The 144,179-nt window shown below is 44.8% G+C and overlaps 1 long non-coding RNA gene across 1 annotated transcript; it reads right to left on the bottom strand.

The window, feature by feature from the left end:
• Window positions 1-35,314: 35,314 nt before the first annotated feature.
• LOC144497902 (uncharacterized) lies at window positions 35,315-130,278 on the bottom strand. Its single transcript, XR_013498574.1, has 3 exons — window positions 130,241-130,278; window positions 38,892-38,974; window positions 35,315-35,750 (listed from the first exon to the last, which is right to left on the bottom strand). It is a non-coding gene; the product is annotated as an uncharacterized LOC144497902 (long non-coding RNA).
• Between the last annotated feature and the right edge of the window lie 13,901 nt (window positions 130,279-144,179).

Raw genomic sequence — 144,179 nt, 5'->3', positions numbered from 1 at the left:
CCGTGAGATCTTCTATAAGATGCACCCAAGAGAACGTTACGTAGAGAAGCACTGTGAGACAGTATGTACATTCACAACTGACTGACTGCATTTTAAAGAACATCATAATATAGTTTTATAGTTTGCTTATTAGTGTCACAAGTGGGCTTACATTAACACTGCAATGAAGTTACTGCGAAAATCCCCTCGTCGCCACACTTCGGCACCTGTTCGGGTAAACTGAGGGAGAATTTAGCAAGGCCAATGCACCGAACCAGCACGTCTTTTAGACAGTGAGGGGAAACTAGAGCACCCAGAGGAATCCCACAGAGAGAGAATGTGCAGACCCATGGGGAGAACAAGCAGACTCTGCACAAAGTAAAGTTTATTTATTAGACACAGGTGGGCTTACATTAACACTACAATGGAGTTTCTGTGAAAATCTCCGGAGGAAACCCATGCAGACACGGGAAGAATGTGCAAACTCCACACAGACAGTGACCCAAGCTGGGAATTGAACCCAGGTCTTTGGCACTGTCAAGGCAGCAGTGCTAACCGCTGTGCCGCCAGTGACCGAAGCCGGGAATCGAACCCGGGTCCCTGGCGCTGTGAGGCAGCAGTGCTAACCACTGTGCCACTGTGTCACCTGTTGATTGGTTGGTCGGTGAGTATTTTTCTCTTTTCTCTCTCTAAACTAGGGCACCTGGGAAATTTACAATAATCAATTAGCATTCGTATGACAGTGAGTAAGTATATAGAGGTAGCCACTAAAGTTAGCAGTTTAAACAGGCTACTACCTGGGAATAGAAAGGTTTTGTTTACATTGTGGATGGACATCTGAAACGTGGTGCTTGCAATTCCTGTGTCATGTGGGAAGTTCAGGACACTTCGCATGTCTTGGGTGACCACGTGTGTTGGAAATGTCTCCAGCTCAAGCTCAGGATTTCCAAATTTGAAGGGGAGGGGATTCAATGCAGAGCACATTGGGGGATGAGAGTTTTGCGTAGCGTAAGTTCCAGGAGGTGATCAATCTGCAGGCCGAAAGGTCAGGATAGTAGGTGGGTGGCCATCTGGAAGAGTAGGATGAGATAGGTAGCACTTCAATGGAGTCTTCAGGGTGTGCGCCTCTCTTCAAACAGGTACTCAGTAGTGACTGTGAGTGACGATATCCTGCAAGAGTGCTGCTCAGACCATGGCACCAATGTGCAAGGGACTGTATAGCAAGGTAAAGCAACGTGTAGCCATGCAGTTGTTTTAGGAGATCCAATAGTTAGGGCAGTGGTTCCCAAAGGGTGCGGCGCGCCACACTTGTGCGGCGAGAGAGGATGGCAAGTGTGGCAGGAAGATTCAGGGACAATCAAAGAAACATTTAAACATGGTTTAAAGAAGCATTGTTTTATACTTTCTGGATGTCCCATGATCATATTATAAAGTAGTTGTGTTCTATGTTATAAATCAAGCACTGCCAGGAGTTGTTATTTTTTGTTTTTGAATGTATTTCTTATCAATAAAAAATTTGGTGTGGCGCGGGCAAATTTTTATTCCAAAAGTGCGGCCCAGTGAAAAAAGTTTGGGAACCACTGAGTTAGGGGGCAGAGCGGCATTTGTCTCGCATGCTGCAATTCCTCCCTCGTGCCAGGGTGATGCGCGATTAAATCACTCGGGAGGCTAGATTGTTCCCGGGAAATAAAGGCTTTTATTACTAACAAGAATGGAGCACACTATATACAATACAATCCCAGACTAAAGGGTCACCAGGCAGTGCAGTGACCTTTATACTTCTCCAGGTAGGCGGAGCCAACTGGAGTGTACCACAGAACAATATCAACAGGTAGAACAGCCCAACCCTAACCCCAACAGTGACAACAGTAATATATCTACAAATACCCATAGTGCTGACCATCCATGGTTCAGTACTCATAGTGGCAACCATCTATGGTTCACCACACAGGGTAAAGGATATCTTGGAGAGGATTCAACATATTCTGCAGGGGAAAAGGAGTGCGCCAGAAGTTGTGGTTCATGTTGATACCAGTGACATAGAAAGGACACATATTGTAGGTCTAAGGTCAGATTTTCAGGAGCTAGGGAGGAAGTACAAACTAAGAGCTCGAGAGTCGTGATCTCTGGATTACTCCCAGTGCCACACGTTAGCCAGAGTAGAAATGGGAAGATAGGGAAAATCAATGCTGGCCTGAAGCATACTGCAGGAGAGGGAGCAACAGATTCTTGGGACATTGGGACCATTTTGGGGCACAAGACTTGATGGGCCGAATAGCCTCCCTCTGCATTGAAGGGATCCCAGGGGGAATTCTCTGGCCATTCATGCCAGCGGGATTCTCCAGTCCTGTTGGCTGCACACTCCCTCCCACGGGTTTTGCGGCAGTGTGGAGTGACTTCAATGGGAATTCCCATTGGCAGCGGGATTCTCTGGTCCCGCCGCTGCCAATGAACAGCACGCCATCTCCTGCCACCAAGAAACACGTGGCTGGGAGGCTGCAGGATCCCCCCACATGGTTCTATTCAAAAGGGGTGGTTACCCCTCAACAGGGGAACCAATCTGCTCATGGGGAGATTCACCAGTGTGGTTAGAGAAGGTTCAGAAACTTAGCTTAAAATGGTGAGAACTGGGTGTTTATATAAGGATGAAAAGTATTCAGAAACGATAGAGAAGTAAAAAATGGGAGGTGGGTGGCAGCACTGATTAGGGAAGATATTTTCATGTTGAAAAGAGGAGATGTCATTGAGGGGCAAGAACAAAATTCATTTGGTTAGAGCTGAGAAGCAAAAAAGATAAGATCACACTACTTGGAGCATTCTGCAGGTCTCTAAATAGTGAGAGAGAGAGAGAAGAATAACATTATCTCATCCTCTGGCCAGCTGTGAATTCCCATTGAAGCCACCCCGTGCCACCAGGAAGCTTGTGGCAGTGTGTCTGTTCCAGTGGGATTAGAGAATGGTTAGAGAATTCCAGCAGTAATCTATATGGATTTTAAGAAAGTGTTAGATACATAATAGGCTGGTTACCAAAATTGAGGCTAATGGAATAGTAAGTTCAGAGTCCAACTAGACAAAACAATTTGCTTAAGGACAAAAGGCAGCGAGTGAGTCGGAGTAGTTGTTTGGTTTCAGACAGGCGGGTGGTGGTAAACAGTGTTATTCCACAAGGGCCAGTGCTCGGACCACTGCTGATTTTTGCTATTTATAAATCACTTGGATTGTGGAATACAGAGTAAAATTTCCAAATTTTCTGACGATACCAAAGTTAGAAGAGTGGCAAATAGTGAGGATGCTGTGTATTGCTTGCTACAGGACGTAGATAGGCCAGCAGAATGAGCAGACAAGTGACAGATGGAATTCAATACTGAAATGTATGGTGATTCATTTTAACAGAAGGGATAGGAAGAGGCAACATAGACTTGATAGCATAATTCTAAAGAGTTTGCAGGAACGGGGAGACTCAGAGGTGCAGGGTACATTGAGGGAGAGGTTAGTAAAGCATATGGGATCTGGGCTTGATAAATAGAAGCATTGAACGCAAAAGCAAGGAAGTTATGCTGAACCTTTGTCAAGCTCTGGTTAGGCCCGAACAGCATCCAGTTCTGGTCACCACACTTCAGGGAGGGTGTGAACGTCCTTGAGAGGGTGGAGAGGAGATTTACCAGAATGGTTCCAGGGATGGAACTGGTTTAGTTACAAAGTTAGATTGGAAAGACTCGGGCTGTTCTTCTTGGAGCAAAGGAGAATGAGGGGAGATTTGATAGAGGTGCACAAGATTATGAGAGGTTTGGATAATGTAAACAAGAAAAAGCTCTTCACATTTGCTGTCAGTACAAGGACTAGGAGACACAGGTTTAATGTCTTGGACAAGAAATGCAGAAGGAAGGTGAGGAAGGATTACGTACACAACGAATGACAGTGACCTGGAGATCATTGCCCACAAGGGTGGTGGAAGTGGAAACAATGTATGACTTCAGAAGGAAATTGGACGTGCACTTGGAGGAAATAAACTTTCAAGGATAAATGGATCAAGTGGGGCAGTGGAACTGACTGGATTTCCCTGCAGAGAACAGGCATGAATACGGTGGGCAGCAAATGAGTCTATGACAATAGGGAGCCTTGGCTTAACATCTAAATTGAAAGATGCCACCGCCAACAGTGCAGCACTCCTTCAACACCATGCAGAAGTGCCAGGCTAGATTTTGTGCTCAAATCTCTGGAGTGAGACTTGAACTCACAAACTTCAGATTCAGCTAATACTAAACCATGCTTGGCTTAAACTGATCTATTGGTGAAGGCTCTGGTGGGCAAGTCAGATTGTCAAAACAGGGCAAATAGCTGGTAATGGGTAAATCTGATACACAACAATGGACTTGGTCATCTAGAATGTCAGAGTGTTCAGTGCACAGCAACATCTGAAGATGGACGTCCATTGTATGGCTAACGTGGAAACTCAAGAGACTTGACATGATGGTTACAGCATGGAATTAATTGTGTGTTCGTTGGGTTTGAGATCACAAACAGTGGCTGTCTAGCATAGCTGTATTAAATGAGCTTAAGTACATAAAAGTGGATGATTAATTGGATGGTTACTAGAGCACATATAAAGGGAGACTTACTGACACAGGGGACGGGACTTTATGGTCTTGCTCATCCCAAAACTGTAAAATTCTGCCCGAGGTCAATGGACCTTTCCATGGTCCGCCCCTCACCCGCTCTGATTCCTGTGGCAGGCGGGACGGTAAAATTCTGGTCAGGGTGTGAGATGCCTCGTTCCGTGAGTATAGCTTTTCCAAGTAAAGCTTGGCTCTGCTTTCTTCCTTCACCAACTAGCTACCATAACATTCCTCAGTCTTTATATCCTGAGTGAACTCAGTGGGGTTCCACAACAGAGGTGGTGTGTAGTCAGACAGCTTGTTATGGAGCTTCCCCAGTTTGAAAACACTTCAACCCTGGCGATGGGTTTCTAGCAGACACATGAGCCCATCTTCCTTCTTTATAGATGTTGACTGACTGCCCGCATTTTCAAGAATTTTTGTTTATAATCATGTGTCCAAGTCGCAGTGAAAACACAATGATCGGCTGTGAATCAGGCATCCCTTGGCTTCCTAAATGGCTTCCTAAACCTTCAATTTGGCAAGCAGGAAGCACATGCTGATACTGAGCTGGATCAGCAAGGCCTCTCTAAGGTTGAATCAGTCAGCAGGCCCTTTACATACTCTTATATTTGAGGTTGCATTGCAAGTCTGGTTTGTCCTAATGCAACCGACTGTATTCCAGGAAACTAGGCCAACGTGTGACCCACCAGGCAGTCCTTAAAAGGGATTTAGACCACAACAAAGAAAAATAAGAATTATGAAGTACATTTACCTGAATATGGAACTGGGAGTAGAATCAGGTGCTCATTCTGGCCTAACATTGAAAATAAATCTGGCTGCTGCCTTGCCCTCCATCATTAGCAATCATTCTACCCCAGCCCAGAAACTGCCACCCCCAACCCATTTCCTCACAAACAAGTGGGCCTCTGCGACGCTAGCAGAGGCCCAATGTTCAACTATGCTTTGCTGTTGTGGCCGCGCCTTACTCATCGCAGCTTGCCCACTTCAGAGACATGAGGTCCAATATCGGGAGCACATTGGGCCTAACTGCTCCCCTCCCAACCTTGGCTGTCAAGTTTTCGGCCAATCCCTCTTCTTCAGATATACCACAAAATCGTCTCTCAGGAAATTGGAACTGCATACATTTTTCCTTTGTCTACAAATAGCCAGGGCTGTCTTTGCAGGATTAAGAGTCAGCAACAATAGTCAGCACAGGAGTCACACAAGACAAAGCTGCAGAATCAGCTAAGGCAATATATAGCTCCTGGTAACTTGGTCTTGTTGGGTGCAGTAATCAAGACCACTTGATCCACAACAGTAAAACAGCTGCCATTGTCACATGTGAAGCACCATGACTCACTCTCATGTTTTCTATTATGTTCATATAACAGCTCCCCTTTGTTAATTACAGGCCTAAAACCCTGGACAGAAACCCTATTAGAAATGGAATTTATGAAAATGTTTTTAAAAAAACACGATGATTGTGGTTTTTTTGTTTAAGTAAAAACAATTAATGACATCTTTGGCTGGCTTCCAGTGAATGATGTTTCAAATATTAACTGTTAAAACCTTTACAATATTCTCTGTTATCTAATCTCCTGCCACAGTATTTATAACCTCATTCACATTACATTTATTTTAGTGACACCCTGAGAGTAGCCTGACTCCCAGGATGTCAGCGAAGCAATTTTCAGTGTAAATGGGGCTTTCGCCGAAATGTCACAGCAGAGTCAGTAAATATTACAAAAGGTCAGGAACTACTGAGAAACCTCAGGAATATCTTACCACACTTAACGAAAAAGAAGCATGGGGGAGGGGGATGAGTAAAGGTAAGGCACAGCTTTAGCTTAAATACATAATGACATCAATGTATTAGAATGTGTCAGCGAGCTTCTCAAACGTATCTCTCGCTGGTGTCAATACCCGGGTACCTGTTAATGCTGCTGCCTTTTTATTCTTTCACCAGGGTAGAATTTCAATTTCAAGAAGGTTTATGTTACAGCTGACATCAGCTGAACACATATCTGACCCAGCTTCATCTGACGTTCCACCTCACTTCTCATTCTGTTGCACATAGGCGATTAAAGTGCCAGTTACGGACTAACATGAGGCACCTTTTCAGAAGGTTCTTTCTGCCCATTGCCCCTTGAACCTTACAGATGATAATTACTTGAGCACCTTGATGTGCTCATATCAAATTCCTTCCTCTGAAATGTTAACAAGAGGTGTTAAAATAAAGTAACAGTCAGTATTTGTTATGAACATTCACACAATACCTTCATTCTGAATCATTTAAGCTTGATTTTGGATAGTTCCCGTTTCTTTGCATATGTGGTCATGACTGGCATATTGTTACGCTGGTTCCAAATGAGGTGGGCAGCATATAAAACTGATGCCCTCTCCTCATTCTGTGCTTGCAGAATGCATGCAAATAAATCACTCCTCTCTTTAGCATTACTGCTGGCCTCTGCACCCTGAAGAAGGTCGAGGAATACTCATTCCCGTTTTAAAAGCATAGTTCCCACAAAATGTACTGCAGCTGGATAATTAACTGGGAATGCTTAGGATCAAGGAAGATGTGGCACCATGTGGCCAGGAAAAGTACTCCCTGTTTCAGTGAGGGTGGAGACCAGGAGAGATGTCCTGGTTCTGCCGAAAGGCAGGAAGCCTTCCATTCAAAGCCTTACAAGGGAATGGGAGAAGGAGGAAAGTGGGATTAATGCCAAGGGAATGTCGACCCCAGGAATGGCAACAGCACAGAAAGAAATTTAATGATCCCCGCCTCCCGAGGTGCTCAAAGTGAGTGAATGCATCTGAATATCACATCCCACCCAGCCGGCTGCTCAATGCACCATACCCCACAGCCCTCACTGTGGACGGTTAAGGCAATGTTGCAATGGAGACGCCTGCCACTTGCATTGTGGAGAGGATAGGCTCCGAGCTCTGCCATTATGCAGCCAGACTCCTCCATGCTGTTAGCCAGTGACAAGGTGCTGGCAGGGCTGCCAGTGCAACAAGCATCTCAATCTGTACATGCGTCAGCATTTTCTAGTAGTCTCAACTTGTCTTTCTCAGCAAGATCCTCGCCTGACTCCCCCACAGCAGAATTCACCTGTGATCTTATACTCCACAGACTTTACACAGAAATTAACCTGTCCCTCTGGCCTGGCTGCAGTCCAGTGATGCCCAGTAATTCACTATTGCTGATTCTGACTCTACACCAGTCTCTAACATTTGCACACTGCCAGTATCTGAGCTGCCAGTTCCAAGTGTGAGGTCAAGTGACAGTGCCTCCTCTTCACTTTGACTGGCTTGCTCTTCATCTTCCCACTGGCTCTTTGGAGACTGAGCAAACATCAGCTCCTCACTATCTGAAAGCATAAAAGCATAAAGGGAGGGTGGTGATGAGGGAACGATAGCTTGGATGAAAGTGGAAGTTCCACAGTCACTCCACCTGCAATATCCATTTCATGGTATCTTCCAGGATGAAGGTGAGAAGTGAATGGAGAAGGTTAAGCTGTTGCCCTTTCCACCATCATCTTGGTCCTCGACAGCGACAGTGCTACTGGTTCTGTGGCATTGATCCCGATGGTTCTATGTCCATCATTCTTTGGGCACTGAGGTAAAGCAGGCACCCTGGTTCTTTGTTTGGCTCTTAGTTTTTCTGCCTATTTTGTGCCACCTTCTCTTACAAGTGAGAAGAGACAAATGTCAGTGATTGCATGTCAATGGATGGTAATCACTGAATAGCTGTAGGTTTGAGGAGCTGTGGAAAGGAGTGGGCTGCTTATTTATTGGAAGGGGTGAGTGAATGTGGAATAGAATCATAGAATCCCTACAGTGCAAAAGGAGGTCATTCAGTTCATCAAGTCTGCACTGACCACAGTCCCACCCAGGTCCCATTCCCGTAACCCCACATATTTACCTTGCTAATTCCCGAACAGTAGGGTTAATTTAGCATGGCCAATCCACCTAATGCGCACATCTTTGGACTGTGGGAGGAAACCGGAGCACCTGAAGGAAACCCACGTGGACATGGAGAGAATGTGCAAACTCCACATAGACAGCGACCCAAGGCCGGAATTGAACCCGGGTCCCTTGCACTATGAGGCAGCAGTGCTAACCACCGTGCCACTATGCTGCCCCATAGTGGTATGTGTTAGGACGTTAGGGATGGTATAATGGTATCGTGTTGGATGTTGGGGATCAGTTCTGGGTGTCGGACTGTGCTGTTGGGTAATTGAGCTGAGGGAGTGGGGGGTTGTTATGGTACATTGAGCAGTGTGTGAAGTGGCTAGTGTGGAATGTGATGTGCAGATGCATTAGTCACCTCAAGCACCCCAGTGGGGTCATTACATTTCTTTCTGTATTTTTGCCATGTCCTGGGGGGGTGGGGGGGGTGGGGATGGTGACATTCCCTTGGCATTAATCACACTTGCCATCTGCTCCCCATTGCCATCTGATGATGGTGTAGCTGCTGGCTGCTGTCTCAGCTTCCATCAATGTAGGCTTCCCAATGTCTTCAGCACTACATTAGAAGCTCAGATAGAAGCCATCAGATCCATGATTACTGGCATCCAGGCTTAGACTGCTGCTATTATGGTGCAGTACAGTGCACAAGGACCAAGCAATCCTTCAATCCAACATCCTGTACACCAGCAGGTTACTAACAATGCTGAGAGGCTACTCTGGGGGAATGGTATGGGTGATGAACTTGTTGTCCTGTCAGGGTGACAACATTTGCATTCCTACATTGTCACTCTGCTTGCTGTTGCCTTCAGGCAGACAGCCCAAACTGTGCTGCCTATCTGTTGAAGTGGTGCAATTGGAAACCAAGTCCACAAGCATCAGAGCTGTGGAGAACCTTGGAGGGAGTGCAGAGAAGGTTCACCAGGTTGATACCGGAGATGAGGGGTGTAGCTTATGAGGAGAGATTAAACAGATTGGGTCTGTACTCGTTGGAGTTTAGAAGGATGAGGGGTGATCTTGTAGAGACATATAAGATAATGAAGGGGCTGGATAGGGTAGAGGTGGAGAGATTCTTTCCACTTAGAAGGGGAACCAGAACTAGAGGGCACAGCCTCAAAATAAGGGGGGGCCGGTTCAGAACAGAGTTGAGGGGGAACTTCTTCTCTCAGAGGGTAGTGAATCTCTGGAATTCTCTGCCCATTGAAGTGGTGGAGGCTTCCTCGTTGAATATGTTTAAATCACGGGTAGATAGTTTTCTGATCGATAAGGGAATTAGGGGATATGGGGAGCAGGCGGGTAAGTGGAACTGATTCGCTTCAGATCAGCCATGATCTTGTTGAATGGCGGGGCAGGCTCGAAGGGCCAGATGGCCTACTCCTGCTCCTATTTCTTATGTTCTTATGTTCTTATGAACCTCCTCCAAAACCATCTGCAGGCTCCTCCAGTGAAAGTCAATAACCTTCCACCAGCCATACTGCAGCCACTGTTGTAGCACTGTGCAGGGGAAACAGGGCAGATAAAGGCACATGCAAGGTAGGCAATGAACAATGGATATTCTTTATTTATTATTGATGTATTGCTGGATAATGTTGTTGAGTGAAAGTCTTTGATGTTAGTCAACTTCATTCAATAAAGGCCAAAGTGACTGAGTGATGGAAGTCTGAAATTGGTGGTTGGGGAATGGTGGCCCCATGTTGGAATGGGGAAGTTCCATCTAACTAAAGTAAAGCCTTGTAATGCAATCCTCCTTGCCTCTGAGGTGGCATTTGTGTCCCAGGAGGTAGTGACTGGTTCTCCAGAATTGCAAGGGTGTAGAGGACACAGCGTACCACCACAAACATTGGCATATTTTGGGTGTTTAATGCAGAGAGCCTGCTGAGTGATCTAAGTGGCAAAGTTTTGATTTCAGAGACTGGTGACTTGCTCCACGTTGTTGAGAGTGGCTCCATGGCTTTAACTGAAGACCCTCCGACCTTGCATGGTGGGATGGCAGAGGAAAGTCAAGAGGCACGTGATGAGGAGATATCCCTCACTGTTGAGAAGCCATACAGCGTTGTGTCTTGAAGTGAAGAGAGCAAAGATTGCAAATCAAGCTTGATGCTGAATTTATGGTTGGCATCAGTCCAGGCCTACTCTCACCTAGAATGCTGGACTTCCATGGGAGTGTGGGGAAAGGGGTAGATAACAGAAAAGTGATAGCCATAACTTTCTGTAGATCAAAAAAAGGTGTGAGAGTTTGCAATGAAAAACCTCACCAACATGGTAACACTCTCCATTAAAACATATACCTGATATGGACACAGTCCTCCTTAATTATTCATGGTTGCATTGCTCACTGGAGCCTGTCAATCTAGCTCATGTCAATTATCTGTCACCCACTAACAACTATCATAGTCTGCATAATAAAATGTTTTCATTTAGGTACACATGCAGTACAGCACATTCAATGGGCTGACGTACAAATATTTAACAAAATAATTTTTCTCCCAAAAAGCACTCTATAAAACTTTGGATCACTGCAAAATGTTTTGCCAGTTTCTTATACCGATTCAGCAAGTGTTGATGAACTGCTATCTCCGTTTTGTACCTTATCCACAAATTAAAAATGAAGGAAAGGGAACAGTTAAAGAAGGAGACAAAATAAATTGGAAAATACAGATTAAAACCAAATGCATTCACCAAAAAAAATAGAAGGAATATTTTCTATAACCCATCAGATTTTCTGAAGCCCCCTCATATTTCCTCAGTGATAAGTGTGTGCCACATTGTAATGTGTCAAAAGCATTCATCAGAAGAGAAACGCCAGATTTTGAATCTTAATGGGGGCGAGGGTTGCAACAAAATATTAACCTTTTCTTTGAAGAAAATGTGTGAGGAACATCTTCCTGAAAATTGACAATAAATGACTCCCACACATTGATTAAACACCAAGGACACAGTGAAGCTATTTATTGTCTCATACTCTCCAGACAAGTGGAAATGACTACAGTTACACAAGATTGGAGCAGCACAAGTTCAAGGAATAATGAAAAGATGTTTGTTCTGCTGGATTAAAAAAAAACAACAAAAAAAGTAAAGAAACAAAGAATTGAATTTATATAAGCATTTTTTAATGATGTCAGAACATCTCAAACAACTTAAGAGCAAATGAAGTACTGGTGAAGTGAAGTTTCTCCTTAGAGAAATTTGGCAGCTAATTTGCACGTAGCAAGGTCCCACAATTAGCAATGAGTTAAACGACCAGATAATCTATGTGACAACTTGCATTTGCTTTCAGCCTTTGACATAGCAAATGTCCCAATCATAGAATCCCTACAGTGCAGAAGGAGGCCATTCGGCCCATTGAGCCTGCACCGACAATGCACCTCACTGAGATGGATTAGACACTGAGCTGCAGGGTGCTCTGGTTTCCTCCCACAGTCCAAAGATGTGTGGGTTAGGTTGATTGGCCATGTTAAAATTGCCCCTTAGTGTCCTGAGGTGTGTAGGTTAGAGGGATTAGTGGGTAAAAATATGTAGGGGTAGGGCCTGAGCAGGATTGTGGTCGGTGCAGACTCGATGGGCCGAATGGCCTCTTCCTGTAGGGTTTCTGTGATTCTGTGATTATGAATTTCAGATTGATGCAGAGAGTTTAAAGAACAACGAAAGAACAAAGAAAATTACAACACAGGAACAGGCCCTTCAAGCCTGCACCGACCATGCTGTCCAACTGAACAAAAACCCCTTACCCTCCTGGGGACCATATCCCTCTACTCCCATCCTATTCATGTATTTGTCAAGACGCCCCTTAAAAGTCATCATTGTATCTGCTTCTACTACCTCCCCTGGCAGCGGGTTCCAGGCACCCACCACTCTCTATGTAAAAAACTTACCTCGTACATCTCCTTTAAACCTTACCCCTTGCACTTTAAACCTATGCCCCCTAGTAATTCACTCTTCCACCCTGGGAAAAAACTTCTGACTATCTACTCTGTCCATGCCCCTCATAATCTTGTAGACCTCTATCAGGTCACCCCTCAACTTCCGTCGTTCCAACCTCTCCTCATAGCTAATGCCCTCCATACCAGGCAACATGCTGGTAAATCTTTTCTGTACCCTCTCGAAAGTCTCCACATCCTTCTGGTAGTGGTGACCAGAATTGAACACTATATTCCAAGTGCGGCATAACTAAGGTTCTATAAAGTTGCAACATTGCCAGTTTTTAAACTCAATGCCCTGGCCGATGAAGGCAAGCATGCCATATGCCTTCTTGACTACCTTCTCCACCTGCGTTGCCATTTTCAGTGACCTGTGTACTTGTACACCCAGATCTGTCTGCCTATCAATATTCTTCAGAGTTGGGCCATTTACTGTATTAGACCTTCCAAAATGCATTACCTCACATTTGTCAGGATTAAACTCCACCTGCCATCCCTCCGCCCAAGTCTCCAATCGATCGATCCTGCTGTATCCTTTGATGGTCCTCATTGCTATCTGCAATTCCACCAACCTTTGTGTCATCTGAAAACTTACTAATCAACCAGTTACATTTTCCTCCAGATCATTTATATATATTACAAACAGCAAAGGTCCCAGCATTGATCCCTGAGGAACGCCACTTGTCACAGCCCTCCATTCAGAAATGCACCCTTTCACTGCCACCCTCTGTCTTCTATGACCGAGCCAGTTCTGTATCCATCAGTTTAGGCATAGTAGTCCTTGTATTCATGTTTCAGACAATGTAGTCTGGTCTTACCATTCAAATTGTCTGCATGACTGGCCATTTTGGGTGCGTTTGTAAAGTTTAACTTTTAACATCATTTGCAATAAATGTAATCAACAAGATAATGTTCTCATCCTATTGAACATCTATTTGAAAAATGATTGATTTAAAAGCTTGCTATGAACCTACAAAAAGGTTAGTTAGAAAAGACCAGTTGTTCTAGCCTGTCCCATACAGTTGTGACAATTTATGCATCAGGTCAAAAGGCTTAGGTGCTGAGTAATTTTCTGCAGAAGACATCAAACAGATAAACATGTAAGGGAGAATTCTAGAAAGTTTGTCTCTTATCCAAGTGATCACATTGACCATGATAATTTACATTAGCTGGGCACCTACCTCTTCTATGATGCAATCTTGGCCCCAGACAGGAACTGGTGCAGATCCCACTTGAAAGTACATTGTGCACCAGCACCCACTACATAAACGGTTAATCTTTCTATCACACATACTCTCTCTGGGAGAAAGCACCTAGATTAACTTCTCAACTTGCACAATTTATAATGTGTGACCACCGCACCCCCCTCCCCGCCACCCCCCCCCCCCCCACCCCCCCCCACCTCCCCCCCCCACTCCCCCCCCCCACCTCCCCCCCCCCACCTCCCCCCCCACCTCCCCCCCCCACTCCCCCCCCCCACCCCCCCCCACCCCCACCCACCCCCCCCACCCCCACCCACCCCCCCCACCCCCACCCACCCCCCCCACCCCCACCCACCCACCTCCTCAGCCTGCCAGATTGAAATAATTGTTGGCTTGCCCACAACCTAGTTCAAGTCTCTTGCAACTTGGTTTACTGGGTAACATGGACTATTTACAAAGTTAAAGATGCTGAAGGTACATTCAAAGGATGCAAGCATCTCTTTTGTAAAAGTATTCATAGAATAAATGATCACGCCTGAAAACAGATTGCCTTTCCTGATCTGAGGTGCAAATTTTGTGCACCTTTCCAAACCTCTGCTGATTATTTGCTTCTGTTCATTCCATTGTCTCATTTGATCATGCGCCATAACTCGCTCATTCAGATTGGCTGCTTATTGATCTTTATTGGCCCAATCAGATGACCCTGCAACCATGACCTAATTGACTTACGGTGACCTTGCCTCATGCTGCTTCATCATTGTATTTTCACTTATTGTGAACCACAACCAAGGTCAGCTAATATAAAAGGGCTATTGAACCATCATTTTACACTGTAATCAATTGCACAACTTGAAATGTTCAGATCATCTCAACATGCTCTTCCATCATTCATAATTTTGAAAGCCCCCCAAAAAATTAGAAAATCTCAGTCAACAACCTAATGTTTGACTGAAGCGAAATGAAAACTGGGTTTGAAGTCAGACGTGAGCTTCCCTCGTGAAGTTCTGGCTCAAGAGTGAAGACTGGGAGAGTTCATTCCAAATTACCAGTGGGCAGTTAGACCACGGGTCACCTCCATTTCATTTTACAGCAACTCAACAGGGTGAAGCCCAGTTTGGTGCATTTCTGTCACGAGATCTCTTTGAAAATGACATTCCAGTGCTTGAAATTCCACCTGCTCATAGTCTCAAAAGTAAAGCCAATGGACAATGATGCAGTGACCAGCAAAATGGAGCAGGGGGAAATATGCAAAAGAAAATGTTGACGATGGTAATCGCCTTCCATTCTCTTGCACATGGATGATAAAATGACTGTTGCTATGTGGCCTAGAATAGATAACAGATCTCTAATTCTTATTAACATTCAATTCATAATCTGGCCTTCTGATTTGCAAGTTCATTACTCCTGAATTTGGGTCAGAAAAAGCAAGCAAAATCAGTTACAAAGCAAATGTGTCAAAATAATGCAGAAACCAAATAAGAAAATGCTGGGAAATCTCAGCAGGTCTGGCAGCATCTGTAAGGAGAGTAAAGAACTGATGTTGACAAAGAGTCATCTGGACTCAGAACATCAGCTCTTTTCTCTCCTTACAGATGCTGCCAAACCTGCTGAGATTTTCCAACATTTTCTCTTTTAGTTTCAGATTCCAGCATCCACTGTAATTTGCTTTTATAAAATAATGCAGAATATTGATTAGAGTAAAATAAAACCTGGGTTTAATCAACATTGGTTGGGAAGGAATAAGTAAAATACTTTAACAGTTTTATTGTCTTCATGAAGACAAATCTATAAGACGTTGGCACGTGGGATTCTGCTTCAGTCCACTTTAATGCACCTCACCCTTTGATTGTGTTTATGCCGGTGGCAGCTCCTCAAACTGTCTGGGCATCCTTGCAAGGGGGACATTCCCTTGGCAGAGCATACAAGAGGGAAGCACTGCATTGATGAGCTGGCAGCAACATGTTTCAGTGAAGTAATTCTAACCTAACCCAAACAGCAGGAAACTTACTGCATCAGTCGAGCCACCCCCTTTACATTGTGACCGACTTGGTTTTCCAATGATATGGGAGAAAATGACCCACTCCTTTCATTGTTAAATCTTGAGTGGTTACAGCGGGGGAGGGTTCTTGCCCTGTGGTAGGAAATAGCTGTTAGTGGTTCAAAAGAGGGCTAGGCAAATTCATTCAGCAGCTGTCAAGGGGCTTGTGGTTGTTTCTCCCTTATTTATGTCATTGCAGCCAATAGAAGCAGATCTAATAATTGACATTTGGACTTGCATTTATTACTGCTCAGAGAGGGTCAAATCTGAGGTATAATGTTGGGATACTTAAAGACAGTTTGTAATTGAACATGTATCTCTATGCTAAAGCTACTCTTTAAAAAAAAATACAGGGCGCAGATACATTCTAATTTAATTCTTCCCCTACAATTAAATAATTTGGTCATCATTATCAGTTAATCCACTTCACCTTATTCACTGTAAATGCAAATACTGTGCAGTGTGTGCAGGAACCAGTTCATGCACAAAGCTGAAGTAGGGGCGGCATGGTGACACAGTGGTTAGCATTGCGGTGGCACAGTGGTTAGCACTGCTGCCTCACAGCGCCAGGGACCCAGGTTCAATTCCCACCTTGGGTCAGTCTGTGTGGAGTTTACACATTCTCCCCATGTCTGTGTGGGTTTCCTCCGGGTGCTCTGGTTTCCTCCAACAATCCAAAGACGTGTAGGTTAGGTTGATTGGCCATGCTAAATTGTCTCTGGTGTCAGGGAAATTGGCAGGGTAAATATGTGGGGTTACAGCAATAGGAGCTGGGTGAGATTGTGGTCAGTACAGACTCGATGGCTCAAATGGCCTCCTTCTGCACTGTAGGGATTCTGTAACATGAAGAAGATCTTAGTCTTTGATTTCTGTTCCTGCAGTTCTCATCTTAGCTAGATGGAGAACCATATACCAGGCAGAGTTGGAGGTAGCATGGAAGGATTCCTCAATCCTTGGACACTAGAAAAACTTTCTGCTCTTAAAATACACAGAAACCAGTCTTCGATGTAATACCTGGAATAAGAACAGTATGTAAACCACTAAGGATGGATCACGTGAAGCAATGAGAAATAAAAGGACAGCAAGAATAACTTGCAGTAGAAAGTCTAACTTTGACTGGGTTTGATGCCAACATGTGGCTGCAGTCCTCACAGGATTTGTTGTGTTGAATTCTTTGAGTTTAGAGCTTGGGACGACGCTCGCTGTATTTTACTTGGAAGAGATTTTCTTCACTAAAATATTCCAACAAATGACAAAACTCTTCAAGTACCAACATGTAACTGTCTTCCTAAATGCCAGATCTAACATCCAAATGGGTCAGATTTTTCAGTATTTGTAAAAATGTTGAATTACAAATGCCAAATTGAAATTTCTATCTTTGTAGAACAACGAGCATTCTTCAGAATGTGCAGTGTGTCCTGCAGAGGCTCACATGAGAAAAGGTGTAAGTTGAGGGAGCAGATACACAGTGACAGACATGCGTTTAACTGTAGCCAATCCTAGCATCTGTAAATGGCTGTGCATTATGCAGATAGATCATTGAACAGTAATTATATGTGTCAAAGTGTGAAAGCAGTTGGAAGTCTGCACAAATGATCTCACTGAGGAAAACTGCAAAATTGGACTGTGCCTTGACCTTTCATAGAACGATAGAAGCCCTACAGTGCAGCAGGAGGCCATTCGGTCCATCAACCCTGCACTGACAAAATTAGGCCACCCAGGTCTTTCCCCTTAACACCATGTATTTACCTTGCTAATCCCCCTGACACTAATGGTCAATTTAGCATTGCCAATCAACCTAACCTGCAGATCTTTGGAGCGTGGGAGGAAACTGGAGCACCCAGAGGAAACCCACTCAGACATGAGGAGAATGTGCAACCTTCAAACAGACAGTGACCGAAGGCTGGAATTGAACCCGGGTCCCTGGCGCTGTGAGGCACCAGTGCTAACCACTGTGCCACCATGCCACCCATCTTTGTTTCTTGAATTCTGGTCCCATTAAAGAAGACTGCCACAGAAAATAAATGTGATAGATTCCAGTACTTGTTGAGTGACCAATAATTTCTGGATTTTAAGATGGTTTCCAGTGGCATATCTCCTTGAGAAATAATGGAAATAATTGAAATTAAAATACACAATAAAAAGTACAATATTTCAATATATGATCCATACAAACTATACAAACACTTTGGAGAAGAGTAGAAGCATGGGAAGAAAACGTCAAAATAATTTTTAAAGCTTATTTATTAGTGTCACAAGTAGGCTTACATTAACACCACAATTAAGTTACTGTGAAAATCACCTAGTTGCCACACTCCGGCACCTATTCGGGTACACTGAGGGAGAATTTAGCACAGCCAACGCATCTAACCAGCTCGTCTTTTGGACTGTGGGAGGAAACTGGAGCACCGGGAAGAAACCCACGCAGACACGGGGAGAACGCGCAGACTCCACACAGACAGTGACCCAAGCCGGGAATCGAACCAGGGTTCCTGGCGCTGTGAGGCAGCAGTGCTAACCACTGTGCCTCCCTTAATACTTTGGTTGGGCATCTCTGATGGTAAAACATCAGAACTAACACTAAAGTTGTATTATGTAGCAGCTTATCAGCCACAGTATAATCTTGAGCTGGTTTAGCTAGGGCAGTATGGTGGCACAGTGGTTGGTGTGAATGTAAGCTTACTTGTGACTAATAAATAAACGTAACTTTTTACTGTGCTTTTTTCAAAGTTGCATTGACTGAAAATGAATTGGAAGCATGTCCATATAGAGGTTAAATAGGCTACAGTGTCACTGACTGAGGGTGATGCTGCCATGCAGTTTGGGGTATATGAAGAACTGCCGCAAAGGCTGGGTAGAAAGAGCAGATTGTGGAGTTAGCTTCACTACGTGCTTGTCTCTTCTCCAAAGGATTGGGGTAAAAATCCATCTTTTGTATTTACAGTGATGCCTCATTACTCTGCCTAACCAGTGATAATTGATCAATCAAGTTACTGATTGCAACTGTGTTGGTTGGCTCGTTGGATGATCTGCAAAGGGAGGAGCCCAATTTTGAAATGAGGTAAAGAAAAAAAATGATCAACACGATCTTGCAGTGAGAAAGGAGAAGGGTTCACTGGGCTCACTATAAGAAAATGCAGAAAGATATAGAAAGGGTGATCGGGGGGAGGTCAGACAGAGAGAGAGATCCAGGAGCAAGCTTGGCAACGACAGCTAAGCATAACAGTGACAAGTTTTTTCAGCCTCACAATAACAAGATTCTATTCAGAGATGAGGTGAAAAATGAGGAATGCAAACCGTCGTGAAACAGGATAAACACATAATAGTAAATATTCCATAGGAGGGCTTCCTCTGAGTATTAACAAGAGAAGACATGAGCAACAGGCCCTCTCCAAACAAGATATCTGAAGGAAAATCAATTACTTCACCAGCTATGAAATGGAAGTTTTAGACAGGCTATGGATTGCAAACAAATAGCTCCCAGGGATGGACGGTACTTATTCTACACTGCTGAGAGCGATTGCAGAAGGGATTTGTCAAACACTGACACCCATTATTAGGGAGTCATTGGACACTGGTGAGGTGTCAGTAGATTGGAAGCAAGGGTAATGTGGTGCCCGCATTCACAAAAGCATAGCAAAATTGAGACAGGACATTATAGATCCATTAGTTTTATTTCCATTCCATGCAACATAATGGAACAGATTGCCTGGATTAAACGGCACAGCAGTGACCTAGGAAATAACTTCACAAGGATTCAGACGGGAAGAGTCTTACCTGACCAATCTCCTTGACTTTTTGAGGAAATAATACCAAGAAGACTGCAGCGAGCCCTAAGAGATAGTGCACCTCAAATTGCAAAAAACTTTTCAGGAAGTTCTCCATGAAAGGAGAACCTAAAGGTTATGAGGGATTTGGGTTAATCTTTGAGAATGATAAGAAATAAAGAAGCCAGACTTGCATTTATTTTTCACCTCACGATGATTGTGTCCAAGTGAGGAAAGAGTCAGAGCTCACCCTGTGACCAACGCCCCTGGATTCAAAAACTTAATGTAGCCTTCACATTTACAGATGATGTGAAACTAGGAGAGGCAAGGTTATTGGTGCAAATTATAGTATGAATTGAACGACATATGTAAGTGGTAAATGAAACTTAGCAGAGCAAGCGTAAAGTGCTACACTTAGGAAGTAAAAAAAAGATGACCCATGTGCTGCATGAATGGTGTTTAAATAGGCAAGGATGGAGCTGAAAGGGACTTGGAAGCCATTAGAGACTCAATGCTAAACATGTCCAAATGTTGCAGAATGACAGTCAACAAGGTAAATTGAATTGCATAAAAAATGCAGCACAGAAACAGGCCATTCAGCCCAGCTATTCCAGGCTGAATCCTCGAGCTTCCTTCCAATCTTACCTTATCAACTCTATCTGCATAACTGTCTATTTCTTTCTCTCTCATATGCTTATTCTCTTAATTCCTCTTAAATGCAATAATTTGCCTCAGACATGCCGTGTGGTAACGAGTTCTACATTCTCATCACCCTCTGGCTAAAAACGTTCTTCTGAATTCCCTAGATAATTTCTTGGTGACCATCTCCTATTGGTTTTGCTCTTCTCTACTCTCTGAATGTTATAATATAGCATCAAAAGTATAGAATGCAAGTTGGAGGAGTGGAGTTTGTGCGGAGTTTGCACTTTCTCCCTGTGTCTGCGTGGGTTTCCTCTGGGTGCTCTGGCCCACACTCCAAAGATACACGGGTTAGATGGATTGGCCAGGCTAAATTGCCCCTTGGTGTCCAATGATGTGTAATTTAGGGGGATTAACCATGGTAAATATGTGGAGATTGGGCAGGGTGGTGCGGTGGGGGGGCCTGGGTAAGATGCTCTTCCAGAGAGTCGGTGCAGACCCAATGGGCCAAATGGCCTCCTACTGCATTGTAGGGATTCTATGCTTCTATGGAAATGATCAAACTGTATTGTGCAGTGATCAGACTGCACCTTGATTGTGGTGACCAATTCTGATCACATTCAAACACTGGAGAGAGGGCAGGGGAAATGATTCGAGTCCAATCCTCGAGCTAAGAGTTTTTTGCTATGAATAAAGACTGAAAAGACTTGGGCTTTTCTGCCCTGAGAAAAGTTAAAGTTTATTTATTAGTCACAAGTAGGCTTATATTAACACTGCAATGAAGTTACTGTGAAAATCCCCTAGTCACCACACTCCGGCGCCTGTTCGGGTACACTGGGGGAGCATTTAGCATAGCCAATGTATCTAACCTGCACATCTTTTGGACTGTGGGAGGAAACCAGAGCACCCGGAGGAAACTCACAATTCAGAAGGAAGCTTCTGAATGGTGATCCTACCACTGTATATAAGATTACTATGGTTACTATTTTCCTATGTGACCTGGTGTCAAAGTTAGTTTGATAAGAAGCATTTTGGGATATTTTGCTAGGTTAAGGATATGATATAAATGCAAGTTGTTGCTGTATGGAGAGAGTTTACCTGGAATGCCTTTTTAAATTAAACCACTGGAGTAAAAACTAGGGGACAAAGATTCAAACTATTTAAAGGCCATTTTAAGACTGATATCAGTAAATTCTTCTTCTAAGTTTGCAGCAAGCGAAATGGAGTCAAAAAACCCAAAAATGTTTTAACAAACAATTTGAGGCTAGATGGGTGACGGTTAGAATCTGCCTGTCTGATGAATTTAGATTTACTGAATGGCCTTCCCCATCCATACGTATTTTGTGATCCTGAGGCACGAAGGCCAAGCCATGGAAACCTTCAGCTTTGCAATGTCACACACAGGCAGGAAACATTGAAGCTGATGGTGGCTCTTCATATTCCATTTTGAATTTCAGTGCTTTAAACAGAATGTATCAGAGGGAAGGGACACAGAACAAATGCATTATTAAAACAACCTAGTTGAACACTCATGCAACGTGGCACGGTAGCACAGTGGTTAGCACTGCTGCTTCACAGCTCCAGGGTCCCGGGTTCGATTCCCGGCTCGGGTCACTGTCTGTGTGGAGTTTGCACATTCTCCTCGTGTCTGCGTGGGTTTCCTCCGGGTGCTCCGGTTTCCTCCCACAGTCCAAAAATGTGCGGGTTAGGTTGATTGGCCAGGTTAAAAATTGCCCCTTAGAGTCCTGGGATGTGTAGGTTAGAGGGATTAGCGGGTAGATATGTGGGGGTAGGGCCTGGGTGGGATTGTGGTCGGTGCAGACTCGATGGGCCGAATGGCCTCCTTCTGCACTGTAGGGTTTCTATGATTCTATGAATGTAAACCAAGTATTTTATAAGTAAGATTTTTCTTCAACTGCACTACATCCCACAGACATAGTGCAAGAACCACGATAGATGTGAAGACCAAGTTCTGCTCTTACATAGTCCATGAGTTGGATGTGAGTTCACCCTGAGTGAAGAACCCTGGTCTCAAATATACTCTATTATTCGTACATCATTGACATGGTGACCTCTAGTGGTGGCATTATGAGCTTTAAATTCAAACTAGGTAGTAAGAGATAAAAAAAACTCTCTGAACCACAATGACAACTACACTAATTGCAAATGAAACACTTTAAAATCAGATCCAACTAATTTTGCCAGACTCTCAGAGCTTTTAAATGCTGATAATCCCGTCCCCCATTTCATAATGGCACAATCCAGCTAATTTCATAGCAGCACTTGGTGCAATTTGTATCTACAGACATTTAGAACACAGAAAAGAAGCTTGACAGTGCAATCTCCAATGTGCCTCTTCCAGTGAAAAATGGGAATCCATCTGAGAGGGGAGAGAACAATGTCTCAACATTGAAAAAGGCAAATTTAACCTGCACAATACACAATGAGACCATTAACTGGTCCAAGTAGATATAGAGAAGTTAAGTGAATAGATTTATAAATGACAAATATATTTTGAAAAGGGATGCTGTGTCAAGATGGGGCCTCGCAACTTGAGGCATATCTACTTTATGCTTGTGTGCCCATTAAAAAGTAACAGATGAGGAATTGAGGTGGCAATCCCCATCAAAAGTCCCCTTCAAGATTTTAGGTGTCCAGATCACCAACAACCTGTCCTGGTCCCTCCATATGGATGCTATAGTTAAGAAAGTCCACCAATGCCTCTACTTTCTCAGGAGATTAAGGAACTCTCACCAACTTCTACAGATGCACCATAGAAAGCATTATTTCTGGTTGTATCACAGCTTGGTATGGATCCTGCTCTGTCCAAGGCTGCAATAAATTACAAAGGGTCATGAACAAAGCCCAGTCCATCACGCAAACCAGCCTCCCATCCCATTGACTCTGTCTACACTTCCCCTGCCTTGGAAAAGCAGCCAGGATAATCAAGGATCCCACGCAACCCAGACATACTCTCTTCCACCTTCTACCATCGGGAAAAAGATACAAAAGTCTGAGATCACGTACCAACCCTTTCAAAAACAGCTTCTTCTCTGCTGCCATCAGACTTTTGAATGGACCTACGTCGGATTAAGTTGATCTTACTCTACTCCCTAGCCATGACTGTAACACTACATTTTTCATTCTCTCCTTTCCTTCCCTATGTATGGTATGCTTTGTAGAGCCTGCAAGAAACAATACTTTTCACTGTATACTAATACACCTGACAACAATAAATCAAATCAATAATGAGTTATCAGCCTTGTTGGCAAACAGTTTAGTGCATATCATTAAGAAGATAGTGTGGTAATGTGGTCCCTTTAAGAGGTGATCCTTCACAGACCACGTGAGCACGTGACCATGCTGGAACCAATGGAGTGAGAGTGCACGAACCTCAGCCAATCGGGAGCGAGCATGTGCATCCATGGGGCTGGAGGTCAGCAGTTGGAGCCAGGGTATTGTTGGGAGTAGACATCTAGGTTTGTGGTGTTAAACCTAGTTGTAAATAGCTCTTCGTGTTCAATAAATCTTCTAGTTAGTTGATTGCCACATGGAGTCGCCTTGTGTCATCACAATCACCAGATACACAATCAAATTAGAGGTCTGGGTTACATCTGTCTCTCGACAGCTAGTCACCTTCCAAATGTACCTTCCAAAAACTGGAGTGCATTGACAACTGACCCAAGTCCATCCATTACCTCAGTCAGGCAACCTCCTGTTGTATACCTCTATTGCTGCCTGCGACAACATTCACTTCATGTAGGTCTATTGGGCACTGTCCCTCTCCCATGCTCCCATCATCAGTGGGTACTACACTCCTGGATTTGGATTTCTATTCCAAAGTTCCTCTGTCTTGCAATGTGTTCCCTCCACCCTACCCCGCATTCCACATACCCCCCAAACCCACTCTATTTAAACGCTCCCTCTGTAAACGTACCTTTGGCACCTCCTCTAACTTCCTGTCCAACTCTTCTTGGGTTCAATCAGGAACTCAAAAGCAGGAAGTCTCAATCTTCCTTGCTGCTGATGATCCTTACCCCTTCTCCACCTCGTGTTGTAAACATTTGACACACCACAAGCCCCCAACACCGTAACTGAACACAATGATCTCATGAGAGTGTCTTCTGTCACATGTTAAAAACTTGCAGCAAAATCATACAGAGCAAGATCCCATAATGAAATATCAGGTGAATCACCATATAATGATGTATAACTGAGCTCAAAGCTCACTTCCTGATACAAAACTCTTCCTGGCTGTCTGGATGCTGCGTGCCTGATACCCCTAGGATTCAGGCCTGAGGCTCAGTTTTTGTAAAGGCCACACCAGCTGCAAATAGTCTGTTTATCTTTAACAACTCCTGTGGTCAGTCACAACGAGCGGAAAGTGAAGTCAGTTGAACAATCAGCGAAATTCTCAGCCCCTAACACCACAAGATGGTCATCGAACCTCACCAGTCCATTGATCCACCTCCTGTTTGAAAGATGTGCAGGATGGAGAGCAACTCATCTGGCTGGCAAAAGAGGTTGCTCTCAAACCTCAATCGAGGGGAGGACCAGAGGCCGGCATTGCCCCCGACATCAGAGAGGGGCTGGGGTCTCCCTCAACACCAGAGAGGGGTTAGGGTCTCCCCCAACATCAGAGAGGGGTTGGGGTCTCTGACATCAGAGAGGGGTTAGGGTCTCCTCCAACATCAGAGAGGGGTTGGGGTCTCTGACATCAGAGAGGGGTTGGGTCTCCCCCAACTTCAGAGAGAGGGGCAAGTGGGGGGGGGGGAGGTCTCCTCCAACACCAGCGGTGACTACAGCATTCTATCAATCAATATCAATCCATTCTGGCATCAGTGAAGAGAATCAACCTGCTTTGGGGGCAGATTAATCTATAAGTATATGTAACCCATTGCAAGGTCTCATTCGGAGATATGAAAGGAGCACCAGTGATATTGGTAGTTTCAGGATTGCCCTTTTGGGTGAGTTGGTGGTTGACTGTACTTGCAGAATGGATTTTAAAAACAGGTTTTATTCTTCAAAATTGCCAATCTGGTGGATCCTTTCAAACTATCTTTTGGACCCTTAGGGGAGCCACGATTAAGGTAGGGGGACAGTCTCTGCTGAAGATGCTGTGGGAGCTGCCAGCTCAGTTTTTTATCCCATCGCACCGTTGGTGCTTCACTGAACCTGAATGTTTTGTTATCAAGATGAAAAGCTGGTTCTTGGTGTTGCCATTCACAAAGAACGCTCAGTTCAATAGCACCTCACGGTTTTATTAGTGAGAAAAATACTGAAAATCGGCTGTGTTTCAAACAAGTGCCTTGTTTGGCCTTCCAAAGACATTTTTCCGTGGGACAGATTAAATACAGGACTGACATCTAGCGGCCAGTAGGAAGCCCAGCGAGTTTTCTTTACAATAACACCAGATTCTTATATCTCTCTCCATGTGTGAGAGACACTGGGAATGGCAAAACAAACCGGTTATGGAAATACTGAGCAAAGGACTGCTATACACCGCAACATGTCTTCTGAATAGAAGTGTTGGAATATCTTAGTGGTCCCCCACACTCACTCCAGACATTTATACATATTTTAAACACAGCGTGCCATAATACATGTTTCCACAATAGTTACACCATCTTCAAAAGGCAGCCTGCAAGATTATCTGGTGATCAGTGCCATTGAACTGAGCGTTCTTTGTGAATGGCAATACTGTTCACCAAGAACCAGCTTTTCATCTTGATAACAAAAACATTCAGGTTTAGTGAAGCACCAACGGTGCGATGGGATAAAAAACTGAGCTGGCAGCTCCCACAGCATCTTCAGCAGAGACTGTCCCCCTGCCTTAATCGTGGCTCCCCTAAGGGTCCAAAAGATAGGATTGAAAGGATCCACCAGATTGGCAATTTTGAAGAATAAAACCTGTTTTTAAAATCCATTCTGCAAGTACAGTCAACCGCCAACTCGCCCAAGAAGGGCAATCCTGAAACTACCAATATCACTGGTGCTCCTTTCATATCTCCGAATGAGACCTTGCAATGGGTTACGTATACTTATAGATTAATCTGCCCCCAACGCAGGTTGATTCTCTTCACTGATGCCATATTTGATACAGGATAATACTGAAAGAAAATCAATCTCACCCAAATTGATATACTTATTTTTTTCCCTATTTTAATGTCGATATAAATTACACAAACCACGTTCTTTTCTGCACCTTATCTACCATAATTTATAACAGGGATTTAGACCGCAGATTGTATTTAAATTGCTCTTTTAAGCGCCGCAAATTAAACAGTCTTACAGCTATTAAACTTTTATTTCAATATAAAAGCGAGTGACAAATCCCAGCACCAGCGCCGACTGTGCAATAATTACATTTAAATACAGGGTATCTCATTGAGATTAAATTGACTTGTGTCAATGAGATGCATGATTCCCTGGATCACACTGATTCCGTTGTCTTGCACAGTGAATGTGGAAAACTCCGGTGCACCAGTTTTACCGACACTTTCGTCTCTATTTTAAAGTTGCAATGTCTAACCATGTGCTGTTTTGTGTCTCGCAGGCTTTGATTTCCATACGGCATATGATTGATGCATAGTGTATGCAAACTGGACCCCAGTCCAAATCCAGCGGGATATACTGTGTGGCTGGCATCCACGGAGCGGAGTCACTTGCTATTTTGAAGTCCAGCAAAGCAAGATCCCATTTTTTTTCTGATCAACTCTTCATTGAGTTAATTAAATAGTCCCATAACACCTATAATCCGGATAGTAATGTACATATCCAACCAAATGGATAAAATGTGCGGGTTAGGTGGATTGGCTATGTTAAATTGCCCCTTAGTGTCCCAAGATATATAGGTAAGGGGGATTAGTGGGGTAAATAAGTCTGGGTAAGGGTTGGTGCAGATTCAATGGGCTGAATGGTCTCCTGCACTGTAGGGATTCTGTTCCATGAATAACACACTTAACAGTGATGTGATATTGATGTTGTAGCAGTTAATACAAAGATGCAACATTCACACAATATAAATGTCTTTAATGTGACAGTGAAAGGATTTGTTAACGCAACAGATTACTGCTTGAATAAACCCCTCAACGCTATCACTTGATCAGGATCTGCTCCGTCCACTTTGCGCCTATTGCTAACTGCTACTTGCTTGAGATGCATTACCTCTTTGATGTTGTAGGTGGGTGGGTTCACTGCTCAGACGACGTTGCACAGGACAAGCTATCAGTTACTAATGAGACTGGCTTCAGCATTCTTCAGAAGTAACACCAACTCTGATGAGAAACTGACAGACGTAAATTGACCTCTATCTGAACCCTGGGCGAGTCGATGTCCGGCACACTATTACAGCTGGTCCATTAAGAAAACACTTGTGTTTTTAAGTGTCTGAGATGTTGGTGGAAAGTAAGAAATCCAATCAGGTATTGCATTTCGTGATGAAATGTTTGATTTCTGGCCATCAAAACCATTGCTTCCTTTTCAACATCCCAACATGTAACATAGGCTACATGAAACCCCTGGCTTCTTTTGCCGAAGTGGGCATCTCCGATTAACACAAATTACATAACAAGCGAAAATTACATTACAAATATTTCATACATTCAAAAAGGTAATGCCCGATTTTACCATCAAATTGTGCCCGTTTTTCAGGCGTGAAAACTTGATAAAGCCGAGCGTGAGGCGAGTAGCGTGATCCGCGACTGCCTCCACATCTTTCCCCCTTTACCAAGCGCCTAAAATGGCCATGATCAGGACTAAGTCCGAAATGGGCGCGATGGCAATTTAAATGCATTTGAATGCATTTAATTTGAATTAATGGGCTGGATGCCCAACTTTCCAGCACTTCCACCCTTTACCACCGTGTTTGTCAATCGGGAATCAGCGCAAATCAGACATGCTCAACAAAAGTCCGATTCGGGCGCTCCATCAGTGAGGGTTGGCGAGGAGATAAGTGCATGGTGTCCAACGGCTCTCTGCTACTCATGGGTGTCCTGTTGTTGTGGCCATTTTCTGTCTCGGGTCGGTGGCGGCTCTGCGAGTGTGTGGGTGGGGGGGGGGCTGTTGCTCTGCAGGGACTCTGATGTCCGACTTGCAGCACGGACCTGGGTCTCAGCACTGACCTCGGGTCTTGCGGTGCTGCTGGGTCCTAGCGCACTCAGCTCACTCCCAGCTGAAGGATGTGCACAAAGCCCTTGCAAATTGCACTGCTGCAGCCTCTCAACTTTTAAAGGAGCTGGGATTGTGGGGAGCAAGTGGCTGGGGGAATTGGGGGAGCTGTGATTGTGGGGAGCATGTGGCTGGGGGAATTGGGGGAGCTGTGATTGTGGGGAGCAAGTGGCTGGGGGAATTGGGGGGGGTGTGATTGTGGGGAGCAAGTGGCTGGGGGAATTGGGGGAGCTGTGATTGTGGGGAGCAAGTGGCTGGGGGAATTGGGGGGGTGTGATTGTGGGGAGCATGTGGCTGGGGGAATTGGGGGGGCTGTGATTGTGGAGAGCATGTGGCTGGGGGAATTGGGGGAGCTGTGATTGTGGAGAGCATGTGGCTGGGGGAATTGGGGGGGCTGTGATTGTGGGGAGCATGTGGCTGGGGGAATTGGGGGGGCTGTGATTGTGGAGAGCATGTGGCTGGGGGAATTGGGGGGGCTGTGATTGTGGGGAGAATGTGGCTGGGGGAATTGGGGGGGCTGTGATTGTGGGGAGCATGTGGCTGGGGGAATTGGGGGGGCTGTGATTGTGGGGAGCATGTGGCTGGGGGAATTGGGGGGGCTGTGATTGTGGAGAGCATGTGGCTGGGGGAATTGGGGGGGCTATGATTGTGGGGAGCATGTGGCTGGGGGAATTGGGGGGCTGTGATTGTGGGGAGCATGTGGCTGGGGGAATTGGGGGGGCTGTGATTGTGGGGAGCATGTGGCTGGGGGATTGGGGGTCTGTGATTGTGGGGAGCAAGTGGCTGGGGGAATTGGGGGGGCTGTGATTGTGGGGAGCATGTGGCTGGAGGAATTGTGAGGATATGGACAGTGACTGTTGATGTGCTGGGGCAAGCAGTGTTCCCTAACCTCGACATGTGTTCCTCTCCATCTCCCCTCCCCCCTTCAGAGTGACAACATGGCTTTTTCTGTGCAACCAATAGATCTCGCTGTCCTTTTGGTTGCTGCTGGAGCTGGAGGAAGAATTGTGGGCACAGGAAGCCCGGGCCTTACCACTTCCAAGACCAGGGAGACAACACCAGAGGCAGGAGGTGGACACCATTCATTTGGAGGGTGGGGGGGGTGGTGGTGGCGTAGGAGAAGGAGGGAGCAGAGACCCCGGCAGTTCTGTGCACGAGTGTCCTTTGACCAGATGTTGAACATCGTGTGCCACCAATGTCTCCGACTCCGAAAGGAGACTGTGCAACACCTGTGCAATCTGTTGCAGGAACTGGTACCGAGAAGCTCGGGGGGCGGGGGGGGGGAGAGCACTCACTTTCAGTGGCTGTCAAATTGACAGCTGCTCTAAACTTCTACGTAACTGGTTCTTTCCAGACCCCGAGCAGAGATGTCTGTGGCATCTCCCGTTCTGCCGTGCCCACCTGTGTGAGGCAGGTCACTGAAGCCCTGTATGCCCGGGCTGGGCAGTTCATCAACTTCAACCTGGACCAGGCGCAGCAGGAAGCCCGGGCTGCAGGGTTTCCAGCTATTGTAGGGATGCCTAACGTGCAGGGGGCCATCGACTTCCCACACGTCGCCCTCAAGGCCCCCTGACAGAATCCACGAAGATTTGTAAATAGGAAGGGGTTCCACTCCCTGAATGTTCAGCTAGTGTGCGACCATAATATGACCATCATGCACATCTGCACCAGATATCCAGGCAGCATGCATGACAGCTTCATAGTCAGACATCCTGGAGGCATTCGAGAAGGAGCCCAGGCTGTGGGGACATGGCTGATGATGCCTGTGTGTCTGAGGCAGAGATCCGCTATAATGAGATCCACGTAGCCACCTGTGCGATAGTGGAGAGGTGCATTTGGCTCCTCAAGATGCGATTCTGGTGCCTGGATCAATCTGGCCGGGGCCCTACAATACAATCCTGTAATCTCTTCCCGCATTGTGGTTGTGTGTGTGCCTTGCACAATCTGCCTCTACAGAGAGGTGACCTCTTGGAGGAAGAGGAGGACATGGAGGCTGACCAGCCGGCCATCGCTGGGGAGGATGACCAGCAGGAGGAGGATGAAGAGCAGGAGGAGGAAGATGAGGAACTGCATGCCAATGAACACCGACCAGGCGCTTGAGGGCTGGCAGCCCAAATGAGGCATGTGAGGGCGGCAAGGGAGGCCCTGATAGTGAGGTTCACTTGCTAGGGGTTTGCGTCTGTGTGTTCCTTCCCCTCCCCTCCCCCCAAATTCCTTCTATTTGTCACACCAGAGTGGTGGGCCTGGGTACTCTGTGTTAGCGAGTTTTTTGACAGGCAGGAGGGTGATGACGACTCGCTAAGCACCATTATGATGATGCTCTGGTGCAAACTAGTCTGACTCCTACCTGAGCTCCGCATGGACGCTGGCACCTGGGCCCATGTCTGTGTATTGGTAAGGGATCTGAAACCCCCTCGGGTGGGTGGGGTGGGGGATGGGAGAGATTTGCTCACGAGGTCTGGGGAACCAATGCCTTCCTTTTCTCAGTGACACAGCATTGAGGGGCCTCCCCAACTGACATCAATATGAAGCATCCCTCCGGCGATCATCACTGGAAGAGGATTCATAATTGAGACAAATTAGCCGCAGGTGGGTGGTGAAAAAACATTTATTTACAATAAAGGCGTTTAAGTAAGACGTTCTAACATAAAAACGTGTGAACAGAGAAAATTAAGGTGCTTAATAATCTTTCGAACTAGTGCAGCCCTTCACCCGTGCCATCTCAGTGCAACTACCACTTCCTAACCTTACGTGGCCTACCACTATGTCTCAGTGACTGCCCAGAATGTACATCGGAGGTGGAGGGGGCCAGCTGCCTACCTCGCCCCACGGCCTGTGATGCACATGGTGGGCGTCCTCTGGAGGCCCTGGGCTTTGAGGGCCCTGGCCTGCTTCCAGGTGTCTGAGATGTTTCCATGACACCCTCTTCATCCCGCTGCCCCTAAGATGCCCCGGTGTCAGGAAGGGGGGAGTCAGAAGGAGTAGCCACAGCCATTGTCTCCTGGCTGGATGGCCCCGGCATGGGCTCAAGCCCTTTCTCCTCCCTTGGGGTTCCTGTGGGCCCTGGATCATTCCATGGGACGGCGGTGCTTCTTTATTGAGCTCCAGAAGCTCCGGCGTCACCTGGCACTGCCAGCCCTGGAGGACCATTTGCATCCTACCCATGGTGGTCGAGCCCTCTGCAATGGCCACTTGAGCCGGGGGCCACCTCTCAATGGTCGCAGCAAGTGACCTCTGAGACTGGGCCATGCTCTGCAACCCGTCAGCCATGACACTCTGAGACTGGGCCAAGTTCTCAATGGCTGCTGCCTTGGCTGGTCTCAGTGCTGTCCCGCTGGGTCTCCTGCAAGCTCTCGAGCCTCTCAGCCATGGGCCACAGAATCTCAAGAAACCTGTTCAGTCCCTCAGCTATGGCCTGCTGTGACTCAGCCGCGGCTCCCTGGGACTCTGCCGTGGCCTACTGTGACTCGGCCATCGTTTGGAGCCTGCCACTCATGGTGAGGATCCCCTGCCCCAGGCTTTCCACTGCAGAAGCCACCCTTGCAGTGTTGGCCTGGGAAGCATGCAAGACAGGCAATAGCTGGTCCACCTGAAAGCTTTGGGACTCCTCCCAACAGCCTCACAGTTTGTCCAGTGTGGTTGTCAGCCCCTCCTGCATTCCCTGGCTCTGTTGCTGCATCTCCAGCAGCTGAGGGAGAAGTGATCTCAGAGGCCCAGCATGTAGCCTGGGGCCAGTTGAGTCCTTGCCTCCAGCAGGCCCCCACGAGCCAGCGGCCTCGGATGTTCCCTCCTCCACCTAATGTACATCAGCAGATGTGTCGTGCTCACCAGAGAGTGACCCAGAAGCCTCAACAGGAACTGGACCCACCGACGTGTCAGTATCTGGGATGGTGAGTTGTGAGGTGGCAGCTGACGCAAAAACAGTGCCACCCTCGGGGGTCCCTTCACACATTCTCCGAGGGCTCATCCGAGCTGTCTGGACCAGGAGGGGTGGGAGCTGGAGCTGGGGTCTGTAGTCCAGAAGGCCCGGGGCATCCAGATCTGTCCCTGCAACACAGGACACAAGGTTAGGTGCAAGGGAGGGAGAGGAATTCGGGATGCCAATCACATGAATCATATTTCTCCATTGAACCTAGAACAAAGCACCAAGAAAATTATATCACATGAACAGGCCCTTCGGCCCTCCAAGCCTGTAGTGACCAGGCTGCCCATCTGATTTGTAACCCCCTACTCTTCCGGGGACCATATGCCTCCATTCCCATCCCATTCACATAGCTGTAGAGATGCCCCTTAAAGGTCATTATCATATCTGCCTCCGCATCCTCCCCTGGCGTTCCAGACACCCATTACCCTCTCTGTGCAAATAAACATGCCTCGTACATCTCCTTTAAATCTTGCCCCTCACACCTGAAACTCGTGTCCCCGAGAAGTTGCCTCAAAGTGATTGAAGGAATGACAGGTGCTCACGTCTTGATGGCAGCCCGATCATGCTGTCGCTGACAGCCCACATCTCCCCTTCTCTGGAGACTTTCAGCACCCGCTCTTCAAAGGAGGTGAGGACCCGGAGGTCTGGCTCACCACCCCCGGTCTTCCCCCTCTCACGGGTGTTGTGCTCGGTCTTCTCCTGTGGAGACAGAAGGAGCCATGAAAGAAATGGTGGAGCGATTCCTGCAGAGTATCAGGTGGTGGCACTTAGAGGGCAAGTACAGTGGGGCTCATTGGGGGAAAAGGAAGGAGGTGCTTGGGGGTCAGGAGCTGGAAGCGTGCAGGGTGCTGGGGATGGGAGAATCTGGGGAGATATGGGGGAAGAGGGTGTCCCGCCTCGCCTCTGCTGCATCCAGCAGCCACCCCAGGTCACCCTCAGTGAATCGGGGGCTGGTCGTGCGCACATTTTGTGCAGGAATGCCTGCCTGCCTGTCCATTCTTGGGTTTTTAATGGAGCTGCCCCTCGTTAGGGCAGATCAGCTGCAGGCAGTTTGGCAGAACATTCCAGCAAGTTCCATGCAGTTTGCTTGTTAGCATTGAGGGGAAGGCAAGTGAGCAGGTGTGCTGATGGGGGGGGGGGGGGGGGGGGGAGGGGAGGGGAGTGGATCAGTGTCTCAATGATTGGGGACAAGGGCGAGAGGGGGAGGTGTCACACAGCCATCGGAGTCCGGAGAAGATGGGGGCCTTGTGCGGGAGGGTCCCAGGTGGCGGTGAGGGGGATCACTCTGCCTGATATCTGTAGGGTGGAGGGGGGAGGATGGATCTCTCTGCCTGAGATGAGTGAGGGGGAATGGGGGGAGTTTGCTGCCACTCTGCCTGAGATTGTTGGGGGGAAGGGGGGAGGGGGCTGCAATCGGTCTGGGTGGTGGGCGAGTGGGGGGATAAGGGGGTCAGTAATGTTGTGGGGATGGGGCAATGTCTGTGGGGTTTGAGGGAGGCATTATCCAGCCCGGGCGCGATGTGGTCAGGGAGCAGCATTCTATCATTTTTTTTGTGAGTGTGTGCAGTTGAAGGCTCCGATTGGAGCAGCAGGATTTCGGGCACGATAAGCCCCGCCCACAGGCTTGTGCAGCACGATTCAGAATCACTGATTTTTTTTCAGGCAGAGTGCGTTTTGGGGGCGCTGGAGAACAGGTCTAAGAGTCGGATCTGAAACATTCCCAGATTCAAGTCCATCCGGCACTTAGAATCAAAATGGTAAAATCGGGCTCATAGTGTCTCAGTTTAGAATGTCATACAGTAAGTATGCAATACATTTCTGTAATATTTGATTGAATCCAGGAGACCTTTATTTGAAAAGACAGTTAGTTCTTTGGATCGTTTACCTCAGCTTAGAAAGGTATTGATATATCACGCAAACCAGCCTCCCATCCATTGACTCTGTCTACACTTCCCGCTGCCTCGGCAAAGCAGCCAGCATAATTAAGGACCCCATGCACCCCGGACATTCTCTCTTCCACCTTCTCCTTCGGGAAAAAGATACAAAAGTCTGAGGTCACGTACCAACCGACTCAAGAACAGCTTCTTCCCTGCTGCTGTCAGACTTTTGAATGGACTTATCTTGCATTAAGTTGATCTTTCTCTACACAAGCTATGACGGTAACACATTCTGCACTCTCTCATTTCCTTCTCTATGAACAGTGTGTTTTGTCTGTATAGCGCGCAAGAAACAATACTTTTCGCTGTATGTTAATACATGGGGCGGCACGGTAGCACAGTGGTTAGCACTGCTGCTTCACAGCTCCAGGGTCCTGGGTTCGATTCCCGGCTCGGGTCACTGTCTATGTGGAGTTTGCACATTCTCCTCGTGTCTGCGTGGGTTTCCTCCAGGTGCTCCGGTTTCCTCCCACAGTCCAAAGATGTGCGGGTTAGGTTGATTGGCCAGGTTAAAAATTGTCCCTGAGATGCGTAGGTTAGTGGGATTAGCAGGTAAAATATGTGGGGGTAGGGCCTGGGTGGGATTGCAGTCGGTGCAGACTCGATGGGCCGAATGGCCTCCTTCTGCACTGTAGGGTTTCTATGATTCTTCTATGTGACAACAATAAATCAAATCAAAAATATATATTTGCTTACCTGAACCACCATGAATGTAATGTTCAACAGAAGGTGCACCCAAGCTCTACTCATCCAATCCTTTAGAGGTAAGGTGTTTGTATTTATTTGTTTGGTGTTACAGGATTGATGGACATTTGGGAACAGCAGAAGGGGCCCTGAGAGTCAAGTGCAATTGCTCTCCAAAGGGTTATCTTTACATTGCTCACTTTTAACCTTATGTATCACCCCCCACCCCCGCCCACCATAAAAGAAGCCTCAATTTTCACAAGCTATTTCTCTCTATATAAATGCTGCTATGACCAGTGAGAACATGTGTCAAGACTCGTCCTTTTTTTCCCACTCCTCGTTTGACTGTTACAGGATTTTTCTTTGTCATTTATAAGGATGAAGGTATTAATTCAATGTCTGTGCTTAACAACTTGCATGCTGATTGCAAAGAACTCAGTCTGACGGGCTTTATTGAATTTAAGTATAAAGGGATTCATTTATATTGAGCTAAAAAGATATTTAAAAACATTTGAAAAGGTAAACCTGTGTCCTGACATTCTCTACACACACACACACACATTATGCACACAAGTTATACAATAGAAGGCGACTTTTGACCAAATTAAGATTCAATGATAAAGAAATAATAAAAGAGTTCAATGCTTATGAGTCCTTCACTGGTATTCATGGACACATGTATTCATGAATTCAGAATTCATTCGCTCTTCAAAAAGTCAGTGTGGTTGTACCTGAGGTTCCTTTTGATTGAAGTTCACTATCTCTGTGGTGAATTCCAAAATGTATGAGAGATAGGTGCCGGAATTCTACCGCCTCAGCTGCCAAGGAATCAGAGAGGGCGAGGAGCGGATAATGGAAATGTCCATTGACCTCGGCCGGGAATTTTTAGTCTTGCTTGAGCGAGGCTTTAAAATCCCACCCAGAGTCTTGAAGTTAAGAGAGAAGGAAGAGAGAGATGGTATTACTGCTCCATTTCTTATAGACCATGCTTAAAAAACCAGGGCATCACAATAAAAGACAATTCAGAAGTTATTTTGGTCACATGTCCTCTCTCTCTGCACGATGATTTCAGATGATTAACTCATTTCTGGACAGACCATGGCTATTGTTTGATGGCCTAAGTGACGATTTTCTTCATCACTTCTGAATGAACCATTCCTCTTTGTGATGAATTAGGATGGGCACATTCTATACAGCATTGCCCTACTACACTTCCTGTCTCTGCCTGAAAGGTAGCCTTATAGAAACATAAATGGTGAGTGTCAGTACATTTTCAGTACATCTTTGAAGTAATTCTTGACATCAGCTGGTGTGAAATTCCAGTGGAGGTTGTCTTGGCATGTCTTAATTGTAATCCACATCAGAAACTTCCAGAAACTGGCCAATTTGTAATACCAAATGTGTCAGATGACCTGTGGCAGCCATCTTAAGTCAGTGTCCATTTGCTTTTTAAAAGTCCTTTGAAAGTAGTTCAATATATATTTGACAAGCTGATGAAATGAAAGATTGATATCACACATGCACACGTCACATCATTGTGACAATCCCACTTGCTTAATTTGAGTACTCACTTAAAGGGAAATAAATATTTTTTTCAGCTGCAAGACAGGCTATTGTTAAAAATAGTTTAATGCTGTGTTAATGTTTAGTTCCTTCACAGGAAATTTTCCATCATGACGCTACCTAAGACTAAATATTCATCTGCTCTAATTTATGAAGCAAGTTGCTTCTCTGAGTTAACCGGTTATAATTACCAACTTTAACTTTACTCAGATATGTTTTGTTCTCATGGGATTTCATGCCCACACTCCATTAGAACATCAAGAAGCATTGAGCTTAAATCAATTTGCCTCATTCTAGTCAGGATAACCCATCATTTACTGGAATTCACCCCACCACCATGCATGGCGAGTGAGGTTAAAAGCTAAGCACTGAATGGAGACCTTTTATCCCAGTCAATTTAGTGGTTTCCCCTTAAAATCAGCACCCAGAGTAGTTGCGGTAAAATAAGAAAACATCAATGCAAAGGAAAATTTACAAGCAAACATACACTTGAATACTATTGAGTGTTAATTCTTCAACATTTAAGCATCAAGGATTTGATTGATTAATTTATTTTATCCTTCATTATTTCCCTTTTACCCGTGAAAACGATTGCTCGTAGATCACATCTTCCAGCTTGGGATAACAAAGTAGGTCTGGCATGGGAACTAACCTCTTCAGATCCAACACTGGTACCACATCATTCCCATTCTCAGTCAGTTTCTCTCCCCACGATGGGACATTCCATCAATTTGCGAGTTATGATACTCCAATTTCCAGTTCAATCATAAGACAGCTTTGAACCCTGACTTAAGATTATCCTTGCCACCTCAACAAAGAGGAACACAAGAAGGGTCAGGAAACAGCCATTAAATAGATCATGTCCATCTTTACCTTCCCAAAATATCCGTCAACCTTTTCTCTCTTCAACACCAATAATAATTGGCCACTGACCTGCCTGTCTCAATCTCCTTTCATTGCAAAGTATCCAACTGTATTATCTTTTCACTTAACTGTATTACCCTTCCAAACCCTTCCATCTAGAAGGACGAGGGCAGCAGATAAATGGGTACACCACCACCTGCAAGTTCTCCTCCAAGCCACTCCATCATCCTGACTTGGAAATATATCACAATTCCTTCGCAGTCGCTGGGTCAAAATCCTGGAATTCCCTCCCTAACGGCATTGTGGGTCAACATGGACTGCAGCGATTCAAGAAGGCAGCTCACCACCACCTTCTCAAGGGCAACTAGGGATGGGCAATAAATGCTGGCCAGCCAGCGATGCCCATGTCCCACGAATGAATTTAAAACAAACACTTCTCATGCTAAGTTTCTTGGACTTTAAAGAACATTTTATGGACATTAAGGCCCTTGACAGTTATTTGTCAGGAATCAGCTTCAATCTCATGTAACATAGCATTTTTTTAATAAGCTAAAGCTTTACCATGCAGAACTGGGAAATTAAGACACCTAGTCAGTCCTCACTTAGCACTTTTTATAGGCTGGAAATGAACCGCTTGACCTCTATAAGACACCTGGGCTGGAATTTGTGTGCTGCCAAAGAAACACAAGCTTAATGCCTTAGAAACTAAGAAAAGTGGAGAGAATCCACATTAAGAACATAGAACATAGAAAAACTACAGCACAAACAGGCCCTTCGGCCCACAAGTTGTGCCGAACACATCCCTACCTTCTAGACCTACCTATAACCCTCCGTCCTATTAAGCTCCATGTACTCATCCAGGAGTCTCTTAAAAGACCCTATTGAGTTCGCCTCCACCACCACTGACGGCAGCCGATTCCACTCGCCCACCACCCTCTGTGTGAAAAACTTACCCCTAACATCTCCCCTGTACCTACCCCCCAGCACCTTAAACCTGTGTCCTCTCATAGCAGACATTTCCACCCTGGGAAAAAGCCTCTGCGAGTCCACCCGATCTCCGCCTCTCAACATCTTATACACCTCTATTAGGTCTCCTCTCATCCTTTGTCTCTCCAAGGAGAAAAGACCGAGCTCCCTCAGCCTATCCTCATAAGGCATGCCACGCAATCCAGGCAACATCCTTGTAAATCTCCTCTGCACCCTTTCAATCTTTTCCACATCCTTCCTGTAATGAGGCAACCAGAACTGAGCACTGTACTCCAAGTGGGGTCTGACGAGGGTCTTATATAGCTGCATCATTATCCCCGGACTCCTAAACTCAATCCCTCGATTGATAAAGGCCAGCACACCATACGCCTTCTTAACCACCTCCGCCACCTGCGGGGCCGATTTTAGAGTCCTATGGACCCGGACCCCAAGGTCTTTCTGATCCTGTACAGTACTAAGAGTCTTTCCCTTTATATTGTACTCCTTCATCACATTTGACCTACCAAAATGGACCACGACGCATTTATCTGGGTTGAAGTCCATCTGCCACTTGTCCGCCCAGTCTTGCATCCTATCTATGTCCTTCTGTAACTTCTGACATCCCTCCAGACTATCCACAACCCCACCAACCTTCGTGTCATCGGCAAACTTACCAACCCATCCCTCCGCTTCCTCATCCAGGCAAAGTTCCTCAGTATTGGATAAACCCATTTAATTCATCGTTTCAGAGGTTGTCCTGAAAGAAAATAAGATAGCTGAAAACTAGTCAACAGCAAACAATCCTGGTGTGACATCTGGGAAAGATTTCACAATTTCAAGAAGCCAAGTGCGACAAAGGGAGTGGTGGCCGTTGTTGGCACCTCGATGGGGTATGGTAGAAGGATCATCACTGACTCCTCTGGACCACGGTGAGTGGGGCAAGATCACCAGGGCCAGCTGGTGAAGGGGAAAATGAAGGATGGTTTTGAAGGGGGGCCCTTCCATTGGACTGAAGATAAATGTGGAGGGACCCTCCTCACCAGGCCACAGGCATACCCACCAGAATTCACCTGGTGGTTTGCTCACATGGTATGGTCCCTGCCCACCACTGATTGAATGCCAGTAACAGCAGGATGAGACCCTGAAGTGGTAACTTAAGGGTCCCAATTGTCCAACATGCTGGAAATACATCCTCAATCCTTCCCACCCTGGACTTATGTGCAGTGAGTTAAGAGGACTTCCCACCCTATTATACGGCATCACCTCCTCCCACCAACCTCCAGAAAGAGATTAAATTCAGTCCAGGAAATGTTTTCTCTTCTATGAGATGCATCTACCAAATCTCAATGGCAATTAGCCTGGATAGTATTATTGGAAAATTTATTATTACTTATAATTGCTACCTTATTGTACCCACTTCGTGAAAAACCCTCTGTGGTATCTTATGAATAATTTTCTCAACACATATGAATTAGTGGTGGATCAGACTAGAATAGACATTTTCCACTAATATACCAGACACCAATACAAAGCGAGTTGTACCTCAGACAGTTACCACTAGCATATGCCCACTTACCAAGCACGTCCAAAAACCACATGCAATAGATAGAGCTAAGCCACGCAACTACTAATAGATTGGATCAAAACAATTAAATAACTAACTGGAGGAGGAGGCTTCATAAACTCTCGATCCTTAGTGATGGAAGAGCCCAGCGTATCAGTGCAAATGACAAAAGAAGTATTTGCAACCATCTTCAGCCCAAAGCGTTGATCCATCTCAGCCTCCTCCAGCGGACCCCAGCATCACTGGTGCCAATTTTCAGTCAATATGATTCACTCCAGATGATAGCAAGAAATGAGTAATACAGCTGGATATGGGCCCTGACTACATTCCGGCTCTTGTATTGAAGACTTGTGTTCCAGAACTCGCATGCCGTTAGCTAAGTTGTTCCAGTAGAGCTACAACATTGGTATCTAGCTGATAGTTGGAAAATTGCCCATGTATGTTCAGTCTGCAAAAAGCAGGACAAATCCAATATGATCAATTACCCCCCACCACCGCCAACAACCCCGCTCCCCCCACCTCAGACTCCTCTCTAACATCAGCAGAGTGTTATACGGTGTGGTTGTCAGTGTTAACTCAGCAGGAACCTACTGAACAATAAGTGTTTTGAAATCTGCTAAGGCCACAGGGTTCCAGGCTTCATGACAGCCTTGGTTCAAGATGGACAAAAGAGCTGAGATAAGGGTGATATGAGAATGACTTCCCTTGAGCTCAAGGTAGCATTTGACCAAGTGTGACATCAAGGAGCCCTAGCAAAACTGTGGTCAATGGAAATCGGGAGAAAACTTTCCACTGATTAGAGTCATACCTAGAATGATGTTCGTGGTGGTTGGAGGCAGTCATCTCAGCTCCAGGACATCACTGCAGGGGAGTCTCAGGATAGTGTCCTAGGCACAACCATATTCAACTGCTTCATCAAGGACCTTCTCATCAACTTAAGGTCAGAAGTGAGGATGTTCGCTGATGATTGCACAATGTTGAGTACCTTTCACAACTTCTCAGATAATGAAGCAGTCCGCAAGACCTAAACAATATTCAAGCTTGGGCTGGTTAGTGACAAGTTATATTCGAGCTACAGATGTGCCCAGCAATAACCTAACTTTCTCCTCTTGACATTCAACAGCGTTGTCATCACTGAATCAGTTCCTTCACCACTCACCCACCATCTTTGTATCTCCTTCCCATCAACATCCTGAGGGTTAAGCCTGACCACTGGATAATGGAGCAACCCAAAAAAAAACTGTGGATACAAGAACAGGTCAGAGAATGGGAATTCTGCAGAGGGTAACTTACCTCCTGACTCCCCGAAGCCTGTCCACCATCTACAAGCACAAGTCAGGAGTGTGATGGAATTCCCTCCACTTGCCTGGACGAGTGCAGCTCCAACAACAAAAGTGCTAGCTTTTTCCGCCATATTTTTAAATATGATAGAAGAAAACTGAAAGCAGCGGGACCCACAACATCATGCAGTGCCAGGGGGCAGTGCCGGGGGCAGTGCCAGGCCAATGTCTGGGCATGACCCATCCCACCCTCCCTTCCCCCCACCGGGGGCAATGCTCATCTGTGTGCCACCAGCAAGTCCTGTTTACCAGATGCACATCATGATGAGCTGTCATGATTCACACTGGTGTGCCCTTACCTTGATGTGAATGCACAATTTAATGAATGAATCTATCAGACGTAAAGACCTGATAATGATATTCAAATAGTGCAAATGGGATCCCAAGTTTGAATTTCTGTTATGTCATTGATGTGGGGGGTGGGCAGTGGGGGGGGGGGGGGTGCAGTGGGGGGGGGGGCAGTGGGGGGGGCAGTGGGGGGGGCAGTGGGGGGGGGGCAGTGGGGAGGGGGGCAGTGGGGGGGGCAGTGGGGGGGCAGTGGGGGGGGGCAGTGGCAGGGTGGGGGGTGGGGGGGCGGGGGGGGGAGGGGGTGGGGGGGGTGCTGGGGGGGGAGCGGGTGGGGGAGGCAATCGATCTGGGAAATCCCACTACTGTGAAAGCAGTTTTGGGATTCCCACAGTGCACTATTGTCTGCCCCTCTGCTGTCCCTACCTCCCAAAAATGGCATTCGAAATTCCTCCCGAGGTATTTTTTTTAAACTGCATTGTTAACTTTCCTCTGAGAAAAGGACACATGTAAAATTAATTTTTCAGAGCCTGAGAGGTTGTTCAGTTCTAATTCTGATTTACAGCACGATTAAAAACTCAGTTCCACCTGCACAAACGTTTTCCAAAGCTTTTGATGAGATTATCATGGATTACCTTCACACCTCAATGGTGATCTTTATGTAAGTTCTGTCAGTGAAGGCTGCAAAGACACGGCTTATGTAGGAGCAGGCTATCACTGACAGAAATCAGGCTATCACATAGAAATTAGACCGGGCCTCTTTTCAGACCCAGCCTTGGTGCTGCATGAGTAGCATATGCCCCCAAAGAGAGGCCCAAGGCCCATCTGGCTTGAGCTTTTGTGCCTTCTCTAAATAAGACCGTAAGAAATGGGAACAGGAGTAGGCCATTTGGCCCTTCAAGACTGCTCCGCCATTCAATAGGTTCATGGCTGATCCAGCATTCCTCACGTCCATTTTCCTGCCCTTTCCCCATAACCCTTGTTTCCCTTACTGATCAAAAATCTGTCTATCTCAGCCTTAAATATACACAAGGACTCTGTCCCCACAGCTCTCTGTGGCAAAGAGTTACAAAGACTCTCAACCCTCTGAGACAAGAAATTCTTCCTCATCTCAGTCTTAAATTGGCACCCCTCAGGTCCTAGATTCTCGCGTGGGAAAATGATCATGTCAAGCCCCTTAAGATTCCTATATGTTTCAATGAGATCACCTCGTATTCTTCTAAATTCCAGTGAGTAGAGTCCCAACCTGCTTAACCTTTCCTCATAAGACAATCCCTCCATACTGTGCATCATCCCAGTGAGCATTCTCTGAACTGCCTCCGACAATTTAATATCTTTCCTTAAATAAGGGGAACAAAACTGCTCACAGTACTCCAGATGTGGCCTCACCAGTACTGTGTACAGTTGCTGCAAGATTTCCCTGGTCTTATATTCCAACCCCCTTGAAATAAGGGCCAACATTCCATTAGCCTTCCTGATTGCCTGCCGCACCTATCTGCTAGCTATCTGTGTTTCGTGCACAAGTATCGCCAAGTCCCTTTTGTATTGCAGCTTTCTGCAGTTTTTCTCCATTTAAACAACTTCACATTTTCCCACGTTATGCTCCATTTGCCAACTTTTTGCCCACTTACTTAACCTATCAATATCCCTTTGTAAACTGTTGGTATCCCTCTCGCAACTTGCCTTTCTGCCTATTTTTTAAATCTTCCAGGGGAACTGCTCTTATTCAGGATTTCAAATCTGGGGAGGAGACGGGGACATGTGGCTGAATGTGACAGGTGGTAGTTGTCAGAAGCACTGTAGGGCTGGGAGGAATACTCTTCCTCCTGGTTCGACACTAAAAGTTTCAAAATGTTCTTTTTTCATGGTGACCGTGGTCTTGGCCCAATCCATGGCATGAAAACCTGAGCGAAGCAGACCTGCAGCTGAGTTTCACTTCGTGCTGCCTGATTTCTGGACTGACTCCGTCAATGGGCATTAGGATTCCTTGTTATCATTTTCAAGTGGCACAAAGCTTGTTCCACATTACCTGCGACTACTGAAAACTAAGTTGGTAATGGGACCAACGCCTGCAAAGATAGAATGCAGGCTACCCCACTGTTAAATATGTATGTTTTGTGCCTGTTTTAGCTGCAAAGTAGGTGCAATGCATACCAGCTTCTACCCCTTGGGGTTCCTTATTCATGACTGCTCTGTTTCTCATTGTTTTCAAGGGGATACATTTCCTGGAAAGTAGCAGATAAAAAGGATAGAAAAAGACTGTCTGGTCTCATAAACATACACCATTTAAACATGGTGTAGCCATGTGCACAATGAACCCACAGGGGACGTAAACGTACAGGGATAGCAGTTCCACTTTGGTTGTATATCACAAAAATAAACAGGCTTAAATGAATGGGTCTAGTCCACCACTTTGAGTCACTTGATTTTAAATAATTGAAAATGCTTTATAAAACTGTGCAGAGCCATTTACTAGTTTGATTTGATTTACACTAGTCCGCCTCGTGGCAAAGTAAATGTTTTATAACATTTAAAATTTTTCAGAAGGTGTCCACTATACTATTACACTAAAATAAACTGTTTAATTTAAAGAGCCGACTTGAACATTTGCAAACAGGAGCCATGAATGAAACTCACCACGCGATGAACTCAATCTGAGGGTGTAATCAGGTTTGTGGGGAGGGGGTTTAGGGGCGATGGTTTTTCAGCCAGGGTTAAATGTCACAGAAACACAATTTATGTTGGGAGTAAATGCACTTAAAATTCCTTGGTTTTTTGATGTTGGCTTTGTTGACCTCAGCGAATTACGTTGATAAAGCCAATGGAAAATAATGAAAACTTTAGGGCTAGGCCAACCAGCTCCTGGGAGGGCAACAAGAGAGAGGAGATTTCGCAGCATTTTTCACTAAATCTTTGGGAAAATTTCCCTCTCACTCCCAAAAAACAATCAAACAAAGCTCAAAGCCTCAGTAACCCAGAAATTCTTCTAATCCCTTCATACCTTTCAATTTTTATAATACTATCTCCTCCAAGTCTGCATTCCTCTAAAGAAAGTAACCCCTACTTCTGAAGTATGTCCTGATAAAAATGTTAAGAGTGGATATCATTTTGGGCATCAATAGTCCTACTATGAGATCAGCTAGAAACTAACTGACTGCTTGACTCCTCTTCTTGTGACGGGAAGTTGTCTCATGGTCAGAAAATCAGTGGGAAATTATGCTACTTGCATGTTTTTTAAAATTGTTTTGTGAGTTGGTGGAGGTGAACATGGTGGATGTGAGATCTAAAGTGTAATGATATTTACCAATATTTACCAGCAGATCTACCCTCAGTGTTTGTTCACAATGAGTCAAATGATGGGCTATTTTCTTCCACGTAACTGAAATTTTATGAACCACTGACATAAGGTCATGAAATACTGTAAATTAATTTGTGTCTCGATGAGATTATTATTGGATCAAATTCTATGATTATGTTGATATTTGCAGAGAAATCGTAAAAGAATTGCCTTGGTTATCATAAATAAGTCTTGAAAATGTTCATCTGTTATCTCTCACCTTTTTCACAAACCAACAACACAGGGGAATTTGATATTGAAAATGTTTCAGTTTGCAGATAGGTAGGAGGTAGGGTGTAGGTACTTTGTGTATCAGTGCTGGGATGTGTGGCTGTATGGTTTGGTCGTGTTGCGAAGAAGGCTCTGGACTTTGAAAGTTTGAGACATGGGCGTGGGAGGTGAGAAATAAAGAAGCACATAGAAAAATACAATAGAACATGTGATCAGCATACATGGTGACATTTCAATACGTATATTAACGTGTTGAATTGTGCCACTGATCTTGTCATTTTCTAAGTTCATGAACACAATCTGTTGGTTATTTCCCTCGGATCAAGCACAGAGTGCTTTTCTATGCTCACTTTATCATAGAGTCATAGAGGTTTATAGTATGGAAACAGGCCCTTTGGCCCAACTTGTCCATGCCATCCTTTTTTTTAAATCATTAAGCTAGTCCCAATTGCCCACGTTTGGCCATATCCTTCAATACCCATCTTACCCATGTAACCGTCCAAATGCTTTTTAAAAGACAAAATTGTACCTGCCTCTACTACTACCTCTAGCAGCTTGTTCCAGACACTCAACACCCTCTGTGTTAAAAGATTGCCCTTCTGGACCCTTTTGTATCTCTCCCTTCTCACCTTAAACCTATGCCCTCTAGTTTTGGACTCCCTTCCTTTGGGAAAAGATGTTGACTATCAGATCCATTCATAATTTTGATTTGAAACTAACCGTCCCTTACTCCTTGTTTAAGAGAAGTTATGTAAGTGTCCCTAGCCTCAAACTTTAATGATACAAGATTCAGAACTGTTACTTTACTTTGACTATTTCCAATGATTCCAGTTCTTTTTGTAGAAAAGGCACGATCTCACACATGTAAAATATTCAATCCCTTTTTGGGAGGGGCTAAAATCAGTCTATGAATGTGTGAAGGAAATTCAATACCTTGGTGAACAATAACAGTATTTCACTGTCTTCAATCACTGGTATTGCTTTTTATTTTGTGGTCACGATTGCTAATTGAAACACAACACACATTATTTTGTATTTGCCAACATTAAATATTCTTTGCTGTTCACCTACCCATTGACTAAATTACTGCAAGATATTCTAATGTTTGCTATGATTAACAAATATAGAGCCTCTACTTAAGTTACTGCCAACGAGACATTATTCACCCACAGCAGATGATTATATGAAATAAATAACTTGACTGTTGCAGCATAACATAGCAAAAGGACCACAGCATGTTGGGCCAGGTTGTCTGAGAAGTGGAAGGGGAGCTTTGGAGTGCAAACTGATGAAGAACAGTCCATTCTCCAGCATCGTCATCCTTCATCTTAATGAATATACGACCTACTCTAAAATGTAAACAGAAAAATGGTGTAAGGTATAGGACTTTGTTATATATAAATCCGCTTTGCTTGACAGGTGACCTAATCTAGTTCATAGTGATAGAATCCAGAATGCAGTTTTAAATACCTGATGTTCAGTCATATAAAATCCATTATTTATGTTGCGGGCGACACAATGGTTTAGTCACTATATTCTATTCTGCTACATTTCGAAGCATCAAGGAGAAAATCTGGTCCTCTTAGTCTTCTGGGAATGTAGTAAAGAGGAAACTCTGCAGCTATTCTCACTGTCCATTGGAATGAAACAAGCAATCAATGGATTAAACAACTTTAGCAACCATCAGCTTCTAGTCCAATTCAAGCGTACTGATTGCTATCATTCATATAGTATTAGTGAACCAAATGTGAATTCAGATCTCCGGCAGATTGTAACCCTCAGGGCAAACTCCTTTAAAGATTCACGCTAAAATGTTAATGGATGCTCAGCAAGCATGTCCTACCCTGGGACCCCACGGTTAAAGGGAGTGGGAGTGACCACTCACAAGCCCACAAATAAAGTGCTTCCTTTTTAATGGAGATTACGGTAAGAACAAAATGAGGCTGTGGTAACTGAATTCCCTGGAGTATCAATCTTGACTTGAACAAAAGTTAATTACGTGACCAGCACTTAATGACACGACATGGAGGCCCATTATTCTGCCTATGTCTTCCATTCACATGAAAGTCAGGTCAATACCTGTCAAATTTCTGATTCCATTGATGCTTTTGTGCATACAAACTTCTAAATGTTAAAAAAAAGCCCTTGCGGGTTGCTTTGTATGTTAGATTAACTGGAACACTGTTTGGAGCAATGCTCATTAGCCTTATGCATTGAATCTTCAGAATATAAAATGCTTTAACCCTCGAGGTGAATAATTTGTTTCTGCTCTTATGCTAGGTTCAAAACACTTACTAGGATATTTTCTGATTTATGGCGAATAATAAATGAATTTGAAAATAAATATAAGCTGTAATTTCCTGTAGTTACACTGCACTGATCAGACAGGTTTCGGGCAGGGTTGCCCACCCATTAGAGGGCTCAATATTGCTGTTTCTTCCACCCTGTTTAAATTGTGCAAACTCGGGTTCGCTGTCGGTGAGACCAGAAGATCCCGCTAGTGGGAATGGACGGAAATTTCCAGCTAATGTTTTGATTCCATATCCCCCTTCTACAGAACAGTCCTGCATAGGGGTCATATGGACTGGAAATGTTAACTGGGTTTCTCTCTCCAGATACTGCTGGACCCAGCATTTTCTATTTTTATTATAAGCAGTAGAAGTTAGTGCTTTAAAGTGGTTACAGGCGTCAGCATTCTCACATGTAACTCTTATTTTTGTCAATCTATAAACAGAGTGCATGCACCGTTGTTTGCCTGAGCAGACCGTTACGGCATTAGCCAGTTGCATTCATCTTTATAAATATAACAGAGTCTATTGAAGACTTGTTCCATATGATGTTCATCAAATGGAAAATCTTTCTCTGAGTTTCTATAAGCCGCTCGTGTTTTGTGCTGTCGGGGTTATCACACCTAATGGCTATCGATGGGTCTGCTGAACTTCCTTTAAGCTTCAGATATTGTGAAATAAAAGACTGTTCTATCAGAACTTTTCACCTGCAGAGACTGAATAGAAGATTTAGGTAGAAATTTGTGTCAACTACTTGGCTTTCTCCTGAGAGACTGGTATTAGTTGGGCAGAGATGCCAATTGCTGCATGTTTGAATAAGCATCACATGATTCAACATCAGAAATTTATATCGAAGTGCATTGGAGTTACAACACAAACAGGCTGACTGGTCTAACCACTTCATATTGCATTGACCCTCTACATGAACATACAGGTAAATTCGCTCACCATGTTCTCATGTATCCTCTTCCTTTATTCACATATCTATTCTTACTCTAAATGTTGATGCCTTTCCCACTGGCCAGCCAGAGAACACAAAGAGGTGGAACCCTGGGTGTGTACTATCTCTCTCTCTCTCTGGCTCCATCCAGCCTACCTGTAGTTTGACCATCCACATACTTCAGGCAGTAGTTGCTGGCTTCAGAAGAAAATATATAAATCACCCATCAATTAAAGGCTTAATTGTCTCAATGCTGAATCCAGAGGGACCATCACGCCCAGCCTGAAACGATCCAAGTCACCAATGTACAAGATCCATATACCGGTGACTTTTAAAAACTGCTTGATCTATCCTCCCCCCTGTGAGTGTGTGAGTGTGAGTGTGAGTGTGTGTGTGTGTCCAGATGTTAAGTATAATAAGTCAATTATCTTTTCTTTTTAAAAGCTTACAAGAAAACCTGTCTGTGTCTTTTATGGTCACAGCACATAAACAGTTAAACCATTACAAACTGCAATGACACCTCATCTATGCAGCATATCATGTTTTAATTACAGTTTAGGATGTTCACACATTAATGAATATTAATTTTAAAACTCCCCGAAGGGCATCTACAATGTCATATTTTCAAGCAGTTTGTTTAATTATGAACACTATTATTTGGTGTTGAATTCCTCATGCTAGTCCTTTTCATGTATCTTCAGCTCTCTGAGGACCGTAGCAGAAGTCTGCACCACGCAGAAGTTCAGTGAAGCTCAACTGTTGCCTCCAGGGCTATGCAAGTGCTACTATATCAGCAGAAAATCGGCCATGATCACTGTTGGCTACCAGATAACATTTTGTTCTACAAGAGGGAGAATATTGGTTGGCCACTAGGAATTGCATTAGAGTGATAGCACACCCATCAATTGTCACTTGTTACATGTGGAGAAGTACCCACCTTCACTCAGTGCTTTCCTGATGAACTGATCAAGAACCTAAAGGGTAAGCCATTCACACAGACAAGCGTCATATCATTCTATGGAACACCATGGTTCAGTGCCATTAGATTATCACACCGCAGCAACCAACAGTATTTACTACACTCATGTCGTGTTTGCAACAATATCATTTATATCATGCCTTTAGTATTGTAAAACATCACAAGGCACTGCATCGGAGCATTATCTAGCTAAATCTGACACCAGATAGTCAGAGTTACGGCAGATGATCAAAAGCTTCATAGATTTTAAGGAATATCTTAAAGGAGAACACAGCGATGGGGAGATTTATGGAGGAAATTCCAGATCTTAGAGGCTGGGCAGATGAAGGTAGCAGTGCTTTTAAAGTATAATGCCTCAAGCCAGAATTATAAACTGGTCCCGTTTCTCCCCCCGGGCATGCAATCTTCATGAATTGCTGAAAAATAAAGTTAGTCATTTCACAGAAAGGTCCTGCCGATATAATTAAGGATGATTATTCAATGGAACCTGCAAGTTCTTTCAACACTTGATGAACAAAGCTGTTTTGCATTTACATGCAAGACAACAAGTCAATTATGGGGTTGATTATCTAAAAAAACATTTTGATCATAATAAAACCACAATGTTTTCCTTCAAATTCAACTAAGATCTTTCGTGCAGCTTGCACAGTCCTTGCATCATTGTACTGCAGTGCAGCAGTATCCATGTCCACACAGTGGTCTATGTTCCTAGTTGGAGGATAGCAAATGTGGTCCCGTTATTTGGAGGATAGCAAATGTGGTCCCGTTATTTAAGAAGGGTAGCAAGGATAACCCATGTAATTATAGGCCGGTGAGCTTGACGTCCGTAGTAGGGAAGTTGTTGGAGAAGATCCTTCGAGATAGGATATATGCGCATTTAGAACTGAATAATCTCATTAGCGATAGACAGCATGGTTTTGTACGAGGGAGGTCATGCCTCACAAATTTGGTTGAGTTTTTTGAGGAGGTGACAAAAATGATTGACGAGGGAAGGGCCGTGGATGTCGTCTATATGGATTTTAGTAAAGCGTTTGACAAGGTCCCTCATGGCAGGCTGGTGCAAAAGGTTAAATCTCAAGGGATAAAAGGTGAGCTAGCTAGATGGGTGGAGAACTGGCTTAGCCATAGAAGACAGAGGGTAGCAGTGGAGGGTTCTTTTTCCGGTTGGAGGTCTGTGACTAGTGGTGTTCCGCAGGGCTCTGTACTGGGACCTCTGCTGTTTGTGATATATATATAAATGATTTGGAGGAAGATGTAGCTGGTGTGATCAGCAAGTTTGCGGATGACACAAAGATTGCTGGAGTTGCGGATAGTGATGAACATTGCCAGAGAATACAGCAGGATATAGATAGGCTGGAACATTGGACGGAGAAATGGCGGATGGAATTTAATCCAGATAAATGCCAAGTGATGCATTTCGGTAGATCTAATGTAAGGGGGAGCTATACAATAAATGGCAGAACCATCAGGAGTATAGACACACAGAGGGACCTGGGTGTACAAGTCCACAGATCCTTAAAGGTGGCAGCACAGGTGGAGAGGGTGGTCAAGAAGGTATATGGCATGCTTGCCTTTATTGGACGGGGCATAGAATATAAAAGTTGGCATATGATGTTGCAGCTGTATAGAACGATGGTTAGGCCACATTTGGAATACTGCGTCCAGTTCTGGTCACCACACTACCAGAAGGACGTGGAGGCTTTGGAGAGAGTACAGAGAAGGTTTACCAGGATGTTGCCTGGTATGGAGGGTCTTAGCTGTGAGGAGAGATTGGGTAAACTGGGGTTGTTCTCCCTGGAAAGACGGAGGATGAGGGGCGACCTAATAGAGGTGTATAAAATTATGAAGGGCATAGATAGGGTGAACAGTGGGAAGCTTTTTCCCAGGTCGGAGGTGACGAACACAAGGGATCACGGGTTCAAAGTGAGGGGGGCAAGGTTCAACACAGATGTCAGGAGGACGTATTTTAAATAGAGGGTGGTGGGGGCCTGGAATGCACTGCCAAGCAAGGTGACTGAGGCGGACACGTTTAAGACTTATCTAGGTAGCCACATGAACAGACTGGGAATAGAGGGATACAAAAGAATGGTCTAGTGGCCACATGAGTGGCGCAGGCTTGGAGGGCCGAAGGGCCTGTTCCTGTGCTGTATTGTTCTTTGTTCTTTTGTTTAATGTCCAACTCTTGGGTGCATAGTGGACAAAATGAGCTAAATTGAACGACAGAGGTTTAAAGTTAAAGTTTATTTATCAGTGTCACAAGTAGGCTTACATTAACACTGCAATGAAGCTACTGTGAAAATCCCCCAGTCACCACACTCCAGCGCCTGTTTGGGTACACTGAGGAAGAATTTAACATGGCCAATGCATCTAATCAGCACATCTTGCAGGAGAAAACTGGAGCATCTGGAGGAAACCCACGCAGATATGGGGAGAAAGGAAGGAGAGTTTGGAGATTACCCGATGTGTTGCAGCCTCTGCATAATTTTTCCAAAGATGATGGATTTCAGTCACTTGTTGCGGAAAAGATGGGAGGGTGATTCAAAGGTATTTCACCACCCGAGGTGCAATTTTGTCAGAGGCTGACAGGGCCTAGCTTGTGACAACACCTCGCACAAGTAGATAACATGGCTACACAGCAGAGAGCCATTGACTGACACAGCAGCCAATTCTTTGTATAAAGAGGAATCAGCAAAGGGGAGATCATATAATCGCTGAAAACATCCCATTTTGCTCAACACGGGAAACATAGGGGGGCGAGACAGAAAATTCATTGGACCATTCAGAGGTCCATTGAGCTTGGCAGAAATTTGCGGTCTTGGGGCATGTGCGGCCAGAGAATCCCGCCCATTGTCATTGACTTACCACTGTAAAAGTGGATTGAGAGTGCTGCAAATATTGGGGAGGGTGGTGGCTCATTTTGAGATGAGGGCAGCTTGAGTCACTGTGAGGCCGCAGGGAAATTTTGCAGCTGAGGTGGTTGTAATTAAAGCAGTCTCTGGAAATGTGGCCTGTCTCATCTAGATCCCATTCCCAAAAAGAGTCTTCCATCTTTAAATAGAATGCGGTGCGAAGGCGGCCTCCCCCCCCCACAAAATTCAGATGTGGCGTGATGACTCAAAAATCATCCCAATGTCAGGTTCTCGGGAAATATTCCGTTTAACACTTCAAAAATACCCTGTCTCTTGGCGCTGACACAAAGGTTTTTGTGCATGATGTTCCCTGTCGGTTGGGTGCATGCTATTCCTGCCAAGGAAAGTGCAGGAAAAACCCACATCCAGTTATTTAACAGCCTATTCTGTCCGGTTTGTGGTAACATTGATTAGTCAGTAATAATTGATCAAATCTGGCATCTTATTACTGCTTGATTGTCTCAACATTTGCTTTCTGTCCTGGGATGATTAAAAACACTGACATTAGCGCCACGGAGAGTCCAAGTTTACCTCAGTGTTTTTACCTCAGTAATCAAACACCAGCAGCCGATACACAGGGGTTTCATTATGACTGATCTGGGATATTTTTGCTATTCATTAATGGGATGCTAGTTTCATTGGCTAGGCCAGCATTTGTCTCTCATCCCTAATTGCCCTTGACAAGGTGGTGATGAGCCACTATCTTGAACTGCTGCAGTCCACGTGGTGCAGGTAAACCCACAGTGCTGTTAGAGAGGGAGTCACACGTTTATGAACCAGCAACAGTGAAGGAACGGCCATATTTTTCCAAGTCAGTATGGTGTGTGGCGAATTGCATGCAGTGGTGTTCCCATGCATCGGCTTTGTGTCTTTCTTGGTGACAGAGTTTACCTATTGGGAAGTGCAGTCGAAGGAGACTTGGTGCGTCGTTGCATTGCATCTCGTAGATGCTGCACACTGCTGCCACTCGGCGCTGGTGGCAAAGGGATTGAACATTTAAGGTGGTGGATGGGGTGCTGATCAGCAGGGATAAATGGGCTTTTTTCGGGTTGGCAAGCTGTAACTAGCCAAGTGCCACAGGGATCAGTGTTGGGCCCTTAGCTATTTAAAATCTACATCAATGATTTTGACGACAGGATTGAATATGTGTTAACTAAATTTGCTGATGACACCAAGATAGGTTCGAAAGTTAGTTGTTAAAAGGGGGCACAGAGTCTGTAAAGGGATAGGTTAAGTGAGTGGGCAAACATTGGTAAATGGAGTACAGTGTGGGAAAATGTGAACTTGTCCACTCTGGCAGGAAGAATAGAAAATCAGTATGTTAGTCAAATAAAGATAGACTGCAGGACATGATGGTACAGAGGGATCTGGGTGTCCTGGTACATAAATCACAAAAGGTACAGCAAGTTTGTTGCAAGGGGAATGCAATATTGGGAAATTTCACTGCAGCTGTCCAAGGAATTGATGAGACCACATTATGAGTACTGTGTAAAGTTTTCATTTGCCAATTTGAAAAATGATATAATTTCATTAGAAATATTTCAGAGAAGGTTTAGTTGACTGCTGTGGGCAGCCTTAACAAGCAAAGAGTGGGACTTCCCCTTCTTCCAGGCAGAGTGGAAGAGAGCTGCCAGCGAATCTGATAGGCTGTCGGCTCTTGCTGTCCCAACAGCGCCAGAACTCAGTAGTGGATGCTGCTGGGACTGCAAGCAGGCGCCATGAAGAAGGCAGCATGGAGATAAGTAAGTCAGGCTTTTTTCGGCGGTGGGGTGGGTGGGATTGGGCACCCGAAAGAATGGATGAGGGGATTGGGGGCTGATTTTGGAGACCAGGCAGGAAGGTACATACTGGGGGATACTATCCTGGGGGAATGCCCCAGATGCATACAGGATATTTCTCCAAAGGATGTAGCCCTACTTTTCTTCCTGCTCTTTCACCGACTCTGGTGAAAAACACCCTTCCCACTCTTGCCCATCTTCCACTGCGCAGCTGATTATGGCAATGAAAGCTGATTGAGGTCCTTAAGTGACCATTCATTGGCTGCTCATCGACCTCAATAGGCCTAAGGGCGGGAGGGCTGGTGAGTACTTTACCCATCTGTCTCCAACACCCTACACCGCAAGCTATGGAAAGAGCAAATTAATAAAGTTTCAAGAACAGCATCCCGACAGCTGGCACAGGGAAACCGATCTTTGGGCTCAAGATGGCAATAGCATCATCCACTCAAAGTTGTAGAAGAAGTCAAACTCATCAGGTGCATGCCACTTATATACAGTTGTAAAAGTAAATGTCCTATTTCCCGCTGGCAGGGAACCTAATTCCGACATAGTGGTCTTTTAATGAGCATGCATGAGATGCTAATACATGCCAACATTGTTTGCCAGGAAGCTCACCCTGCCTTTAACCCGCCATTCAAGTTCCAAGAACAGCATCCCGATAGCTGACTTAGGAAAACTGATCTTTGGGCTCGCATTAAATTAAGTTCCCTCGCCCGCCAAGCTTCCTGCTGTTGGTGAGACCGGAAGGTTCGGTTCAATATCTCCTGGACATCAAGGCGGCATTCAGTTGATTCTGGCACCAAGGGTGCAGCTCACAGAGACATACGTTCAGCGATTGGGGGCATATCCAGCCCAAAATAAGACAGTCGTGGAGGTCAATCATTGCATTCAGGGCATACTGCAGGAGTTTCTTGGTTAATAAGAACATAAGAAATAGGAGCAGGAGTAGGCCATCTAGCCCCTCAAGCCTGCCCCGCCATTCAATAAGATCATGGCTGATCTGATAGTGGGTTCAGTTCCACTTACCTGCCCGCTCCCCATAACCCTTAATTCCCTTAATGGTTAAAAATCTATCTATCTGTGACTTAAACACATTTAACTAGGTAGCCTCTACTGCTTCATTGGGCATGGAATTCCAAAGATGCACTACCCTCTGGGAGAAGAAGTTCCTCCTCAACTCTGTTCTAAATTGACTCCCCCGTATTTTGAGGCTATGCCCCCTAGTTCTTGTTTCCATTGTAAGTGGAAATAACCTCGCTGCTTCTACTCTGTCTCGCCCCTTCATTATCTTATATGTCTCTATAAGATCTTCCCTCAACCTTCTAAACTCCAATGAGTACAGGCCCAGTCTACTCAATCTCTCCTCATAAGCTAACCCCCTCATCTCTGGAATCAACCTGGTGAACCTTCTCTGTACCCCCTCCAAAGCTAATATATCCTTTCTTAAATAAGGGGACCAAAATTGTACACAGTACTCTAGGTGCGGCTTCACCAGTACCCTGTACTGTACCCTGTACAGTACCCTGTACAGCATGACCTCCCTGCTTTTATACTCCATCCCTCTCGCGATAAAGGCCAACATTCCATTTGCCTTCTTGATCACCTGCTGCACCTGTAAACTGTTTTTGTGATTCATGCACAAGGACCCCCAGGTCCCTCTGCACAGTAGCATGTTGTAATTTTTCACCGTTTAAATAATAGTCCATTTTACTAGTATTCCTTCCAAAGTGGATAACCTCACACTTACAAACGTTATACTCCATCTGTCAGATCCTTGTCCACTCACTTAGCCTATCCAAATCTCTCTGCAGACTCTTTGTCCTCCATGCAATTTGCTTTCCCACTCATCTTTGTGTCATCCGCAAACTTTGTTACCCTACACTCAGTCCCCTCCTCCAGATCGTCTATGTATATGGTAAATAGTTGAGGCCCCAGCACCGATCCCTGCGGCACGCCACTAGTCACTGATTGCCAACCGGAAAAGCACCCGTTTATTCCGACTCTCTGCTTTCTGTTAGATAGCCAATCCTCAATCCACGCTAACACTTTACCCCCAACTCTGTGTACCTTTATCTTATGCAGCAACCTTTTGTGACGCACCTTATCGAATGCCTTCTGGAAATCTAAATACACCACATCCACCGGTTCCCCTCTGTCAACCGCACTCGTTATATCCTCAAAAGATTCCAGTAAATTAGTCCAACATGACTTTCCCTTCATGAATCCATGCTGCGTCTGCTTGATTGAACCATTATTTTCCAGGTGTCCTGCTATTTCTTCCTTAATGATAGATTCCAGCATTTTCCCAACTACGGATGTTAAGCTAACCGGCCTGTAGTTACCTGCCTTTTGTCTACCTCCTTTTTTAAACAGTGGCGTTACATTAGCTGTTTTCCAATCAGCTGGCACCTCCCCAGAGTCCAGTGAATTTTGATAAATTACAACTAATGCATTTGCTATTTCTTCTGCCGTTTCTTTTAGTACCCTGGGATGCATTCCATCCGGACCAGGGGACCAGCCATCTTCATCTGCTTCATCAGTGAGCTTGTCCCATGGTAAGTTCAGGAGTGGGGCTATTTGCTGCTGATCCCACAATGTCCAGTTCCAATAAGGCTTCTACTCCAATTGCATTTTAAGCCAGTCCTGTGTGGACAGGCCACTATGGTTCCCATGCCAGGTGGAGCATGATGATTCCCTCTGCTGGTAGGAGAAGGAGTGTTCATCCAGGTCCCACAGGGAAAGCCACAATCTCCCCTGCCACAGACTCCCTTTATCCCATCCTGTGAGAGCCTCCTGGGACACTATCTTCCTGACTTACTGACAAGCAATTTGTCCCAGCTGCAGCATTTCAAGAAGGAAACTCACCACCACCATCTCAAGGGCAACCAGAGATGGGCAATAAATGCTGACCAGCCAGCAAAGCCCATGTCCTGTGAATGATTTTTAAAAAGCTGGCTGCAATGAATTCTTTGCCCACCCTCTGGCCAGTGCTACTTTCTACCTGTTTCAGTCAGGCAGTTGACCAATAGAATGACATCCTGGGGGTTACCATTGACCAGAAACTGAACTGGACGAACCAGTTAAGTACACTGGCTCCAAAAGCAGGCCAAAGGCTAGGAATACTGAGGCGAATTACTCACCTCCTGACTCCTCAAAAGACTGTCCACTTTCTACAAGGCACAAATAAGGAGTGTAATGGAATACTCTCCACTTGCCTGGATGGGTGCCGCTCTAACAAGACAAAAGAAGCTCAACACCATCCAGGACAAAGCAGCTCACTTGGTTGCTACGCCTTCTACAAACATTCAATCCCTCCACCACCGACACACAGTGGCAACCCATGCATACCATGTGTAAAATGCACTGCAGGAACTTTACAAGGTTCCATAGGCAGCAACTTCCAAACCCATGACCACTACCATCTAGAAGGACAAGAGCAGCAGATACCTGGGAACACCACCACCTGGAGATTCCCCTCCAAATCACTCACCATCCTGACTTGGAAATATATCGCCATTTCTTCACTGTCGCTGGATCAAAATCCTGGAATTGACTCCCTAACAGCACACCTCATGGACTGTAGCAGTTCAAGAAGGCAGCTCACCACCATCTTCTCAAAAGGCAACTAGGGATGGGGCAATAAATGCTGGATTTGGTCAATGATGCCTACATTTCATAGATGGATTTAAAAGAATGAAGGTGGGGCTCAGGAGTTACTCTAAAGATCAAACCCTGACCGCATAAAACCCGCTGGGAGTCAAAGTTGAATCTACAACACTCATAGGTAAAGGACTTAATTATGTATCAGTTATAAATGTTAACAGACTGCTTTCTCTTCTCCTCCTGACCTGACTGAATCAGCGACATTTGCAACCATTTCCGGTTGTGAGTTGGAAAACCACGTCTCAATGATTCTCTGTTTTACATTCCCACAATTTGATTTTCCAGATCTTGTGGAAACAAACAGTGAGGGAACATCCCCAGGATATACAGTTCATTCAGAGATTGAAGAAAGCTTGAAAGGCCAAAATTGATCCACTATTTGTCTAACTTGTGATTTCTCCCACAGTCCTGCTTTGAGGTTTCCTTGTGCCCTGTCAGACTGTGAGCCATTTTGTATTCAGATTGGGGAGAGATTGCAACTCTAACTGGTCAGAGAAAAAACACCATGAATAAACAGGCCCACTCCCTGCCCGCATCCTGTCAACTGCCCCACCCTCCTATTAATCAGTGTTGAAAGGACCTGCCCTCAACCAAATTCATCTTCTCCGTGTGGTAAGACAGAGCTCTTCTGTAGAGAGTGTTAGGAGAGGTGCAATAAAGAGCTTGTTTGAGCTCTGCCGGGCAAAATGAAGTCATCCTCAAAATGTTATTGAGGGTGGATATTAATAGCAGGCTGTCTGATGATGTTTATATTCTGCTGCAAATCTGACTGTCAGCTTTCTAGGTTCTACACCTACAGTTTCATAAAAGAGGTTTGAAATGTTTACAATTGTATATGAGAGGCTAATGTTTTATAATGGTTTTGATTATGTTTATCCATCTATATAAATATCTATCTGGCTACAAGATATAAAAATGTATAGCTCCTTTTGCTACATTTAGTTCTTGTATCCTTATTTTCTAATTAATGATTTTATACTATTTTGAATTGTGGAGATGTACCTGCCATGATACTAACTGCCCAGTGTTCGGGTACCAGAACAGAAACCCTAAAGTATAATATGAAGCCCGACTAGACCCCCAATAGATTTTCTATTTTGGCATTAATGTGAGGATAAGGTGTTTCACTCCAGGTGTGACTATATTGACACACTAGGAAGTTTTCATCAAAACAAACTCTATTTAACAATATAGTTTAACTATGACAAATTAGCTTAACATTTACCAATTGAAATACTTAAACATGACAAGATACAATTCTTAGCTGCTAACCTATCTGTCCGATTTGAGCAATATTCCTCTTGTAGATGTAAACTCCTCTTCAAAATCAGTTGGCAAACAACACAGGCTTCCATGTTTTTATTTGTTAACAGTCTAGAGCCTTTGAACACATCTGGAGAGAAAGTGTGTGAGAGAGAGGGAGAGAGAGAAAGAGAGAGAGAGAGTCCTGTCTTCTGACTCAAACAGCAACCTCCAGAGATAGATAGACAGAGACACCTTTTGCTTCTTTTAGACCAGGCAGAAAATTGACTGTTTTTTTCCCTGTAAGCTTAGCTCGACCCATTAACATATAAGTCTGTCTCTTGTCAATCAGCCTAATCAAAACCCTACTCTGAACCGCCAGGGAAAAAAACAAAATAAACAAAGATGCATTTACGCAGATTAAAAGAAACATCCCATTAGTTAAGATCAATTATGCTGCCTTCTTAGCATATGAGCTGCCTGGTGCAGACAAATCGGCAACGTGTAAATCGAGCTGAATTTTAAACATGCCCCTTACAAGAAACATGATATAAATACATTTCTTAAAGGCACAGTATCGTCACACCAGTCTGAGATGTTATGTGTAGCCATTGCTTTGCCAATGTCCATATTGCTTGCTGTCTGGCCAACTCCTGTTCCTATTTCTTTTGAGTAGAAAGGGAACCATGGCCAAACCGTGGCTTACAAGGGAAAATAGAGATAGTATTAGATTCAAAGAAGAAGCATACAAATTGGCAAGAGAAAGCAATAGACCTGAGGATTGGGAGCAGTTTAAAATTCAGCAGAAGTGGACCAAGGGATTCATTAAGAAGGGGGAAATAGAGTATGAAAGTAAGTTAGTGGGGAACATAAAAACTGATTGTAAAACTTTCTATAGGTACGTAAAGAGAAAAAGATTGACAAAAATGAATATAGGCCTGATAATGTCAGAAATGGGAGAAATTCATAATGGGGAACAAAGACATGAATAACGTACCGGAAGTTCTGAGAAACACAAGTTCTAGTGAGGAGCTGAAGGACACCAGTAGAGAAATGGTTTTGGGGAAATTGATGGGATTGAAGGTGGATAAATCTCCAGGGCCTGGTAAACTTCATCTCAAAGTATTTAAGGAAGTGGCCCTAGAAATAGTAAATCCATTGGTGGTAATTTTCCAAAATTCGTTGGAATCTAGAATGGTTCCTATAGATTGGAGGGTTGCTAATGTAATCCCACTATTCAAAAAGAGAGGTAGAGAGAAAATGGGGAACTATAGATGTGTGAGCCTAACGTCAGAGGTGGAGAAGTTGCTAGAGTCCATTATCAAGGATTTCATAGCACAGTATTTGGAAAGCAGTGGTATAATCAAACCAAGTCAGCATGGATTTACAAAGGTGAATTCATGCTTGACAAATCTCCTGGAATTCTTTGAGGATGTAACCAGTAGGGTTGGCAGAGGAGAAGCAGTGGATGTGGTTTATTTAGACTTTCAGAAAGCTTTCAACAAGGTCTCACATAGCAGATTATTATGTAAAGTTAATGCACATTGGATTGTGGGTAGTCGCTTGAGATAGATAGAAACCCTGGTTAGTAGACAGGAAACATGGGCACAATGGTTAGCACTGCTGCCTCAGAGTCCCGGGTTCAATTCCTGTCTTGGGTCACTTTCTGTGAGGAGTTTTAATATTCTCCCCGTGTATGTGTGGGTTTCCTCTGGGTGCTCCAGTTTCCTCCCTCAGTCCAAAGATGTGCAGGTTAGGTGGATTGGCCATGCTAAATTGCCCCTTAGTGTCAGGGGGACTAGCTAGGGTAAATGCATAGGATTATGGGGATAGGGTCTGGGTGGGATTATGGTCAGTGCAGACTCAATGGGCCGAATGGCCTCTTTCTGCACTATGATTCTATGGAAGAGTTGGATTAAATGTATCTTTTTCCAACCGGCAGGCAGTGACTATTGGGATACTGCAGGGATCTGTGCTAGGACCCCAACTGTTCACATTATATATTAATGATTTAGACAAGGGAACTAAATGTATTATCTCCAAATTTGTAGATGATACAAAGTTGGGCGAGAGGGAGAGCTGTGAGGAAGATACAGGTATGCTTCAGCATGATTTGGCAGATGTAGTATAATGTGGATAAATGTGAGGTTATACACATCAGTAGCAATAAAGGAAGGTAGATTATTATTTGAATGGGTATAAATTGAGAGAGATGGATACTCAGCGAGACCTTGGTGTCCTCTTCCATCAGTTGCTGAAAGTAAGTGTGCAGGTATGGCAGGCAGTAAAGAAGGCAAATGGTATGTTGGTTTTCATAGCGAGAGGATTTGAGTATAGGAATAGGGATTTTGCTGCAATTGTATAATGTTGGTGAGGCCAAACCTGGAGAATTGGGTGCAGTTTTGGTGTCTTTATCTGAGGAAGGATGTCCTTGCTATAGAGGGAGTACATCGAAAGTTTCCCAGGCTGATTCCTAGGATGGCAGGACTGTCTTATGAGGAGAGACTAAGTCAGTTAGGATTATATTAATTGGAGTTTAGAGGAGTGAGAGGGGATCTCATAGAAACTTGTAAAATTCTAACAGGATGAGGCAGGCAGATTCAGAAAAAATGTTCCCAATGGTGGGGAATTTGAGAACCAGGGATCAGAGTTTGAGGATAAGGGGTAAACCTTTTAGGACTGAGGTGAGAAGAAATTTCTTCACCCAGAGAGCATAAATTAGATATAGCTTTTGGGGCCAAAGAGATCAAGGGAAATGGGAGAGAAGGCAGGATTAGGGTATTGAATTTGATGATCAGCCATGATCATAATGAATGGCAGAGCAGGCTCGAAGGGCCGAATGGCCTATTCCTGCTTCTATTTTCTCTGTTTTACTTTGTATGTTTATCAGCTGCATGCCGGTGTTATCTAAATGTCACCCTTCCAAAATTCCGGCAAAGAGATTGAATGAGAGGAGGAAGAAGGGAAAGGGAAAGGTCAAAGGAAGAGGCAGCAGAGATGGTCAATGAGAAGGAAAAGCAATCTGAATGGTAATTGAATTGAGGGACTGCCCAGGGACAACTAGCCTCTGGTTGACCCAGGATGGCACAGTAATTAGACCTTGTGCATTTAAAGAGAAATTAAAATGCACAAAGCTGCAGTTGCATTGCAGAATAATTCACTGGCCATACATTGGACAGGCTCCTTTCTTTCTGAAACAGCATTATCTTGCAACCTAATTAAGCATCACCACACGAGGTCATGGAGTAATTAGAAGCACCGTGTTCTTCATGAACCCTCTCCAAAGAGTGCTAGAAACCTTTGCACGGATTAACACTTCTTCAATTTCAATCAGAACTCTTTTCACTTCTATGCTTTACCCGTTAATATGTTCAACCTCCTGTCATTTGCCAAAATGTAAGTTGTCGGAATTGGAGAAATTGGAAGGACGAGGGAGAAAATCAAGCTGATGTGAAAACAATCAGGTATAAATGTATCTTGGGCGTTAGCAAATGAACAGCTTGTTTTAAACCTTGCCCAATTTTCTTTTACACAAATAGAGAAGAACGTCAAGCAGGGCCTGATTTTACCATTTTGAGTCTCAGTGCCGAATCTGGACGTCAAATAGATCCGAGCCTGGAATCCTCTTTCCAGCGCGCCCATACGCGTTTTGCCGGCTCCGGTCCGATGCGCGCTGTGGGCGGGGCTTAGCGCTGCCGGAACGATCGGAGCTCTGAACTGCGCATGCGCAGTTCGAAAAATAATCCGAAGCAGCGCGCCCGGGCGGGGAGAAAAAAGCAGAGAGAGCGGCTCTCTGACCCAGATCATCAGGGGGGGAGGGGGGGGGGAGGGGGGAGGAGGAGAGGGGGCAGGACCCACATCACCCTCTGTGGGGGAGGGGGGGGGAGGTGGTGGGAGGAGGAGAGGGGGTGTGACAGGTCCATCTGGCTCACCAAGCCAGTTACAATACTGCGTTCAGCATCTACTGAACCATCTTGGATACAAAGGATAATGGCATTAGGGTTCTGCATGTAAGCCTTGCTTATGCTAAAAATTATATCCTTGGTGTTGGCAGCCATTCCTGATGTTACAGTACTGATAGCACCAGGAAGATCGACCAGTACCATTCATTATCCTTTGTATGCAAGATGGTTCAGTAGATGCTGAAGGCAGTATTGTAACTGACTTGGTGAGCCAGATGGACCCACAAGGCAGAAGGACCATCTTTGTGTTGAGCGAAGTGGATCTAGCTGAGGAACATACAGCTTATCTTGCTAACGGAAGGATGGTGGAGGGAGACCAGCGATCGAGGTAGGTTGGGGGTGTGCTCTGCCGAGGAGGGCCTGTCTCCCAGGGAGGTCTGATCCCAGGGGGCGGGGGGGGGGAGGGGGGGTCTGCCGGGGGGGGGCCTGCCTCCCAGGGGGGTCTGATCCGGGGCGGGGGGGGGGGGTCTGCCGGGGTGGTTAGCCGGGGGGGTCCGCGAAGGATGGTCGAGGAGGATGGTAACTTCACAAGGGCAAAGAGGGCTTTGGAGGTTCCCCTGCAGAATAGAAATCCACTTCGGATTTTTATTCTGCAGGTCACTAAAAGTGCGGATTCGGAACGGGTCAGAAGATGGTAAAGTGGGATTTGGCAGTAGGGTTGGGCGCGCGGTTCATTAAGTTGATTTAAATGCATGCTAATGCATTTAAATCGTTGGGCCGCCTGATTTGGGCACGGGCCGGGTGTTGGTAAAGCCGCAATCTGCTTGGAATTGGGTGCAGATCGCGGTATAGGCCCAATGCCCAACTTTCCGCGATTTCGCACCCAAAAACGGGCGCGAAGTTTTGGTAAAATCGGGCCCGCAGAGTGTTGGACAGGCATCAGTTCACCATTACTAATGCAGACCAATTTATACTTCAGTGTTTTTGGGCGGTTTGATAACACTGCTTTGAATTTTTGGTGATAAAAACTCAATATTTTTCCTGTGTACATTTGGCTGAAGCCTCCACCATTTAAAATCAACAATTTTTTTTATAGAAACCCTACAGTGCAGAAGGAGGCCATTTGGCCCATCGAGTCTGCACCGACCACAATCCCACCCAGGCCCTACCCCCACATATTTACCTGCTAATCCCTCTAACCTACGTGTCTCAGGACTCTAAGGGGCAATTTTTAACCTGGCCAACCAACCTAACCTGTACACCTTTGGACTGTGGGAGGAAACCGGAGCACCCGGAGGAGAATGTGCAAACAGTGACAGTGATCCGAGCCGGGAATCGAACCCAGGACCCTGGAGCTATGAAGCAGCAGTGCTAACCACTGTGCTACCGTGCCGCCATCAATTTTAATCAATTTTACATTGATTAAGTAAGGTTAGGTAATGCGACCTTTGACTGGAATGAGGAGACAGTTTACAGAGGTTAAATCATTCATAGCCGATGAGTAATCCAGAGACCCAGACTGTAAAGACCCAGACTCTGAAGACTCAGGTTCCAACATGGCAGATGATGGAATTTGAACTCAAATTTTAAAAATCTGGAATTAAAAGTCTAATGATGACTGTGAATCTCTTGTCAATTGTCTTAAAAAACCCCATCTGGTTCACTAATGTCCTTTAGAGAAGGAAATCTGCCGTCCTTACCTGGTCTGGCCTATATGTGACCCACAGCAATGTGGTTGACTCTTAAATGCTGTCTGAAATGGCCGAGCAAGCCTCTCAGTTCAAGTGGAATTAACAATAAAGGCTGGCCCAGCTAGTGACGTCCAGATCCCATGAATGAATAGGAAAAAGTGATGGCCATGTATGTGAGAATATCCACATGGAGGGACCTCAGCATTGAACATTGCAATGCTGACCACATGACCAGTGCCCCTGACAGCTGACAGCAAGTAGTTATGGATCATGCTGGGGAAATGATGGTGAGATTTAATTTAATGAATAATAAATATTTCTTATCTGGGTATTGTAAATAAAGTTCTTGATAAATTGGTAATTGCCAAACGACATCAATGTTAATAGATGTTACAGACAGAAAATTATGTACAAACACAGTGAAAGGGTGAACCTCAGCACACTTTTGGTTTGGTACTTCCTCTAGTGAAGAGGGGACGGAACGGTGGTACAGTGGTCAGCATTGCTGTTTCACAGCGCCAGGGACCTGGGTTCAATTCCGGCTTTAAGTGACTGTCTATGTGGAATTTGCACATTCTTCTCGTGTCTGCGTGGGTTTCCTCCAGGTGCTCCAGTTTCCTCCCACAGTCCAAAGATGTGCAAAATTACTCCTTAGTGTCAGGGGGATTAGCAGACTAAGTACTTGGGTAATGGCGATAGGTCCTGGGGGGTATTGTTGTTGGTGCAGTCTGGATGGGCTGAATGGCCTCCTTCTGCAAAGTAGGGATTCTATGACTAGGTTTGGTCCTTCCAAATCAATGGGGAGTGAGATTCAATTCAGGACACTGAGTGCTTGTTTTATTTTCTCCTGTTTGATTTGCTCCTGTTCCCTCCATTCGCACCAAATCTGACAATGTATGTTTTATAATTAATATTCAGTAAGAAACAAAAAGAAATCTCAAGTCTCCTCACAGATGATGCATTCCATTCAGGAAGTCAGCAGTGCTGAATGCACTGGGACCCTGATTAACTGGGAGTTTTTGTGACAATACCTCATATTATATATATATATATAAAATAACATAGAGCACCTTTAACATGGTAAAATGTCCCAAGAAGAAATTATCAAACAAAATTTGAGTGAACCACATGAGCAAATACTAGGTGGGTGATCAAAAGTGTTAAAAGGTGTCTTAAAGGAAGAGAGGATTACTAAGGCAATGGAGTTCAGCAGTGAGCAGCAGGGGTATTACTCAGTAGCCCTGTGGACTACCTTCCACTGACAAGATTGGGGGGGGGGGGGGGGCGTGGTCCATCCTTCTTCACGCTTAGTGTCACTCTGGTCTTCCTGTTCCTGCTGTATGACATGTAGATTCTTCTTCTTCTTATGCCAGACTGCAGATGGCTTTTTTGTTTGGCTTGCTTTTCGGATTCAGTGCTTTTTTTGTCTTTACAGGTACACCCAGCATGGCCCTTCTTGCCACACTGATGGCATTCAAGGTCTCTGCACCAACATTCAGATGGTGGTGAGCAGGCTTTCCACAACGGTAACACTCTTGGCTGCTTGCTATTGTGTGCACATGCTCTACTGTCACACAAGGCAGTCAAGTTGACGTATTCAGCCACTGTGCTTCTTCTGCAGTCAGTTCCATGGAGACTGCAATCTCTATGGCTTTCTACAGAGTGGGGTTTGCCTCTGTCAGGGGATGTTTCTGGAGTACTTCACTATGAAGGCCACAAACCAACATGTCACAGAGAATATCGTTCAATACTTCATTGAATTAACAATTTTTCCTGCATTTATTTGGGAGACCCGTGAACATGGCTGCTTTTTTTTAAACTCTTGAAAACTTCGGGCCTATTTTCCCAAACCACTGCAGGCTTCCTCCTTTTTGCACACTGGGGATTGTTTACAGCCTGTCGGTTCCTTTGTTGTTGATTTCCCCACATTTTTAACTTTATCTTTGATCAGTCTGATTCTTTTCTGCAGAATAAAACTCCAGCTCTTGCTGTGGGGATGTGTAGGTATGGGTGTTTTTGGCTTAGACTGAGCACGTGGAAAGATCCACAGTTCACAACTGTTTCACCCAAAAACAGTGTCACAGTAGAATCTTAAACTTTCTTAAAACCCAAAGCTGTGCTTAGTCACTGCACAGGGATATATTTAGGAACAACTCTTTTTTTTTTCCAGGGCTAAAGATGCCTGAAGCATGAAATTAGCTCGAAGGACAGAACAACTCAAATGCCATGGAAATATTAAAGTCTTTGATTTGGGCCCAAGTCTGATGTTTGTGTGGACTCAGTCCACGTTGCTAAGAGAACAAGACCACAAAAGTAAATTAATCCACCCACTATTTATCAGTTTAAAAGCATTCTTTTTGCCTTCTCTTCTGGCTCTCCCTCTGCACGTCATCACTGATTCCCCAATTCCACACCATAAGGTTGTAAGCCTTTGTCAAGAACAAAAGCTGGACAAATGGGCTGGGCTTTGTAGGTGGAGGTGGAGGAAAACGCTTTTCCTAAATGCAGGAAAGGAAAATTATTTCAACAATTGTGCGGCTTGACATTTAACTTTTTTTTCATTCATTCTTGGGAACTAGGTATCGCTGGCTATGTCAGCATTTATTGCCCATCCCTAATTGCCCTTGGGAAAGTGGTGGTGAGCTGCCTTCTTGAACTGCTGTAGTCCATGTGGTGTCAGTACACCCACAGTGCTGTTAGGGAGGGAGTTCCAGGATCTTGACTCAGCAACAGTGAAAGAATGGTGATATATTTCCAATTCAGGATGGTGAGTGACGTGGAGGGGAACTTTCAGGTGGTGGTGTTCCCATATGGGCGGCACGGTAGCACAGTGGTTAGCACTGCTGCTTCACAGCTCCAGGGACCTGGGTTCGATTCCCGGCTTGGGTCACTGTCTGTGTGGAGTTTGCACATTCTCCTCGTGTCTGCGTGAGTTTCCTCCGGGTGCTCCGGTTTCCTCCCACAGTCCAAAGATGTGCGGGTTAGGTTGCTTGGCCATGCTAAAATTGCCCCTTAGTGTCCTGAGATGCGTAGGTTAGAGGGATTAGTGGGTAAAATATATGGGGGTAGGGCCTGGGTGGGATTGTGGTCGGTGCAGACTCAATGGGCTGACTGGCCTCTTTCTGTACTGTAGGGATTCTATGATTCTATGATATATCTGCTGCCCTTGTCCTTCTAGATGGTGGTGGTCATGGGTTTGGAAGGTGCTGTCTAAGAAGCCTTGGTGAGTTCCTGCAGTGCATGGTACACACTTTTATCACTGTCAGTTAGTGATGGAGTGATTGAATGTTTGTGGATGGGGTGGAAATCAAGTAGGCTGCTTGGTCCAGGATGGTGTTAAGCTTCTTGAGTATTGTTGGAGCTGCACTCACAAAGCAAGGGGAGATTATTTCATGAAACTCTGGACTTGTGCCTTGCAGATGGTGGACAGGCTTTGGGGAGTCAGGAGGCGAGTTACTCGCTGCAGGATTCCTGGCCTCTGACCTGCTGTTGTAGCCACAGTATTTGTATGGCCAGTCTGGTTGACTTTTTGGTCAATGGTAACCCCAGGATGCTGATGGTGGGGGATTCAGCAATGGCATTGATTACCACGTAGGGGCAATGGTTGGATTCTCTCTTGATGGAGCTGGTCATTGCCTGGCACTTGTGTAGTGCGAACGTTACTTGACATTTGTCAGCCCAAACCTTGGTAATATCCAGGTCTTGCTGCATTTTTACATGGACTACTTCAGTATCTGAGGGGTCACGAATGATGTTGAACATTGCACAATCAGTGAACCTCCCCACTTCTGACCTTGTAATGGAAGGAAGGTCATTAATGAAGCAGCTGAAGGTGGTTGGGCCTCGGACGCTATCTTGAGGAACTCCTGCAGTGATGTACTGGAATTGAGGTGATTGACCTCCAATCACCACAACGACCTTCCTTTGTGCCAGGTATGACTCCAACAAGTGGATGGTTTTCACCCTAATCCCTGACTCCAGTTTTGCTCGGGCTCCTTGATGCCACCGTCAATCAAATGCTGCCTTGATGTCAAGGGCAGCCACTCTCGCCTCAACTCTGGCATTCAGCTCTTTTGTTCATATTTGACTCGAGAGGCAAAACCCAAACTAAGCATTTATGAGCAGATTATTGCTAAGCAAGAGCCACTTGATAGCACTTTACTGATGATCGAGAGTAGACCGATGGGACAGTAATTGGCTGGGTTGGATTTGTCCTGTGTCTCGTGTGCAAGACATACCTGGACAATTCTCCATATTGTTGGGTAAGATGCCAGTGTTGTAGCTGTATTGGAACAGCTTGGCAAGGAAAGCTCTGCACCACAAATATTCAGCCCAATGTCAGATTGTCAGGGCCCATAGCCTATGCTTCAGCCATTTCTTGATATCACATGGAGTGAATTGAGTTAGCTGAAAATTGGCATCTGTGATGCTGAGGACCTCTGGAGGAAGTTGAGATGGATCATCCACTTGGCACTTCCGGCTGAAGATTGTTGCGAAGCTTCAACCTCATCTTTTGCACAGATGTACTGGGCCCCTCCATCATTGAGGAGGGGGATATTTGTGGAGCCTCCTCCTCCTCCAGTGAGTTGTTTAATTGTCCACCACCATTCATGGCTGGATGTGGGAGGACAGCAGAGTGTTGATCTAATCCGTTGGCTGTGGGATTTCTTAACTCTGTCTATTACTTGCTGTTAATGCTGTTTGGCATGCAAGTTGTCCTGTGTTGTAGCTTCACCGGATGGATACGTAAATTTTCAGGTATGACTGGCATTGCAACTGGCATGCCCTCCTGCATTCTTCATGAACCAGGGTTGATTCCCTGGCTTGATGGTAATGATAGAGTTGGGGAAATGCTGGGCCATGAGGTTACAGATTGTGGCTGAGTACAATTCTGCTGCTGTTGATGGCCCACAGTGCCTCATTGATGCCCAGTCTTGAGTTGCTAGATTTGTTCGAAGTCTCCCATTTATCACAGTGGTATTGCCACACAACATGACAGAGGGTATCCTCAATGTAAAGATGGGGCTTTATCTCCACCAGGACTGTGCGGTGGTCACTCCTACTGGTACTTTCATGGACAGATGCCTCTGCGGCAGGCAGGTTGGTGAGGTTGAGGTCAAATATGTTTTTTCCTTTTTGTTGATTCCCTTACCACCTGCCACAGTCCCAGTTTAGCAGCTATGTCCTTTAGGACCTGGCCAACTCACCCTGTGATAGTGCTACTGAGCTACTCTTGGTGGTGGACATTAAAGTCCCCCCCCCCCAGAGTACATTCTGTACCCTTGCTGCCCTCAGTGCTTCCTCCAAGTGGTGTTCAATGTGGAGGAATACCAATTCATCAACTGAGGGGGGGACGGTATGTGGTAATCAGAAGGAGGTTCCCTTGCCCATGTTTGACTTGATGCCACGAGAGGGAGTCGGTGTTGGGGACTCCCAGTGCAAATCCCTCCTGACTATATACCACTTCTACAGGATGATGATGGTTGTGTCTGGGACATTATATGTAAGGTATCATTCTGTGAGCATGACTATAGTCTGTGAGACAGTTCATTAGCATCCAGATGTTAGTAAGGAAGAATTTGCAGGGCTGAGTTTGCCATTGCCATTTCCAGTGCCAAGTTCGCTGTGGGGTGGTCCATCTAATTTAATTTCTTGTAGACTTCTTTTCAGTTTGATACAATTGAGTGGCTTGCTAGGTCATTTCACAGTCAACCACATCACTCTGGACATATAGGCCAGCAGATTTTCTTCCCTAAAGAGACCAAATGGGGTTTTACAACAATGGTTTTAATTCCAGATTTTTAGTGAATTCAAATTTAACCATCTGCCGTGGTGGGACTCGAACTCTGCCCAAAGCATTACCCTGCATCTCTGGATTACCAATCCATTGAAAATACACCACCTTGTCAATATTCTATAGGAGGTACATTAATCTCAGTCTAGGTCCTTCCTTTGCTGTGGATCATACTCCTTTGGCAGCATTTAGTTTGAATGCTGGGATTATCTTTTTATCTTGTAATTTTGCCTTCATAGGAACAGTTCAAATAATCGCTAATCTCCCCCCTCAAAAAAACACATTAAAAAATTGGAATACAAACCTGCAAACTGTTACAAAAAGGATGCTTGGTCTTTGTAAAGAAAATAGATTAACTGACTGAGAAAAACAGACCATTAACACCCTGAACACAATCTGACAATGCTCCTCTTGAGACGGTCACCATTGGATGCACATAGGGTGGGTGGTCTTCTGACTGATTCTCCCAATGGAAATGTGTGGGGCCTCCGCTAACTACCTCTCTACCAAACACTGGGACTGATATTAAAGGTCAGCACTTTGCTCAGCTTGAATCCGGTGCCATTCGTTTGATGGTTTGAACATCAAAATCTCTTACTGCCATTTCCTATTCATTCAAAAAATGTTTTTAAAGCCAAACCTTAATCAGGAATAAGCTGGAGGAAAAGACAACATTGCTCCTCCCTCTGACTTCACTGTACCAACTACAGTGTCTGTCACTTGTAAATGCAGCCTGTAACAGTTACAACCAACAGGATTTGCAAAACAAGGTTTGCAGTACAACTCAGGAGTCTCCCTGATTGTTGTCAGTTTTTAAAGTTGTTGTATGATTTCCAGCTGCTCATGTCACCAGCTTAATTGTGCTTTTAAATATGTTTCTATTGCAATTTGCATTTTGATTAAACAACAGATTTATTTTCTTTTAAAAACAAACCTGTGCCCTTTTTTTGACTGACCCAGATTGGGGGTCATTCTCCTTATGTACTTTGTCAATCACAAGCGGCCTTTGTTAGGACAGGGAGCAATTGGTCAGATCTGAACGCTCACTTTAACTTGGTCAACCTGCTTGGTACTACCGTGTGTGCCATCAACTGCAGTGACCAATGGCGTTGTGGTCTGCTCCTCCCATGTCGAAAACCTAATGCCATCTGACAGCGAGATGGTTATTTTTAAAATTTATATTTATTGATCACAAGTAGGCTTACATTAACACTGCAAAGAAGTTACTGTGAAAATCCCCTAGTCACCACACTCTGGCGCCTGTTCGGATTCACTGAGGGAGAATTTAGCATGGCAATGCACCTAACCAGCACATCTTTGGACAGTGGGAGGAAACCAGAGCAACCGGAGTAAACCCACATAGACACAGGGAGAATGTGCAAACTCTACACAGACAGTGACCCACGCAGGAATCGAACCCATGTCCCTGGCGCTGTAAGGCAGCAGTGCTAACTACTCTGCCACCGTGCCACCCTCAGAATCAGCTCAGCTGATTCTGGCAGCTGCCATAACAATGATTCTGGAGTTATTGGCTCACTGCCTCTGGGTGGCAGTAATCCCCTTAATGTGGCTTTCCACTATCAACTCTGCAATCGAACGTTTGCACAGAGGCAGCTTGGAGTTGCCAAACAACATCAGATTTGGATTTTAAAGAGATTTGTGCAAAAGAAGGGAGAATTCAGCTGATCATCAAGCAATCCTCGTTAGAAGCAGTCTTGGCTGCAAACAATGCAGCAATGTCTCCTAACACGATGCTTCGGTGATCATTCTGAACCTCAAACTCAGCTGAAATATAACATCTGAAAGACAATCGGGTTGCATTTTTAGTCCAAATGTGTACTGGCAGAGGACAGCAGTGGCAGGCTTTGTTCCTGCCAGTTTGGAAGAGGGTTGGCACAAGCTGAACTGGCAATGTCAGCTCTGCCCCCCAAACTCTGGAATTCCCCTCCTAAATCTCACTCTGTTTGCCTCTGTATTTTTAAAGACTTCAAGCTTTTGCTCCTCTGATCTGGTACTTCATTCTGTAGCTTGGTGTTAACATTTTGTCCGATAACGTTTCTAGGAAGCGCCTTGGGACTTTTGGCAACAAGTTATCATTTTGTTAGCAATCATTTTAACCACCGCAGTCTGCTGCTAGTCCACACTGGGCCTCACTGTGAGAGCTGACCCCAAGCAATCTGCCAGAATCAGCTGGGCTGTATGGAGGATGCCCACTGGGACCTTTAGGGAACTAAAGTACTACTCATGGCCGTGCTCCATGATAGCTCGGGTAGTTGCAGGCATTACATTGCATTTATGCTTGGCAGCTGAATGTGGGTCATGTTGAGGGCGTCATGAAGCAAGGCTTGGTTTCTGGGGCTGACTGTGCTCTTTTCTTTGTGAGTCAAATATAGGATCTATAGTGGGTGATCTTAACATAACAACATAATGGCAACTACCAGAATAGCAAGCCTTCAATTGCACAACATATGGGTCCACACTGATGGTGGACAAGTATTTCCCACTCAGAATGAACAAATATGCAGGAGGACATAAGGTCACACAGATACCATCAATGCCACCCTGGACATGGGGGCAGAAGGCTCCTGTTAATTAACAAGAAGTGCAGTGGGCTCTCATGCTCTCACAGTTGACCATGGTGCAAGTGATAAAGTCACTATACAACTGACAAAGAATGTAAACCATACACGTGTGCATTGGGGCTGGTGTTGTTGGTGGACTAAATGACAGCCTGAGATAAGCCCGAGGTATAAAAAAGATTGGGGAAAAGGTGACTATGGACCTTGTGGCGGTGCAGTGCCCATGGTGGAGTTTGATTAAAGCTTTGATTTCAGCATGCCATCTACATCTGTCACATCTGCCACTGGTAAATCTTATTCAATGTGGGCAAAGTTCCTCAGGAAAAGCAGTGTCAGCCAGCCTCAATGTGTGGACGTGGAACGGGGTACAATATCTGGTAATGGGACTCCCCTGCTGTTGAAAACCTATCTGCCTGACATCCTTCTGAGACTCCTTCACCCAGGAAGCAAATAATTCCACTGTCACACTCATGGTTCTGACTTGTTTAAAGGAAGATTTTAAATTTGGCCGTGCCAAATCTATTTGCACAAAATCTTTTAAACATTCAATCACAACAGCAGGCATTTATACAGCACAGCTAATGTGGAAAAACCAACAAATTTCATTTCGGTTCCTTTCCACCTCTCTATCGGGGCCTTTTTTTGTATTTGAATTGATGTCAAAGCTTCAGACAATTCAGAAGCACAAATATACAAAACAAGAAGTGACACAAATGAAGCAAGGATATTTAAAATATCTGGATATTTGAATCTTCATTAGGCCATACAAAGGGCAACAATTTCCTTGGTTTGATCAGCTATCTAAAGTTTATAAGTTTAAAGTTTATTTATTAGTGTCACAAGTAGGCTTACATTAACGCTGCAATGAAGTTACTGTGAAAATCCCGTAGTCACCACACTGCGGTGCCTGTTCAGGTACATTGAGGGAGAATTTAGCATGACCAATGCACCTAACCAGCTCGTCTTTCTGACTGTGGGAGGAAACTGGAACACCTGGAGGAAAGCCACGCAGACACGGGGAGAATGTGCAAACTCCACACAGACAGTGACCCAAGCTGGGAATCGAACCTGGGTCCCTGGAGCTGTGAGGCAACAGTGCTAACCACTGTACCACCCATCCTTGATATTCAGGGACTGCTTCTGTGCATTTGCGAGGTAGTCATGATGTGGAGATGCCGGTGTTGGACTGGGGTAAACACAATAAGAAGTCTAACAACACCAGGTTAAAGTCCAACAGGTTTATTTGGTAGCAAAAGCCACAAGCTTTCGGAGCCCCAAGCCCCTTCTTCAGGTGAGTGAGGACTCGTGTTCACAAACAGGGCATCTAAAGACACAAACTCAATTTACAAGATAATGGGTGGAATGTGAGTCTTTACAGGTAATCAAGGTAATCTTGGGTTCATCTCACAATATCTGTAATCCCCATGACCTGCCTGGACTTGCAAAATCTCACTAACTTTCCTGTCTGGAAACAATACACATCTTTTTAACCGGTGCCTAATGCTCTCTCCACTCACATTGTCTGTACCTTTAAGACTTGATTACCTGTAAAGACTCACATTCCACCCATTATCTTGTAAATTGAGTTTGTGTCTTTAGATGCCCTGTTTGTGAACACGAGTCCTCACTCACCTGAAGAAGGGGCTTGGGGCTCCGAAAGCTTGTGTGGCTTTTGCTACCAAATAAACCTGTTGGACTTTAACCTGGTGTTGTTAGACTTCTTACTGCATTTGAGAGGTACACAGAGAAGAGACAGCCAAAACCTACAATGGACAGTCGTGGAGCTTGAAGTTTAAACATTTCAGACTTATCCCAACTTTTTCAAAAACTTGAAAGATTAATTTGCCGGCAGAAACAAGGACTCCAGGGCTTGATGGGAAACTGCAGCCAGAGTGATACATCATAGCCTGTAAAGGTAAATCACAAGTACAGTATTAACAGCAGTAAGGGCTCCAGTCTGAGATTCACTCAATTCTCCTGTTTGTACTGGAGCCAGTTGTCAGAGGTTGATAGATGTGCTTCAGTGCGGTTAAAGGGACATTGCAATTCTGATGTGAATGTGAGAAAGTTGTGATGTGAGGGAGACGGAGAGCGTTCCACAGAGAAAAAACAAAATTAAACCGTTGAAAGACAAACAAGGACAACAATGAGAGCGCAGTGACCAGAAAACCTTTCGCAAAACACCCAAGAGACATTAATCAGGCATTTCACAAAGGTTTCACTGTGTGCTGCTCCTGGTCCAGTTTATCTTACCTGCTTATTTCAAAACAAATTCAGATCTACATGCAATATTTAAACTGCCAAAGTGGGAGACTTTCCTTGAGTCAGCCGAAGTCATCGATGAGCTGGTCACCTCCTCAATATGATTTGACCATCGCCTCAGATCATTTTTGCATCATGCTGTGCACTGTAATAGTGATTAGCTGATATTTAAAAACAATTATTTAGAATGAAATTGAACATGCGAAGGTAGCTCGTTCTGCAATGTTCAACATTCCAGAACAACAGGGCATTAATTGAGCAGTTCTAGTGAATGCCAATTACAGAACTATGAGGGAAACGACAGGGAATGTTGAGATGTTCCATGGGAGAATCTGGTCCATATAGCTGTGATATTGGATCACTTGCCTGTTATACATCTCTCTCTATTATTATCAAATGAGAGATGATAACAGATGACTGATCCGATAATGTCAATTTTACTCTGTTGTCCAGAGTCAAAATGACCTCCGTGAAGAGCATCATCTCAAGTGGAAGCTAAGATTAGATAATGGTATGCTTAATGAAGTCAACCCAAACATTACCAACCTTTGCTATTCATGCACATGAGCAAGCATTTCATCAGCAGACAATGCGGGCACTGGTTCTGCTGCTTTCGGGACATAGTGCTTCATTCCAAAGGCATCTCTAAATCTGCTTATTAAACACACTTTGCTTGAAGAATCTTCTACACCCTTCACAGCAAGTAATTCTATAATGTAACCCTCTAGCTCTGTCACCACAGATTAGGCAGACTCGTCTGAGCAATCGCCTGAAAAACAAGAGACCTCCACTGCTACCTCCAATGAAATTATTTTGATTTTCTAATGGATTCACTTGGATATTTCAGGGAATAAGGGAAAGAATAGAAATGCAATGTAAACTGCTGTCTAGTGTTGCATATTCATTGTTCAAATATACAGTTGCAGTATATATATTCAGTACATATTTAATATGTCCAGTCCATTACCACTATCAACTCAAAATAAAGTCTTGCGTTTACATTTACCTTCAATGACCTCTGAATGTTCCAAAGTGTTCTATAGTCAATGAAATACTTTTGAAGTGTAGTCACAGCTGTCATGTAAAAAATGCAGCAGCTAATTTTACTCACAGCAAAAAGAATAGCAATAAGATGTTGGCCCGATAATTTGTTTAGTGACGCTGATGAGGGATCGATCTTGGCAGGAGGCAGTGGCGAACTTCCCTCCAATCTTCCACAAAGTGACTATGAGTGATACCTGCTCCCACCAAGCTGATTAACATCACGCTGTCTCACACTTACAGGCATATAATTAAGTGCAGAACAATTCATAGGATTTTTTAATTCACCAGAGAGGACTGACAGGGCCTAGATTTAACTTCTCATCTAAAGAAAGAATTAGATTTATACAGTGCCTTTCATGACTATGCACATCTCAAAGTTCTTCACAACCAATTAAGTACATTTGATTAGCGTCAAATGAAGACTGAAACCATGCAGATACTTTAAAAATTAATTTACAGGGTGTGGACAATGCTGGCTAAGTCAGCATTTATTGCCCATCCCTGGTTGCCCTTGAGAAGGTGGTAGTGAGCTGCCTTCTTGAACTGCTGCAGACCATGAGGTGTGGGTGCACCCACAGCTAAAAGACTGCACCCAGACTGAATTTAATTGGACCACCTGTGTGTAGGAAAACAGATGGGTGAACCGGTAAATTGGATCACCGTGCCGTTGGTGGTGTGTCCACTGCTGGACCACTCACTTCACCATGTTAAACCTTTCAGTTGCAGTCCAGCAATAAAAGATGATCTAAGTCTAGCTGCTTCACAAACTTTCTTTATTCTCTTTACAACTCCACACCCCAAAACCCAATGGCACCTGTAACCCCTTTATATATCCCGGTGAGTACTATTGAACAATTAACATACAAATTAGATTTAAAGTGGAAAGTTGCAGTTAACCCATTCCTAACATATCAACCCGTTCTCACCATGATTTTATGGGCAGTGGAGGAGGCGATGGGTGGGGCCCTCACCTGTGGCCTAACTGAGGCCCAATAAATAGCAATTGATGTCCAATTAAGGGTTTCATCCCACCACCGATATAGTGGGTGGGTGGGAAAGGCCTGTGTCCAACAAGCAGTTCAGCAGGTTTAATTGTGTGGTTTGCTGGTTGGTGAAGGGGTGAAGGGCTCCTCCTTCCTGAGGCCACCTTTGTTGTCAGTCCAAGCCTCTCCCCACAACCTTGGCTCCCCATGTCCACCATGTTTAACCTCCTCACCCCCCAACACAGCCCAAGTCCAACTTCCCTGCTCCCCTCCCTGCCTGGAGGCTGTCAGCCTGGCCCCAGTGTTACCTGAATGCATGGATCCATTGGTGAATGCCACTTCCTGCCCTGGGTCATGTTGGTGTTGTCATCGTTTTTGAATTGCGTTGGCCTATTTCCAAACTACTGGGACCTCCATTGTGTAAAGGGATTCCCTCAGAATGATTGAAAGTGCCTTGGAAATCCCTTTCTTTATTTCTCTTAGCATTCCATGATAAAAAGTACCTATTTAGAACCATAGCATCCCCACAGTGCAGAAAGAGGCCGTTTGGCCCATCAGATCTGCACCAACTCTCTGAAAGAGCATCCCACTCAGGGTCTCTCCTCCGCCCTATCTTCATAACCCTGCACATTTATCATGGCTAACCTAATCTAAACATCTTTGGACTGTGGGAGGAAACTGGAGCACCGGAGGAAACCCACACAGATACGGGGAAAACGTGCAAACTCCACACAGCCAGTCACCCAAGGCCGGAATTGAACCCGGGTCCCTGGTGCTGTGAGGCAGCAGTGCTAACCACTGTGCCTTCTGGGAATCCATTGTGCTTGAGCCCTTTCCAGTTGTCTTTCATCTTAAAAATATAAAGTCACTCATTTTGCCCGGGTTCGCTCTGCTTGGGAATGGCATTGCTGCTCCAATTGTCACCTTGAAGAAGCACTCACCATGATTGTTTATTGTCTACCGCTGATCTTACCAGCTGGTTAGCATCTTCCATGGCTCACACCACTTTGCTGCTATTCCTTTACTGCTGAAGAGTTGAAACTATGTCTTACTGTGAATGTTTTGCCTCCATAGCAGGCATCTCCTTACCCCACTGAAAAGCCTTTTGCACATCTTTCAGTCTGTCATTATATTGATCCTACTCTGAGCCCCTTCATTTTTCTCCCTACAGGATTTGCAGGATTTTTCCTCTTGATTTTGCTTTTGTTTGGTTGTTAAGTCATTTCAGGTCATGCTTGTTAAGTCTGAGCTTACTGATTCTAGATGTGTATTCTATTGTCCTTTAAAGGTGTTCCATTTAACCTTTACTGAAGGATTCCAGAAAAACCTCCTCCAAATTGCTTGCTTCAGTTGATAACTCATTCCCTAGAAATTTGGCTTTTGTGTCAACTTACATCCCCATCTTCTCACTTGAGCAATTTGGAATCCCTCATTACATTGAATTGAATTATTCCATGGTTGCTGTCCCCTAGGCAGAGCATCGTACCCACTCGCAGTACAATATCCAGGAAGTACATAGTGCCAGAATAAGGGAAGTACTGACTCTCGTGGATTTGCTAACACACTGCATCATAAAACAGTCACGCACTGGGCTGAGTTTTTGGGTCCTTCCTGCTGGTGGGATCCCCCGGTCCCGTCTATGGTGACCCCCTGCGGTGGGTTTCCCTGGCAGCGGCGGGTATGAGCCACGCAATCATCGGTTTGCGCAGACATCGGTGGGACCGGGAGAGCCTGTCGATGGACAATGACAAAGCCACCTTCGCCACCAGAAAACGTGCCGCGGGCAGGGGGGGGAGTCCCAAACATTATGTTTACCAACTCCAACTCTGAACCACTTAGCTTTGCTCAATTTATTTTTGACTGATTGAAGTCACCCACTAGAATAGCCTGGCCTTCCTGTCTCTTCATAGGGCCAACAATCTTCCTTCTCAGTCTTCCCTGTCGATGAGCTTGGAATCTCATGGCGATATTTAAAATAGCACTGTATATATAGAAACTAATAAATGTCTCTTGATCATGCACTGTTTCATTTAGTTTTCAAGAAAATTGATACCAAATGGATCTAAGTCCAACCCAATATTTACCCAGTTTGAAATCAATTTAGATTTGGATTCCTGCCCTTGCATTGTCCATTGTTTAAATATTCAATATACATTTAAGTAGCAGATTAATGACCCTATCATCTTTTTTTTGCATACATGTCATTCCTTCGAGCCTATTCTGGGCAAAGTAGATGGTTTAAATTGATATACACTCTTCAGATATATATTACGATTGTGCCAATGTCAGTTTCATTGCTTAGTCTTGCTTTTATTTCAACATCACAGATTCTCTATAGGATTGTTCCACACTTAATTTTATGCCTGTAAGTGTGAGACAGTGTGATGTTTATCAGGTTGGTGGGAGCAGGCACCACTCATTGTCACTTTTTTCTGTTACTCATGTTCCTCACCTTGATGCTTTCCTGCCCTAAGTTACAGCTACTGAGCAAACATTCCGACCAAAGTCAAGTGGGAAAACGTAATCAGAAGAAGACGTAACAACTGAAATCTTTTCATCATCTCCCTAACCAGGCTGCTTCCACAGGCTGAAGTATGCATGTGACAGGAACAATGCTAATGATATAATCCATTGGATCAAAGTAACAAACGTTGGTGAATGAAATCGGCAACCAGCGCTCAGTCAATTCATAGCTAACAGATGTAGATTTTAGTTTCGATAATAAAGAACAAAGAACAGTACAGCACAGGAAACAGGCCCTTCGGCCCTCCAAGCCTGTGCCGCTCCTTGGTCCAACTAGACCAATCGTTTGTATCCCTCCATTCCCAGGCTGCTCATGTGACTATCCAGGTAAGTCTTAAACGATGTCAGCGTGCCTGCCTCCACCACCCTACTTGGCAGCGCATTCCAGGCCCCCACCACCCTCTGTGTAATAAACGTCCCTCTGATGTCTGAGTTATACTTCGCCCCTCTCAGCTTGAGCCCGTGACCCCTTGTGATCGTCACCTCCGACCTGGGAAAAAGCTTCCCACTGTTCACCCTATCTATACCCTTCATAATCTTTTATACCTCTATTAGATCTCCCCTCATTCTCCGTCTTTCCAAGGAGAACAACCCCAGTCTACCCAATCTCTCCTCATAGCTAAGACCCTCCATACCAGGCAACATCCTGGTAAACCTTCTCTGCACTCTCTCCAATGCCTCCACGTCCTTCTGGTAGTGCGGCGACCAGAACTGGACGCAGTATTCCAAATGTGGCCTAACCAGCGTTCTATACAGCTGCATCATCAGACTCCAGCTTTTATACTCTATACCCCGTCCTATAAAGGCAAGCATACCATATGTACAAACATGTCCCATATAAAAGAAGAACAAACTTCCAGACATCAAATTTAGAGTCTCTTATGTAAATCTGTTCTGAATTGTACTTCAAAAGCATTTCAGATGCAGGCAAGATGTAAGTGATCTGGAAGGGCATGTAAAATGTTCTTTTTGTCCTGTTATCGTTTCTCATAATTAACTTACGTACGTATGCCAACTGGATGCAAAGGTTAACCATTTATTATAACCCTAGTTTAACATCAGCTTCTGTTTTCTGTAATTGTGCTAAAAGGGTTGGCTGGGATCACCAGCCTTACATCTGTAGCTGTCAGTTAATGAAAGATTTGAGTTTGTTGGAGACCTCCAGATGATTCAGATTGCATAATATTGCGACGGTAGTTCAACCATGTCTAAAATGTTTATTGCTGACCGTCTTGCCTGTTGTGAGAAATGCAAACATTAAGTTATTTTCCTGTGTTGGCAAAGCATAACTGAAGTCAAAGGTCAATATAGATTGCGGAGATGTACCATTTGCTCAATTTATGCTGCTGGGTCTGCTCAGATTGGAATATTTCTGGGAAATCATTCACACAGCAGCAGGACTCCATGATGATAAAAGGTGGGAGCAGGTCAATTAGGTCAATGTAACATCTGATTTAGAAATTGTACCTTGTGATTTCTGTTTTTGGTGTAAAGAGTGATAAATTGTGATGCCAAAGAAGACGAAGAAAATTATACTTTTTGTCTATAGGTAACTTTTGATTTCTACCCTTTACCCAAAGAGTAGTGAAAATGTGGCTCCCACTGTCAGAAGGAGGAATAGAGGCGAATAGATAAGCATGTGATGGAGAAAGGAATAGAAGAATTATACGGATGAGGTTGGATTATGCAAGGTTGGAGGAAGCTCATATGAAGCATAAATGATAGCAGGACCAGTTGGGCTGAATGGTCTGTTCCTGTGCAATAAATCCAATATAACTTTTTTTTTTATTCATTCGTGGGACATGGGCATTGCTGGCTGGGCAACATTTATTGCCCATCCCTAGTTGCCCTTGAGAAGGTGGTGGTGAGCTGTCTTCTTGAATCGCAGCGTCCACATGCTGTGGGTTGGTGCACAATGCCGTTAGGGAGGGAATTCCAGGATTTTGACTCAGCGACTGCGAAGGAATGGCGATATATTTCCAAGTCAGGATAGTGAGTGGTTTTGAATTATGACAGCTAAAAGATAACTGATTGAAGATAGATTAGTTTTAGGCATGTGAGACCACTTGATGAGAACCTTCCCCTGAAAGATGTAAAATTTAGGCTAAAAAAAGGGATAGACGTGTGGAATGCGGAAGTTGTGAAATGTCAGCTGCTGCTTATCATAGAATCATAGAAACCCTACAGTACAGAAAGAGGCCATTCGGCCCATCGAGTCTGCACCGACCACAATCCCACCCAGGCCCTATCCCCATATCCCTACATGTATGGCAGAGTAGATCAGGAGATGCATTATGTGTAGGTGAGGTAAATATGTGGGATTAAGGGGTCAGTGCCTGAATAAGATGCTCCACTGGAGGGTCGGTGCAGATGTGATGGGCCGAATGGCCTCCTTCAGAACTGTAGAGATTCTAAGAAGATAGTCTAAGCCAAAAATGAAGAGCAATTGCAGACAAAGGGCAGGGTGCAAATACTGTGGCGAACAACATGCACAGGAAAAGGAGGAGTGCCCAGCATAAGGAAAGTGGTGTTTTGACTGCAAGAAGCAGAATTAGTTGGCGCACAAATTCTTGGCCAGAAAAAAGCAAAACAAGCTGATTCAGATGACCACTGGAGAAATTTCAGTAGGTAATTCTGATGAAGAACAATACATGATGCAAAAGGTGGTTTTGGTCAGGTCAATAGAATATAAATGATTTGCGACTGTTGCAATGATAACTACAGAGGGAAAGCATCAAGTGGCATATAGACACCAGTGCGCCATGCAACATAATGATCTTCATTGATTGGCCTGTATGAAGTGCCTCAACATGATGATCCAAAAACAAAACCCTCAAATGTAAGGTTGCGGCTATATGATGGCACGATATTCATAATGAGAGGACAAATTAGTCTGACAGTGCAATGCAATGGCAAGAAGGAGGATCTCGAATTCCAGATCATAGGTGGAACACAATGGCCACTCATTTCAGCTGAAGCAAGTCTAAAGTTTGGACTGGTAACCCTGAATGTGCAACAGAGATTCACAACATGTCACAGCACACAAAATCACTGATGGCAGAACACATCCCAAAGGAGAACAAAATGTAAATACAGGGTTGAGATGTCTATAAGGAGAATAACATCTAGAAGTAGGTGAGTGTGTAAGACCAATTCAGATTCTGCTGAGAAGAGTTCCAGCTGCCCTCAAGTCAAGTCTAAAAGACACGATAGAAGATCATGGGCGGCACGGTGGCACAGTGGTTAGCACTGCTCCCTCAAAGCACCAGGAGCTCAGGTTCAATTCTGGCCATGGGTCGCTGTCTGTGTGGAGATTGCACCTTCTCCCCGTGTCTGCATGGGTTTCCTCCGAGTGCTCTGGTTTCCTCCCACAATCATGCAAGCTGACTGCCAAGGAGGTGCGCAGGTTAGGTAGACTGGCCATGCTAAATTGCCCCTTAGTGTCCCAAGATGTATAGGTTAGGTAAATAATTGGGAGATTAAGGGGACAGTGCCTGAATAAAATGCTCCATTGGAGAGTTAATGCAAACCCGATGGGCTGAATGGCCTCCTTCTGCACTGTAGAGATTCTATGAAGAAGCTGGAAGAGAGGGGAGCAATCAAAAAATGATAACTCCTACAGACTGGATTAGCAGCATAGCAGCAGTAAAAGAACCTGGATAGCTGGGAGTACACTTAAACCCAAAGGACCTAAATAAAATGCTGAAGGGATCTCACTACCTGCTGCCAACCGCTGAAGGAATTTTGTCACAACCTGCCGTGGCAAAGATATTTCTTACCCAAGATGTGAAGGATAGTTACTGGCAAGTGAAGCTGGATGAAAGCAGCAGCTTTCTAACTGCATTCTGGATGCCGTTCGGGAGACGCAGATGTTTGTGCATGCCCTTTGGCATTACCGTGGCTCCAGAAGAGCATCAACGCAGACAGCATGTGGTAGTAAGTGTTCTTCCTGGATTGGAAGCCAAAGTGGATAATCTACTAGTCGATGGATGCGGAGTCACAGTGGAAGAAGCTATAGCTAACCATGATCAGAATTTAACACGACTGTTGGAGACAGTTCGCCAGGTGAATCTGAAGCTGAACGTGACCAAATTTCAACGGAGGATGGCTGATGTCAAACACTTGGACATGTATGAACAGTAAAAGGTCTTCACCCGGTTTCTGGTGAAGTGAGTGCAGTAGCAACGATGCAGTAACCAACAGACGTGAAAGCAGTGCAGTGATTTGCTGGAATTGTGAACTATTTAGCGAAAGGTTTTGCTGAATTTGTCAGCAGAGTGTGAACCATCATGCAAGCTGACTGCCAAGGAGGTGCTGTGTTATTGGGGAACAGAACAAAAAGCAGCGTTCACTAAAATCAAACATCCGGTGACAACAATAACAATGCTGAAGTGCAATGGTGAAGTCACCTTGCAGTGTGACACCAGCGAGATGGTTCTGGTAACAACTCTGATGCAGCAAGGACAAACGGTCGCATTTGTATTGTTACGACCGGTCCCCAGGCAAGATTCTCCACATCTGCTGTCCCAGATGAGATTTTTCAATTTGTTAACTTCTGGCTGGGATTCCCCCAAATTGTCATACCCCAGGTGAGGAGGGATGAACTGGCTCTTTCTCTTTATCCAACCCCTTCAGTTGGTCACAATAAGATTAATTTTAAAAGGATCCTTTCCCTTGAGGAGACCTTTCCCCAGTTCCAATATTTATGTTCTAAAAGGAGCCAATTTAACCAAGCTTCCTTGAGTTAAAGGAAGAGTGAGTTCATTCGCTACGAAACACAAGAAAAATGATAAATATTGGGCTGGCATGGTGGCACAGTGGTTAGCACTGCTGCCTCACAGCGCCAGAGACCCAGGTTCAATTCCAGCCTCAGGTCACTGTCTGTGTTGAGTTTGCATGTTCTCTCCATGTCTGCGTGGGTTTCCTCCGGGTGCGCCAGTTTCCTCCCACAGTCCAAAGATGTGCGGGTTAGGTTGATTGGCCATGCTGAATTGACCTTAGTGTCAGGGGATTAGTAAGGTAAATGAGGATTACAGGAATAGGACCTGGGTGGGGTTGTGGTCGGTATAGACTTGATGGGCCGATTGGCCTCCTTCTGTACAGTAGGAATTCTTCTATGAATAAAAGCACATGCATATATATTAACACAGATTAGAAATGAGAATCAATTTCAAAAGTAAGTACATAAAATATACAAATCAGTCTTTGACTTGACCTTGAGGAGTAGATGATGGAACATTGTGGCCATGTGGTTTGTGATTTCAGTAGCGCTTGACTTCAGCAGGTAAATAGTTAGTTTTGAGATTCTGGTGTTCTGCAATTTAGCTGTGAAGCTTCCATGCTTCCCTTTCAGCTGAGCCTTTGCTGATTTGGCTTAGAGAGAGAGAGAAAAAGAGTTACTTGCAAAACCTTTGCAGGGTCTGCTGCTGTCTTTCCTCCTGTGTCACATGCTGACATACCCAGTACTGGTCAACACTGACCAAGTTTTGAGGCTTTTGTCCTCAGTCTTTCCATGCCCCTGAAAGGCAAAATTCCTCAAAGCAGTCTGCGATATTGCTCACAGTATACCATTCCTGCTGAGACGATAATCAGCTCCCATATCTCCACAGGAGATGGCAGTTAGTTTCTGTATGGCTTCCATGCTTTTGATGTGTCCTTGTCTGGAAACATGGTGTGATGTTATTGTCTCCCTCTTTATAGCAAATCAGCCAGTGAATTTACATCCTGAGCCACCTTTGGCTTGTCTGTCCAATTTTAAAACCACAAGTCTTATTTAAAAGTTCAGTATGTAAGTATGTAATGCAGGGTTTCCCTCCATAATTATGACAGTATCCAGGGCACTAAAGCAAATGGAACATACTACGCTCAGATTGAAAAACAGTGCCTGGCTATTGTTTTTGCTTGTGAGCATTTTCATCAGTACCTGCTTGAGAGAGACAAAGTAACAGTGGAGTCCAACTGCAAGCCCCTTCAAAGCATTTTTCAACTGCCACTGTCTGCTCCAAAACCACTGCAAGAACATTGCTTTGTTTATAATGATATCATCTGGACATGACATACAAGCAAAGGAAACAGATGTACATCGCCAACATGCTGTCGAAAGCAGCGCTCCCCATGAAGAAAGTTGACGATGCTACAACAGAATGTGAAATCTTCCAGATTCATCGTGAAGCAACAGCAAAACATGATCTGGAAATCGTCAACCCAGTAGGACTATTGAACATGATAGACAAGAGCCTTACTCAAACCAAGTGAACTCTACAATGAGATGCAACTCTACAAGCACTGCAGGAAGTAATGATGAAAGGAGAGCATCGAGAACACGCCTGTGGTTACAAGAGCCTATTGCACAGCTCCACATCATGAATTGACAGCCCAGGGTGGGGTCTTGTACAAAGGAAATAGAGTCATCATCCCTAAGATGAGAGAGGAGATGCTGAAACCTTCCCATGCAAGCCATCAATGAATTGAACTGGCTCTGAGAAAGGCAAGAGATATTCCTTACTGACCAAACGTGAGTTTTGAAATGAAAGACCACATTGACCAGTGTGGGGCGTCTAATGTGTACCAAATTACAAAAGTTAGAGATACGTTGATGATGCATGACATCCCAGACGGACAATGGATGAAGCTGGGAGCAGACATTTTCACTATAGCAGGAGCTGATGAACTTGTCAGTGTAGACTACTATTCTGACAACTGGGACTTAGATCAACTGACTTCAGTGATGATGAGAGAAATGGTGGAATGCCTGAAAACCAACTTCAGTCGGTGTGGCATTCCAGACATCGTGATGCGTGACAATGGCCTTCAGTTCACGAGTGAAGAATTGAGCTGATTCACAAAGGATTTGGAAATTCAGTACGACACAGCATGTCCACACTATCTCCAATCAAATGGAAAAGCTGAGGTGGTAATTAAAATTGCCAAAAGACTCATTAAGAAATTGAGCAAATCTAGCAGAGGCATATGCAAATAGAGAAACACACTGACTGAATGCATGGAAAGTAGTCCTGTCATAAGATATAGGAGAAGAAGGAGGCCATTTCAGCCCATTGAGTCTACTCCACAGACTAATCTAGTCTGTCCAGAGACTAATGTCATGCCGCAAACAAACTACCCTGTTAATAGCAAAGAAGTTGCTGAAACCAGAAGTGGTAACAGATGTGAGTGAAATGATCAAGGTGAAACAACAGGGAACCAAATTTCAGTTTGACAAGAATGCCAAATCATTACCAGAGCTGAGCATTGGTGAGCAAATCAGAGCCAATCATCTTCAACGCTCTCAACAGCAGTGAGTCCATGTGGAAACAAGTCGAGAAATTGTCGCATTGATCGCACGCAGTGAAAGTGACTGTCTAAATATGCTGGCGCGATCACAGGCATGTCCAAACAAGTAGCGAAGCTGTTCCGTCACAGTATAAAACTGTTTCTTCATAGCAATCATCCCAGCAGGGAGAAGGGATCTCACCAGCTGCATTGAGAACTGAACTACCATTAATCCCAGAGTCAACGAGTCCGTAACAACCGCAATGGAAAAACAAAGGTCACCAAGGCAACAAGGAACATGGCAACACATCCTCTGGACAAGGAGCATCACCTAGATGAACAACCAACATCAATGCATCCCATTAAGAGACCTGCCCGGTTTAAAGACTATGGGAGTGATTTTATTCCTACATTTGCCACCAGAAAGAATGGCAACATTGTTGTTAAATAAGGTTTTGGTTTACTAACGAGGTTTAATCTCTTGTGAAGAGGAAGAAGGAGACTTATGTTAAGATGAGACATGAAGGCTCAGTTAGGGTGCTTGAGAGTTACAAGTTAGCCAGGAAGGACCTCAAGAAAGAGTTAAGAAGAGCCAGGAGGGGACATGAGAAGTCTTTGGCAGGTAGGATCAAGGAAAACCCTAAAGCTTTCTATAGGTATGTCAGGAGTAAAAGAATGACTAGGGTAAGATTAGGGCCAGTCAAGGACAGGAGTGGGAAGTTGTGCGTGGAGTCTGAAGAGACAGGAGAGGCACTAAATGAATATTTTTCGTCGGTATTCACACTGGAGAGGGCTAGTGTTGTTGAGGAGAATACTGAGATGCAGGCTGTTGGACTGGATGGGATTGATGTTCATAAGGAGGAGGTGTTAGCAATTCTGGAAAGGGTAAAAATAGATAAGTCTCCTGGGCCGGATGGGATTTATCCTAGGCCGGATGGGATTTATCCTAGGATTCTCTGGGAGGCTAGAGAGGAGATTGCAGAGCCTTTGGCTTTGATCTTTGTGTCATCATTGTCTACAGGAACAGTGCCAGAAGACTGGAGGATAGCAAATGTTGTCCCCTTGTTCAAGAAGGGGAGTAGGGACAACCCTGGTAATTATAGACCGGTGAGCCTTACTTCTGTTGTGGGTAAAGTATTGGAAAGGATTATCAGAGATAGGATTTATAATCACCTAGAAAGGAATAATTTGATTAGGGATAGTCAGCACGGTTTTGTGAAGGGTAGGTCGTGCCTCACAAACCTTATTGAGTTCTTTGAGAAGGTGACCAAAGAGGTGGATGAGGGTAAAGCGGTTGATGTGGTGTATATGGATTTCAGCAAAGCGTTTGATAAGGTTCCCCATGGTAAGCTTTTGCAGAAAATACGGACACATGGGATTGAGGGTGATTTAGTGGTTTGGATCAGGAATTGGCTAGCTGTAAGAAAACAAAGGGTGGTGGTTGATGGGAAATACTCATCCTGGAGTTCAGTTACTCGTGGTGTACCACAAGGATCTGTTTTGGGGCCACTGCTGTTTGTCATTTTTATTAATGACTTGGATGAGGGCGTGGAAGGATGGATTAGTAAATTTGCGGATGAAAAGCACTGCTGTTTAATGGAGGCCAACCTGTTGGTAAGGGTGCAGAGGGGATTTGCCAGGATGTTGCCTGGTATGGTGGGAAAATCGTATGAGGAAAGGCTGAGGGGCTTGAGGTTGTTTTCGTTAGAGAGAAGAAGGTTAAGAGGTGACTTAACAGAGTGCGGAGGGAAGTGGCAGGTTACAGAGGGACATAGATAAGCTGCAGAGCTGGGCTGAGAGGTGGCAAATGGAGTTTAATGCGGAAATGTGTGAGGTGATTCACTTTGGAAGGAGTAACAGGAATACAGAGTACTGGGCTAATGGTAAGATACTTGGTAGTGTGGATGAACAAAGGGATCTGGGTGTCCATGTGCATAGATCCCTGAAAGTTGGCACCCAGGTTGATAGGGTTGTTAAGAAGGCGTACGGTGTGTTAGCTTTTATTGGTAGAGGGATTGAGTTTCGGAGCCAGGAGGTCATGCTGCAAGTGTACAAAACTCTGGTGCGGCCGCAATTGGAGTATTGCGTACAATTCTGGTCGCCATATTATAGGAAAGATGTGGAAGTGTTGGTAAGGGTGCAGAGGGGATTTGGCAGGATGTTGCCTGGTATGGTGGGAAAATCGTATGAGGAAAGGATGAGGGGCTTGAGGTTGTTTTCGTTAGAGAGAAGAAGGTTAAGAGGTGACTTAATAGAGGCATACAAGGTGATCAGAGGATTAGATAGGGTGGATAGTGAGAGCCTTTTTCCTCGGATGGTGTTGGCTAGCACGAGGGGACATAACTTTAAATTGAGGGGTGAGAGATATAGGACAGATGTTAGAGGTAGGTTCTTTACTCAGAGAGTAGTAAGGGCGTGGAATGCCCTGCCTGCAGCAGTGGTGGACTCGTTAACGTTGAGAGCGTTCAAGTGGTTATTGGATAAACATATGGATGATATTGGAATAGTGTAGATTAGAGGGGCTTTAGATTGGTACCACTGGTCGGCGTAACATCGAGGGCCGAAGGGCCTGTACTGCGCTGTAATGTTCTATGTTCTATGTTCTAAATCTCGTGAGAGTTGGGAAATGATAATTTGGCCAGTGAGATCTCATTTCTTGATTTCCCTGCCCTTTACCGGTGATACCACAGGTTCCTGTGGTGGGAACCTCATTTGCATACATTTTAATGAATTCACATATTAATGAAGACCCGGGTTCGATTCCCGGCTTGGGTCACTGTCTGTGTGGAGTCTGCGTGTTGTCCCAGTGTCTGCGTGGATTTCCTCCGGGTGCTCTGGTTTCCTCCCACAATCCAAAAGACGTGTTGGTTCGGTGCATTGATCATGTTAAGTTTTCCCTCAGTGTACTTGAGCAGGTGCTAGAGTGTGGCGACGAGGGAATTTTCACAGTAACTTCATTTGCAGTGTTACTGTAAGCCTACTTGTGACAATAAATAAATAAAGGGCCCTCACATCACATAATCTCCCCCCAACACTGGATATTCAAACAGAGCCAATTGACGTCACCACAGATTTATGAGGATGGAAAACAGTTGAGGGGTTCCCTCCAGGGTCACTATGTCCCCCGAGGGAGAGGGGCATGCCTGGACACTGCCCCCTGGCACTGCCTTCTGGCACAGGTCATCAGTGTCAACCCGGTAGTACCAAACTGGCAGTTCCAGCCTGTGCCAACCTGTGCAGGGGCCAGTGCCTGGTTGGGCACTCTTGGGAACCCAACTGGGGGAAGGTCCCATTATTCGTGGTAGGAGGGAGAGCGCAGAGGCCTTAAATTATGGGGACTTGGCAGTGACTGGGGAAGTGGCTATGCGGGGGGAGGGGGGAATCCTGTACTGAGTGGAGAGAGTGGGCATTGAGGGAAGGACCTTGCAGTGATGAGGGGAGCAGGCATTGAGGAGGGGAAGTGGAGGTGATACTGCCATGGTGATTTTGGGCGATGGGGGAAAGCCATGGTAACTATGAGGTGGGGGAAAGGGGAGGCGTCCCTGATAATTGTGCCCTTTGTGGTGGGGGAGTTTGTCAGTTCTCATCCTTTAAAGGGTAACAACCTTTAAAGATGGTGCCTCGATCTCCAGTCCCCATCCCATAAGATTGACCAGCATAAATCAAGCCTCCCGAATTTATTATTTGTCGGAGTGGCTCAAGATCTGGGCTGAATATCCAGCAGTGCATCTGGAGAGATACACATTTGTTTTCACTCAGAGACTAACACACTGGCAAATTATGGCAAAATTCCACCCGGTGGGTGAGATTTTTTTGGATGTCGGCAAAGGCTGATGTCGGGCGGGGAAAGCAATGTTGAAGCCATATATGGCAATGGCGGATTTCTTCACCACATAATCTGGGACTTCCAAGGAATGGGTCCCATGGCGAATGCTGGTGGGGCAGCCCATCAACAACTTAAAAATGTGAGGATTGGGCTGCCATTTTCGAAGGCTACCCCAGCACACGGCAGCCAAACCAGTTAACTCCAGTCTTCTCCTTTACATTGGGGAGACTGAACACAGACTCGGTGACAACTTTGCGAAACATCTTCACTGAGTCCATGAAGATGACGGAGTGAGTCATCTCCATCACTCTGATAACCACAACCTTCCTACTGCTTGCCATTTTAATTCACTATCTTGCTCTCACGCCCACATGTCCATTCTTGATCTGCTGCAATGCTCCAGTGAAGCCCAATATAAACTGGAAGAACAACACCTCGGGGGTGACCCTCCCAAAAAGGTTCTAAGCGCTGAAATGGTCGGAAAAATGGTGTAAATCACAATTGTTTTTTCAGTGGGAGCTCAGACTCGAATCTCCCACACTCTGTGCACTGCAGAGATCACAATCGTGAATGTCATTAAAAGCTTGGGAGGTGTGGCCTTTTCATGTCGGAGTCTGACAGTTCTGGAACTCTGTACATGTGCAATGCCCTTGAACTGTCAGCCTCCCGTTTGCTGGCCAGCTCAATCGCTGGCCAGCCCTGGGCCCCCGCATTGCTGCCCCTCCAGCACCCCTGCCCAATCAAGGACCGCACAGGCATTCCCAGGTCAGCCCTGATCCCGGCCTCTCCTGGAGCTCTCCTATCTCCAGCCCACCCGCACCCCGCCCCCAGCAGTGATGATTCCCCCCTACACCCCCCACTTCAGCAAACCCTCTCCCCCTACCCACAGGAGGAGACCCCCCCCCGAGGTCAGACCCCCTCCCCCCATGGGAGGTACACCCCCCCTCGGCAGACAACCCCCTTAGCCCACCCCGATCGCTGGCCTCCCTCCGGCCTTGACTGATCCCCAAGCAGACTGGCAGCGGGACCGCCTGCCGATCGCCCCCTAATCACCACCCATAATAGGCCCCGTCCCTAGGCCCCGCCCTCTTGGCATTGCCCGATGTTCGCTGGGCAGTGCCAAGGTGCCCTCTGGGCATGGGCGCTTTGCCCCTTGGGCAATGCCAGGGGGCACAGGCTGGCACTGCCAGGCTGCCCATGCCCGGGGTGCACGATCCCCAGCCGCCCGATCCCCTGGGGGGCCTGATTGCCCCCCCCTTCACTCCAGTGGGGTCTCCCGCTAGTTCCCCCAAAGTGGGGAGCTGCTCGAAATCCCGGAGTGAAATTGTACTGGTGGAGTGGGAGATGCTGTCGGGCCTGGAGAATTCAATCCCAGGCCCGATAGTCACATTTAAATGACATTGAAAATAGATTAAAATTACTTACCTGGTTTTCCCACTGGTTTCCTGCATGGTCCCGACTGCTCTCTGACGATGGGAGACGTGCATGTGTCGGGAATGCATGCGCGAATCCCACAAATCGGCGCACATGCGCATCTCCCATTCCGACCCACCAAAAAACTAGCGAGTCGCAATGGGAGAATCACCCTCTTCATCTTCTAATTAAGCACTTTACAACCATCTGGACTCAACATTGAGTTCAACAACTTCAGCCTGTGAAATCTCTCCTCCATCTTGACGCTCCTTTCAATCCAAAAACATCTGTTTGTCCCAACACATCCCCCCCATCCACCTGCACCCCCCTCCCCCCACCCCCCCACTCCCACCCCCACTCCACCACAGGGCCATCTGTAACTTGCTCTTAAGCTTTGCTTTCACAAAGTGCTGATCCTTGTTCTGCTATTAACACATTCTGTTAACTTACCTTTATGCCACTATCAACACCTTCTTTAGTCCTTAACACTACCTTTCACACTTCCCTTGTCTTGTGCCCAGAACATCTTTGTACAATCTCCCCCACCTATCCCTGACCTTATACTTTGCGCCACCCCTTCTTAAACAGTAAATAAACCACCGCATTTTTCCCTCTCTTTAATTCTGAAGAAGAGTCATAGAGACTTACATAGAAACATAGAAGATGGGAGCAGGAGGAGGCCATTTGGCCCTTCGAGCCTGCTCTGCCATTCATTATGAACACAGCTGATCATCCAACTCAATAGCCTAATTCTGCTTTTTCCCCAGAACCTTTGATCCCATTCGCCCCAAATGCTATATCTCGCTGCCTCTTTAATACATTCTTGAAATTAACTTGAAATGTTAACTGATGCTGCCAGACCTGCTGAGTTTATCCAGCATTTTTGAATGTCATTACTAATGAAGCTCTGCTGTCCTTATACATGAAATAATGAGGGGAGAGGGCTGCTCCTTTTTCTGCAAGTTGGAAGCAATTCTTTTAAAGTGCAGCAATCTAACAGGAGTTACTTCACAAGCATTTCTCTTTGGAAGTGCTTTGTGGTATCTTCCTGCCTAAGGGATTGTTTTTATATATTTAACTTACTCAGATTGATACATTGGTTCCAGTTAGGCTGTGGAATGTCGCTAATGTGATTGGATTTGGTTTTCCCAAGCTACCGCGACACAGCTGAAACACATGAACAAAAGGAGTAGGAGCAGGAGGAGACGACCGCTCTGCCATTCAGTATGTTCAAGGCTGATCTTAGGCTTCAACTCCATTCCCCTGCCTGCTCCCCACATCCCTTAATTCCCTGAGGGACTCAAAATCTGTATCCCAGCCCTACATGTACAATGGATCATCCACCACACTCTGAGGTAGAATGTTCCAAAGATTCACAACCCTTTGAGTGAAGTAATTTCTCCTCATCTCAGTCCTAAATGATTGGCCTCTTGTCCTGAGACTGTGGCCCATATTTTAGATTGCTCAACCAGCGGAAACAATCTCTCAGCATCCACCGTATCAAAGCCCCTTCAGAATTTTGTAGGTTTCAATGAGATCGTCGATCATTCTTCTGCACTCCAGACAGCATAAGTCTAATTTACTCAGCCTCTGACTATAGGAAAGAATTGACCTAGTGTTTTACTGACAGCAACAGGTGGGACTTTGGAGATGGGGCAAAGTCATTGTTGAACTGTTCGATGGACACGTGAATCTACAATTACAGATTATATCTGGTTTTATGTATGAGCTCAGTCTGCAGTCACCATCTGAATGCTGCAACCACAATTTGAGGCTTAGCACCTGAAGGCTTTGTGTTTTTTAGCACAATAACCAGGCCAGCTTTCAAACAGCTGCCTAGAAGGTGAGAAACAAGTTTGTAATTTGAACACAACAGGGCCCATTTTAACCTTGCCCACCGATCAGAAGGTGCACGAGTGGCCAGTTCAAATGGCTTGAGTGACTTAGTCCCACTGATTCTGCTCCCTTTTAGTGGGCTGCAATCTTAATCTGATTTTAGAATCATAGAATTCCTACAGTACAGAAGGAGGCCATTTGGCCCATCGAGTCTGTACCGACCACAATCCCACGCAGGCCCTATTCCCGCAACCCTGCACATTTACCCTGCTAATCCCCCTGACACGAAGGAACAATTTAGCATGGCCAATCTACCTAACCCGCACATCTTTGGACTGTGGGAGGAACCGGAGCACCCGGAGAAACCCACGCAGACATGGGGAGAATGTGCAAACTCCACACAGACAGTGACCCAAGCCGGGAATCGAACCTGGGTCCTTGGCGCTGTGAGGCAGCAGTGCTAGGGACTTCCTGCCAGTCACCAGAATACGATTACATCACCAGAGCTCAACTACAATTTTAGGAGAAGCTAGAGCCAGGAGAGGCCCAGAAAGCAAAGTCATCCAGTTTTTATTTTAGTTTCCTGTTAGGTCAGAAAGACCATGAGTGCTCCAACAGGAAATGGTCGGCTTCTTTTCCACCTCCCCTGAGCGCAAGTCCCATCAAACACCTCCCATCACCTAACAATCCTCTTCCACCAAGCCCCGAGCTCGTGCTTCTTTGAATCGGACACAAAATTGACTGAAACTGCTGGAAGGTTCACCATCTCAACACCCAAACAAGAGTTAACATTTATTTAGTGAGAAAATGCAAGTGGTGTCTTTGTTATTTTCTGTACAGTAGACTATCACACTTTTATTAACTTGCCTTATATAATAAAACTTGTTTCAGAACCTCAATCTGGTACAAGTATATACATTCAATCCATTTTCAGGTTGATATGGTGACATGGGATACATTCTGACAATTAGTACAGATTAAGGTGGGGCTAAATTCAATAGACCCCAAAAACAGAATTGTGTTGTGGCAATAGAATCATAGAACAGTTACAGCACAAAATGAGGCCATTTGGACCGTTGTGTCTGTTGTGATGGGATATCAGTTAGCTCCCCATTCAGGTCCAACCCATTGTGTGGACAATAGAATGTGTTGAATATGCTGTCACGTGACTGAAACTAGCTGAAAAGGTGGTCAATGCCTCATTAACCCACCAAGGGCACCAGCAAGGCAGTGCGGGAGCAGTAACACAGTGAGAGCATCACCCAGCAAAGAAGAAAAGAACTCTGCCTCTAAAAGATAGACATCTCGGCAGTGAAAGGGGCTAATTTGGTTTCACTTGCCAGGTTATATTTATTTTCTACAGAAGCTGGGCCACAATTTCATATGAAAAGCTCATAAACTTTCAACCGCGTTGTCTTCAAAGAGCCAAGACAGAGAATCTTTCAGGCCTGCAATGCTCTTCATTTTAAAGGACTGGTTAAGAACACATGACTTGTTTCTTGTTACTCTATTAGTAATTGAAGTGCATGTTTCATCTCTGGATCATCATATTTTCTTGTGTATATGAGAGTCTGTGTGTTGGAGGGCGTGGGCTTTCTGTTGCATTTACTTCTTGGGTATTGTGTCAATAAACATTTATCCCTTATTTTGATATACAAGGACCAAAAAGCCTGCTAGTGTCTATTCTTTAAAGTCACCACACTCCAAAGGTTTAAAACACACCCTCTCAAAATATATTGTGTTCCGGTCAGCCAAGAGATGAGAAATAGGGGGAAAATATCCCACTACCTCTTCCCCGTCCATAACAATATTAATTTTGTTCTAAATGGTTATTTCTAAAAGCTTGCCCTCCACCGAGGTGAAAGTGACTGGCCTGTAGTTGCTGGGCATATCCTTACACCCTTTGTTGTACAAAGGGAGAGAGCACGGGCTGTGAGAGCAGATTGAACAGCTGGCATTGAGACTATGATAGGGGAACTTATACAAGAATAACTCACGCCCATTTCTTTGGATGTCGGCAACATGCCAACTTTGTGCTGCCTGCTAATTAACACCATTGCAATGTGCAGCCTGCACTAACTAGTGGCTGCACACCTCAGCAGATGGCCCTAAGTTGGGACATGCAAGCAGCGCTTAAAGCTAAACAGTGCTATTTAAAGGTAACCTGCACCTTTTAAAGGAGAGGTGCATTGCGGCTGGAACACATTGTTGGAGTCATTGTGGAACTTATTCTGACATTTCAAAAGACTGAATAATACACATCATGGCAGAGAGTGTGCTCTTGCTTTCTGAGATGCTGCATTTGAAGCCTTGGCATAGGTGGTGGAAAGGGGGACACATGCTTAGAAGACAGGGAGCAGGTTGCCATTGTGATCACTGCTAGATTTACCTTTCTTATTCCTGATGCTTGTATGGCCTTAGATATCCCCCAAACGGCAGAAATCAAGAGTGACACTGTCATTAGCCAGCCAGAACAGCACGGTCCCGAGTCCTCAGAAATTAGAGTATTCAGACTCTGATTTGACCCGCGACCTTTTTTTTTGCAGAGTAGATCTGTCCATCATCATTCCAGGTATTGGAATGTTCAGATCAGCGCAGTACGTGTGAGATTACCGAGCACCTCGGGTGGAAGTGGTACCAGAGAAGGATTAACAGTCTGAGAAGCCTCTACCTTCATCTATGATGGTACAGTTGGTAGACACAACAACCACTATGCACACATGGCAACTTCCAGCCAGTGTGCCAGAACCACAAGGAATGCTGGGACCTTGTAGAGGTCTCACAATACAAAAACCAAAAACCGGTGAGCACGCTACTCAATCATCTTCTAGCTCCAGGATTGCCTTTCCTCAACCTGAGGAAGCTTCCCAACAGCCCAAAGAGAAAAAGAAGAAAATACACCACCAAGCAAATGAGTACCATTTTCATCCACCCCGTAATAATCAAGAATAGCAGCAACTATGCATCGCCAAACCAGCCAGGCGTGGTAAAGTGCCAACCAATGGAAGAAACAAATTAAACCATAACCAAATACCAGTCAACCTCCAAGTCAACAACAAGAGCCAAACGCACCAGAGTCTACCACTCTCACAACAGAATGGCAAACAAGATGTGGAAGGATTATAAGGCCTCCAGACTGCCTGATCCCCTAATTTCAAGGACTTTTGAATGGCAGAGATAGTGTAGTAAGAATATTGTTAATGTTAATACTGTAATGTTGAAATAGCATTAAAATTGTAACAGTAATGAACAAGACTTATAACAATGTAAAATTGAAGTAAACTAGAGTAACTCCCTATTGATGAGATAAAGAGTTGGGGGGAGATGCAGCATAAGGGTCTGGTACCTACAGGGTTAATGTGGGATTCAGTCTCACACAGTACTGCCCGCACAGTGATGTAAGAAGGCATATTACCCAGAACTAGGATCAGTCTAGAGAAGGACAGTGATGGGTAAAGAACAAGAATGGAGTTGGCTCCAAACCTTTACCTTCCACTGTACATTTGTACACATTGTTGATAAAGACTTGTTGTTAATATACTCAAGGCTATGAAGCCTACTTCATGATGTCCTAAGCAGGATTCTTCAGGTGCAGTGGACTGTCATAGAATGAAGGTATCACAACTACTGCCAGGATACCAGGCAATGGGCATTTACCTGCATGATGTGCTGAAGATGGATGCTCGACATGGCATTTGTGCAGCTAATGGTGTCCTGCACCATGAGGAAACCTGGCCAAAGCAGATACTCACTCCACCTCCTCTTTGTAAGAGAGAATGCAATATCGTCCCCGTCCTATCTAAATTCAGTCATCTCCCCAACACAACAATGGAAAGCAAACAGTGACAGGTTGGAGATGTCGCCTGCTCCAGCCTGCAAAGCGTCCAATGCAAAGAAGTTCATTACCATAGTCAATGCTACAAGCTCTCACAATGCCAACCTCACCCTAATCTGAAGATGCAGACCTGCTACTGGTGGCTGATTTCACTGAGCAGCCCCTCAGTGAAACAGAGATGTTATATGCACTGCTTCTCACTGAGATTAGGAGAAATGTTGGTGGATATGGCCTTCTACTGAGTGCCATTCTCCTCCTCCTTCAAAGAGCAGCTTGTTCCCTGTCACCTTCAATCATTCTCTCTGACATGCTGAAGGCCAAGGGGCTAGATACGGCAGCAGCACCCATGACTGGGAATATATGGTGTGAGCAGTATGCTTGAAGTCAGAACCAAGGCCTTTAGCACCTGCCACACCACTCGGTGCTAATTTCATCAACATTTTAAAAACAGACATAGCATCAAACACTTTATCAACTTAGCAACAACCAGTAGGACACTCTAGTGCTGAAAATACAAGTGTTACCATCCAAAACTTTCATTGAAAAATTATTTGCAACATTAAAACAAGCACATGAGAGTGATAAATAGAATCATAGAATTGTAGAATCCCTACAGGGCAGAAGGAGGCCATTTGGCCCATCAAGTATGTACCGACTTTTTGACAGAGCAACCTACCCATGCCCTATCTCTGTAACGATGTGGAGATGCCGATGTTGGACTGGGGTAAACACAGTAAGAAGTTTAACAACACTAAGTTAAAGTCCAACAGGTTTATTTGGTAGCAAAAGTCACAAGCTTTCGGAACGCTGCTCCTTCGTCAGGTGAGTGGGAATTCTGTTCACAAACAGGGCATATAAAGACACAAACTCAATTTACAGAATAATGGTTGGAATGCAAATACTTACAGCTAATCAAGTCTTAAAGGTACAAACAATGTGAGTGGAGAGAGCACCAAGACAGGTCAAAGAGATGTGTATTGTCTCCAGACAGGACAGCCAGTGAGATTCTGCAAGTCCAGGCAAGCTGTGGGGATTACAGATAGTGTGACATGAACCCAATATCCCGGTTGAGGCCATCCTCATTTGTGCGGAACTTGGCTATCAGTCTCTGCTCAGCGACTCTGCGTCGTCATGTGTCGTGAAGGCCGCCTTGGAAAACGCTTACCCGAATATCAGAGGCCTCTCGCACTATCTGTAATCCCCACAGCTTGCCTGGACTTGCAGAATTTCACTGGCTGTCCTGTCTGGAGACAATACACATCTCTTTGACCTGTCTTGGTGCTCTCTCCACTCACATTGTTTGTACCTTTAAGACTTGATTAGCTGTAAGTATTCGCATTCCAACCATTATTCTGTAAATTGAGTTTGTGTCCTTATATGCCCTGTTTGTGAACAGAATTCCCACTCACCTGACGAAGGAGCAACGCTCCGAAAGCTTGTGGCTTTTGCTACCAAATAAACCTGTTGGACTTTAACCTGGTGTTGTTAAACTTCTTACTATCTCTGTAACCCCATGAATTTACCGTGCTAATCCCCCTAACCTTAACATCTTGGGACGCTAAGGGACAATTGGCCAATCCACCTAACCTGCACATTTTTGAACTGCGGGAGGAAACCGGAGCATCCAGAGGAAATCCATGCAGACATGAGGAGAGCGTACAAACTCCACACAGACAGTCACCTAAGGCCAGAATTGAACCTGGGTCCCTGGCACTGTGAGGCAGCAGTGCTAACCACTGTGCCACCGTGCTACCCATACCTATTAGTAAAATAGAGAAGGAAAGGAAAGCTGAGTGTTACTGTGTCCAGAGTGAATCAAACTGACATCTGCCTCAAGGACATTTCATCAGATGGAACAAAACAATCCAAACTTGTATATGTTAATGATGTTGCGACATCCGGAATGTTGTATGCAAATTTAGTCACACTATCCTCAAGAACATCTTCTGTGTTGGGGGGATAAAATAACAAGAAAGAATTTTCTTTGGAGATGCAGTCTGATTTGTGAAGAAAGGAGCTTAGATGTGAACTGATAGAAGATTTTAAAATACTGACAGAAATGGATAACAAGATTGAAAGCTGGCGGGATTATTTAAAGTACTGTGAGGGCAAAACTCAAGTACAGACATTAAATTAAGGAGCTTTGAGCAAGGTGCAAGATTAAAAGGATTCCTCACTTCTTAACAGTAGGCTCACCAGTAAAGTAACTAAGGCTCTAATAGTTGACACCTCTAAATAAAGGGCTAGTTTAACATGTAGCCAGGAAGGGATGAAGAATCATAAAGATGAGTGCAGATAGGGCTGATCGAATGCCATGGATCAGAATGACTCCTGTACCTGTCTAAAGGTCATGTCACAAAGGTCAACAATGTCAAATGTGACCTCTCAGTCTGGGTACATGTCTGGGATGTTTGTTTGACTTTGTGAAGCTGCAATAGCTTTCTTCAGGAGAATAAATGAATTGAATCGAACCAAATAAAAGCTTTATGGAGGGAGTAGGCTTTGACAAATCTTGTTCTGCACTTTGTGCTTTTAATCTGCAAAGCAATCAGCAGACAGAAGAGAGTCAGGGAGGGAGGGAGGGAGTTCTGTTACTGTCATAGCTAAGCACAGCAATGAATGCACCAGAGATTCCACACAATTATTTGAAGGCGCTGTGATGAATACACCACAAACAACAGCAAAAATATAAAGACTATTTGGACACTAATGCTAACTTGCCCCTTAGTGTCAGGGGTACTAACTAGGGTAAATGCATGGAGTTATGGGAATAGGGCCTGGATGGTATTGTGCTTGGTGCATCCTCGATGGGCCGAATGGCCTCCTTCTGCTCTGTAGGATTCTATGAAATCTATGAAATTCTATCAGCTTATCCACAGAACAATCATCCATTTCCTGAAATATAACGATATCCAGTTCCACGCAACAATATTTTACAAGAGTAATTTGGGACAATGCCATGTTTTCTATGAGACTGAACGCTTCCTGCTTTTTAAAAATTCACTCAAGGGACGTGGGCGTCACTGTCTGGGCCAGCATTTATTGCCCATCTCTAATTGCCCTTGAGAATGTGGTGGTGAGCTGCCTAAAGCATTTCACTTGGATGGATTTGCAAACTATTCCAGGAAACTCATTTCCCTCGCAAATCAATGGCTGGTGGGCAAACGTATCTGGAGCAAGATTGTTCTGCTACATGTTAAGTAGATGGCTGGAAAACCAGGTTCATTCTGTTAACTGTGTGCCAGTCATTGAGTTTTTAAAATATTTCTCTCTGTCCTGGCTGGGAGCTTGCTGTTAATGTGGAATGTTCAGCTTAGGTTGCAGTGTGAGAAATGAGAGCATTGATTGCAGGAAAGATGGCAAATGGTATGTGCAGGCATGCGTCTGCTGTTCATTTCTAAAGACTGATGACTCATTTGAGGAGAATCTTGGAAAGGAGAGAGAATGTAGAAGGGTTGGGCAGGAAGTCCCAATGGTTGCACACATCAATCACACAATGGCTCCCCTGACTCACCAATGATTGGCTTCTCCAAACAACATTTACAAATGAGCTTTTGTCAAGGAATCCCCAGTGCCTCTGTGTTTTCTTTAGCTGATAAACCCCGTACTACAGTGCACTTCAAAAAGTGAAGAGCCAAATGAGTAAATAAACTGAAAAAAATGAATTGAGGACCAAAACAGCGGCAGAAATATTAAGGGGGCCTCAGTGATAGCTCACATTCTGAACTTTACACTGAATTCAGTTTTGTGCCCCTGTTCCCTGGTGGATGAATTGAGGGAAGCTCACTCAACCAACGTCAGTGTAATTGTAAATGATCCATACATTGGACACTTCAGTCTCACCCAGGACCAGTCAATATCTCAGCAACACATTGCATCATAAGCACCTTTAGTTAGTTTACTCCTGCAAATGGTGCCATTTGATTGGTGGGGCTTTGATGCACTGACTGGGCGAAATAACCTTTGAAAAAGGCTGATCAAATGGATTGTTCCTTTACTCAGCACAGTCAGTTTAACAATTCAGTAAAAAGAGGCAGCAACAAGGTCATTCAATTCATTTCTCGCTGTTGTTCTTGAATTTTCCAAGAGGTATCAATTCGTCCACATGGTGGAATGGTCATTTGGGGCTTCTATTTCCAAAGTTTTTCCAATAAATATGAAAAAGTCTTCGCAGCAAGGGCAGGGAAATTAATCTCTACAGGCTTAATTTTCCAGCCCTTCCTGCCGGAAGGATTTTCCGGTCCCGCTGATGACAACCCCTGCATGGCGGGCTCCTTGGCAGGAAGGGTGGGAGCCACACAAAATGCCACAGCTATTGGTGCGACTGAAAGATCTCACCGGCGGCCAATGTCGAGCCACCTCTGCCTCCGGAAAATCCCACCCTGTGTTTTTCAGACATCATTCTTCTTTCGTGGCTCCTGAAAGGATTTAAAAGGGAAATGATATCCTGACTGAGGCACAGTTGGAGTCATTCTGTATGTTTGTGCTGCAAAGCCTAAAATGAAAAATGATGGCATATTATCTTAGATACGAAGATGATTTGGGATTAGCTGCACAGTACAAGAACACATTTGGCACTGGAGCTCTGTTCTGCCAAGAGACACTAGTACTATTTATAAATTTAAAATAAAGCTAATTAAGCCTAACACCATGAGCACCAGGGAAAGGCTCCAATTTTTTTCAAAACCTAAACAACTGTGCGCTTGGTCAGAATGGAAAACCTTTCTGAACTGCTAGGTGTTGTGAGTCTCTTCCCATTCCATGCTTCAAATCCTAAAGGTTGACTCTAATAAAAAGAGGCAGTTAATTAAATTGTGCTGTTGGGAATTCCAAATTTATTACTCCCCAGAACATTAGGTAAGTGCTTGTATTGTTCCGATCACCAGCAATACGACATTCAGCTGTGTAAAAAAAGTCCAATTCTACTGTGGGCACATGGAGTGCACAAAATCACCTGGTGGGAGCTGGCGCCATTTGGCATCAGGGACTGAATGCTTATCTTTAGCACAGTGCCCCTGTTATGGTAGACTTTGTGCAGCGTGATAGCTTACACGGTTTCAGTGCTGTGCTGAGGACGCACGCTATTTAGTGCACCGGGTGCATTGGCAGCATTAGCAGCCCGTACAACTGCACTTTGTTCCAATCATCTGAAAGTCCGGAAATGTACCAACCATTGGGAAAAGGCCATGAAGATGCTGCGCAGGTCTTCCTTCCCACAAGCAACTTTCCTTGCCATTCCCTGCGCTCTTTGCATCATGCGCAGCCACATATAGGAATGTGTGATTAGTAGGAAGGAAACCCTGGAAATTTGAAATGTAAATAAGGAAATCCACAGCAGGTTGGACTGTCATTGACGAGTGTGATTCCACAACGCAGCACTGAAACCGTGAAAGCTATTTCAGTGCACCAAGTCCACCAGAAAAGCAGCACTGTGGTGAAGGACAGTCCATCCTTCTTCACATTGAAATAGGTAGATCATAGATCATTGACTCTCTACAGTGCAGAGGGAGACCATTCGGCCCATCAAGTCTGCACCGATCACAATCCCATCCAGGCCCTATTCCCGTAACCCCACTTATTTACCCTGCTAATCCCCCTGACACTCAGGGTCAATTTTACCATGGCCAATCAACCTAACCCGCGCATCTTTGGACTGTGGGAGGAAACCAGAGCATCCAGAGGAAATCCATGCAGACACGGGGAGAATGTGCGAACTCCACACAGACAATGACGCGAGGCTGGAATTGAACCCGGGTCCCTGGCATTGTGAGGCAGCAGTGCTAACCATCGTGCCACCGTGCCGCCCATTCATTTGGCATTCATATATTGCTCAATTACCTTTCCATCATAAAATACTTTGATATCTTTTCAAATGATAAGCTTCACATAATCAAATTGTCCATTTTATAGCATACACTTTGGGTGATTCAGGTTATGCTGCTGCACATTTGTCGGCCTGGGAAAGATATTTGTTAATGAACCAAGTTATTCGAGTCTCTGGAGTACTGTAGCCATTGGCAATGTCCCACTTGTCATCCCCATTTCGACTCAACTAAATATTGGAATTGGGCCAGAAGCACTTTGGTCTCTACAGCTCAGACACTCAATCGACGGTTGTTAAACTCCTGCCAGGATGGGGAACGATCCGATCGTTGGCTCCACTGCAGATGGAGACTCAGGAATTCTTATGCCCTCGTCTATCAGCAGATGGTGCTGTAACTTTCTTAATGCAAAACAATGTCCTTTATCAGGAGATCTGGAAGCTCTCGGTCATGTACTCAAAGTCCCATTTGGTAATTTTTATGAAATGCTGACATTAGTGTGTTTACTGACCGCTGCCAGCAGGTGGCTCCCAGCTTGCATTGCAGGATTACAGGATGCATAGATCCCATGATGCTGCTGGATTTTGTTTAGTTTATGTTTTCATTATGTTTTTCAGCAGTTTTGCTGCTGTCATATCTGCAAACCCTTGACGGAAAATGGGTCCTCGTCATTTCCACTGTGGGTAAATGCCCAAAAATATACATTTTTTCTTTTCGCAGTTTCGACAACTCTGATGTTTTTAACATCTTTAGATCTCAACCACCCAATCCCATTTTCTCAGATTGCAGAGTCCAAAGCATCTGGAAGGGAGGTGGGGGGGAGGTGGGTATGAGGTAGTGTTTGTGCAGAAAGAGACCATCCGGTCCATCGAGTCTGCACTGACTCTCTGAATGAGCATCCCACCCAGGCCCTCCCCTCTGCCCTATCCTTGTAACCCTACGCATTTGCCACGTAAATCCACCTCAACTACACATCTTTGGACACCGAGGAGCAATTTAGCATGGCCAATCCATCAGCAATGTAAACCATTGTATGACCGTGACAAACCTCTAGACAGATTTTTGCCCTGTTATGTAAGAAGGGCTCAATTTCACAGTTCAAATGGAATAAAGTGCTGCTGGGATTTGAACCAAGGATCTCCTGCAATTAGACAAGTGCTTTAACCCATTAAACCATAGAGTCTAAGGATTTGGTCTAGGGATTCCCCCAGCCAACAGGTGTCTTTTGGTGGGAGTGGGTGGGAAGAGGGGTATCCAAGGGGGAAAGTGATGGCCTACTGGTTCAATAACTAGACTATTAATCTAGAAACTCAGAAACTCTGGGGAAGTGGGTTCAAATCCCACCACAGCAAATGGTGGGCAATTGGGACTAGCTTAATGGTAAAAACTGGGGTGCATGGACAGGTTGGGCCAAAGGGCCCGTTTCCATGCTGTATACCTCTATGAGTCTCTGGGTCTCTCTTTTGTTTCTTCACATGTTCCATTGCTACTACTATGTGCCTGGCACCATCAGCTCTTCTGTCACTTCTGCCTTCCACCCTTTGTTCTGTTCTCCACCAACCACTGTTATCAAACAGCAATGGTACCACAGGTAAATGGCCTTAACTGGGCAGTGGGTAAGGGAAGGATCAAGCACGTTCTCAAGTGAAAAACATGATGGATATAGGGGTTATTGGTAAGAAAATACATGCACGAGGGTTTGAAATAAGAAGGGAATTCTTTCCCTAAAGCACACCTAAAAATGAGGTGTCGACCTAATGAAGCTACAACACAGGACCTTCATTAGTCAAACCAGCATGTGATAGACAGACCTAAGTGATCCCACAACCAATGGTCCAAGTTCTGCAGCCACATCCAACCGTGAATGGTGGTGGATAATTAAACAACTCACTGGGGAAGGAGGCTCCCCAAATATCTCCATCCTCAATGATGGAGGAACCCAGTACATCAGTGCAAAAGATAAATCTGAGGCATTTGCAGCCCTCTTCAGCCAAAAGTTCTGAACGGATGATCCATCTCAGTCTTCTCCTGAGACCTCCAGCATTATAGAAGCCAGTCTTTAGATAATTTGATTCACTCCACATGATACCAAGAAGCAGCTGAAGGCACTGCATATTGCAAAGACTATGGATCCTGACATCATTCCGGCAATAGCATTGAAGACTTGTGTTCCAGAACTAGCTGTGCCCCGAGCCAAGTTATTCCAGTACAGCTACAACACTGGCATCTACCTGGCATTGTGGAAAATGGCTCAGGTATATTCTGTACACAAAAAGCAGGACAAATCCAACCCAGGCAATGACCTCCCCATCAGTCTAATCTCAATTCTCAGCTAAGTGATGGAAAGTGTTGTTGACAGTGCTATCAAGTGTCACTTATTCAGCAATAACCTGCTCGCTGGCACTCAGTTCGGGTTCTGCCAGGGCCACTCAGCTCCTGCCTTAAATACGGTCTTGGTTCAAACATGGACAAAAGAGCTGAAGTCCAAAGGTACGATGAGAGTGATTGTCCTTGACATCAAAGCAGCAAAACTGGAGTTAATGGGAAATCCCTCCACTGGTTGGAGTCATACCGAGCACAAAGGAAAATGGATGCAGTGGTTGTAGGTCAATCATCTCAGCTCCAGGGCATCTCTGCGGGAGTTCCTCAGGGTAATGTCCCAGGCCCCAACCATCTTCAGCTGCTTCATCAATAACCTTCCTTCCATCATAAGGTTATAAGATGTTCGTTGATGATTGCCATTGTTCAACACCATTCATAACTCCTCAGATGCTGAAGCAGTCCATGTCCATGTGCTTGAAGACCTGAACAATATTCAAGCTTGGACTGATACGTGGCAAATAACATTTATGCCACAGAAGTGCCAGGCAACAGCCATCTCCAACAAGAGAGAATCTAACCATCTCCCCTTGACATTCAATGGCATTACCATCACTGAGTGATCCACTATCAGCATTCTGGGGATTATCATTGACCAGGAATTGAACTGGACAAGCCATACACATATTGTGGGTACAACAACATGTCAGAGGTTCAGAATCCTGTGATGACTAAACTCACCTCCTGACTCCCCAAAAACTCCCCACCATCTACAAGGCACAGGTCAGGAGTGCAATGGAATACTCTCCACTGCACTGCACACTCAAGAAGCTCAGCATCTTCCAGGACAAAGCAGCTCACTTGAGTGGCACCCCATCCACTACTTTCATCATTCATTGCCTCACTACCAATGCACAGCAGTAGCAGTATGTACCATCTACCAGATGCTCTGCAACAACTCACCAAGGCTCCTTCAACAGATTATTTTAAAGCAGAGCCACTACCATCTAGCAGGGCAAGGGCAGCAGATAGCTGGGAACACCACCACCTGCCAGTTCCCTTCCTAGCCACTCACCAACCTGACTTGGAAATATAATGCTGCTCCTTCACTGTTACTGGGTCAAACTCCTGGAACTCCCTCTCTAACAGCACTATGGGTGTACCTATACTACATTGACAGTAGCAGTTCAAGAAGGCAGCTCACCACCACCTTCTCAAGGGCAATTAGGGATGGGCAATTAATGATGACCTAGCCAGCCACACCCACATCCCATGAACGAATTAAAACAAGATGTCCCTTAAACATAACTCTTTGGCCAGACTTTTGGTCATTGGTCTTGATGTGTGTAATTCTGTATAAAACTTTGTTTGGAAACACTCATGAAAAGTGCCTTGAGACATTTCATTGCATGAAATTCACTGGAAAAAGGCAAATGGCAGATTAGGCTGTCAAGTTATGAATTGCTAATGGCTATTGGTCAATACAGTGATTGGATAGCTAAGAAAGGCACTTAGGCATCACCTGGGACTGAATTAAGACTGTTCAAATTCATTGCACGCACAACCACACAATTGTGTGCTAACCCATTCCCCTCCAATAATTGTGGCTTAGAACAGTACAAAGCCAAAGCAGTATGTATTTGAAAATATGCAGGGGGTATGAGAATGAATAGGAGCGGGTTGGCTTACTCTTCATTCAATACTTGGGACAGAGGTTCCAATCCAGTCCTGACTGAAAAGATGAAAGCGTCTCCCTGCTGATTCAAAGATCCAATGTGAAATATGTTTCGACAGCCTCAACCCAGTTGGTGTGGATCTACAGTGCTGAGTTCTAGGACGGTTTGTGTTACTTGGCATTAAATCATCCCAGGAATCTGTAACAAATATAGAAGTCAATAAAGGGAAGGTTGCCAAGAAAGTCAAAGCATTAGATGCCTACAGGGGCCTCAGCCAGATGGGATGCAGTGCAGGATCGTCAAGGAAAAGATTGAGAATGGCAATAAAGCTTTAGCTAGTATTTCCATGAAATCAAAGAATATAAAGGTGCATGCAACCCCAATACTTAGGAAAGGATTCAGAAGCAAATCTGGGAATTTTAAGCTCTGGAAGAGGTAGAAAGCAAAACTTTTGAATTAATAGGTCATGCCTTCTGAATCTGCTGGTATTCTTTGAGGGGATCATTAAATGAATGAATAGAAGATGTGGCTCGCTGGATGGCTGCCAACAGTGAGCATATTTTGGAAGGTGATACGGAGCACTGAATTGTGGATTTACCCCTATCAGAAAGTTTGATTTTCTGCATTTGGAACTTCAGAAGAAGGTATATGTATGTGGAATTAATGGAAAACCAACCAGTCAGATTGAAAATAAGCCTGGCTGTAGAAAGTGGAAGTGAGGATGGAGGCTTTGCTTTGGAGAGCAGTGAGTTACAAAGACCCACAAGAAGTTTGGCTGCTACATTTATGCGAGAAAATTTGGATCAAAATTTCACATCATCACAAGGTTATGTGCTCTGCTGACAGTTGCAATGGAAACTGATAGTTTTCAAAGAGACTCAGACAAACACAGGCAGATCCAACACTAGGAGGGATTCTCCAGTCTCGTCTGTGGTGGGACCTCTTCGGAGTGAGAACGGAAAATTTGGCACTCCAACCAAAATCCCATTAACTTTCAGCGTCGCCGGAAAATCCCAGCCATAAACGAGGACGGAAGATTTCGGCCCTGGGTTTTGAGTATAAGGTAGTCATTGATCTATCCCGTAATGAAGTTCAGGGAAGGCCTCTTCACTTGAAAGTGGAGTTGAGATGAATAGCATAGACGGGTTTACATGGAAACTGGACAAGTTCATGGGGGAGGAAGAATTATGCCAATTGGATTAGACAGTTTGGGTGTGTGGTGTTCATTGTGGAGGATAAGCACCGTCATAGACCAGTTTTTAAAAATTCATTTATGGGATGTAGGTGTCGCTGGCTAACCAGTATTTATTGTCCATTCCTAGTTTCTTCCTCAAGAAGATGGCGGTGAATCACATTCTTGAACTGTTGCAGTCCCTGGTGAGTAGGTACCCACAGTACTATTAGGGAGGGAGTTCCAGGATTCCCAGCGACAGTGAAGGAACAGTGATATATTTCCAAATTAGGATGGTGGGTACTTGGAGGGGAATTTCCAGGTGGTGGTATTCCCAGGTATCTGGTGCTCTTGCCCTTCTAAATGGCAGTGATCGTGGGTTTGGAAGATGCTTCCTGCAGTGCATCCTGCAGATGGTAGTTGGGCTGAATGGTCTTAGTCTTAGCTGCAACTATTTGTACATTCAAAACATGAGTTAACACATAGCAGATGGCACTAAGACTTATAAAAATGCAAGATGCATCACTGGCACAAGAATCATGAAAGGGATGCAAGGTGAAGAAGGAAAAGGATTTGGGTGTGAAGACGTAAGACTTTGTACCCAGAACTAGAATGCAAGGTGCTAAAATAATTTGTTTGTTGACAATCTAACCATGGGCAGGCACTAAACTGCCCACAATACGAAGGACATGAGAAAATCTCCAACTGAAGCTAATCCATTGCCAAAAGCAGCGCAGTAGCTCATCTGCTTGTCTCCTAACAGTGGCTGGGACAGGAGCAGAGAATGTAATCATAGCAAATGAAACCCACAGCTATCAGCCCTTCTCTGTGTTTGGGTTTTTTTCCTACCTCTAGAGTGGTCAGATACATTTATTGGAAGCATCTTTATTTGTTTCTCTGTGGAGTGAGAAAAACAAGAAAGAGAGAGAGAGAGACAGAGCTATGGTCACAGCATCCATACCATTAGAGGCACACCTCTAAGAAAACCATTGAATCAAATGGAAGGTTGGTAGGTGGCAGGGTAGATTATTCAGAGTTTGCTTGGTATGCCCATGTTTGCCCCCTGGATAAAAACAAACGAAGGTTGCAACACCACAGCATCACCAGAGATGGAACATAAACATGTGTTGTTCTGCTTCCACTAACTCACAGTAGGAAAATCTGGGGATAAATCACACCAATAGAAACAAATCTCGGTCATTGCTGGGGCAATAGTGAAAAGAATCAGAAGGGAAAAGACAATAATTGAGAGCCATAATAATATCAGCATAGTTTAGGTTGATGATAGCACATATCTACTGTTATGACCTTGCCCAGAAAGGGCAAGATTCCCCAAATTTGTTAACCTGGACAAGATTCCTCAATTGGTTACCTTCCATGGGAACTTGAATCTGTGCCCCCTGTTAATTGACTTCTCTACAAGGGGAAAAGTTTCTTCCTATCTACTTTTCTATGTCCCTCATAATTTGGTAAACCTCAAACAGGTCCTCTTGTCAGCCTTCCCTGCTCTAAGGAGAACAACCCCAGCCTAAGCAGCCTTTCTTAATAGCTAAAATGCTCCAGCCTAAGCAACACACTGGTGAATCTCCTCTGCATCCTTTCCAGTGCAGTCACATCCTTCCTATAGTGTGGTGACCAGGACTACACACTGTACTCTAGTTGTGGCTTAACCAGTATTTTATACAGCTCCATCATGATTTCCCTATTCTTACATTCTGTGCCTTGGCTAATAAGGGCAAGTATCCAATATGCCTTCTAAAGCACCTTATCCACTTGTCATACTGCCTTCAAGAATCTTTCGACATGCATTCCAAGGTCCCTCTGGTCCTCTGTAACTCCTACCGTCCTACCATCCATTGTGTTTTCTCTTGCCTTGCTGGTTCTCTCAAAATGCATCACCTCACACTTTTCAGGGTTAAATTCCATTTGCCACTGTTCTGCCCATCTAACCAGCCCCTCAATACCGTCCTGTAATCTAAGGCTTTCCTCCTCACTATTTACCACACCACCAATTTCCATGTCGTCTGCAAACTTACTGATCATACCCCCCCACATTCACATCTAGGTCAACTGAGTGAACTGTCTCCACATCTTTTTTCAACCACCTTGGTTGATCACAACAAGATTAATGTAAAAGATCTCTCCCCTTGTGAATACCTATTCCCAGCCCAATATTTATGTTTTAAAGGGGACCAATTTAACCAGGCTTTCTTGAGTTAAAGAAAGAGTGAGCTTATTAACTATTAAACACAAGAAAATGATAAAATACATATATATACCTTCATACAGGTTAGAAATTTGAATGGAGTCCAAAATAAGTTGAACAGAAGTATACAGCTTGTCTGTGAAGAATAGATGATGAATTGTTGCGGCCATTCAGATCTGTGATTTGAGTACTGCTGACTTCAGCAGGTGAACAGTCAGTTCTGGGTTTCTAATATTCTGCAGTTTGTCAGAAAAGCTGCCCAGTTTTCATTTCAGCTGCGGCTTGACTGACTTGGCTTGCTTCAACAATCAGAGAGAGAGGAAGTTGTATTTTATCTGCCTCAAATCAGGGTGACTGCTGCTTTGATGTTACACACCAACACACCCAGCACAAATCGACACCTGACCAAGATTTGCAGCTGGCCTTTATCTCAGTCTTTGTATATTCCTGGCAGACAAAATCCACAATCCGGTCTGGGACGTAGTTTGCAGGATCATTCATAATGAGATGATAATAATCTCCCATTATCGCCACAGGAGATTGCCATTCGATTCTGTATGGCTTGCTTTTTAGCTTGAGGTAAGTCTCCTTATCAGGGAATAGGGTGTGCCCCATTGTATCTATCTTAGTGTCACTCACTAGCAATTAAGCCAGTGACTTAATTTACATCCTCAACCATCTTTGACTTGTACATCCAGTATTTTGATCTAATTTGAAGTTCAACATTTTGTGCATAATTTAGTGTTTTTCTATCATCATCATAACACCACACATTTTGCACTGTGCAATGCTGATAGAGTGAGATGAAACAGAGTTGTCAGAGACTGCGTGAAGCATAAACACCAGTAGGGACCAGTTAGTCTGACTGGTATGTTTCTCCGATGTACTTTCTGTGTAATAATGCTATTGACCAGTTCAGTAGGTTTTTGTGTATAATTTAAGCAATAGGAACATGTGGGTCCCCAATGTAGATTAAATAGTTATCTGTGCAACAAGTCATTAAAAGCAGCATAATGTCGCCCTGAACACACTGCAGGATTGTTCCAGGCTGCGACCAACAACTACATCGATCTCACTCACATAAATTCATGTGGGCCTTATTTTATAAATGTGTGCTCTGTGTTTTACAGCAAAAGATTTCCTTGAGACAAAACGAGTTCTCTGTATTAGATTCCAATGGAAATCTTCTCATCTGCTTCCTATTGTGAGCAATTTAGTGCTGTGACCTCTCGCGGTTATAGTTGGGTCAGTATTTGATCAACAAACAAATCATTTCAGAGTCTCGCACTCTAGTCCTGGGTACAAACTAGTATGTCCCATATTGTGGGTTATATTTTGAAATCTACAGACCACACAGAACAAGCAACTAACTTTGAATTGAAAATTGACCAGAGTGAACCAAGAATTGCATGATTGGCACTAGATAGGTGAGCATTAACTGGAGAAAAACTCAATAAAATAATTTCACTCTGATCAAAGAAAGACTGCACGCAAGAATTAAGCAAACCTACAAATTATCAAACCATAAAGGATACAAATAGTATGTCATTATCAATATGTCTCCAGACTGCTGGCAGATGTCTAAGACTTAATTGTAATCTTTGAATGCATAATAGACTTAAATGAATGATATGCCAAATTGTCAGAAATTTATAGTTCATTAATAAAGATATGTAAAAATGGCAAAAAAGGGAACTGTTACAGGAAAGGTGGGGTCCAAGAAGTAAACCAGATATTATCATAAAATGTCATTCATCTATTTTGAACTCGGTCCACTCCCACCAGCATCAGCCCACTGGCGTTGTTTCCTACCATGGTCTCATACTGACAGTTTCACCATTTACTGTCTCATAGTTTCACAAACAGAACCCACCTCATCAACAATGACTGCAACAGCTTCATTCAATGCAAATATTTGCTACGCCTGTACGCCCACATTGATGAACCGTGCTTTAGTGCGGCGCTTGATGGTAGCTAAACAGATTTTTTAATCTGCGGTTATGTATTGTCTGAACAGTTATTTGAAAAACATGTAGTAATGGATGATAAGTACCCGCAAGGACGCATTCTGGCTGTGCGTATTGAAAGATGCCTAAGGTAACTACTGAAGTCTTGTTATAATAGAGTCACAGTTAACTGGCAATGGCATGATCTGACAGGAATACCCCTTCTGTTATAACATAGATTTTTAACTATCCTCGGACAAATGGCTTATTGCCTCACCAATTACACATTAACCAGTATTACTGTTCAGGCACTCTTTCACGTTACCATTTGTGACTTCAATGATCTCAGCTGTTGACTGGAGTGAATACATTGCTAGCAATCCAGAAGGTGCCCCTTTATCTTCATTGCCCTTAACACACAGAACTATGTCAGCTTGAAGTAAGTAAAAGCAAAGGAAAGGAGAAGAAATTAATGTATATAAAATCTTTCAAAGCTGCAAGACGTCTAAAAGCATTTCATAGACTATTTGCTGAATTATGGTTATGGTTGTAATATAATTTGCCAATTATACTATAGTTCAACAGCCCCTGTTGTCTGTATTAAGACAGATGGAAGGAATAATTTTTGGCCTTGAAATTTAAATGTGACAACCTACTGGAGATAAGGGACCTGTCCTACACATTCCACTTGTCTTTAATAAACAATGATGAACATTGGAAGCTGTGAGCATTCCTCCTTTTACTGGCATTGCTGGTTTTGGCAGAGCAGTGTCACATCCCCCTCAGACTTCTACTGTCCACCAATTACATTCCTACCCCAGAGCCAAGTAGATAGACACAAAACCTATGAATCACCCTCAGATTGTGAGACCAAGCAGTTTATATTCCTGCTTGGAAGTGACATCTACCATTAACTGCAGATTTTAAATGCAAACATTTTCAACCAAGGTGATATACTGTCATGGATCTGCCTCACGACAGGAATAGCCAGCATTCAAAGGGGATGATGAGATGGTGGCCTTTCTCTGTAACAGGATTAGCAGACAGTATCAAGTGTAAATATGCTAGAGGGCGGCATGGTGGTACAGTGATTAGCACTGCTGCCTCACAATGCCAGGGATTTGGTTCGATTCCTGACTTGGGTCACTGTCTGTGCAGAGTCTGCACATTCTCCCTGTGTCTGCGTGGGTTTCCTCCGGGTGCTCCGGTTTCCTCCCACAGTCTAAAAGACATGCTGGTTAGATGCATTGGCCATACTAAATTCTCCCTCATGTACTCGAACAGGCGCCAGAGTGTGGTGACTGGAGGATTTTCACAATAACTTCATTGCAGTGTTAATATAAGCCTACTTGTGATACTAATAAATAAATTTAAACTTAAACTTAAACATCATCAGGTAACAGCTTACCTAGATGACTAAGAAATCAGTGGAAGTATACAAATACCAATTTTGAGAGTCACGGAATGTGAGAGATGCAGACAGCCCAAATACACGGTGGGTGGAGGGGGGAGGGGGTGGTCACAGAGGAACCAGGGTATAATTTTTAGCATCTGCAGATGCAGGCAGGCGAGTTTAACATCTCATCGAAGAGAGGCCAGTTTAACATCCAACAGCGGCACAGTAGCACAGTGGTTAACACTGCTGCTTCACAGCTCCAGGGACCTGGGTTCGATTCTCGGCTTGGGTCACTGTCTGTGTGGAGTTTGCACAATCTCCTTGTGTCTGCGTGGGTTTCCTCCGGGTGCTCCGGTTTCCTCCAACAGTCCAAAGATGTGCGGGTTAGGTTGATTGGCCATGCTAAAATTGCCCCTTAGTGTCATGAGATGTGTAGGTTAGAGGGATTAGCGGGTAAAAATATGTAGGGATATGGGGGTAGGGATTGTGGTCGGTGCAGACTCGATGGGCCGAATGGCCTCTTCCTGCACTGTAGGTGTTCCTATGATTCCTATGATTTCAGCTAAGAAGGCATTTTAACAACTAACAGCTGGAGAAGCAAGTTTTACAGCTCAGAATCTGAGAGTCCAGTTTAACATCTAGGAAATCTTAGAGCCAAGGCAGTGCAAGAGCTTTCACAAAAGCAGTTGAAATATCTTTGCTGGACCAGGAAAAGATACTTCCCAGACTTGATCATTTGCCTTCTATTATGAGGTAACTATAAGCTGGATTTGACTTATAGATTTATTTCATGTGGATGTTGTTTTGGAACAGTAAAATCTTAAGGAGGTCAGAGAGCGCAGATATAAATTTTGGAACAAGGGGTAATTTCTATATAAGGTGTATGTGTGTTTGGTAATTCATGTATTTAATTGTCTTAGAGTATTATAGTCCGAGTTGTATGTATTTGTCTAATCTTTAGTTTCACAAATAGCTTTAGTAATTGTTACACGATGACTGGACTGGTTATTCTCACTGGGGGCTTTTACATGACTCTTCACACCATTCTGAAAACAAAACCACACACCACCATGAACTGGTGTTACAAGTGGAGACACCTTCACAGGTAACATCCGCATGGTTTGTGACAGTTATGGATATAGATTCCTAAATATTCTTAATTCCAGATTTTTTTTATTGAATTTAAATTCTACCATCTGCCATGGCGGGATTCCCGGGTCCCCAGAACATGAGCTGAGTTTCTGGATTAATAGTCTAGTGATAATACCAGTCGGCCATCGCCTTCCCATTTTAATGATACAAGCATCGGATTAGCTCCCCAAGGGATTCCCGCAGCATTGTGCTTTTACCAGAGGCGGGAGCACATTGATGGCAACAACAATGCAACCAACAGCTGCAGCAGGCAGCTATCTAAGCCAATTTGTGAGGTACTAAGTGGTTGCACTCTTGCCACTGTGTCCTCACCCTGGCAAGTGAGGAGAGGTGGCTGCATTGTATAATGATTAAGATTTAACTGAGTACTGCAGAAAATGACAAGGTACTATCTTCCTATCCCACAATCTTGCCATTGAGCGTAAAAAGTTGTGAAGGCAGTTGTCTCCCATTGCTATGTGCCCCATGATGCTTCAGCCACTCCTCCGGTGCTGGTGGATAGCTGCAGTGAGTCCTTGCCGCTTCCATTGCTTGGGTCGGCAGGGATTCCACTGGTCACACGGTGCAGGCTTCAGGCTTTTCCTGCTGTGGGCCTCGCGCTCCTGAGCTCCTGCCTCCAGAACCTACCCGTTATCCCTAATAGGCAGAGGTAGCCTGTTAGTTAGCCAGCAGGGTGCTCCATTAAACACACTGGCTCGTGACCCAGAAATGGTTCTGGTGCCCAGGGGGAAATTCAGCCCAATGTCTTTTGGAAGAGCAATAGCTGCTGAACTGGAATATTTACCGTCACGAAAGCAGTTGGTGAGGAGGAACAGAGCAAACAGAATCCCACAGTGAAAGCAACACTCAATGCATTACAGCAAGAACTAGCTTTTCTTTAACAAGCTCGCATTGCCTGATTCATTTTCCACAGACTACCAGATCATTGTGAAAAATACAAGATTCCTTAAAAAGACAGTTCAAATCAAAAAGAGTGTATTCCTGCACTTATTGTTTCCACCCATTTATCGATGCTGTTATGAAGCCAAGCCCCTTAATTTTTGAAAATATGATTTTTCAACTTTCAACCCGACTGGAAATGTTGCAGTTTGAACTGAGATAGAACAAGCTGCTCAAAAATGTAAGGCCACATTCCAGAGTCAATGTGAGGAACCAACAAATCACCCTCAAGGGAGTGTGAAGAGTGAAACATTTCCTGTCACCCAGATACCCATCAAAACTTGTAACTGTCTCAGGAAGAGACATTAAAAATGTGAACTCCTGGATATAATAAATCATAGAATCCCGACAGTGCAGAAGGAGGCCATTCGGCCCATTGAGTCTGCGCCGACAACAATCCCACCCAGGCCCTATCCCCGTAATCCCACATATTTACCCTGCTAATTCCTCTAACCTATGCATCCCATGACACTAAGAGGCAATTCGGCATGGCCAATGCACCTAATCGCACATCTTTGGACTGTGGGAGGAAACCGGAGCACCCGGAGGAAACCCACGCAGACACAGGGAGAATGGGCAAACTCCACACAGACAGTGACCCAAGCTGGGAATCGAACCCAGGTCCCCTCACGCTGTGAGGCAGCAGTGTTAACCACTGTGCCACTACGCCGCCCTAAACCAATATCTGCCACTGACAGTCCCTGAAATACACAATGGGTGAAGCATTTGAAGGTAAGACAGCCCAACCACTAGAGGTAGATTGCAGACAAGTCAGAGGAAACAGGTTGAAGGCTGCTCTCTTTCTCTCCCTCTCTCTCTCTTAGAGTAAGAATATTGCCCAGACTATACCAGAAACCTACCAGCAAATCAAGATCTCAGAATAATTGCAAGATCTCCTACATCTGACCGTATCTAAGAAACCAGCTAAGCTAAATCAGCTGCAATGTTTAAAACCTCCACCTCAAGGATACTTAACTATCTATTATTTTAGATTTTTAATTGGCCTCTAATTCCTCTTATTCCTGGTGAGTGTGTGTGTTTGTGCATGCCTGTATGTGTGTGTATGTGTGTGCCAATACACAGGCACGTCCTGTTGATGTGGGAACTAAAATATCAGTCATATAAAATTTATTTGACGCATTGATATTTTCTATTTTTACTTCAGCTGGAAACATCTGAAAATTTCTAAATCAGCTGCTCATTAGGCAATGGAAATTCAATCTCACTCCCAAAAAGGGGTTCCCAAACTAATCACCAACACACAAGCAAGCTGCACTCATCAAGCCACAACCAAACTTCAATCACCATCTGCAACACAATAGCTGTCCATCACCATGACTCAACCAATCTACAATGACCATCCATCACGCAATGATCCTTCACCAACACCATAACCAAACTTCTCAACATTACACAACCTAACTCAATGGCAGAGTGGTTAGCAATGCTGCCTAACAGCACCAGGGACCCGGGTTCAATTCCTGGGTGGCTCACTGTCTGTGTGGAATCTGCATGTTCACCCTGTGTTTGCATGGTTTTTCTCCGGATGCTCCGGTGTCCTCCCACAGTCCAAAAGACATGCTGGTTAGGTGCATTGGCCATGCTAAATTCTCCCTGAGTGTACCTGAACAGGTGCCGGAGTGTGGCGACATGGGGATTTTCACAGTAACTTCATTGCAGTGTTAATCTAAGCCTATCTGTGAGACTAATAAATAAACGTTAAACAAACTGCCTTTATCATCTATTGCAGGGCCTAGAACTGCCTCCCTTTTAGGGTTGCCTACTGTGATTAAAGTATGCCCGGCAGCTTCATCACATGACTTGCCCCATGCTCCCCAAACATTAGTCGGACAACACATCCATCCTTGTGGATGCGCTGACTTCCAAGGCTAATAGGGAAGCAAAAACACTCGTTACCCAATTGGATGATGTCAGACTATAAGCCAAAGAGCCTCCCCCTCCTCCCCACCGCCATCCCCCCCCCCTCCCCCCCCCCCCCCCCCCGCCCCCCCAACCCCATTATCAATATTTTTGTATCTGTGAAGGACAAATGTGTAAAGAAAATGACAAAAAAAGTGTCAAGATGATTTTTCTCCAGGGTTGCATGTCCTGGAGATTGATTTTGAACCCTTGGAGGGTTGGTAACACTACTCCCTCTTGCAGCATCGCTGCCCCCCTCACAACCCCACACAACCCAACTCTCTTCATCACATAACCCACCATAGTATTGGTGCCATCAAACAAGAAAACGGCTCACCACTGATCACACAACTACACTGCCTTCAGCAACTTCAACCCAAACCACATTTACAATCCATTACACAACCAACCCAGCCTCATTGCTGCTTAACGAATCTGAACAATAATGTGTGATGAATGTTGTCTTTCAATTATCTTTCAGCTAATGGAATTATTCTTACAGCTCAACAAGTCATTGATAAGTGATAGGCCATCGCATCGCACTTCAATCTCATTTTAAAAGATTAAGCTCATTTTTTAAATAAACAATGAACCGGAAAATATGTGATAAAAATAAATATATTTAGAATAGAAATTCCATTCCCTCACTGAGGAAGTTGTGAATTAGAATACTAATTGAAACAATTTTAAATGCACAGTTCCCGTCTTTTTATCACCTTGCAAGCAGATGAAGCTAACTAAAATATATCTGCCTCCCAGTGAGGTCTCAATTTGTTTAATTTAACCATACTCAGAGGGATATTGCCTGTTACCTGATTTTATAGATTGTGTTCTGCTTTAAACAAGCAGACTATCACTTTCAAATTGAACTAATTACTCAGAGCCCATGGGGGCGATTTCCCCCCCAAATATTCTAAGTGCCGAAATCTAGAAAACTAGATTTTTTTTTCGCAGGATTTTCAAAATGAATTTCCTAAGCTCTGAGCATGGCAGAGTGCCCAAGCAAGATTCACACTGAAAACCTATGGGCGGAGCCAATTCCCACCCGAGAGGCCGGCAGCATAGTGCTGAGTGAGCCACTGCACATGCGCCGATCTGTCAGCATCAAGATCGCGCATGCGCAGTGGCCCCACACTGCTGGCCTCCTGATCGCTGACCAGCCTGATTGTTGGCCAGCCCCGTGACCCCACATCACTGCCCCTCCGACCCACCTCACCCCCCCGATCCCTGGCTGCCCCAATGTCTCCCCCCCCCCCGCCCCTCGCCAGTCCTGATCTCCCCTCCGCCCTTCCCCTGGCAGTCCCAACCCCCCAAAACCCCGCCAGCAGCCCCGACTCTCCCCCCAGCAGCCCTGACATCTCCCACCCAGGTGGCCAGCCCCGATCACCCCCTTCTCTCTGCCACTGTGGCAGCCGAACCCCCACCCCCCCCTCCGAACCCCCACCGAATGGCCTCCTACAGTTCCCATTAGCGGGGAGCAGGAGTAAACCCCACAGGAGTGAACCACTCCTGGCCCGGGGCAGGGAGATGCTAGGGGATCCAGAGACTTCAGTCCCGGGCCCACTAATGAAATAGTAATGCAGATTTAAATATTTAAATCAGTTCCTTGCCAATTTGTGGCACGGAGCTGATGACTCCAAAAATCTTGGAGCTGGAGATGTGCGGAGGCCGTCGCATCCAGTGGTGAGCCCGCTAAACGGCCTCCGCTGATGTCTCCTAGCCCGCTGCACTGCTCTAAAACTGTGCTGTAAGACTTTCTATTGAGCCTGTTACTGCAGTAACGACAAACTTCACAAAATATATGGTGAAGTGGTTTGCGGGTGGTGTCTGAAATACTTATACGTTTTACCTGTTTTAAAGGGACAATTACTGTTCCGAAGGAAGAACTTGCATTAATCTAGTATCTTTCACAAGTTCAGGTTGTTTCTAGGTATCTCATAAAGTCACTGAAGTGTAGTCACGGTTGTAACAAATAAAGCAGCCATTCTGTGCATCGCAAAGTCCCACAAATAGCAGACAGATCAATGACCAGATAATCTGTTTTACTGATGTTGGCTGAGGGATACCTCGTGGCCAGGACAGCAGGGAGATCTCATCTGCTCTCCTTTGCAGCCAAACCGCTTCAGACATTTTCACCATCACATGAGCAAGCTGCCACCGTTAGCAAACACATTGATTTGACATTAAGCAGACAATTTTTTTCGTCCTCCCAAACTCCACTCCCCGGTGTAAATCAGAGAGTGCATGCACCTTCTTCTGCATGAACCAGTCTTGAACTTGTCTGAACTCCCAGCTGCATCACAAGCTTAGTTTTGGTGCATTGACTCAGTGTCTGGGAAAGCTGCTGCCAGGAAAACCAGTGCTTCCTTCAAATTAGGGGACAGGGGCTTTGAACCGACACAGGTCTTAGTGGCTTATAGCAAGGCAAGCACCTTGGGAGCTGGATGACCTTATTCATTCAATTCTGCTGCAACCAAAGTATTGAAAAATCTATCTGCGTTGGGTAACAGCAGCCTATCTATAAATACTCCGAGGTGAAGTTCAGTCCTGTATCACCCATGGTCTGTGATACAGCCTGACAGGATCCTAGAGAAGTGTTGTGAGCAGTGCTATGATTGTTAACTGTATTATCAATTGGTATTATTTGTGTTCAGGCAGTGGGCATTAATTGGAACTGGCTGGTGCTGATACATAGAGGAGCAGGCTGAAAGAGGGCTTGCTGATTGAAGGTGTGTATCTCTGTAAATAAAGATTGCTAAGTTCATCAAGACTGGGTTCCAGTTCAATCCTTCGCCATCGGACTATCTGTGTTCGAGCAAACATGTCACCACCATGTCACCTCCACGCAATTATACTGCTGCCGCTGGTTTTGGCTGGAGCGTCCCATTCTGATGCCCTTAGGTAAGACACAGTATATGGGTGCACAGCGCAACCAGAATATATTACGGGATTGTGCTCCTGTCAGTGCTGCTTGAGGCTCTGGCAAACAGTTTGGAAGAGAAAAACTTCATCCCTGTCATGCATTTAAGGTGAATCTAGATACAAAATTGAGGGAGAAAGGAATAGAAGGACGTGCAGTATTTAGATAGTATTACATAGACAGAGTGACAGAAGTATGGAGCATGAACAAAGAACAAAGAAAATTACAGCACAGGAACAGGCCCTTTGGCCCTCCAAGCCTACACTGACCATGCTGCCCGACTGAACTAAAACCCCCCCTACCATTCCGGGGACCATATCCCTCTATTCCCATCCTATTCATGTATTTGTCAAGATGCCCCTTAAAAGTCACTACCGTATCTGCTTCCACTACCTATCCCGGCAACAAGTTCCAGGCATCCACTACTCTCTGTGTAAAAAACTCGCCTCGTACACCTCCTTTAAACCTTGCCCATCGCACCTTAAACCTATGCCCCCTAGTAATTGACTCTTCCACCCTGGGAAAAAGCTTCTGACTATCCACTCTGTCCATGCCTCTCATAATCTTGTAGACTTCTATCAGGTTGCCCCTCAACCTTCGTCTTTCCAGTGAGAACAAACCACATTTCTCCAACCTCTCCACATAGCTAATGCCCTCCATACCAGGCAACATCCTGGTAAATGTTTTCTGTACCCTCTCCAAAGCCTCAACATCCAGCAAGGAGCAGTGGGCCGAATGGCCAGTTTCTATGCTGTACATTCCATGTAGTATTTGAACACCTCAGACTTATTACTGCAGGCAGTAAGGTCACAGCGTTAGTCACTAAATTGCTGGAAAACATTTTTTGCCTGTAAGATCAATTTATGATTTGGGTCTGTTGGTCCTTATTTGATCCTGTGGTGGCTCAGTGGCAGGTTCCTGTCAAACCTCCCATCTGGATCTCCTCCCAGATCTCCCGTCCCAGTGTTACAAAGCTAGCGTTTTACCGCTTTTCTTTCTTAATGTGCAAGGAGGTAGCCCACATTTTCAAGCCCTGTGCTGGGTCGGGTGCATCCACCATCATGTAGACATTTGTGGTCCTTGCTGACTGACTGAAGAACAAACTAAAGCCAAAGGTTTTGCCCAGAGGAGGTACTGGATTAACCTGGCAGAGAGTTAATTCAACAAACTTGCAGGCAGGGTGACAAGTTACTGTACAGAGACAGAAACAAAGGCCTTTCCTGCGTTTCCTGTTTTTATTTCAGAGTTCCAGCTGCTGCCATATTTTGCCTTTGCCTTACTGTCGGAAAACATTTACTAAAAGTATGAGCACAGATTTCCACGCAGGCTGAAAACGGAGGGATGTGACACAAAGTGAGCTGGATTGGTACAAGTATCTGACCTGTCGTAGCCTGTTATTGACCAGCTGGCTGTCTGGCCTACCCATCTGCTGCTCTTCTGACCTGTGGCCTTTGAGGTGGAGGCAGAATTTCTGAAACAGTGGAAGTGCTGATCGCCTTGTCCTGGTCTTCCTCAGCACTGACATTCACAAACACAACGTTAAATATCGTGGTTGTACGAGCTATACAAAGGAGTGAGAACAAGGAGATACTGGCTCAAGGCTAACACTGCTGCCTCACAGCGCCAGGGATCCAGGTTCGATTCCCGGCTCGGGTCACTGCCTGTGCAGAGTCTGTACGTTCTCCCTGTGTCTGCGTGGGTTTCCTCCGGGTGCTCCGGTTTCCTCCCACAGTCCGAAAGAAGTGCTGGTTAGGTGCGTTGGCCATGCTAAATTCTCCCTCGGTATACCCGAACAGGCACCGGAGTGTGGCGACTCAGGGATTTTCACAGTAATTTCATTGCAGTGTTAATGTAAGCCTACTTGTGACACTAATAAATAAAAAAGGTGCAAACAGTTTTGCAGAGATGCACTTCTCTACGTGTCAGGTCTGAAGCATTGCCTTCAAATAGCTGATCTTTGCCTGAAACAAGAAATAGCATTTAAATAACCCTTCGAATAGAGAGAATAAAATATGAATCATTGAACCTGAGTCACACAAGGAAGGGGCAACCGAAAGCTTGGTTAACAAAGTTATGCTTTGCGATGGTTTTTGAAGATAGAAAGCGATGAGGAGCATGTAAATATTGGTGGGCAGTTAAAGAAATTCTGGTCCATGCAGTCTGTCCCACACAATGGTGTTACCTTATCTACATTCTCCACACACCATCCCCACCACTCATCCCAGGTGATCCCCTCGAAGGAGAGAAAACCAGGTAAAAACCTTAGCTGATACAGGGGGAAAATCTGTGAGGGTCCCCTCCAGCACCCAAGGCAATCGAAGCTTGTCCAAATGATAACTTTGACGCTGATACTTCTGTGCAGTACCTACCTTTTCTATGAGGTGATCTGTACCCCAGCGAGAACAGAGCCCAGGCAGCAGATGACTTACCACCATGAATAAACAACATGAATAGGAAGGAGAATGCAACAAATGACCAGAGTGGAATAATCGAATACTGCAGAAAGGCACATATAAGAAGATTGCAGAACGAAGGAAGGCAAGGCAATAGAGGACAGACAAATGAATAATTTGAAATTCAATGGCCGGGATTCTCCCAGCCTGCTGTGCTGCTTGAGCAGTGCAGCGGGCCAGGATACAACAGCGGGGAGGCCTTTTACAAGGCACTTTCTGAGGCACTTTTTTTCCAGAGTATTCAGCTCCACGCAGTAGTCTCTTGGCTCGCTAGCATCTCCCCACCCCCCTGCTGGGAATGGTTCACTTCAGTGGGGCTTACAACCGCTCCCCACGAATGGGGGACAGGCATCCTCACAGTACTGGTGGGAACAAAGGCCATTGAGGCCCCCGCGGGAGGTTGGGGGGCAAGGAAAGATGCTCCTTCGGCAGTGCCAGCCTGGCAGTGCCAGCTTGGCATCCTGGCACTGCCCAGTGGGCAAACTGGCACGGTCCACCAGGCACATTGGCACTGCCCACCAAGCACCGGGCAGTGCCAAGGGGGTGGGGCCAAGGGGCAGGGCATTCTGGGGGGTCAGGGCCTATTGGGGTGGCAATTTGTGATGGAGGGGAGGATCTGCAAGTGGGATCTGGGCGGGAGGGAATGAGGGGGCAATCAGGGCTGGCCATGGGGAGGGTGATCAGGCCTGGCCATGGGGGGTGGTTATCAGGGTGGACGTCGGGACTGGCCCTGGGGGGAAATCAGGACTGTCCCAGGGTGGGGGGGAGGAGATTGGGGCAAGCCCAGGGGGAGGTGGAGATTGGGGCATGCCCGGGGCGAGGTGGAAATCGGGGCAAGCCCTGGGGGAGGTGAAGATCAGGGCTGTCTTGGGGGGTGGGGTTCTGGTAGGCTAGCGATCGGGAGAGCAGATTGGGAAGGCCAGCAATCAGGGGTTCTGGGGCTGGCCAGCGATTGAAGGCAAGCAACCGGGAGACCAGCGGTGAGGGGCCAGTTTGCATGCACCGATCTCCACACTGACAAATCAGCACATGCGCAGTGGCATTCTCAGCACTCTGCTGCCGGCCTCTCAGGTGGGAATAGGCCCCGCCCCCTACTTTTCAGCGTGAATCAGTCTGATTCATTCAGGTAAGTACTCCCAAAAAACAGGCGGGAAATTCTCCTATTTTCCCTGTCTGTTGGGCAATTAATTTTGTTTTGGGAGAATCCCGGAGCCAATGTTGGCCATCACGAACAGGAGTAGAGGATGTCGAGGTTCATGTGGTACAAGAATATGGGGGCAGGTAGGGTTTGGATGAGTTTCAAAGCTGTTTACACCACTCTGATTTACAGATATGGTGAGCGTGTGTTGCAACAGAGGACAATTTAACCTTTGGACTTGGTTCCTCTGTGCTTTTAAGTCTACCGAAACCAGTTACAACACAATAATTGAAATTGTGATATTATCCCCTATTGGACTAGATGGGCGGGGGTGAGACAGGACTTTCTAAATCTGGCAGATGGAGCAATTTGCTATTTTAACCAGTAAGATCTTATCAGATCGCCTGGCCACAGTTGATAAAGGTCAGTTTTTTCAGATGCTTCACGCACTTCTGTTATGTCTGATCACAGATGGAAAAACAATAAAACTATAGGTCATTTAAAGAGCGTGCACACTGAGCACATATTGTGTGAGAATATATTTAATTGATCAGAGAACTAAAATGCTTCTTTTCCCATCATCAGCCAGCAGTTTCGACGGGGAAGTACATATTTTACAGCAAGCAGAAACTGGCCAGGATGTCACTGATTTCATTTACCAGGTTTTATTTACTTGGAGCTTACAGATCTTTTAATATGACAGAAGGTTTAAGGTATTACATCAGCTTGTGGGAGACAACGCACGTTGTTCCCATGGTAATATGTTCTAAATGTTTTCACAAACAAAGACAACAACAGCTTACTTTTGTGTCGTGCCTCGGAATCTTAATAAGATCCCTCAAGATGTTCAGCTTCAGAGAGACAGGGAAGAGCGGTAAATGATTTTGGATGGTCAGTCAAAGACACAGCCCAGAGGTAGAGTAGAGAGTTTATGAATGTGGGGGATAAAAAGTAAGAAGGTGAGAAGATTGAGGGAGTGAGTTCTACAAGATGGAGCTATGACAAGTAAAAACACAGAAATTCCAAATGGTGTACGAACTTTAGAAATCTATCAAGGTGAGAGAGACAGGGAGAGAAAGACAGAGGTTCAGAGAGATTCTAAAATTCCGGGACTCCCACATGACTGTAACATTGATGCCCGAAAAGGACAGGAATTTGGGCTGGGTATGCTACAATTCAGAATTTTAAACTCCAGTGAAGAGACAAGTGGATGGAACTTTGGCCTAACCACCTTATTCCTCTCTGACATCAGGGCGTTGTGTCTGGGGAAGTTCTGATAGGCTACCCCATTAAATGTTAAAAGCTTGAAAGACTGCAGCAGATCTTCCATTGGCTGAGAGCTGGGCAATTCCTGCCGAGGACCTAAGGATGTTTGACCATTAGAAGAGAATGAGATGCCCATTAAGATAATAGGGGATACTTTGGGTGGGGCCTTGCTGGGCCTCCTCCCCACTGTTGGAGTGACATAATTCCAACACTATAGACTGTTATTTGAAGCAAATGCAACTAATGTACCCTTGAAAGCTGAATGCACCATGCAATTGGCTCATTTCTTGCAGTTTGAGACCATGGCTGGACATTTCTCTGTTGCACTGCACACATGTTGGTGGAGACAATACCCTTGTTCATTCTAAACAAGGTGGAACAATCGATATTTGAAAGCACCATAACAAACAAAAATAATTTAAATAGTAATTTGTAGCACAGAACTTGAGTATTGCTGAAAAAGACATTTTGTCAAAACTTTCACTCTTTCACTCATAAAGTAAAGTGTATTTATTAGTCACAAGTAGGCTTACATTCACACTGCAATGAAGTTACTGTGAAAATCCCCTAGTCCTCACATTCCGGCGGCAGTTTGGATACACTGAGGGAAAATTTAGCATGGCCAATTCACCTAACCTGCACATCTTTGGACTGTGGGAGGAAACCGGAGCACCCGGAGGAAACCCACGCAGACACGGGGAGAACGTGCAAACTCCACACAGACAGTTACCCAAGCTGGGAATCAAACCCGGGTCCCTGGCACTGTGAGGCAACAGTGCTAACCACTGTGCCACCATGCCGCCCTTCCATCAATCACAAGAATACCAAGGGCTAACCTAGTGCTGTATGTCAGGGCTAACAAGAACTTTATACTGAAGAGAGGATGCTGATTGGTTAGCAAGTGGACTCTCATTGGTAGAGAAATTGCCATGGAGGATACACCAGTTAATGGTGACTGATAGTTAACTGCCAAGTACTGTTTGAAAATTCAAGCCAGGCAACTGAACTCTGACTGGCCAAAGCATTGCCTGAGGAATGATGCAACAAATGGCTATCTCTTATTTTGTTAAGCTGAAACAAGCACAATGTGTGTACATGTTCTTTCTGTCTGTAAAGAACAGAGTCCTGTGTATTAATACATGCAGTTTCCAGTACTTGCAAATGTGCCACACTGTAAGCCTGACTGATGATCTTAAATTCGCATTGGTGGAGACCATGCAAAATTTGCATTTCAATAACAATGCTGTGTCCATGTGCTTATTTGACTTTGCTAGTCTATTCACCACTGTTCACTTAAGGGCGCCATAGATATGCTGCCCTGCACCGCTATATCATGGTGATCTGGTCACGCCATCGTAGAGATTTTAAACTCGGCAATTTGTGCAGCTGAGTTCAGATTTAACAACACCATGTATGTCTAAATTGATGATGTTGGCATGGCGTTCCCCCAGTCCAACGCCGGCATCTCCACATCGTTCCCTCTAGGGCCAGCGTTCACAAAGATCTTTGTTGGGTTCCATGAGAAACATGTCTTCAATGTATTAACACCTAACCTTCTACCTCTTGCATATTTCTGATATGTGGATGATACGTTTGTCATATTTGAATCCGTAGCAGCATGTAATAATTTCTTAAGATCTTAATGGGCTCTATCCTGAACTCAAATTTACCTTTGAGATGGAGCAGCCAAATGAACTCCCTTCCTTGACGTACTCATTGAGAAATCTGCCAGGGGGTTCCCTACCACAGTCTACCATAAGCCTACCTTTACCGGTCAAGACACATTTTAGGATTCTCAGGGTTCTACATGTTATAAGATCGGCTTTATCGCCAACATTGTATATAGGACCTGAGACATTTGCTCACCATGTAAGCTTGATGTTGAAATAGGGTGCATCAAAGACATCCTGTGAGATAATGACTACCCTGATCATATTATTTTGCGTTGTATATCATGCAAGCTCATGAATAGGCCTAAGGCCATCACTTTTGGCCCTGAAAATTGCCCAGTCTATCTCAGATTATTCTGAAGGACAAGGCATCTGAAACATTTCAGCAACAGGTGAAGTTGCTACCATGGAGTAGCAACACGAGTGATATTTGCCACTAGCAAGGTGCTGTTGTCAAGCCAAAAAGATGTTCTGCCTATCATACAAATGAGCAACGTGGTATACGAATTTCAGTGCCAGTGTGCTGCTTGGTATGTAGTCCGTATGTCCTATAGACCTGTGGATCATATTAAACAGCGTATCTCTTCCACTGTTTGCCATGGGCAAAGTACAGACCACAAACAACCAGCCTGTACTTGCAAAATGCAAAGCATAATTTCCAACATTTGATGTGAGTCTGTAATAGAAAAACATATGCCAAATAATCCTCAGTATGCTAAAAATTACACTGGCAACTAATTTAAGATTGTCAGTTTGGCTCACAGTGTGGCACATTTGCATGTACTGGAGGCTTATACTTGTCTTTGCAGACAGAAAGAACATGTACACACATCGTCCTGTTTCAGATAAACAAAATAAGTGATAGCCATTCACTGGTTCATTCCTCAGGACAATGCCTTCACCAGTTAGAGTTAAGGTGCCTGGTTTGAATTTTTGAAATAATGCTTGGCAGTTAACTATCAGTTACTATTAACTGGTACATTTTCCATGGCAATGTCTCTACCAATCAGAGTCCACTTGTCATCAAATCAGCATCCTCTCCACAGTATAAAATTGTTGTTTCTCCTGACATTAGTATTGATGTGATTGTCCTAAAGAGTGCAAACCAAAAATCTCTGAGAATTTCTTTTACTAAAAAATAATTTATTGACAACTGGGTTTTATCGCTAGAAAATGTGAACACCCTAATTTAGTTAGTGGCAACAGTGAGAAAAAAAGACAGAGCCAGAGAGTTTAAGAGGAATACGGAGAAAGGCAGAGAGAAAATGACACAGACAATGACATTCAGTGGTATTGCCATCGCTGAATCCCTCACGTTCAACATCCTGGGGGTTAGCATGGACCAGAACCTGGACTGGACAGCTATGTAAATACTGTTTCTAGCAGATCTAGTCAAAGGCTAGGAGTTCTGTGGTGACTAACTCACTCCTGACTCCCCAAAGCCTGTCCACCATCAACAAGGCGCAAGTCAGGAGTGTGATAGAAGTCCCTTTGCTCGCCTGGGTGAGTATAGCTCCAAAAAAACCTCAAGAAGCTTGACACCCTCTGGAACAAAGCAGCCCGCTTGATTACTACCCCTTCCACAAACATTGATTCCCTCCACCACTGACAAAAAGTGGCAGCAATGTGTATCATCTACAAGATGCACTGCAGGAACTCACCAAAGTTCCTGAGGCGGCACCTTCCAAACCCATGACCACTACCATCTAGAAGGACATAGGCAGCAGATACCATGGGACACCACCACCTGGAGGTTTCCCTTCAAGTCACTTGCTATCATGACTTGGAAATATATTGCCATTTCTTCACAGTCGCTGGATCAAAATCCTGGAGCTCACTCCCTAACAGCAGTGTGGGTGTACCTACATCTTAGGGACTGCAGTGATCCAAGAAGGTCGAGAGATGGACTGATGGACAGAGAAGGAGAGACAGAGACAGACAGACATGCAGACCTGAGAAGCCCCGTCACTGTTTAGCTAAACTAGAATGTAGCAAAACCCATTCACTACCCCTGTACAGCTAACTAGTAGAAGCCTACCTCCAACTGATACGACCTTGCTGTGAATCCATAGCTTCAAAAATGGGAAGGCTGGAAGGACCTTAAGACATTCTACATAAGCTGTATATGTGAAAATTATTGCTGTTGTAAGGGGTTAAGGTCAAATGCATAAAGATTAAGACCCACTTATTTACAGCTTTCATTGAATAATAGAAAGAGTTTGGAATTCAATTTTAACAAAAATTCCCAATTGATTCAGTTAATGGCTCTCAGTCCCTCAATGTTAAACAAATGCAGCATTACCAACTGTATTTCCTGATTAACCATGAGTATCAGCAAGGGACATCAGCTATATTAAAAGTCCCACACACAGCATGGAGTTCCTGCGTTTGTCATACTTTCCCAGAACTCTATTGTGCTTCATTTTCCCATCAAACATTCTTGATAAGAACACAATCTTCGACGCGCCATGAGCAATGTCACAGCTTCTCACTTAGTAACGTACTGAAATTCTTACCTATGCATTTGCTTCCCGTAAGGGTCAGGCTTACTTCCTGTGTAATCTCATCACATTTAATTGACAACGCACCTACGACATAGCACAGCCTTTAGCTCATTGTGAGGCGTGCCCCAGGAGATCGGCATGTTATTGTGCTGGCGATCCAGAGGCTGGACTAACGATCGGAGATACGAGTTCAAATCCTAGCTCAACAACTGGGCAATTTAAGTTCAATTAATTAAATAAATAACAGTGAATACAAAAGTAAAAGATTGATGTAAAACCCATCTGGTTGACTATGTCCTTTAGAGAAGGGGATTGGCCATCCTGACTTGATCTGGATTATATGTGACGCAAGATCTAGAGGAATGATTCTTAACTGTACTCATCAGTCACTTAAAGGTGATGGCTCACCACTATTTTCTTTGGAGCAATTCGGAATGGACAATAGATGTGAGCCTTGCCATCAATCCCTACATCATATGAATGAGGAATAAAAAAGGATCCCACTGGCACCATCTAAACCCTGTCTGAAAATATTAATAACGGAAGCTCCAGTAGAAGCCTGGTGAGAATCAAAATTCAGTTTTGGTTAGGTGTTTGCATCAGTAATAAGCTTCCACTATCACAGTGACAATTTCCTTTCTTGAATAATTAAGGGACTGCAACACAAACACATTTCATATTTATGATATAAAGAATGCCAGCTTTGGGGATGGGTGGGGCCGGGGGGCGGGGGGGGGGTTAGTTAAGGAGAAAGCAGAAGAGTTTTTGCACGATTTATGTTGCTGCATGGTGTGGGTGAAAGCAAAGAAAAGAAGCATTTTGCTCAGGATGACGATCTCATCTTTCAAAACGCTCATCTGCAGCAAAAGAGAAAATATTTGAATCGTGTGTGAGAATACTGCGCCTTAAAGAAATGGATTTTAATCATATTTCTCTGCAGTTTTTTTAAGCAGGACTAGCCTTTTTTGTTTTGCTGCCATAATGTCTGAGCCAATGTCCTCTAATTGGTGTTGAAGCAATGTAATGGACATCTTGTTTATTTTTTTATATGGCCCAGTGTAGTATCCTGGAGTTTTATGACCCATTTGGAATTGTTGGGTGGAGTATGATTGATAGGTCAGGTGTTGACTTTGGACAGTTTTTTTTCGAACAGGAAAAATCCAAGCTTTTAATTTCATTTTTGTCAGAAGTGTTCAGGCTGCAGACCAAAAGCAATGTTTTCTGTCTCTCTCTCTGGAATGAAAATTCTGCTGTCTGTGAGTTTCTAGCTAGAAGCTAAAGGCAAGCAGTGTCTCTATCTCTCTCTTTCTGGAGGTGTGCTGATAGTTTCAGGCCTAGAAAGCCTCAGCATTATAATTCAACATCCAAATGACTAATTCACAGCAGGTATAACAAAGCTGCAAAATCCAGCATCAAGTGAGCATACTTGCTTCCTGTGCTAAGCCTAAAAGGAGTGTATGTTTTTGGGGGTTGTTTGACTTGGAACAGTATACTTAGCTGTTAAGGTTAATACAATATCATGGTTGCTTTTTTGTAATTGGTAAAAATATTGCTAATTTTCTTATTATATGTTAACTGTATTCTTAAATAAACTTTGTTTGATAAAAGCTTCTGAGTGAACACTTGAATCATACCTGGAGTGAAACACCTTATGTTCACCCATGCCAAAATCAAAGTGCAAAACCTATGGTCGAGACTGACTTTGTAAAACACCTCAGAGTTTCTAACAAGTGGAATCTCACTAAACCTGGAATAATACCCTGACCGTCCTGTATTTTAAGAGGTACTTAACATAAAAGAGCACCTTTATGAATGTAGTAAAGCAATGTGTGTAATACTGCGGGAGGGAGTCACTCTAAAGAGAAAAACTTTGGTATGATGAGTGACCAATGGAAATGTGTGATGGCCATGAACACTGGCATGGGGATCCAAATTCATTTGAAGAAGGGCATCGTAAACTGCTGATCAGGGTCAACTGACATTGACTCTTCCCACTACCGGCTCATGGTAACGACAATGTACCATCTACAACATGCACGGCTACAACAACTCACCAAGGCTTATTCCATATCATCTGATAAATCCGCGCCTTCTAAAACTAAGAGCAAGAGCAATAGACACTTGGCAACACCACCAGCTGTGTGTTTCCTCCAAGTCACAGTGCCTGATGAGAAACTAATCACCGTTCCTTCACTGTTTCTGGGTCAAAATCTGATAACTCCCTTTCTCACAAGCACTGTGGAAAATACCTTCCTCACACACTGCAGCGATTCAAGGTGGCGGCTCATCAACACCATCTCAAGGCCAATTAGAAATGAGCAATAAAATCTTGCCTTGCCAGTATTTCCCACATTCCATGAATGAATAAAAAAATAAGAGTATTCAGCGAACTTAGTCTGTAAATGATATAGTTTGAACTTTGCAACATCTGAACAAAATCACTTATGAATAGGGTTCCAGCAATTTGTTTTCATAAGTGAGTAATACTGTGCTGACAATTCCAGAGCCTCAGAGCTGTCATTTAAATTTGTTCAATAGCAAATAAACAACCAACAGTGGCTGGAACAGTGGCTGAGAGACAGCTGGCCATGAACAACAGGCATGTCACTTTATGGGCCCAGGGGAATCCAACTTCTGGTCATTGGCATGATTCTGGAACCATTGAGGTTTGGTGACAAGCGAAGCTTTGAGCTGCTGTATGTCTTCCATTACCAATCTTTGTCCCTCTGGAGCAAAGATGCTCATGTAGCCCTGAATCTCCTCAAAACAGCAGAAGATGTCAAAACAGTGTGCATCATGATGAATCGCACAAAGGAAGAAGAGAAAAACACTATAGAGACAAGCCCAGAGTTTACTTGCCCTGCATCACCTCACACTTTTCAGGGTTAAATTCCATTTGCCAATGTTCTGCCCACCTGACCAACCCATCTATATCATCCTATAATCTAAGGTTTTCCTCCCTTTTATTTACTACACCAACAATTTCCGTGCCGTCTGTGAACTTACTGATCATGTCCCCTCATTCGCAACTGGATCATTAATGTACACTACAAAACTGCAAAGGACCCAGCACCAATTACTGAGGTACCTCACTGGATGCAGGTTTCCAGTCAATCTTTGACCATTACCCTCTGCTCCTGCCACTGAGCCAATTTTGGATTCAATTTGTCAAATTGCCCTGGATCCCATGTGATCGTACCTTCTTGATCGGTCTCCCATGCAGGACCTTGTCCAAAGATGCGCGGGTTAGGTTGATTGGCCATGCTCAATTGCCCCTCAGTGTTAGGGGGATTTGCCCCACAAGCCACAGCCCCGTACTATACTTCTTATACACCTATGACTGTGTGGCCAAATTCCCCTCCAATTCGATTTTCAAGTTTGCTGACGACACTGCCGTAGTGGGTCAGATCTCAAACAATGATGAGACAGATTACAGGAATGAGATAGAGAATCTGGTGAACTGGTGCGACAACAATAATCTCTCCCTCAATGTCAACAAAATGAAGGAAATTATCATCGACTTCAGGATGCGTAAAGGAGAACATGCCCCTGTCTATATCAATGGGGATGAAGTAGAAAGGGTCGAGAACTTCAAGTTTTTAGGTGTCCAGATCACCAACAACCTGTTCTGGTTCCCCCCCATGCCAACACGATAGATAGGAAATCTGCACCTCTACTTTCTCAGAAGACTATGGAAATTTGGCGTGTCAGCTGCAACACTCACCAACTTTTACAGATGCACCATAGAAAGCATTCTTTCTGGTTATATCACAGCTTGATATGGCTCCTGCTCTGTCCAAGACCGCAAGAAACTACAAAAGGTCGTGCATGTAGCCCAATCCATCATGCAAACCAGCCCCCCCATCCATTGGCTCTGTCTACAAAGCAGCCAGCATAATTAAGGACCCCACGCACCCCGCACATTCTTTCTTCTGCCTTCTTCTGTCGGGAAAAAGATACAAAAGTCTGAGGTCACGTACCAACTGAATCAAGAACAGCTTCTTCCCTGCTGCTGTCAGACCTTTGAATGGACTTACCTTGCATTAAGTTGATCTTTCTCTACGCCCTAGCTATGACTGTAACATACATTCTGCAGTCTCTCATTTCCTTCTCTATGAATGGTATGTTTTGTCTGTATAGTGCGCAAGAAACAATACTTTTCACTGTATGTTAATACATGTGACAATAATAAATCAAATCAAATCAAATCAAATCAAATCAAATGGTAAATGTATGGTGTTATGAGGATAGGGCATAGGGGGGATTGTTGTTGGTGCAAGCTCGATGGGTTGAATGGCCTCATTCTATACTGCAGGGATTCTATGATTTCATGAAAAGCCTTACTGAAGTCCATGTAGACAACATCAACTGCACTGCTCTCAGTTACACACCTAATCACCTCGCCGAAAAATTTAATCAATTTACTGTTTAATTAGAAGCCAATCAAACCAGATTTTCTTAAGTAAAAGAAAGCATAAGTTAATTCGTTACTAACTCCCAGAAAAAATAAAAGATGTGGTGACACACACACATACACAGATTTCAGAAGTAAGAAAAGTTGGAATTCAAATACAAGTTCGAAGAATATACGATTAAGTCCTTTGCTTGTCCTTGAGGCATATACTGTTGAATGGTCTGGCCGTTTAAAGTTAGCTGGTTTCCTTTGAAATCCTGGAGTTGAGAGAGAGAGAGAGAGAGACAAAGAGAGAGAGAATAGTTTTTCCAAATAACTTTTCTCTTAGTTGTTAAACCTCCTTTTTGTATATTGCAAGAAAGGAATTTGATTAATATGTCTTGCAGTCACTGTTGTAGATAATGAACCACATTTTTGATCTCTCATCAGAAACTTTTGGTACATTTCAAGATAAGAGAAATCAACAGGAGGTGGGTTTATTTTGTCCTCCACAGGCAGTTTTGAGTGTCTGTTGGGTGTATTGGGTTGGTTAACAGTTCCCATTATCTTGATAGAATTACCATTGATTAAGGTCCAGCTCTTTGCATTTTAATGCGTTCCTTTCAAGGGTCCATTTCTGAAGTAGACTCTGACACCTCCAGGTGTAAAATTCTATGCAATGTGTCAGGGCAAATCGGCAGTGCAATCCATTTCAGAACTTCCAGAAAAGTAGTCAACCTACAATACAAAACATCAGGTGACTGGTGGTAGCCATCTTTGGTCAATATATTTTCTCATATTAAAAAAAAAGGAGCTTTTGAACCAGTTCAATATGTCTTTCGTTGGCTGCTGAAGTCAACGGTAGATCTCACTCAGTCACAGTTTCCCATCGTCATGACAACACACAACCAATTGAAGTTATTTAGTCAAGGTCACAACATGGCTCATTTACATTTGCGAGAAATGATAAACATCTATCCACTCAGCAAACAGAAGGAATATGTCCAAGATTTGTACCTTTTTAAAATTAAGTAGGAGCGTGGGGTAATCTCCATGACAACGCCTCAGCCAATCAGAGTTGACCTGCCAGCCAAGCAGCATACCTTTCTCCAATAGTATAAGGCCAGAATTATACGCAGCTTGGGCAGGTGTGAGTCCAATCTGGAAATGCATAAAGTTACATGAGACGTCAGGAACGCGTCCCGATGTAATTGCGCATTTACGTGATATTTTGGTGACTGGGCATGCATGAGAGTTGAAAGTGTGCACACTGATATTAAAGTAGGCAGTTTGGTCCATTAGGTGTCAATTGAAAGCAATGTCACATGGCCCATCTACTTTTATGGTTGGTGGGCCTGCCCAAAGGCCAATCAGCCTTTATGTTTTAGCCGCAACCTCGATCCAGGGCTGGATGAAATGTCAGTGCTGAAATCAAATTACAAAAAGATATCTGGAGACTGAGTTTGTGTTTGAATGTGCTGCCCAGACACAGCTTGCAGCCATTTGGCATTGGGATTTTATTTTGTACGTGTCTACATCTCCCTGGGCAGCTCCGCAGTGGCTGTGCCCCATGTGGGAGCCCATTGGAAGCGACAGCCTGCACTCTCCCTTTTCTCTGCCCCTGCACTCTTCCCACCTACCCCAACAGTGCTGAGCCATTCCCAGCCCGCGCTTCATATTAGCTGCCTGTTACTCAGCCAGCCAGTGTAAACTCGCGTTCCAGGCCCGCTTGTGGCCAGAATCGTGTTTCACACCACCTTGCAGGCCCACCTGAAGCACACGCCCACCAAGGGCATATGCCCAACAGGTGCAAAATCCAGGCCTAAATTGCTGTGATTGTTTGAAATTTGGCATTCTTGCATTTGTCCTGATGAGTGCAAGACAAAAAACTTCAGCAGCATGTCTCTCTTTTCAGCAGAATTCAAGGTCGCGCACTACCAAGAGACTGAATGTATAACATGTTAATTCTTATATTCCGCGCTGAATCTTTTGGCCTGCCATTAGACCCTTTGGTTACTATTCAGTAAAGTCATCTTTCTCAGCTTGTGTTTCAGAGACGAGTATTCATTCTGAGATGGTCCAAATCGAGAGATGCTCATTCCTCGAAAGGGGGAAGGGAGAGAACAGCAAGGTTATAGCTTGTTATGCATTGGCTGACAAGTGACAATATCCTGCACTGTGACTCTTAACATGCACAAATTGTGTTTGAATGCCAAAATCTCCAAAGGCACACAGCATGTGTGTGCGCGCGTGTGTGTATACGTGTGTGTGTCTGTGTGTGTGTGTGTGCGCATGTGTGTGTGTGTGTGTGTCTATTATAGTAATTTTCCATAATATGCATTATTATATTTTCTTTGGAATATATCCGAGGCATAAATTCTTGAACTTCATTCATCTAAGAATCAGATGACCTCATCTGAATTGGAAGACCAAATGAATCCAGATGCCTGTCCTAGTTTACTTTATAACGGAGGCAATTTGTAAATCTGAGCTACCTGCTTTGATGAAAATATCTTTGAATGAATCTGGTGCTCATCAGGGTGAAGGACATTCATCTGGGATTAGAACATTATTCTCTTTGTTTTTTTAAACCCAGAAACAACATCAAACGCTGCTGGCTGGCTGGCTGCAGCATGCGTTAGCTACATTTGCTCTAGGCAGTTCCCCAAGAACTCTGATTTTCCTCTCTCTGTACTCCGCTGTTATTTTTCACGTGAAGCAAGTTGAAGGGACACATAAGAGGGAGCTGTAACTCCACTTGTGTTGCACAAATTGGGTCACTATGTTCAGTACCAGACATTCCAGAACTTCCTCTATTACCACAGCCAGAATGTTCCGTTGCTTGGGCGGGACACGTGTGGATGTGTGTGAAACTATGCGAAAAGACGTCAGGTGTGCCTCTCGATGTCATCACACACTCATGCGATATTTCGATCGGCGGGTGGGTACGGGGGTCAGAAATGTGCTCGGCAACAATCAAACAGGCAATTTAACCCATTAAGTGACCAACTGAACACAATTTTGCGTGGCCCGATTGCCTTTACAGCGGGCAGACCGATTGGCCTGGCGGTCTTCATGTTTCAGCTGCAAACCCGATCCAGGGCGGGATGAAATGCCAGGGCTGAAATAAAATTTTAAAAGGTGTCTGGGGACTGAGATTTGTGTTTGAATGTGCTGTCCAGACACTGTTCGCACCATTTATCCATCGGGAATTATTTTGTACAGGTCTGCAGCTCCCTGAGATAGCTCTGCATCAGCTGTTCCCTTTTTGGAGTCTATTAGAAGTGCCAACTCGCACTCTCCCTTTCCTCAGTGCCTCTCCCCACCACCCACTGCCGGTTGGTTAATTGGCTGGCCACCATGAAGTGGCATTCTGGGGCCGATCGCTGCCAGAAAAATGTTTCACCCTCACTCCTGGGCCTGCCAAGTGCACGCTCCTGAGGAGCGAATAATTCACAGCCACAGTTTTGTGGATTGAAATGAGTTACAGGATTTGCATCTGGAACGTTGTCCCATTGTGATATCTTTCAGCAGCAAGTATGATTGCCATCGCCATGAACGTCCCAGAATGTGAGGGCCTAAATGCTAAGGTCACAGTTATAACCACGCCATGATTAAGTGCAACTCTAGGAGTTGAGTCATCAGAACCAGGACTGAAACCTGGAAAAGATCATTATTCAAACTCTGTCTTCAGTTAAACGCAGAGCAGTCACCATTTATCTACATTAAAGCCAGTTTTATCACTGCTGGCATTTCAGAAAGGAACTCAGAGACTCAGACTCATTAAATCTGTCACTATCAGGCTGATTATGAGATGGTGGGTGTGGTTCAAATATCAAAGTTGTTATTGTTTTTGTATCTTCGCACTCATCCTGTGAAGGATAGTGTGAAGTAGAGGACGGATTTGCAGAGTGAGCAACAGTCGAGCAGCCACAACATGAGCTGTGATCATCATTGCACGGACTAATCTAATGGTTTGTTTTGTTCAGCAGGAATATTGTGTTCATAAATTCTACACGATAGTGGGATTGGGATTGGGATGTGGGGGCTGGAGGTGGGTGGGTGTGGGTTACCCACACACATGTAAATAGTTTTTTCAACTCAGAATTCAGAGCCTGTACTCTTGTCTCCACTCACCCGGGCCCTCTGGAATATGTCTCGAACCCTGCACCTTTTGACATAAGATGAAAATCCCCAACATGCCAGAACCCAGTGGAATGACTCCCCGGTGTATCTACCTGCCACCCTCTGCCCACCAATGGATGATGAGGAGGTGGGAAGTGTAATCCTGCACCTGAATAACTTTCCACAGCTTAGATTAGTGCAAACCCAAGATGAGTTAAAATTGCAGGCAGCTGAAAGAGATGCGTTTCTCTATCCCATCTATATTGTGCGGTATTTGCGGATTATTCCTCTTGACCACAACTTTAGTCAAACTCCTTGGTGCCGTATGTTTGTTCCTGCTCTGCTCTTAATGCTACTGAGTTGGCTTTCCTTGCGTTGCTAACAATCGCGCTGGTGCAGTGGTTAACTCTACTCAGTTAGAGGCCACTTTGATATTTTAAACCACATGCTTTAGGTGCCCGCCCCTTATATATAATTATTTTAAATAGCCATTGCAGAAAACCACAACTATTATTGCTGGACGCAATGGCATGCTCTGATCTGCAGCAGACTATAAACAATAATTATTGCAAATTCCTGACTTTTGCAAGGCAGTTGCTTGGAGACACCTCTTGAACAAAACAGAAATGTCTTCACACTTGAGCCCTGAGCAAACACCAATTGCTATGTATAAAACTGTTTGATTTACACAAACAAGCTTCACCTTCCAATCGTCACAAACAAGCTTTCCAATCGCTCAGAAAAAGTATAATATTGAGGAACAATGGATGGTTTGTAGAACACAACCTAGCATATCAGAGGTGCCTAGGTGTTCAATTCACTCGGAAATGTTGAAATAGAACACATACCGAAAACTTCTAAAATCAGGATAACCCTCTCGGAAATTAATTCAATCTCAGAAAAATGAGAGTTCCGCCTATTTTCTGACGATATCTGTTAATCTCTTAAGGCTTCTACTATTCCTCTCCATAAGAAAAAGGAATCTGTGCAGCTGTCAGCAAATTTCCTTCCAGTGAGAGACAAGAGCACAGGACAAAGGAGGAAGAAAAGAACAATGGCAAAAGGTGAGGCTTCAAGCACTAAAGGCCAGGACTGGCCTTGCTTTGCTTTGGCATGGTATAAAATGTCAATGCCCCATCGATGCTGATTCTCAAGTGCATGAAGTTCGAACGGCATCACACATCTACAATTCTCCGCTCCAGCACTTAATACAGAAACTTCAAGCCAAGATAAACACAGCTGTTGAATGTCTTCCACAACTGCACAAATAATAAATCTGGAATTGGGCTTCACACAACTGAGGTAGATTTCTCAGGGACAAGGGTTATGTTTACTCTCGTGAAACAGGCAGGTTTCAGTTCTTTGCAAACAGGTCTCGGGTTTTTTGTCTCTGCTCCTCTTGCCGCAGAATGTGTGCCCATTTCTGCATTACGAGGAACAAATCACTGCACCCCAGAGCAGATTTGTATCGACCCAGCATGGTCAAGTTCACCGCTCGGTTTGGCAACCCCAGCTCAAATTACCTCCTAGGGGAAAAGGTCCAACGGCGATGTTGACTTTGAGTCAAGTTCTGTACAAAAACCTGCTTTATGCATCAAGTAATACTAGTAGCTGTATAGCAGCACGTAGCAAAAGGCAAATCTAAACAACTCCAAAATGTTTTATTAACCGAGTATACACAGGCACTATTGAAATCATGAAACTCGGTGCCCTTATCTTAAAATTCTGACAAAACACAGACATGCAACCATTAACGAACTCCTAATTTGAAAAGAATGACTTCATGGGGAAAACATGTCAGGACACAGCTATGTAAAAGTTAGACCACAAGCATGGGTAAAGGAACTGCCTTTTTTTTATATCTCATCAGCACAGTTTGAAATAACTACATAGTAGATGATCCAGACTTGATATGAAAAGCGTAAACATTGCAGGAACTTCAGTTTACTTGGGGGGTGGTGGTGGTGGGGGGAGGGAGGGGGGGGGGTGGCAAGCCAGTTTGTGCCATTTAGGCCAGCAGGGTAACCCATGAATGGTGTGGGCTTTGTGGCTGGTGAGGTGAGAAATCACTCCAGTTTGCTCTCCATGTATCATCCTTAACGGATGTTTGAAGGGGAAGCATTTTATTTACTGCCCTTGTTTCCTCCCTTGGGTGAGGCTGTAAGATTGCCAACTCTGCTTGAACATATTCCTGGAGGTTTCATTACATGTTCACTGCCTCCCTCAGCCCCACCTCCACCACTGGTCTATCAACATCTCCACCCTCACAGCACACTGCCCTCCCATGCAAACTGAAAGATGAACAGCCCTGATTGAACTTCAGCCAGCCAGCCCTCTGTTTCCCCATCGCCAATGTTTTCTTTGAATACTTTTTAAGTTAAAGTGCAGAAAGAGGATTAAAAGAAAGATGAGAAATGCTTTAATATCCCGATGGCTCCTGGCAGTGCCCTGGACATCAATCTCCACTCTCTGGTGACTTCATGACAATCCTGGAGCATTGAGCACCCAATGATGGAGACCAGGGAAAAAGCTGAGCCTGTTTATATCTAATGCCGGATACAATCAGAGCCAGAAAGTGGATGGTGACTATTATTGGTGTGCTGCACAAACCCCTGAACATTGGGCACAGTCAACCCCTGAACATTGGTGGCACAGTGATTAGCATCGCTGCCTCACAGCGCCAGGGACCCAGTTTCAATTCCAGCCTCGGGTCACTGTCTGTGCGGAGTTTGCACATTCTCCCCGTGTCTGTGTGGATTTCCTCTGGATGCTCTGGTTTCCTCCCATGGTCCAAAGATGTGCAGGTTAGGCTGCATTGGCCATGCTAAATTGACCATTACTATCAGGGGGTTTAGCAGGGTGAATACATGGGGTTACGGGGATAGGGCCTGGTTGGGATTGTTGTCGCTGGAGGCTAAATGGGCTGAATGGCCTCCTCCTGCACTGTAGGATTCTATGATTCTCTTCTAGGATTCTATGATCATTGCAGTCAGTTAAATTCTGGGGAGTGTGACGGGGGATTAAAATATCGGGAAAGTTGCAAGTCTGGTCTTCAGGCACTTTACTCGAGCAATATTCTTGGAGAGGATTTTATTTCTCAGGTAAGTGGCAAGCTGAAAGAAGATACTAAAGTTGAGTAAGTGGCACTGTTGAACTGGTGTGCCTGTGCTTGGTTGGTGCATTTATGTCAATGAAAGCTGTGATTGTGCTGTTTGTCTGACTTTGGTATTATAAGGACCAGACCTCAATGATCTGGGCAAAGGGTTGAATTGCTCCCAAGTATCTGATTGGTGTGTTTACCTCACTGAGATGCCAGTTGTTGGCTAAGCTCCCCCAATAGATTGCAGTCCCATCCATCGATAAAGGATTTACCAAAGCAAAGCAAGAATGTGTCCAACACTGAATATCTCCTGGACTTCAAAAGATTTAGGAATTTTTGGTTTCTTCAAATACACACTTTCAAATTGATCTTCCAGATCTCTCAACTTTGACCTCTCAGCTTTGCTTGGACGTATTCCATGAGGTTTCAGTTGAACAGCCTCCTGTCAGCAATCACCAGCCCCCACACTCCTGCTATTGGTCATCCTACACATCCATTATCCACGGCATGACCCATTTTCCAATATGAACCGGAAAGTGAACAGAGCCTTTAGAGTGAATTTTAACAGCAAAGAACAGATCAGATATTAAAATTTTAAGCATCTGAGCTCGACACCAACCTCCCCCCAAAGTATCCAGGGTAGACGGAGGCAGGAGGATGGGTAGCCATCCCTCTCACAGGAGGCAGGGTGACAATTTAAATATGGACATGAGGCAATCGGCCACTGATTTAACTTGTTTTGCAGGTTTTACATCAGATTTCACAGGCATTGGGAAACCCAGCAGGTGAAGAGAGGTGAGGACAGCTCTGCAGAGGAGCTAAGTGCCTTTACAACACTGCTTGTGGACCAGCACTGTACACATCAGGAACCCACCTATCTCAACTGATCTGCAGCTTAAACCCTCATTCATTATTCCAGTGTACTCCTGGCTCATCTCCCACATCCTACCTTCCTTCAATTAGGAGCCATCCAAAACCCTGCTGCCCTGTCTTCACTTGCGCCAAGTCCTCTTCATCTATCTCTCCTGTGCTCGCTCACTTACACCAACTCATGGTCAAGCAATGTTTTGATTTTAAAATTGGCATCTTTGTTTTCAAAATCCCCTCCTCCAGCCCACAATACCTGCATTCCTTTAATTCTGGCCTTTTCTGGATTCCCGATTTTAATTGCCGGACATGCTTTGAGTTGCTGAGGTCCCAAACTTCGGAATTCCCTTCTTACACATCTCTGCCTCTCGACCTCGTTTTCCTCCTTCAGGACACTCCTGAAAACTTACCTCCTTAACCATGTTTTTGGTCAGCTGACCTAATATCTCCTTACATGGCTCAGGGTCATATTTTGTTTTATAGTGCTCGATTCTGTAAGTTGCCTTGGGATCTTATGTTCAATGTGCCATATAAATACAAGGTATTGCTTTAGAAAATTGAAGAAACACTTTTTTTAATGTCCCTATGATCTTGCTCTAGGCTTTTGCTCCTGGAGACCTTTAATTCCTGGAGACTCCAGGAGAAAACTGAAAGACTGGCAACCCTGACTTAATCAGGAATTAACTGTGGGAGTTCTTCATTTTCATTTTCTTAGCACTCTTCACTGAGCTGACGTCAATGACGTTACTCTGTAAAGTCTAGAAAATCAGGATTAGTTTTTAGTTTGGTTTAGTTTATTTATTACTGTCACAAGTTTACTTACATTAACACTACAATGAAGTTGCTGTGAAAATCCCCTAGTCGTCACACTCCAGCGCCTGTTCGGGTACATTGAGGGAGATTTTAGCATGGCCAATGCACTTAACCAGCACGTCTTTTGGACTGTGGGAAGAAAATGGAGCACTCGGAGGAAACCCACACAGACACAGGGAGAACATGCAAACCCCACACAGACAGTCACCCAAGACGGGAATCGAACCTATTTCCCTGGCATTGTGAGGCAGCTGTGCTAACCATTGTGCCACAGACAGGAATTTTCAACCCCATGTTTTCTGGTGGTGGAGGTGGGTCACCATTGGCTGCCAGCAGGATCTTCCAGCCCTGCCGATGTCTACAGTACTTTGCGGGGAATCCGTTGTGTGGGAGTCACCTTCAGAGGGACTGGAAGACCCACTGACAGGAAGGACCAGAAAATCACACCCAACATCTTGCAATATATAATGCATTATAATGAGGTGCATGTGAACACAGGTACAGAACTTGATGTCTTGTACATCAGAGTTTATTGCTTTTGGTTTAGAAGCCCACCATTATCAAAGAATTGGTCACGATGCCGTCAGCATGAGAAATAACATCATTTTTCATTTATAAAGCACTTTTAACGTAATCCACTGTGCCAAGATGCT

The sequence above is a fragment of the Mustelus asterias genome, chromosome 8, assembly GCF_964213995.1.
Source record: "Mustelus asterias chromosome 8, sMusAst1.hap1.1, whole genome shotgun sequence".
Classification (NCBI taxonomy): Eukaryota; Metazoa; Chordata; class Chondrichthyes; order Carcharhiniformes; family Triakidae; genus Mustelus; species Mustelus asterias.
This window is presented reverse-complemented; position numbering and strand designations above follow the sequence as displayed.